At 42.6% G+C, this 142476-nt stretch overlaps 7 protein-coding genes, 2 long non-coding RNA genes, 5 other non-coding genes and 1 pseudogene across 19 annotated transcripts; 10 read left to right on the top strand and 5 right to left on the bottom strand.

Annotated features, from left to right (window-relative positions):
- Window positions 1-4466: 4466 nt before the first annotated feature.
- Window positions 4467-6321, bottom strand: LOC139387408 (tRNA-yW synthesizing protein 3 homolog (S. cerevisiae)). The gene is given in 7 exon segments (XM_071133559.1): window positions 4467-5009; window positions 5194-5327; window positions 5450-5521; window positions 5730-5779; window positions 5782-5853; window positions 5856-5907; window positions 6121-6321. Coding segments are annotated over 7 exon segments (609 nt in total). The 5' UTR covers window positions 6229-6321; the 3' UTR covers window positions 4467-4888.
- A 21171-nt stretch (window positions 6322-27492) lies between these two features.
- Window positions 27493-32238, top strand: LOC139386715 (protein FAM151A-like; annotated as a pseudogene).
- Window positions 32239-32944: 706 nt separating this feature from the next.
- On the bottom strand, window positions 32945-42136 carry LOC139386483 (acyl-coenzyme A thioesterase 11-like). 3 transcript variants are annotated; one of them, XM_071132044.1, is made up of 16 exons: window positions 41957-42136; window positions 41209-41381; window positions 39832-39901; window positions 39656-39716; window positions 39428-39529; window positions 39155-39290; window positions 38842-38995; window positions 38472-38591; window positions 35722-35860; window positions 35518-35573; window positions 35347-35413; window positions 34809-34892; window positions 34447-34580; window positions 34152-34316; window positions 33926-34052; window positions 32945-33718 (listed from the first exon to the last, which is right to left on the bottom strand). In XM_071132044.1, exons 2-16 carry the CDS (start codon window positions 41354-41356, stop codon window positions 33530-33532), a joined length of 1752 nt encoding a protein of 583 aa, XP_070988145.1. In that variant the 5' UTR covers window positions 41357-41381; window positions 41957-42136; the 3' UTR covers window positions 32945-33529. The 3 variants fall into 3 exon arrangements, with proteins under 3 accessions (XP_070988145.1, XP_070988144.1, XP_070988146.1); XM_071132043.1 differs by having other exon boundaries at window positions 41619-42131; XM_071132045.1 differs by having other exon boundaries at window positions 41489-42066.
- An 87-nt stretch (window positions 42137-42223) lies between these two features.
- On the bottom strand, window positions 42224-49968 carry LOC139386482 (uncharacterized). The gene is made up of 3 exons (XR_011629056.1): window positions 48676-49968; window positions 44983-45153; window positions 42224-43809 (listed from the first exon to the last, which is right to left on the bottom strand). It is a non-coding gene; the product is annotated as an uncharacterized lncRNA (long non-coding RNA).
- A 7244-nt stretch (window positions 49969-57212) lies between these two features.
- Window positions 57213-60373, top strand: LOC139386977 (uncharacterized). Its single transcript, XR_011629110.1, has 8 exons — window positions 57213-57282; window positions 58098-58164; window positions 58459-58508; window positions 58684-58740; window positions 58942-59001; window positions 59705-59767; window positions 59944-60013; window positions 60237-60373. It is a non-coding gene; the product is annotated as an uncharacterized lncRNA (long non-coding RNA).
- Window positions 58307-58386, top strand: LOC139387626 (small nucleolar RNA SNORD74). Its single transcript, XR_011629205.1, has one exon. It is a non-coding gene; the product is annotated as a small nucleolar RNA SNORD74 (small nucleolar RNA).
- LOC139387633 (small nucleolar RNA SNORD75) lies at window positions 58548-58617 on the top strand. The gene has a single exon (XR_011629211.1). It is a non-coding gene; the product is annotated as a small nucleolar RNA SNORD75 (small nucleolar RNA).
- LOC139387621 (small nucleolar RNA SNORD79) lies at window positions 58793-58869 on the top strand. The gene has a single exon (XR_011629200.1). It is a non-coding gene; the product is annotated as a small nucleolar RNA SNORD79 (small nucleolar RNA).
- Window positions 59039-59122, top strand: LOC139387628 (small nucleolar RNA snR60/Z15/Z230/Z193/J17). The gene has a single exon (XR_011629206.1). It is a non-coding gene; the product is annotated as a small nucleolar RNA snR60/Z15/Z230/Z193/J17 (small nucleolar RNA).
- On the top strand, window positions 59804-59876 carry LOC139387625 (small nucleolar RNA SNORD47). The gene has a single exon (XR_011629204.1). It is a non-coding gene; the product is annotated as a small nucleolar RNA SNORD47 (small nucleolar RNA).
- Window positions 60374-77554: 17181 nt separating the features above from the next.
- LOC139387153 (calreticulin-like) lies at window positions 77555-81490 on the top strand. Its single transcript, XM_071133190.1, has 9 exons — window positions 77555-77762; window positions 78134-78235; window positions 78477-78680; window positions 78810-78904; window positions 78994-79203; window positions 79445-79558; window positions 79742-79885; window positions 80104-80196; window positions 80447-81490. The coding sequence occupies exons 1-9, from the start codon at window positions 77684-77686 to the stop codon at window positions 80654-80656; spliced, it is 1251 nt and encodes a 416-aa protein (XP_070989291.1). The 5' UTR covers window positions 77555-77683; the 3' UTR covers window positions 80657-81490.
- A 531-nt stretch (window positions 81491-82021) lies between these two features.
- LOC139387152 (uncharacterized) lies at window positions 82022-94925 on the top strand. 2 transcript variants are annotated; one of them, XM_071133188.1, is made up of 10 exons: window positions 82022-82263; window positions 83800-83857; window positions 85894-86055; window positions 88221-88418; window positions 91178-91369; window positions 91493-91579; window positions 91702-91834; window positions 91939-91986; window positions 92094-93730; window positions 94040-94925. In XM_071133188.1, exons 1-10 carry the CDS (start codon window positions 82202-82204, stop codon window positions 94103-94105), a joined length of 2643 nt encoding a protein of 880 aa, XP_070989289.1. In that variant the 5' UTR covers window positions 82022-82201; the 3' UTR covers window positions 94106-94925. The 2 variants fall into 2 exon arrangements, with proteins under 2 accessions (XP_070989289.1, XP_070989288.1); XM_071133187.1 differs by having other exon boundaries at window positions 91699-91834.
- A 125-nt stretch (window positions 94926-95050) lies between these two features.
- On the bottom strand, window positions 95051-117265 carry LOC139387151 (histone deacetylase complex subunit SAP130-like). The gene is made up of 19 exons (XM_071133186.1): window positions 117196-117265; window positions 112692-112819; window positions 110834-111108; window positions 110570-110737; window positions 110304-110433; window positions 109866-110109; window positions 109475-109713; window positions 108410-108514; window positions 107968-108109; window positions 107684-107802; window positions 107115-107393; window positions 106673-106847; window positions 103826-103918; window positions 103340-103689; window positions 102894-103118; window positions 102629-102754; window positions 98472-98575; window positions 98010-98123; window positions 95051-97592 (listed from the first exon to the last, which is right to left on the bottom strand). The coding sequence occupies exons 2-19, from the start codon at window positions 112798-112800 to the stop codon at window positions 97434-97436; spliced, it is 3156 nt and encodes a 1051-aa protein (XP_070989287.1). The 5' UTR covers window positions 112801-112819; window positions 117196-117265; the 3' UTR covers window positions 95051-97433.
- A 420-nt stretch (window positions 117266-117685) lies between these two features.
- LOC139387149 (ATP-binding cassette sub-family D member 3-like) lies at window positions 117686-134962 on the top strand. Of its 3 annotated transcripts, none has more exons than XM_071133183.1 (22): window positions 117686-117876; window positions 118244-118280; window positions 121374-121469; window positions 121632-121720; window positions 121867-121936; window positions 124744-124841; window positions 125201-125324; window positions 125517-125573; window positions 126100-126242; window positions 126368-126437; window positions 126563-126632; window positions 126758-126855; window positions 126934-127025; window positions 127649-127743; window positions 127877-127949; window positions 128056-128119; window positions 128264-128341; window positions 128437-128592; window positions 128854-128973; window positions 129142-129246; window positions 133247-133303; window positions 133478-134962. In XM_071133183.1, the coding sequence occupies exons 1-22, from the start codon at window positions 117767-117769 to the stop codon at window positions 133553-133555; spliced, it is 1980 nt and encodes a 659-aa protein (XP_070989284.1). In that variant the 5' UTR covers window positions 117686-117766; the 3' UTR covers window positions 133556-134962. The 3 variants fall into 3 exon arrangements, with proteins under 3 accessions (XP_070989284.1, XP_070989283.1, XP_070989285.1); XM_071133182.1 differs by lacking the exon at window positions 121867-121936 and adding an exon at window positions 122582-122651 and having other exon boundaries at window positions 117748-117876; XM_071133184.1 differs by lacking the exons at window positions 121867-121936; window positions 133247-133303; window positions 133478-134962 and adding exons at window positions 122582-122651; window positions 129479-129728 and having other exon boundaries at window positions 117752-117876.
- LOC139387150 (tissue factor-like) lies at window positions 134956-138271 on the bottom strand. Its single transcript, XM_071133185.1, has 6 exons — window positions 137982-138271; window positions 137616-137730; window positions 136790-136983; window positions 136369-136550; window positions 135834-136002; window positions 134956-135594 (listed from the first exon to the last, which is right to left on the bottom strand). Exons 1-6 carry the CDS (start codon window positions 138052-138054, stop codon window positions 135443-135445), a joined length of 885 nt encoding a protein of 294 aa, XP_070989286.1. The 5' UTR covers window positions 138055-138271; the 3' UTR covers window positions 134956-135442.
- Between the last annotated feature and the right edge of the window lie 4205 nt (window positions 138272-142476).

The following is a 142476-nucleotide window of genomic DNA, read 5'->3' as shown; positions in this document are numbered from 1 at the left end:
ACACTCACAATAACATCTGCTAACCATGTGTATGTGACCAATAACATTTCATTTGACTTAGCATGTGGGGGAGGGGAATGGGCTTGATATATGCTAATTAAATACGGTAGTATTCTACAGTATACTATAACATTCTATCGTAAGTACTACATATGATCAAGAGATACTACAGTGAGTGGTATAGTATACTACACAATTCTGTAGCAAGCATTACACGATTGATGATACTACAGTGTGTAGTATAGTACTCTATAGTACACGACAGTTTACTACAGAATTCTATAGTAAGTACTAGAGTATTCTATAGTAAACTGTAGTCTTTTTTTCATCTGGGAAACCTTCGCCTGTGATATTGAAATGAAAGCTCATTTCTGGTGTGTGTATGGAAGGAGCAATGATAATTATACATGCCCTTTAAAGTACCAGGCAATTTGTCCTCTGTTCTATGTGTGCCAGTTTATCACAGTGAAGGGGGAGTAGATTGTCCAACTAAGGTCAGATTGACAGTAATCGCAATAATTACTTGGAGTGACTGAGGAGCACACCCAGCTATCCAATCAGACACTGAGGGGACGTCCAGCCATCCAATCAGGTGAAGGACCCTAGTTACTAATCAGTAGCAGAATAGCCCACTTGACAATCAGACAGGACTCCCAATTCACCACTGATTGCAGAGGTCGTATGCCCTCCTCAAAACCCTCAACCAACCCCCCCTCCCCCCAGCCTAAAGACACACTGCCAATCCTAATCTCTCGCAAGGAGCCACCCTGGCCCTATAAGCCTGTTAACAGTGAAGGGTGCATGCACAATAATGATGTGTGCATGCAGGTGTCTCTACAATATTAAGTTATTTGTCTTATTCACCTTGAGGTTTGTGACCAGCTGTGTTTATACTGCGGCATGCAGATAAAAAAGCATCTCTAGTCTACTCTTCGGGTCAAATCCAAACAAGGAACCAAACTGCAGTGTGCTCCGTACAATTCTCTCCAGAGTAGCGAAAAGCACATTTTCAGAAGGCAAATTTCTTCCGAATAGTAGGTGAAACACTGAACTGCCTCGGACATAGAAATGTTCTATTGAAACCAAGTGAAGACAAAATCATTTTAGACAGACAGGCGGGCAACCGAGCCAGACAAGGAGGCCTATGGACAGTGTAACACCAGGGGAAACCCTGGGCATGAAGCTGGGCCTCCTGGTGGTTCAGAGTAGAGCCGGTGCAGTTCTTCCTGGTTAATGAGGCGGGTCTCCCTAATGAGGCATGAGTGCAGCAGGAACCAACCGGGCCTGGACAGAACCTGACTGACTGGATACTAATCCTCAGGAAATGGGCTCTTAACCGCACGCCATATCCCCATCAGAGCAACTGTCAGACATGAAAAAGGTGCTCGGTGGTCTGTTGATGGATTACCCTGTAGTACTAAATCTCCTCTCTCTCTTCACAGGCAAAGACACAGAGAGCGGCCAACTTTGTACTCAAATAGAAAGCTCAAATACATACACACATGGGTGTACGTTTGCTTGTGTGAGTATGTTCTTCTGTGCACTTTGAGACAATGATGGTGGATTAAACTGAAACAGACTGGAGGGAGTTGCACGGGAGGCAAAGGCAAACGCGATCGTGCACTTTGTTTTTATGTTACACAGGCGCCAGTCATCAAAAACAAAGGGAGGTAGAGTCTTTAGTGAGATTAGAGTTACAGTATATTTACTTAAAGGACAAATATGGATGCACTCCATGCTTTGTCCTAAGGCTATGTTTGATTGACCTTGTACTATATTTACAATGATGTGTGGTTGGTGGATCTTTAAACCTCCTTCTGCTTTAGTCCATCAATAACACCACAGTTGAATACACTCCACTCTTTACTCTGTCTAGACTAGCTTTACAGAGTGTCTTCCAGAAGACCAGTGTTTTCCTAATGATTATGGGGACCAACGATTATCTCTGAACAACCCTGTTCCGAGGCTGAGAAGATTTGGCGTTGGCCCTCAGACCCTCAAAACGTTCTAAAGTACTGATGCACCAAGTCTGGAACCAACAGGACCCTGAACAGCTTCTACCCCCAAGCCATAAGACTGCTAAATAGCTACCCGGACTATCTGCATAGACACTTTGTTGACTCATCACATACACTGCTGCTACTAGTTATTATCTATCCTGTTGCCTTGTCACTTTATCACTAGGTACAGTGCCTTCTGAAAGTATTTGACTTTATGTTTTTCAGCGGCAGAGACTGAGAGACTAGTCAGGATCGAGGGAAAGATGAACGGAGCAAAGTGCCAAGAGGTCCTTGATGAAAACCTGCGCCAGAGCGCTCAGGACCTCAGACTGAGACAAAGACTCACCTTCCAACAGGACAACGACCCTAAGCACACAGCCAAGACAACGCAGGAGTGGCTTTGGGACAAGTCTCTGAATGTCATTGAGTGGCCCAGCCAGACCCCAGACTTGAACCCGATTTCTCTCTGGAGAGACCTGAAAATAGCTGTGCAGCGACACTCCCCATCCAACCTGACAGAGCTTGGGAGGATCTGCAAAGAAGCCAAAGGTGCTTCAACACTGAGTAAAGGGTCTGAATACTTACAATACCAGTCAAAGGTTTGGACATACCTACCCATTCAAGGGCTTTTCTTTATTTTTACTATTTTCTACATTGTAGAATAATAGTGAAGACATCCGATATATAAAATAACACATATAGAATCATGTCAAAAAAGTGTCAGTCAAATCAAAATATATTTGAGATTCTTCAAAGTAGCCACCCTTTGCTTTTATGACAGCTTTGCACACTCCTGGCATTCTCTCAACCTGCTTCAGCTGGAATTCCTTCCCAACAGTCTTGAAAGAGTTCCCACATATGCTGAGTACTTGTTGGCTGCTTTTCCTTCAGTCTGCGGTCCAACTCATCCCAAACCATCTCAATTGGGTTGAGGTTGGGTGATTGTGGAGGCCAGGTTATCTGATACAGCACTCCATCACTCTCCTTCTTGGTCAAATAATCATTACACAGCCTGGAGGTGTGTTGGGTCATTGTCCGGTTGAAAAAACAATTATAGTCACACTAAGTGCAAACCAGATGGGACGGTGTATCGCTGTAGAATGCTGTGGTAGCCATGCTGGTTAAGTGTGCCTTGAATTCTAAATAAATCACAAACAGTGTCACCAGTAAAACACCCCCACACAATCACACCTCCTCCTTCAGGCTTCATGGTGGGAACCACACATGCAGAGATCATCCGTTCACCTACTCTGCGTCTCACAAAGACACGGCGGTTGGAACCAAAAATCTAACATGTGGACTCATCAGACAGATTTCCACTGGTCTAATGTCCATTGCTCGTATTTCAGGCCTTTCAAGTCTCTTCTTATTATTGGTGTCCTTTAGTAGTGGTTTCTTTGCAGCAATTCAACCATGAAGACCTGATTCACACAGTATGCTCTGAACAGTTGATGTTGAAATGTGTCTGTTACTTTGACTCTGTGAAGCATTTATTTGGGCTGAAATCTGAGGCTGGTAACTCTTACGAACTTATCCTCTGCAGCAGAGGTAACTCTCGGTCTTCCTTTCCTGTGGCGGTCCTCATGAGAGCCAGTTTCATCACAGCACTTTTTTTTGCGACTGCACTTGAAGAAATTGAAATTGACTAACCGTCATGTCTTAAAGTAATGATGGACTGTCGTTTCTCTTTGCTTATTTGAGCTGTTCTTGCCATAATATGGACCAAATAGGGCTTTTACCAAATAGGGCTATATTCTGTATACCAGCCCTACCTTCTCACAACACAACTGACTGGCTCAAACGCATTAAAAAGTAAATAAATTCCACAAATTAACTTTTAACTTAACAAGGCACACTTGTTAATTTAAATGCATTCCAGGTGACTACCTCATTAAGCTGGTTGAGAGAATGCCAAGAGTGTGCAAAGCTGTCATCAATGCAAAGGGTGGCTACTTTGAAGAATATATTTTGATTTGTTAATCACTTTTTTGGTTACTACATGATTCCATACGATTCCACTTTTGACTGGTACTGTAGGTTTACTAAACATAAGCAATGTCGCAAAATAATCCCTGTTATTTCTATCTCTACTATGCACATTATTCCACTACAAATCAACCATTCCAGTGTTTTACTTGCTATATTGTATTTACTTCGCCACCATGGCCTTTTTTGCCTTTACCTCCCTTATCTCACCTCACTTGCCCACATTGTATATAGACTCACATTGTATATAGACTTATTTTTCTACTGCATTATTGACTGTATGTTTGTTTTACTCCATGTGTAACTCTGTGTTGTTGTATGTGTCGAACTGCTTTGCTTTATCTTGGCCAGGTCTCAGTTGTAAATGAGAACTTGTTCTCAACTTGCCTACCTGGTTCAATAAAGGTGAAATAAATCAAATTAAAAAAAGATTGATGAGGGGGGAAAAACAATTTAATCAATTTTAGAATAAGGCTGTAATGTAACAAAATGTGGAAAAAGTCAAGGGGTCTGAATACTTTCCGAATGCACTGTATATGTACTTATCTACCTCAATTACCTCGTACCCCTGCACATCAACTTGGGACTGGTATCCAGTGTATATAGCCAAGATATCATTACTCATGTATGTATTTATTATTGCTTGAATTATTACTTTTCTATTATTTCTCTATTTTCTATTTTCTCTATTTTCTCTCCCTCTCTGCATTGTTGGGAAGGGCCCGTAAGTAAGCACTTCACTGTTGTGTCTACACCCGTTGTTGACGAAGCGCGTGACAAATACAAATGTATTTGATTTGATTTGTCTATGTGAACAGATCCAGCCCCCTGCCCAAGCAGTCCTCAAGCTCAACTGGATTAATGTCTCTGTTGTCTTGGCAGGCGTCTGTCTGAGTGTCTGTTTAAACGTTTGTCTGTCCTCTTTTCCTCCGTTGCTTGTAAACAGATTTCTCCTCCGTCTCCTGTCTACTTGGGCTTTGAGGTTCAGCTGGTTGCAAAGCAGACTGTAGCCACTCGTAGAACCTGTTGACGCATGAAAAACTTTTGCTATAGCGAATCGTAAGCTCAAGAGTTGAGGTCTGAGAATATTAAAATTCCAACAAATTGTGAGCGCTTTTTGTAAATCAAGTCATGAACTAAACTTTGATCATCATTTTAGACACAATGATATGTAGCTAGCTGCTGTAATTGGTCATGGACAATTTACCTCTCAATTTGTTTGACATGTTCCTCCATTTTCTGATTGGCTACTTCCACCAGGAAGTAGATGTAGTCCTCCTTCACCAGGACCTGTCCTTTGTGGCTCAGTGGAACCACCAGACCATGGGTACTTCGGACTGCCTAGAGAAATATCCCATGGAGAATGCACACAGAATAAAACAAACAACTTCTGTTACACAAGCATTTCAGTAAAGCACTTCATTACAGAAGAATAATTGAAAAACGTAAACTCAATTACAAACCGTCATGATTTTGCCCTTCTTGTCTACAGTCAATCCAGAGTTTCTAAAGCCAGAGTTTATTGCCAAAGAGTGCTGTAAAATAAACATCAGTTTACATTAACTATCACTGCTGTGTTCGTCAGCCAACACATTGCATGCGCAGTTCGTGGTACAGTAGTTTTAATATAAGCAAGCTATACAGAGCCAACTGCAACATGTTGTAAACTAGTCTGGAGAGTCTGATATTTTTTCTGGTGTTTTCAATGAGAACTAGAGAGCAGGAGGGTTCTTTAACTCCAACCAGAAGCTGTGTATCTTCAAGCTGTCTACATTGGACGTGAAGCACAAAACTTCAAACTTCAACACAGTATCTTCACATGACATCTCCAAATCAGACATCAAATCGCCCATATGACATTTCTTGGTGTGATGAAAAGCCAGGGACAGTTCAGTTTCTGCACATCTGGAGTGTCTGACACCTGGGACGGATAGAAGATAAATAGACAGACACCACAGGAATAGGCTGATTCACCATTGTAGCTATGACTTGCATAGTAGCTAGCTATCTGAATAATGTAATGGATGACAATAGGCTAGCTATCTAACTAGCTTACAATGGTATACTAGTTAGACAGATAGCTGCAGCAGGCATTTTGTGACTGGAATAATACAAAAGCTAGCAAAAACCTCACCCCATCTATGAGAAGAATCCTTCCAGAACAGGAGCTGGTGGTGAAATAATAGGCTGAGTTGTTTATGGCAGAAACAATATGTGAGATGTCCTCCTTTCTTGCTGACATCTAAGTTATGTTGTTTAGACATAGTTTCTTCCATTGGATAAATGTATTTTCCATTTTAGCTAACAGACAGATTGAGAGTATATTACTCTGTATCATCTATAATACACAGCGTTTTGCATTTAGTAAGCAAGCATGCTTGCCTAATGTTTTGAATAAAATGTTATGTTTATCAAATGAAAAAGGCGTTTTACGGTTGCCGAGAGAGTCAAATGCTGATCAGTCAAATCAGAGAGGAAGAGGTAAAGCGAGAGGGATAGCTGGGCCCAAAATCTGTCTTCTCCAGCAACTGTTTTTTTTTTCGCTCACCAAGCGAAGAGTTCTTCTTAAAATGTGATTTTAAACCTAACCCTGATCTTAACCACACCGCTAACCTTATGCCTAACCTTATATTAAAACCAAAAATCAAATGTTTGTTTTGATGAATGTTTAATAGAGCCAATTTGGACTTTGTGGCTGACTAGTGGAAACCTTGTTCTCATATCTGGTTAATATAATGTATCATCTGTGGTCAAACACGGATGTTTAAAAATGACCTGCTGTCGCCACCGTGAGGCAACAGAGAGGAGGACAGCCACTTACAACTTCTATCATGAATTAGTCCGTTTTGACATACTTTATCATTGCCTCGATATATGTTTATACTAGTTGTATTTAGACACATTATGGTATTTCTACTCAAACGTCCTGCTGAAGTAATGACGTTAGCTAGCTAGGTAACAAGAAATGGCTTACTTGCTAGCTAATGCCACTGTCCAAAGACCACAAGTCACTCGTGTGTCTTCTACTGCTGCTTGCCAGCGTTCTGCATTTAACGTGATTTACAAAGACTACTCTATTTGTTTACAAATGACAACATCCAAGTTAACGAGAGCCATTCGAGTGAGTGAGTAAGTTTGGAGGACCTTCGGTTTGGAAAATGCTCCTACAGTACATACCTGCGCCAAATTCTGATCAGAAACCAGTAAATAAAAAACTTGAACTTGCTATTACTTTTGCTAAAGTACAATAAATACATTACATGGTTAGCTATTGCACTTCTACCTGTAGCTGTTTTATATTTTGCTGTTTTATATTTTGTATTATGTTAGTTGAATGTAGTTCTGTCGATGGTTCTCATGAAACAGCCTGTGTGTTCTCCAGGTACTGATCCATCTGTGTGGAGTGAACCCAATGGAGACCAACACCTGCTCTGGGACCTACACCAGGAAGCCCAGCCTGCCCTACACTCCAGGAACTGATGTGTCCGGGGTTGTGGAGACTGTTGGAGATGGGGTCCAACTTACAGGTGATGATCTTCTCCATCCATCCCTGTTACATTATGATTACTGATGGTATTCTCATGCGGAATGTGATGCTAGTGTAGTTAAGAAACATTTTGCATCCAGCACTACCTAAGAATATAGACTGATGAACCACAAGTAGCCTTTTGGTGAATGCATTTACATTTCATGTAAGGAAATCAGCAGAGGTGGGACCAAGTCATTGTTTTACAAGTCCCAAGTAAGTCTCAAGTCTTAGCACTCAAGTCCCAAGTCAAGACAGGCAAGTCCGAGTTGAAGTCTCAAGTCAAGACCCTCAAGTATCAAGTCATGTCTCAAGTCCTGGTTTTAGGAACAGCAGTAACATCAGGCAGGATTTAGGCTACCAACTGCCTAGCCAGTTGTAGCTCAATCTTGGGTGCAATGATCACATTCCCACACTGACTGACTGTGTGGAGGCTCATTGATTTAACGTTACGTTGTCTACGTGAGACACTAGTAAAGTAATAAAATATATAGCTGTCAGCTATATTAGCCACGACTTACCGTTCTTTGTGGAGCTTCAAATGTCAAACAAAGTTGGAAATTGTTGTGCCTCAATCTGTAATTTTCTACCCGCATGTTTTGCAAGTTGCAATCCGTTTTTTGTTGATACAGCGTCGTCTTTATATCTGAAAATAATAATTTTGGTTATCATCTTTTCAAGGGCTCCATCTGAATTCATCCGCCGACGTTCCTCTGCACTTCCACGCACAACTTTTTCTCAGCTGGCACAATTTGATTGGCTGCTGTCCGATTCAAACTGTAATCCGTTGATGAGTTGATGCGCTGCACACTTTTTTTTAATAGCACCATTTTAACATTTGGGCTTGTGGAGGGTATCAAGTCAGGTCGAGTCATAAGGCTCAAGTCCAAGTCAAGTCACGAGTCATTGGTGTCAAAGTCGAGTTGCAAGTCATCATATTTGTGACTCGAGTCTGACTCGAGTCCAAGTCATGTGATTCGAGTCCACACCTCTGGAAATCAGTCAATTGAAATACATTCATTAGGCCCTAATCTATGGATTTCACAGCTTGGCAGGGGTGCAGCCATAGGTGGGCCTGGGGGGGGCATTTGGCCACCCACTTGGGAGCAAGGCCCACCCACTGGGGAGCCAGGCCTAGCCAATCAGAATAACTTTTTCCCACAAAAGGGCTTTATTACAGACAGAAATACTCCTCAGTTTCATCAGATGTCTGGGTGGCTGGTCTCAGACAGATCGTAGGTGAAGAAGCCAGATGTGGAGGTCCTGGGCTGGCGTGGTTACACTTGATCTGCTGTTGTGAGGCCGGTTATACGTACTGTCAAATTCTCTAAAACGATGTTGGAGGCGGCTTATGGTAGATAAATTCAATTCTCTGGCAACAGCTCTGGTGGACATTTCTGCAGTCAGCATGACAATTGCACGCTCCCTCAAATCTGGCATTGTGTTGTGTGACAAAACGCCACATTTTTGAGTGGCCTTTTATTGTCCACAGCACAAGGTGTACCTTTGTAATGATCATACTGTTTAATCAGCTTCTTGATATGCCACACCTGCAGGTGAATGGATTATCTTGGCAAAGGAGAAATTCTCACTAACAGGGATGTAAACAAATTTGTGCTCAATCTGAGGTTTTTGTGTGTAAGGAACATTTTTGGGATCTTTTATTTCAGCTCATGAAACATGGTACCAACACTTTACATGTTGCATTTATATTTTTGTTCAGTATATATTAAAGAGATTCTCTGAGTACTATTGTACACTTTTTAGACAGTATTTCTGAATGTAGTGCTCACGAGCCAAAATTGGTCCCCGAAAATTGGTTTCTACATCACATATGTGTGCCATGTCATTGTTCTCTACCTCTCGCTCTGCTGTGTGTGCATCTTGCAGGCTGTCGCTTAGTTGGCGAGGGACGGAAGCTCATTGGCTAGAACTCAAATTGCTCGGGGGCTGGCCCACGTGGGGGAAAATGTAAGGGAAATGGCGCGTCATAGCTTCCAGAAAAACTAGGGATTTTGTGGCTAAGTGAGGTAAAACAGTAATTCTGCTCATAGATTATGCATGTATGAACTACACATTGACACATCCTGCCCAAAGGGAGGTTTCAAAAATAGTAGTAGTAGTCACCAAAGTTCCTGAACATGTCTTTAAGTTGTTTGCATGACATTCGGGTGTATCTTTTGATTTTTCAGGCTGTGTTTGCCACGGCCACAGAGACTGGAAGGTATGCAGAATACACCGTTGTGTCTGATGACCTTGTCTCCCGGCTGCCAGACCTAGAGTTGAAGTGCACAGTATTTTACCTCTATCAGGTACAAGAGAAGTCAGGGGTGCGTATGACACCGTCCCATCCATGCCATCTCGGGTGACAGCCCCTGCGGACTGAGCATGCCCAGAGGAGCACAGGTAACCTTACCCAGCCTCTCCAATAGGAACACAGACTGTTGACTGTGACACAGTAGAACTGACTACCGTAACCTGGGCGGGTCAACATCGACATGATGAAGCACAATGAGAAATGATGTTTATTACCTGTAATGGACTAGCAGCTGATCTGTGTGCAGTCCGGCGGTATTTTTGTACTGTTTGATTCTCTGGTCCATGTAGGCCTGCAGGTAAGACTTGTTTAAGATCTAGATAATGTTTCTTTGTTGCTGTCACTTATATGGTACTTATATGATGCTGACGCTTCTTGTACATTTATACACACTGAACAGTGAAGGTTCCTCAAGTGTTCTTTGGGATGGGTGATGGTTCTATGTGGAACTATAATGACTCAGATAACCCTTGAGCTCTTCAATGGTTCTTTACAGTTCACAAAAGGGTTCTCTGCTCTTTTAGTGATAATTAAAATGTATGGGAGGTGGCTCATTAGAAAACTTGGGGCCTTGGTTTGCCCACAGCTCTTTTGCACAAATGTGAGTGAGAGTATCATTCCAGTCCATAGCTTCTACCCACAAGCCATAAGCCTCCTGAACAGCTAATCAAATGGCTACCCAGACGATTTGCATTGCCCCCCCCCCCCTCTTTTACACTGCTGCTACTCTGTTAATTATCTATGCATAGTCACTTTAACTACATGTACATATTACCTCAATTACCTTTATTAAAACTGCATTGTTGGTTAAGGGCTTGTAAGTAAACATTTCACTGTTGTATTTGGCGCATGTGACAAATAACATTTGAGTTTATCTACTGTGTTGTGTTCAATGATTTATATATACACACTAGATGAATTATAGGACAGAGGGCTGGCTCTATGTTGAAGCCACCATGCCTCCATCTAGGCACTCCCCCACCGTTGTTTAAAAAATTGTTTATTCTATTACATAAACCTTAATGTATACTATTATATTATGTGAGCTAAACATAACAAAAAAATCATTGAAAGATGACTTAGAAATTAAAAGGACCAAAAAAAATGTTTATTTAAATACTGTAGAATTATTTTCTTTCCTATTGAGGATTGTTCCTACTGGGGAATGCCAATATGGCTGATCAGTGGCTTCAAAGCCTCCCATTGATGTCACTTGTTAAATCCACTTCAGTCAGTGTAGATGAAGGGAAGGAGACAGGTTAAATAAGGATTTAAGTGCCTTTGAACGGGGTATGGTAGTAGGTGCCAGGCGCACCGGTTTGAGTCTGTCAAGAACTGCAATGCTGCTAGGTTTTTCACGCTCAACAGTTTTCCTTGCCTAGTTAAATAAAGGTTAAATAAAATAAATATACTCCTGTGTGTATCAACAATGTTCTACCACCCAAAGGACATCCAGCCAACTTGACACAACTGTGGAAAGCATTGGAGTCAACGGGGGTAGGCATCCCTGTGGAATGCTTTCGACACCTTGTTGAGTCCATGCCCTGATGAATTGAGGCTGTTCTGAGGGCAAAAGTGGGTATTTCTAAAAGGGGGTATTCCCTTATAATTCACTGTATCACAATTCCAATGGGTCAGAAGTTTACATACACTAAGTTGACTGTGCCTTTAAACAGCTTGGAAAATTCCAGAAAATTATGTCATGGCTTTAGAAGCTTCTGATAGGCTAATTGACATAATTTGAGTCAATTGGAGGTGTACCTGTGGATGTATTTCAAGGCCTACTTTAACTCAGTGCCTCTTTGCTTGACATCATGGGAAAATCCAAATAAATCAGCCAAGACCTCATAAAAAAAATTGTAGACCTCCACAAGTCTGGTTCATCCTTGGGAGCAATTTCCAAACACCTGAAGGTACCACGTTCATCTGTACAACCAATAGTACGCAAGTATAAACACCATGGGACTACGCAGCCATCATACTGCTCAGGAAGGAGACGCATTCTGTCTCCTAGAGATGAACGTACTTTGGTGCGAAAAGTGCAAATCAAATCCAGAACAACAGCAAAGGACCTTGTGAAGATGCTGGAGGAAACAGGTACAAAAGTATCTATATCCACAGTAAAACGAGTCCTATATCGACATAACCTGAAAGGCCGCTCAACGAGGAAGATGACAACACTCCAAAACCGCCATAAAAAAGCCAGACTACGGTTTGCAACTGCACATGGGGACAAAGATCGTACTTTTTGGAGAAATGTTCTCTAGTCTGATGAAACAAAAATATAACTGTTTGGCCATAATGACCATCGTTATGTTTGGAGGAAAAAGGGGGAGGCTTGCAAGCCGAAGAACACCATCCCAGCCATGAAGCACGGGGGTGGCAGCATCATGTTGTGGGGGTGCTTTGCTGCAGGAGGGACTGGTGCACTTCACAAAATAGATGGCATCATGACGAAGGAAAATTATGTGGCTATATTGAAGCATCATCTCAAGACATCAGTCAGGAAGTTAAAGCTTGGTCGCAAATGGGTCTTCCAAATGTACAATGACCCCAAGCATACTTCCGAAGTTGTGGAAAAATGGCTTAAGGAAAGTCAAGGTATTGGAGTGGCCATCACCAAGTCCTGACCTCAAACCTATAGAAAATGTGTAGGCAGAACTGAAAAAGTGTGTGCGAGCAAGGAGGCCTACAAACCTGACTCAGTTACACCAGCTCTGTCAGGAGGAATGGGCCAAAATTCACCAAACTTACTGTGGGAAGCCTGTGGAAGGCTACCCAAAATGTTTGACCCATGTTAAACTATTTAAAGGCAATGCTACCAAACACTCAATTAGTTTATGTAAACTTCTGACCCACTGGGAATGTGATGATAGAAATGAAAGCTGAAATAAATCATTCTCTACTATTATTCTGACATTTCACATACTTAAAATAAAGTGGTGATCCTAACTGACCTAAGACAGGGAATTTTTACTAGGATTAAATGTCAGGAATTGTGAAAAACTGAGTTTAAATGTATTTGGCTTTGGTGTATGTAAACTTCCGACTTCAACTGTGTATGACTATGGGCAGTGACGATGTCTTGTGAAAGATTCACGTATGGCCTTGTGCCAATTAAGAAAGGTTGACTAAATCAGTCAGTGGTTCTCAATTCCCTCCTCAGGGGACCCCCACCTGTTCCAGAGGTTGTACACTTGATTTAACACAATAAGAACACCTATGGAATTTTAACAATATAATATGGCTGATCAGAATAAAAATAAACTTGTATGTTTCTTGAAAAGGATCTACAAAGAACCTTTCAGACTGAGAACATTTCTTTATAGAACCATTCTCCATAAACGTTCTATAAATAACCATAAAAAGGGTTCTATATTTCCCCAAAGGGGTTGTAAAACCATAGCGGAACCCTGTTTTGGTGCTATATGCAACCTTTTTTAATGTTTTTTTTATGGAACCTTAGGAAAGGGTTCTTTATAGCACCATGCAGGTTCCATTTAGAACCTTATGAGCATGGTTCTTTATTGAACTTTCAAAAAAGCGTTCTATATAGCACCAAAAAGGGTTCCACTTTGATTACAAGCCAAATATCCCATATCTGGTACTATTTTGAAGAAAAACTATGTGGGTACAATCGTCAGGTCCTGTTTTGAAGTAGTATTGTACTGCCCCTCAATCTGAACACTCAACAACAGTTGAGCCCAGTTTGATCTGATCAGATTTTGGCAATCGGATAGGATCAAATGTTATCCGATTGCCAAAAAAATAAAACATTTGATTTTGATCCTCAGAATAGGAATTCTGTAATTCAATCTGACTTTTAAATCAGAATTAACATTTTGTTACCTTACAGGTGTATTCTAAAATGGATTCAATTGTTTTTTTCCCTCATCAATCTACACACAATACCCCATAATGACAAAGAAAAAAATGTTTTTTAGAAATGTATTACAAATAATAAAATACCACATTTACACAAGTATTCAGACTCTTTACTCTGTACTTTCTTCTTGGGTATGACGCTACAAGCTTGGCACACCTGTATTTGGAGAGTTTCTCCCATTCTTCTCTGTAGATCGTCTCAAGCTCTATCAGGTTGGATGGGGAGCATTGCTGCACAGCTATTTTCAGGTCTCTCCGGAGATGTTCAATCGGGTTCTAGTCCGGGGTCTGGCGGGGCTACTCAAGGATATTCAGAGACTTGTCCTGAAACCACTCCTGCGTTGTCTTTGACTGTGTGCTAAGGGTTATTGTCCTGTTGGAAGGTGAATCTTTGCCCCAGTCTGAGGTCCTGAGAGATCTGGAGCAGTTTTCACCAAGGATCTCTGTACTTTGCTCCCTATATCTTTCCCATTGATCCTGACTAGTCTCCCATTCCCTGTCACTGAAAAACATTCCCACAGCATGATGCTGCCACAACCATGGTTCACCATAGGGATGGTGCCAGGTTTCTTCCAGACGTGACGCTTGGCATTCAGGCCAAGGAGTTCAATCTTGGTTTCAGAGAATATTGTTTCTCATAGTCTGAGAGTCTTTAGGTAACTTTTGTCAAACTCCAAGCGGGCTGTCATGTGCCTTTTATTGAGGAGTGGCTTCCGTCTGGCCACTCTACCATAAAGGCCTGATTGGTGGAGTGCTGCAGAGATGGTTGTCCTTGTGGAAGGTTCTCCCATCTCTACAGAGGAGCTCTGTTAGAGTGACCATTGGGTTTTGGTTACCTCCCTGACCAAGGCCCTTCTCCCCGGATTGCTCAGTTTGGCCGGGCGACCAGTTGTAGGAAGAGTCTTGGTTGTTCCAAACTTCTTCCATTTAGGACTGATGGAGACCACTGTTCTTGGGGACCTTCAATGCTGCAGAAATCTTTTGGTACCCTTCCCCAGATCTGTGCCTCGACACAATCCTGTCTCTGAGCTCTACGGACAGTTCTTTCAACCTCATGGCTTGTTTTTTGCTCTGACATGCACTGTCAACTGTGGAACCTTATATAGACAGGTGTGTGCCTTTTCAAATCATGTCCAATCAATTGAATTTACCACAGGTGGACTCCAATCAAGTTGTAGAAACATCTCAAAGATGATCAATGGAAACAGGATGCACCTGAGCTCAATTTCGAGTCTCATAGCAAAGGGTCTGAATACTTATGTAAATAAGGTATTTCTGTTTTTTTATTTTTTATAAATTTGCCCACATTTAAAAAAATGTTTCACTTTGTCATTATGGGGTAGTGTGTGTAGATTGATTATTTAATGTTATTCTATCCATTTTATAATAAGGCTGTAACGTAACAACATGTAGAAAACGTCAAAGGGGTCTGAATAATTTCTGAATGCACTGTAGGTAGGTGGTCAGTTGTTATATTGAGAAGTGCCAAATAAATGCATCTTATAAGTGATATGAAAGATCTAATCTTTTTTTATCATACTTAAATTCATGTAGTTGACTCATCTTTTTACCTATGACAGTGTAGAAATAGTACCACAACCTATTCAACAGATGGAAAGGTGTAAGCCTTGGGTCTAATCACTACTCCTAACAGTTGCAAAAATGTGTGTCTATTGGACAGATTCAGATAAGTCCCTCCCTGTTTGATCCCGTTTAAGAAACGTATTACAACAAAATCCGCATAATGACTGTTCAAAGCACTGAAAGTCCGGATTCTGTGATCTTGATCAGAATGATCTGATTCTTTTCTGAAAAAACGGCTCAAAAACAGCCAGATCGATCTGATCCTGGGAATAAAATACAGGGCCCAGAATACATGGCCCAGCGCGAGGGGTGTTTACATGCTTGTCCCACAGACCTGTTTCTCTGTCCTGGTGGTGAGTTGAGGAGACTGTTTACATGAACAGCCTCCACAGAAACGTGACACCTTAGGTGTCAGCCCCATCTAAGATTCCCAGAGTGGTGGAAAGTACTTAAGTAAAAAATAGTTTAAAAGACCATTTAAGTAGTTTTTGGGGGGGTATCTGTACTTTACTATATACATTTTTGACAACTGTTACATTTACTACATTCCTAAAGAAAACATAAAACGTTTTATTTGTTTACTTTGAAAGCTTAGCAGGACAGGAAAATTGCCCAATTCACGCACTCAAAAGGACATCCTTGGTCACCCCTCTACCGCCTCTGATCTGGCGGACTCACTAAACACACTCACTAAAAACATTTGTAAATTATGTTTGAGTATTGGAGTGTGCCCCTGGCTATCCGTACATTTTTTTAAATAAACAATTGTGCCATCTGGTTTGCAAAACTTGAATTTGAAATGATTTTTACTTTTGATACTTTAAGGAACATTCCACCCAAATCTATCTTTTAGTATTTGTTTCATTAGTCTATTTGTTGACATAGTCCCAAAGTGTTTTGCTTGTTTTCAAGATATGCAATTTTCAAAATACAGAAATCCTCCACTGATGTATTTTACATGATGCAAAACGCAGCATCATATGACGCAAAATGCAACATACTTTTGAAAGTTATTTATCTTAAACTTGATTGCTGACAAGCAAAACATTTTGGGACTATGTCAACTATTTCCTTTAAGTATATTTTAGCAATTACGTTTACTTTTGAAACTTGAGTATATTTAAAACCAAATACTTTTGCTCAGGTAGTATTTTACTGGGTGACTTTTACTTGAGTCATTTTCTATCAACAATTGAATGCTTTCTCCACCACTGGATTCCCCCTATCTGGTCACTGTGTACATGGCAGCTGTTGCTAGTCCCGCTATGACTGATAAACACACATGTAACATGAGTGAACTGAATAGACTCCATGCATGCTGCATTACTCCCAGATTGTTAACATCGCTTTTCCTCCAGTTTGATTGGTCTCCCCTGCCAAATGAGCAAAAATATTTGTTACTGAGCTGAATGTGTTTTTAGCAATACAATAATTAGATATTGTATTTTTGTCCGTAGGAGCAGTAAGACTAGGCCCGTGAAGGAGTTAAGACAAGATGGTGCTTTAAGCTTTAAGACGATGATTCCCTGAGACCACTTTCATGGATGAGCAAACAAAAAACCATGCAGCCTGGCCAATAACCAAACCATGAGAAGTAAGTCTACCATACCCTTAAAACACCCATATGTCAATATTGAATAAATAGAAGGTATATTCTCTTTCTACACGTGCTGTACAGCTATTGGATTAATGCTTTACATTACAATGTAAGCCTATGGAATGTATGAACAGCTAGGATACTAAACATATTGACAAGAAACACAGTAACACCGCATTTAGGTATACCATTCTCCCTCCCAAGCTAACCAGCTGTTTGTGTGTGCGTGCGTCCTTGGTGAAACCCAGGTGTTCTCCTGATGCTGATGCTGTCAATCCCACGCACCCAGTGCCTCTCTTCATGTCCAGCTTCCTGTGTGGTGTGCTCTGACGACGCTGTCATCTGCCACAAGCTCTCCAACTTCATAGGTAAGAACGAGCATTGACCGAGTTGAGATGAACAAATATTGTTGTCTACTGATGGAAAGATGGCATTTATTTGAGAATGATTTGTTGGAATGTCTGGCTCCATGCTAGCCTATGGCTATCATAAAGACCCTGACACTTTGTGTCCGCTACCTGTGTAGCCGGCCCTATTAAAGCAGTAATGATTGACTGACGGGTGTTTGTTTTCTTCCCCATCTAGAGGCCCCTGAGACCACCAGGGCCCTGATGCTGACCGATGGCGCCATCGTCTCTGTGGACCGCCACTTCCTTTCTGACATGTCCAACATGACCGTGCTGTCCCTGAGCCACAACGCTATCACCACCCTCACCCACGACGCCTTCCAAAATCTCACCATCCTCCACACCCTCCTCCTGGACCACAACCACCTCTCCAGCCAGACCCTGGACAGGGCCACCTTCTCCTGGCTGCCCAGGTTGGAGATCCTCCAGCTGGGGAACAATGCCCTGAGGGAAGTCAAAGGCTCCTGGTTCCACGCCGCCAGGGCCCTGCGGACACTGCAGCTGGGGGGGAACCTCCTCACCAGGCTGGACGCCACTACCTTTGCCTCGGCCGACCTCCGGGCGCTGGAGACCCTGGATCTGTCCGATAATCTGATAACATATCTGGGGAGGGATAGCTTCCGGGGCCTGCCGGGGCTCCGTAGTCTGGATCTGTCCAGGAATCAGCTCCGAAACGCCCTGCCTGAAGCATTTTCCTACCTGTCTTGGCTAACTAGTCTCAACCTGGAACTGAACAGGTGGAACTGTACGTGTGAGCTGAGGGAGCTGGCGTCTTTCCTCACCAGCTATATGGAGGCTCCGGATAAGGTTGTTTGTTTAAAAGTCTTATTGTTGTCTTTTCATATAATGATTTTATTTGGATGGACATTGTATGAAAGGTGCTAAATAATGTTTGTTATTCTTGTTCAGGTGCTGTTCAACGGGCGTAGGATGGTCTGTGTGAGTGCTGACAACCCGGCAGTGAAGACGGTGCTGGAGCTGACGGAGGCCAACTGTGTTCCACCCAATCAGAACATCACAGTGCAGGTGGAGGCCAAGAACTCTGTCTCTCCTCAGCGCTACACCAGAGACCTGGCTCTGGCCGCTGCCTTCTGCTTCGCTGGTCAGTACCTCAGGAACTATCTCATCAATGGCCACATGTATCTTTTCTCTTCTTCAATAGTGGTAAATACAGTATGTTAAATTGATTGGCTTCTGTATAATTCAACACGGTAAAGTACAGTGTGTTTTCTCTTTTATCCCCTTACATAAATCCTTAGTCAGTCGGCTGTAACTCATAACTATGCTAATAATTTAAAGGTGGTGTTGGACTCACCCTAGCTGTGGTGTACATAATTTACCGCAAACTGGAGACGAACAAGAGAGACCGGACTGGAGCTAAGGAGGAGGAGAATAGGAGGACAGCACCCACCCAAACAGTCCCCCAGTGGGATCCGATCAGGGAGAACCAAGCCCTTCACCTGGCTCAAATGGGACTGGAAACCAAGCTGATGCTCCCCAATAGCAACCAGCAAGGCAGCCACCTTCAGCCCTGGGAAAGGGAGAGAGCCATGTATGATCTGAGGATGGGTAAAGACGGCCGCCATTTTACACGCCCCCACTGTGGCCCTGCAGTCACTGGGTCTGCAGTGGAACAGGGGGGAGGAGACGAACACATGAACACCCTGGACATGCTCAGGCAGGGAGGAGCCCAGCCCAATAAGATGGGGAGTCTGGCCATGACAGATGAGAGGAGGAGACATGTGCCAACGCAAGCACTGATCTCAAAGATGGAAGGTAAGCATGTTTTGGTGAATATTTTCCCTGACTGCGTAGCCAGCACATGGGGATGTGTGAAACATACTCTTCAGCATGAAGTGTCACCACCTGTGCCACCAAATTGTTAACTTTTCGGTGGCGCCGACTGGTAAAGTGCTTCGGGAGGGCAGTCACGTGTGCTAGCATAGCAGAGGTCCTGGGTTCAAGCGTCGGTGTGAGCCGAATCAGGAGGAAATGGTACTCTCAAGCAGGGTTGGGTAGGTTACTTTCTAAATGTAATCCGTTAGTTACTAGTTACCTCTCCAAAATTCTAATCAAATCAAAATGTATTAGACAAATGCTTACTTACGATGACCAACAATGCAATTTAAAAAAAATACAGATAAGAGATAAAAGTAACAAGTAATTAAAGAGCAGCAGTAAAATAACAATAGCGAGACTATATACAGGGGGGTACCGATACAGAGTCAATGTGTGGGGGCGGCGGTTAGTTGAGGTAGTATGTACATGTAGGTAGAGTTATTAAAGTGACTATGCATAGATGACAACAGAGAGTAGCAGTGGTGTAAAGAAGGGGGGGGGGGGGGGGTGCAAATAGTTTAGGTAGCCATTTGACTAGATGTTCAGGAGTCTCATGGCTTGGGGGTAGAAGCTGTTTAGAAGACCTAGACTTGGCGCTCCCGTACCGCTTGCCGTGCGGTAGCAGAGAGAACAGTCTATGACTAGGGTGGCTGGAGTCTTTGACAAATTTTAGTGTCTTCCTCTGACACCGCCTGGTATAGAGGTCCCGGATGGCAGGAAGCTTGGCCCCAGTGATGTACTGGGCTGTTCGCACTACCCCCATACCAGGCAGTGATGCAACCAGTCAGGACGCTCTCGATGGCGCATTGTAATCAGTAATGCAACTTTTGGATTACCCAAACTCAGTAACGTAATCTGATTACTTTCAGTAATTGAAGAAGACAAAAAGGCATCAATCGCATTTACTAGTGTGTCATCATAGTGGTCTCTGATTTGTGGTCAGACTCGCTCAGGTGGATAAACTTTTTTCAATGCTGAATTGAATGTCATTGAGAAAACAGAAAGTCATAATGTCATAGTTTTTTGTTTTTTTCCGCAAAACATCCTTTCTGAATTGAAAAATAATTAAAGAAGTAATCATCTAGTTTTTTAAAAGTATCTGATTACAATATTTTAGCTGGTAACGTAACTGATTGCAGTTTCTTTGTAATCAGATTACAAGTAACTGATTACATGTAATCATTTACTCCCAAACCCAGTCGCTAAGCAAGGAGCGTGACATTCATTAAAACAGCATAAACTGTTAGAATGGGAGAATGAAGGGAAAAGTATTAGTATTAAAGAAAACTAGACTACAGACAGTACAATACGTCATTGACAGACACACACACTTCAGATTATCAAAGATTTATCTAACACTGTCTTTACTGGTGTTCATACTTAGATCTAAGAGGTCAAAGGTCATTCAACAGGCCACCAGAGGGTCATCAGGAGTTACTCGATCACCAACAGGGTTATAAAAAACATGGTCCTAATGGCAACAACCAGCCATTGGGTGGCAGCAACAGCTACTTTTCACCTGCTCAAAGAAACATGTCCACACATAAAGGTCTAAGCGATGAGATGGCAAGGCCTGGAAATTACATTGACAACAAACAGTCAAATTTGAATTTCCAACCAGAGGGTGGCAGACCTGTGACTGACTATCAACCCCAAACTGCCAGCTGTGTGAACTGTCACAGAACCTATGAGTACAGACAGCCAGGGGATAAAGCTAGGGATGTTTCATATGGACTCCATGCAAGAGAATCTGCTGGATATGAGGGATTCCCCAACCACAACCAACTGGCAAGGCAACATATGGGAAAGAACATGAACTACAACCAGTCTAATGTGGACATCTATGCAAAGCATGCAAGTGAGCAGAGGAGTGTGACCTTTGACTTGGAAAGACCTCGAGTGCATGTCGTCGATGTACAAAAGATGAACCGTGATAGGGAAGGCAAACATGACAGGATTCAAAGTTCTAGGAAAGCGGAATATGGTGACACGCAGACACTGCGCTATGAAGGCAGTGGACGATCTGCGAGGAGTAATGCTCTTGAAAGAGAAGACAACTCTAAAAGGCATAAACATAAAGTCCAGTCAAGTGGTTTACTAAAAGTAAAGCTCAACCTTAACCCACTTAAGAAAAGCAAGGTCCATCCAAAGAAAAACAGCCACCAGAATCTAGAACAGGACGACAGAGAACCAACCAACTCCAAGAACCGAAAACAACTGAAAACGGGGGGGAAAGATGTCAAAGGCAAAAGGCACCAACAGGATGAGTCTGAGTCTAAAGGAAAAACAGACAAATCCAGTAAAGGAAACTCGACTGCCAAAAACAAAGCCAATCAGACATCCAAAAATAAATCTACTGTTAGCAAGTCTAAAGAAATTTATGATAATTATGAAGATAATGAGTCCGAAGAGGAGGAAGAGAAAGAAGATCCAGTGCCACAGCAAAACAAGGCATCCTCCAAGCAAAAAAAGACAACCTCAAAATCAAAACAGGAACACCAGGAAGGCTCAAATGACCATCCCAAGAAGAGTAGAACTGCTCAAGATCAGAAGAAGGCCGACATCTCACAAAATAGAACTGGAGGAGTAACTGAGGAATCTGGTGAAGCACCTATACCAAGCAATTTGAGTCCTTACCAGTCAGACCCCAACAGAGCTGGTGGTAGTTCAGCCAATGGGCAGCAGGTGAAGCAATACAAAAATGGACAGGGCCAAGCACTCATCCCTGAGACACCCCAACACCCCCGTTGCCTAGGCGATGGAGTGGCTCTTCAGAGGGCATTGAGTAACCCACAACTGTCAGCAACACACCCCCTCACAGGAGTGGAAATGACTTCCAGTTACAGTAACCTTCCTGTGCAGCGAGGGAACTCTACACTATTACAAAACACTGTTGCTCCAAACCCTGCTTACGGTGGTAAATTACAGCCTCAAAGCTTGAGCAGACCAGGCAGTTTAGACAATTTACAGGCTCAAAGCCTGAGCAAACAAGGTCGTTTAAGTCCTCCACCTTTACTGACTAACATCCCACACACATTCCCACTATACACAGGCAATGTAGGGAGCTTGCCTGTAAATCCATTTATCCCGCTGTTGTCACAGCCAGTTTCAGGAAACTTTAACCAGGAGGCCATGATCGGCTCTCAGCCAACCCAGTTTCAAGCACTCCAAAGCGTGGAAGATCTCACTCTGCTTGCCCAGGGTCCTGGATCACTAATTGAAAAGAATATCTCTCCAATTGCCCAGGGTTCTGGCTCACTAAATGGGGAGAGTCTCTCCAACAACAGTATGAACGCAGCGACCGCCCGTTCCACAGGAGTACCTGTCCTCAGCAAAAGGCTCACCCAGAAGGATTAGACTGGTGCTGCCTGAGAAAACCACTAACAGACCGCCAACTGCTCTGGAGAGGGAAATCAGATAAGTGGATTTGAATTGTCCTATTGTGTTTCCTTGTGGGTTCAAAAAAAGGGATAGCTCAAAATGACCGCTTCATCTTAATGCTCAAGTGAACCTAGAACGATGCCCTCTATTACAGTGATAGAACTTCTCAACATACTGTATGTCATGTTATATTGAATGTCATGTGAAAATGTTATTTATCCACTGCTTATTATTCTGCCTAGTTGCTTGATCATAAAATACAAATATATATATATTTTTTAAACATACTGTACATTAAATATTTACCGTATTAATTTGTCAGCCAATGCACTTACTCAACCCGTCATCCTATGTTTAACACCTGACTCAAGGTGTTATGAATGATTTAAGGCTGAAGTTTTGTCAAGTGTGTGCATTGGTAGATAACTTGTATTTTTATCAATTCTGTTTTACACAAATACAATTTTTGAATAAATGTGGAAATAAAATGTGCCCTGTCCTCAAGTCTCCTGAATCCTTATTTTAAATTACACATGTTGTTGGTTTGGGTTACATTTGGCACAGGGTAGACACCTGGCAGTGTATACAGTTTGGTTTGACAGCCCTACTGAACTCTAAATCCTCTCCATTGGGTTTAGGCTTACACAAGGTGACTGTTGTGAAGGGTCATGGCACCCCACAGGACTCCATTGGCTTCCAATTACCCTTAATCACCTCTCCTCTACCTTTCACCATATAAGCAGCTTTTCCTCCCTTTTGTGCGTGATATGAGAAAGGGCCTAGTTCGTATGTTGTTGGAGATACAATTACATAAAGCACATCCTTGTTATCCACATCCAAGCCTATATCCAAGGCATTACACACCACAACTCCTAACACATCCTTCCTACCTACAGGCCTTACAAGCCCCAACTCCTAACCTCCATCCAAACCATCCCCCATATGCTCTGTTTGTTCCTATGTTCAACTGTAATATATACCCTTAAACCTGGTTTCCTGCTCCATCTCCTCATTTGCATTCTGACTGATTATCGCCATGGTGACTGGTACAGTCCTGAACCTAGTTTACAGTCCATTCTAGCCCTAGTCCTTTTCTTCGGTGACACTTCATTGTCAGGGTTTGTAGCACAGCAAGGGGCTCCATTTCCAGTTAAACTAAGAGGGGTGGTTTCCCAGACAGAGTTTATTTTAAATCGGGACTGGGCTAATTCTACTAAAATTAATCCAAGTGTTGCGTAACTTCAACTGCGTAACTTCAGATTATTTAGTTCTAGACTAGGGAGTCCCAGACTAAGGTAAGTAAGGACTAACCAGTTAATCTTTGTGAAGCCAAATTAGATTAACTATGTGCATTTGGTGCTGACCTAAGGATCCTTAAAAAAACTGTGATGGGACACTAATACAATAAGCATTGTGTGGAAGTCACCTAAACCAAACAATGGACAGAGGTTAAAAAAAAACATACAAAGAATTTCTGTGACTTTAGAAAAAAAACGTTGAAGGGAATTGTCAAACCCCCCAATTATCGAGAACAAACAGCATGATTCATCAACAGAAAGCAAGACAAATAATCTATGGACTACCATTTGTAATGAATTCAACTCAAATGACAAAGTAAACAAAAATATGTGACAGAAATATAACACACGATATCATACATAATTACTAATATAATTTCTATATGGTATTGTCTTAAGTTCCTGGGGAAAAAAATGAAATCAACTTAAAGAAGATAAATGCTGTTGCTCGTAGGGAGCATTTCAAGACTGATGGCGGACCCCCAGTAAGAGACAGATGAGCTGGTGGACTTGACTGGGATCATTGATGGCCAGCAACCGTATCCCAATGATGACCATAAGGACAACTCAGACGAGGAACCATTTAAAACCTCATTTGGTGGGACACATGAATTAAACATGTGCCATCCCCGGACTGTAGGGAATATGTAATGTTGCCAGTCATCTCTTGCACTCCCATAATTAAAATGATGAAATAAGCTCAACCCTTGGCGAAATAATATTGTCGAATGCAGCAATGTAATCATTGTCTAGAGGCAGATGATCACCATAGATTGGAGAGTATAAGACAGGGTGAAGGTCAGCCAGGAGGGAAGATTTTGTCACTAAACCCGGGCCAGAGGAAAAAGATAAAGATGCTGATCATGCATGAGAAACTGGCCATAGAATTTCATGGGCGCAAGCTAATGTATTTAAAAGAAGTGCATGATATGAAGACAAAAATGCTAAATGTTGATTTGGCTAGGAAGGAGGAGAGAAACACGAAGCAGCAGTAACAATGTTCTTCTCAAACCAGCACCAGTTCGGGGTCCCGATATTTCCATTTGTGAATTAAAGCCCTTTGTTGCGAATCCATGGCTATTGTTTGCTTCAACCACTTGAGCTATCTTTGTTGTGAGAAGTACCGCATAGCAAAAACATCTCTGCAGGCTAGCCCCTTTCTGTCATTGTCTGCCTCAACCATGGGAACATCTGGGTCATCTTCAATGTGAGGATCTGGGCAGCCATGCTGTTTGAGGTAATTGTGAAGCACTGAGGGGAGAGGAAGGACAAAAAAAAATAGTACTATTGTAAAATGTGGATTGTGTCTGTAAAACGTATATAGTGTGTATAAGCTGGAAGTAGAAGCCTAACTGTTGTTGTTCATTAGTTTACTCCAATTAGTGGAGGGATGGTAGGGTTAGTGGAAAATAATATAGAGAAATATATTTTTAAGATAGCTGTATATCAAATCATTTTTTTTTTATATAGCCCTTCTTACATCTGCTGATATCTCAAAGTGCTGTCCAGAAACCCAGCCTAAAACCCCAAACAGCAAGCAATGCAGGTGTAGAAGCCCGGTGGCTAGGAAAAACTCCCTAGAAAGGCCAAAACCTAGGAAGAAACCTAGAGAGGAACCAGGCTATGAGGGGTGGCCAGTCCTCTTCTGGCTGTGCCGGGGGGAGATTATAACAGAACATGGACAAGATGTTCAAATGTTCATAAATGACCAGCATGGTCAAATAATAATAATCACAGTAGTTGTTGAGGGTGCAGCAAGTCAGCACCTCAGGAGAAAATGTCAGTTGGCTTTTCATAGCCGATCATTAAGAGTATCTCTACCGCTCCTGCTGTCTCTAGAGAGTTGAAAACAGCAGGTCTGGGACAGGTAGCACGTCCGGTGAACAGGTCAGGGTTCCATAGCCGCAGGCAGAACAGTTGAAACTGGAGCAGCAGCACGGCCAGGTAGACTGGGGACAGCAAGGAGTCATCATGCCAGGTAGTCCTGAGGCATGGTCCTAGGGCTCAGGGCCTCCGAGAGAGAGAAAGAAAGAGAGAAGGAGAGAATTAGAGAACGCACACTTAAATTCACACAGGACACCGGATAAGACAAGAGAAGTACTCCAGATATAAAAAACGGACCCTAGCCCCCCGACACATAAACTACTGCAGCATAAATACTGGAGGCTGAGACAGGGGTCAGGAGACACTGTGGCGCCATCCGATGGTACCCCCGGACAGGGCCAAACAGGAAGTATATAACCCCACCCACTTTGCCAAAGCACAGCCACCAATTTACCATCCTGAGACAAGGCAGAGTATAGCCCACAAAGATCTCCGCCATGGCACAATCCAAGGGAGGGCGCCAACCCAGACAGGATGATCACGTCAGTAACTCAACCCACTCGTCCCTCTTAGGGACGGACATATATATTTTTGTCAGTTAAGAACAAATTCTTATTTTACAATAATGGCCTACCCCGGCCAAACCCTGCCCTTACCCGGACAACGCTGGGCCAATTGTGCGCCGCCCTATGGGACTCCCGATCACGGCTGGTTGTGATACAGCCCGGGATCGAACCAGGGTCTGTAGTGACGCCTCTAGCCCAGAGATGCAGGGCCTTGGACCGATGCGCCACTATATAATCCACTATATAATGAATAAGGCAGTCTACCATTGTTACCAGCTTGCACCTGAGCCTAAAACTAATGACAAGAGTCACTTATTCCATTGTTTACGTGGCCCACTAACTTTTTTATTCACATTTACTCATCTCATGTGATCCCCTCATAGGGCTCTGAGGTTTCCAAATACCATGTTAGGCTTTAACAAGGGCTCAAAGTTTGTATGTTTACCATGGTCAACATCCATAGTCATGAGAGTAAATTGCGATCATCAAATTATTCTGCGGTATTGGGACTGTCTGTCCTTCACAGGGTTCAGTAGTGAATCACTGGGTCATGTTCATCATGCACTAAATGGAAGAAAACATACTGAAACAGTCCACTAAGAAACACATTTTTGTTTTCCGTTGCAAAATATTTTTTACATTTTCTGTTGTCTGGAGAAAAACAATGTTCAGATTAGCTGATAATGTGACATTAAAATACAAGGTGCTGTAAAATAATAGCTCCCCATCACACCTGCAGTTGTTACTGCTATATCTTTAGATAAAAGGGTATAAATAATTAACCCATCATCTATTGGATACATACATTTGTTCTAAATCATCACTTTCACCTTCTAAGTTTATCCTTGACCTTTGAAAAACCAATAGTTCTCCCTGAAGGGTCGAGTCATTAGAGTGAGATGAGTGGTGACAGGTAGAATACAAAGCACTATCTGCTCTGTGAAATCAATGTGATCTCTGGTCCACAGATAACACTGTTTGGCCTGCACTTTTACACAGTAAAACACTCAACTTTCTCTCACTCCACAACAGTCCGACAGTCCTTGTCTGCACCCAATCGTACTGCACTTGCTTTGAGATCTCATAGAACAGAGAAAGAATGTCTGAAGAAGTGAACGATGCATGGAGGAAGAAACCATTTGAAGAAGGACAGAAGAGGACCAGAGGACCAGAGGAGATATATCCGATGCTTTACTAAAGAATAGTAGATCATGCTGTGTCAGTGTAGATCTCCTTGTACTGCTTCTGACCACCACCATCACCTCTGCCGTTGTGACTCAAAATGCAGGTAACTCAAACTTCTTATTTTGTTTCCCTTTTTCAAGACAAATTCACCAGCATACAGTAATCATATATACTTGGAATGTATCATCTACAGTATTGATCTTAATGTCATACAATAATGTTAAAATTACCTTTTGTATTTACTGTAGCCTACTGTATATGACTTCCTTATTTCACTTTATAACTAGAGTTTACATGGTAATGATAGATAACCAGCTGTGACTAGGAGATAACTGTGCCTGTGGATACTGCTCGGGACCTCTGAGACGATCCTACCGTTTGCTACTGATGGACACATGCTAGACTTCCTTGTCCAAACTGGAGACATCAGGGAGAGAGACACACTGCATGCCACCTGGTATCACCGTGCCAACAAGTCAGAGATGAACAAAGCACTACAAAGTAATGTATTTTGGTAAAATATGAATTGTTCTCTGAATTCTATGCAACTTTACCAGTATAGTACAGAAAGTGTCAACATCAAGTATACATTTGACAGTATACAGAGGGGATTTGCAGTAGTAAAAGCCTGGGTAGTGTTCATTAGGACACAACTTAGCAAAACGTTTAGCAAAGGGAGGGACTACCTGAATGTGTTTCTTATTGGACACATTCAGGTAGTCCCTCCTGGATGCAGTGCTCCAGTCAAAGAAAGGTATCAAATCTATCAATACAACTTTAAATATCAGTTAGGGCCTTAGCTTCTTCTGGTCCTTTAGTACAAATCAATAATGTCGATCAATTACCTAAAAGGATCAGCTGCACAACATAATATAGCACATTTAATCAACTGTTATATGTTACGAAACCAGCTAGCTAGACTAATGATATTGATTCACTCGCTAAGGCTAGGGGTTCTAAGCCTAGCTGCAATTGGCCCAGCGTTGTCCGGGTTAGGGGAGGGTTTGGCCGGCCGGGATGTCCTTATCCCATCCCGCTCTAGCGACTCCTTGTGGCGGCCGGGCTCATGCATGCTGACTTCGCCTCTCCCGAGTCCGTACGGGGGTTGCAGCAACGGGACAAGACTGTAACTACCTAATGGATGTCACGAAATTGGGGAGAAAAAGGGGTACAAAAAAGATGCACTATGCAGAAATCGCTTTGCCATTTCCTGGTTGCTAAAGTTCTAATAGTTCGCCTAATTTCATTTTGTGTCAAAACAAGCAGTCATTGTGTAGAGAATCATTGTACCATCTAAACCGCTGTGAAATATATTTTCAGCTTTTTAAAGCTGGTGTGCTCAATCGAAAGTAAAAGATACAAAAATGAAACTTAAGAACGGGAAGCATAGAAATAGCGCACATAGAATAGATCTACCGCTTCTTAGACTTGCTTTCAATGAAAATGACAGATCTATAACCTAAAGTCCTATGTGAATTTGGTCATTATATTGTTGCTTTAAATTACATGTAGCTTTAACAAGACTCCCTGGCAAAGCACAGCACCTGACTGTGTCAGTGTAGATCTCCTTGTACTGCTTCTGACCACCACCATCACCTCTGCCGTTGTGACTCAAAATGCAGGTAACTCAAACTTCTTATTTTGTTTCCCTTTTTCAAGACAAATTCACCAGCATACAGTAATCATATATACTTGGAATGTATCATCTACAGTATTGATCTTAATGTCATACAATAATGTTAAAATTACCTTTTGTATTTACTGTAGCCTACTGTATATGACTTCCTTATTTCACTTTATAACTAGAGTTTACATGGTAATGATAGATAACCAGCTGTGACTAGGAGATAACTGTGCCTGTGGATACTGCTCGGGACCTCTGAGACGATCCTACCGTTTGCTACTGATGGACACATGCTAGACTTCCTTGTCCAAACTGGAGACATCAGGGAGAGAGACACACTGCATGCCACCTGGTATCACCGTGCCAACAAGTCAGAGATGAACAAAGCACTACAAAGTAATGTATTTTGGTAAAATATGAATTGTTCTCTGAATTCTATGCAACTTTACCAGTATAGTACAGAAAGTGTCAACATCAAGTATACATTTGACAGTATACAGAGGGGATTTGCAGTAGTAAAAGCCTGGGTAGTGTTCATTAGGACACAACTTAGCAAAACGTTTAGCAAAGGGAGGGACTACCTGAATGTGTTTCTTATTGGACACATTCAGGTAGTCCCTCCTGGATGCAGTGCTCCAGTCAAAGAAAGGTATCAAATCTATCAATACAACTTTAAATATCAGTTAGGGCCTTAGCTTCTTCTGGTCCTTTAGTACAAATCAATAATGTCGATCAATTACCTAAAAGGATCAGCTGCACAACATAATATAGCACATTTAATCAACTGTTATATGTTACGAAACCAGCTAGCTAGACTAATGATATTGATTCACTCGCTAAGGCTAGGGGTTCTAAGCCTAGCTGCAATTGGCCCAGCGTTGTCCGGGTTAGGGGAGGGTTTGGCCGGCCGGGATGTCCTTATCCCATCCCGCTCTAGCGACTCCTTGTGGCGGCCGGGCTCATGCATGCTGACTTCGCCTCTCCCGAGTCCGTACGGGGGTTGCAGCAACGGGACAAGACTGTAACTACCTAATGGATGTCACGAAATTGGGGAGAAAAAGGGGTACAAAAAAGATGCACTATGCAGAAATCGCTTTGCCATTTCCTGGTTGCTAAAGTTCTAATAGTTCGCCTAATTTCATTTTGTGTCAAAACAAGCAGTCATTGTGTAGAGAATCATTGTACCATCTAAACCGCTGTGAAATATATTTTCAGCTTTTTAAAGCTGGTGTGCTCAATCGAAAGTAAAAGATACAAAAATGAAACTTAAGAACGGGAAGCATAGAAATAGCGCACATAGAATAGATCTACCGCTTCTTAGACTTGCTTTCAATGAAAATGACAGATCTATAACCTAAAGTCCTATGTGAATTTGGTCATTATATTGTTGCTTTAAATTACATGTAGCTTTAACAAGACTCCCTGGCAAAGCACAGCACCTGACTGGGTGCTGCTGCCACCTTGGGATGGAGTGTGGAAGTGGTAGTGTAGTGTCTAAATATGCTCCTAAGAACTAACCTACCTAACGCATACAACAGGTATATGATACTATTGTATTTGGACTCCTTCAGGCATAAAGCTGAACTTCAAAAGCATTCAGGCGGCGACTCCCTCCCTAGACTTCCTGAGCATGACAAACCAGACTAACGGGATGAATCGACCAGTGTGGCTGAATACTGACATCCTCCCTGGGTCCAACGTCGCAGCCTTCTGACCTGTCATTAACGGATGTGAGTGAGTAGCCAGGAAAGAGCAATCCTATTAGCCAGATGTACGCCATTATCGAAAATGCCCCACAGAAAGTCACCTTTCCCGTCCACGCTGTAATGGCCAAAAATAGAAGGCCTCACAACAGCTGGCTGCTCAGTCAATCGCCAAGGTAACTGGAACTGCTCCTATATACAGTAGTTGATCTAGTTAGGACTTTCAAATCGTTCAATCACACTGGGAGGTTACGAAAATAGCTCAGGTTTGACTCGTTCACACTCACTAGTTATCACATTGGATAGCAACAAAGGATCTCCACTTTTGGTTAGACTGTTCTGAACTAGGAGCTTGAAACGTTTCTCGCACAAAACAAGTGTGAACGACCTGCTGTTCGTCAGGGACAAACCCAACCTTGAACGGGTCTACTACCTGTCCCAGTTCAAAGAAGCTGCCATTAAGAAAACCTGTGGAACTCCGTTGTATGAGGTAATTTACAGTAACTAATGTATGTCGTCATACAAATCATCATTAGCCTATTTGTTATTATTACCATTCCCCTTTCCGGTCTTGAAAATGTAATTACTTCACAATAAGGTATTTTCAACAACTAGTAAAACCAAATGGTATTTCCAACCAGTCCATCCTGATGTTAGGACTAAGTTGTATGTGTTTGTGTGATTGCAGAGCAGAGATCGGCTGGAAATGTTCTACCCTGGAGGAGACCTGATTTGACTATTTTCAGCCAAAATATTGAGATTGCCACTACATCCAGTGGAACAGTCACAGACCGGGCCTCACTGCTTTCCCTGCGGTCAGGTAGACCTGGAGGGATTATGATGGGGTGCAACCTAAATGCCACCCATTGACAATTGCAACGATGGGTTATATACAGATGGGGGGGGGGGGTTCATCACAATTTGAGTCAAGTGACATTCATACTTTCTCAAATTGACAATTGAATACAGAGGTCAAATCTCCTGATTGCTTCATAACCTTACACAGTGCCAGTGGGATGCTCATCATTCCAGTGGGATCTGGTTCTACCCAGCCTGGAGTCCCAGTGGTGGACAGCTCCCGTCCAGAGTTCCCTCTCCAGGACTGCCTGGACCTGGTTTTGGCCTCCCCGAAGCCCTGGGGTACCTACCTGAAGATCCAGTCCCAGAGCTAGCTGGAGCCCTCTCTCCACTTCCTCAGCTCAGCCTACCACTGGGACCTCCTGTATGGCCTGTTCCATGGTGCCTCCCAGACCCAGGGCTACATCTCCGGGAGTGGAGTTCCTCCACAGTCAACCAGGTCTTCTATATCACACTGGCCCCTAGCTGGCCCCTTGAAGCCCTGGGGGAGGGGTATACCAGGGCCATGGTGGAAGACATGGAGGAGGTACTGAGGGGGCCCTGGCAAGGAGTGTCACTGCAGGTAAGGGCCGAGCCACTAAGTAGGTCTGTGAAGGGGCAGAGGAGGCTTCAGGAGGGGCAGCCACGATACTCACTGACAGTGGAGCACGGCATATAAAGTGGGATCAGGAGGCGACAGGCGATCATGGCCAACCTCTGAGAGCAAAGACAGAAGCTTGTTTTGTATATCTCTGAGAACTACCCCACTGGGTAAAAAATTGTTTCCACATTATTTCAACCCCCCAAAAAATCTATGTGATGAAATTTGTATATCTCTGAGAACTACCCCACTGGGTAAAAAATAGTTTCCACATTATTTCAACCCCCCAAAAAATCTATGTGATGACTGAAAACGGATAGGATTTGCAAAAAGTAATCAACACAAGTGCATTCTTTTTTTCACCCAACTTTTTACCTAAATCCAATGACATGATGACCTTTTTTGTTGGTTTCACATTGAATTCATGTTAGTTGACAACTCAACCAAATGTAAATCAAAACTAGACGTTGAATTGACTTCTGTGCCCAGTGGGACAGGTCTAAGATGTGAAGACATGATCGCCTTAAACGGCAGTTTGCTACATTTATTTGTTTCGTTGGATTTGAAGTTGTAAAAAATAAAATCATGTCTTCAATTTCATCGTAAAATATTGATTGTACAATTATTAGCAATAATTGTCTACTCTTTTGTAATTTCTATTCAATATATCCCCTTTTTTTTAATCGCCTTAGTTTAAGATAACAATATCTTATCTAAGATACATGTGTAAAGTGAAACATTAAATAGCCTCGTCATAAAAAACAAATTAATAAAACATATCAAATGCAATTCTGACCCTTTATTGTCAAATAAAGTGCCCTTCTCAGAAGAAAAAAAGACATCTGGTTAGTATTCTTTCTCTGGAAAAGTTCAAACACTTTTAAAATGATTTTAAACATCATATTTTTCACAAGTTATGACTGGGAACATTGTTCAAAAATAAAAACATATAGTTTTCCACACTAATAATCCTCGCTGTCAACATGGCTCAGCTTAGTGTGTGAAGAGGCCAGAGTGCTCTGGGCAGGCTTGAGCCAGGTCACAGGGGGTTGGGTGTCAATCTAATGAACACAGGTGGGGAGAATAGGGAGACTAAGTGCTTTAAGGGACAATCGGAATTACTCACAGCCACAAAAAACGTTCCTGGTCCCAGATCTGTTTTGCTAACTCCTACATTCATGATCATTATCAATGACCATAGGAGTTGGCAAGACTGCACAAACAAATCTGGGAATTAGGCTCCTTTCATAAACCATTCTAATAAAATAAACAGTTGAAGATAATCGGATCCTCTAAATGGCAGTGTGTTCAATCGATCAGTACAATGGTCATCAAGGGTGAGGGGGTCAGGGTGGTGAAAGATAAAGGGTTAGAGTTGTGTACGTTTTAGTATAGAGGATGGTGGTTGGGACTGGGGGGTGGAGGCATGGTCAACCCTGTTCTCCTGGAGGAAGGTGTTACAGGTGCAGAAGATGCCGTAGAAGCTGGAGGAGAGCCCGGCGATGTCTGTGGAGATGTAGGGCAGGACCTCGGGAGACGCCTGGTTGAAGTAGGAGATCTAGGAGAGCCAGCACAAGGATAGGAGTCAACATCATCAATAACGGTGCAATCTGTCATGTTCATTTTCCCAGTGGATATCCAAGGTACTTCAAAGCAAAAGGCAAACAATTACTTTTGCCAAGACCCACCGCTTTGGTTTAAAAACAAGTGCAGGGGGAGAACTTATGAGCAGACCTACAAAATGACAGTTTACACACTTTCTTACCTTGGAGATATCTTTGGAGACCTCCAGGATGCTGAAGCCGGCACACAGCACCTCTCCCCTGTTGTAGCCCTCTGTAGGAGGGTGTGTGGGTAGAGTGACCGAACGCAGAGCAATAACATAAGGGTCCCTTGGAAGGCGCAGAAAAACATTGTCACTCAATCGCTTTCACTCGCATGGTCTCCTCTCTTTTTTTCTGCCTGTCTGTGTCTGTCAGTCTGCCACTCACCCGCTGTCACACGGTGGTCTCCTGGAGGCCAGGAGGATGAAGTCCTGGACCTTCCCTCCCTGATCGGCTGAAGGGCTGTTACTGGCCCCATCCTGGCCTATGGAAGGAGTCACCACGCGGTACAGAAAGTCATCATCGTTCACCCTAAGAATCAGCTCACACCTCCTGCACAGGGAACGTCATGAAATCAGGAGAAGCCAGTGTGACACATTACACTGTAAATGTGGGGGAGGCCGCTGTGTACACTCGAGGACACCTGAGAGAGTCCAGAGTGTGCGTGCATACAGATACCCACTCGTAGTTTGGGTCCCACTCCACTCTCTTGCTTAAGTCAGAGAGCAACATAAAGGCCCTCTCAGCTGGGATGTCTACTTCCGTCTCGACCTTAAAACTCAACACCTGCTTCTGCTCCAGGGTGTACAGGCTCACCTGGTGGACAGAGGAGGATTACATAAACCAGGATTAGAGCCCTTAGTTTAACATGGGCCCCGAGTTTTTCCTAGTTCGGTCATGTGATCAGGAAAAACTCAGGGCCCCCTTGGCCCTAGACATGACCTTTAAATATGTGATTGAGAAAAATTCAGGGCCCCCTTGGCCATAACCTGTGGTCCACTCTGCCTTGTGGTTAACCTAAAAGAGAGTCTCAAGAAAGCTCACCTTGTTTTTCTCAGAGTTTAACAACCAGTTGTTTCTGGCGGCCAGCATCTTCAGAGCAGACACGTTGTTGTAGCTGAGGTACACCTGCAGCCGTTCACGATACAGTCAAAGTCAGTTGTTACTACTATCACATTGCTACTGTATGTGAATAGGAATTGTTCCACTATTCATATTTTACACTAATTTAGCTTCAAACACGGTAAGTGCAATGTTTTCATTGGGACAGTTAGACAGGACATAGCACTTTCGCAATCACGTTATCACCCCGGCGATATGGTTTATATCTGATTTCACGGCTAACGTGATTGGACAGTCCATAAAACCCGGCACACGTATGAACTTTGGTTTTTACTGGTGACTGAGACATGCTTATTATTCTTCATCTTTCTTGACCAGCATTTCAACTCCTGTCGGTACTGTTTACCTCTCACGTCTAAGTTGTATCAACTGTTATGTTAAGAGAGAACCCGAGTGAAAACCAAAGCTTGTAGTCAGTGAGTACATTGAGACATTTGGGGTCCCCCTTCTCCTCCTTTACCTGGTTGCTGAGGTCCCACGGTACAGATAAGGGCACCTCTGTCTGCTTGCAGGATATTATGTACTTCCTGAATAAACACCCAAAAATATATTGGCATCTCCGTTTTGTGCCCTAATTCCAATTATAATCTAGATTTTGCAGTAATGTTAACAAATGGGCTTATCTGTTCACCTGTCGAGTCTGATCTTGTTTCTAGCGATGGCCTCCTGGTAACGTCTCATTCCCTCCTGTCAGTGAGATTCAGATCAGACAACAGGACAATATTGTGAAAATTGTTTAAAATAGGGGCCTTAGTTACTGTTTCTAACATTTTTAGTTAAAATGTGAACATTTATCTAATCTTGATCAGTTGTGAATGAGCATCAGGTGACTGACCAGCGGTTCGGGTCGTATCCTTGGCAACGTGCATGGCTTGCCTTCCTGGTCGCGGATTTCGAAGGTCATGAAGGCGCTGTTGATGTGTCTCAGAGGCTCCTCCCCCTGATAAGCCTCCGCACACACGCCCACCTCCATGCTGCGACATCACGGGGACACTCACGTTACCATCTCAGGTCAGCAGGTCAGATCCAATGAAAGTTAATGAGTGAAACTTGAACTTATTAGAGATTGATCAATCCATTACCGGTAACACTTTAGAATAAGGTTACATTTGTAAAGGGTTTATAAAGAGTTTGTAATTACACTTTTTTTTAAATTCCAGGAATTAAGCCCTCATCTGAAGATCTCAAGTTATATTTTTGGTGTGGTTCGGAGAAATCCCTGACTTTGTGAGATCTGCCCATCTGTGAAACGCGATTGAAATAAAGACGACCTGGAACGTGCACAGAATTCTGTGTTGACACTGACATCATGTGACAGTGAGTCAATTTCTATTCTGACTTGTAATGTTAAAGGGGATCCCTCAGGAGAATGGCCAGAAGGTTTCCACTTTCTTTTAAGCTATAAATATTGGTAGGCCTAACTCAATGCATGATCCATAGGTTTTCACTTTCCTTAGAAAGGTATCTTTTCAGCAGTTATAAATGTTGGTAATTCATTTGTTAATGGGCAGTGGATTGTCACTTTAAAATAAGGTATACATTTTGCAGTTCTACATGTGGGTAAAACATCTATAGATTATTTGAGAGTTCACTCAGAGCTTAGACATACACGACATGACCAAAAGTATGTGAACACCTGCTCGCCGAACATCTCATTCCAAAATCATGGGCATTAACATGGAGTTGGTCTCCCCTTTGCTGCTATAACAGCCTCCACTCTTCTGGGAATGCGTTCCACTAGATGTTGGAATATTGCGGCGGGGACTTGATTCCATTTAGCCACAAGAGCATTAGTGAGGTCGGGCACTGATGTTGAGCGATTAGGTCTGGCTCACAGTTGGTGTTCCAATTAATCCCAAAGGTGTTTGATGGCTTTGAGGTCAGGGCTCTGTGCAGGCCAGTCAAGTTCTTCCACACCAATCTCGACAAACCATTTCTGTACGTACCTCGTTTGTGCACGGGGGCATTGTCATACTGAAACAGGAAAGGGCCTTCCCCAAACAGGTTGCCACAAAGTTGGAAGCACAGAATCATCTAGAATGTCATTGTATGCTGTAGCGTTAAGAGTTCGCTTCACTGGAACTAAGGGGCCTAGCCCGAACCATGAAAAACAGCCCCAGACCATTATTTCTCCTCCACCAAACTTTACAGTTGGCACTAAGCATTCGGGTAGGTAGCGTTCTCCTGGCATCCACCAAACCCAGATTCGTCTGTCGGACTGCCAGATGGTGAAGCGTGATTCATCACTCCAGAGAACGCATTTCCACTGCTCCAGAGTCCATTGGCAGTGAACATGAGTCACAACTCCAGCCGAAGCTTGGCATTCCGCATGGTGATCTTAGGATTGTGTGTGTCTGCTCGGCCATAAAGCTCCCGACGAACAGTTCTTGTGCTGACACTGCTTCCAGAGGCAGTTTGGAACTCAGTAGTGAGTGTTACAACCGAGGACAGACAATTTTTATGCGCTGTACGCTTCAGCAATCGGCAGTCCCATTCTGTGAGCTTGTGTGGCCTACGACTTCGCGGCTGAGCCGTTGTTTCTCCTAGACGTTTCCACTTCACAATAAAATGACTTAGAGTTGACCGGGGCAGATATAGCAAAGCAGAAATTTGACTGCCTTGTTGGAAAGATGGCATCCTATGACGGTACCACTGAGCTCTGCAGTAAGGCCATTCTCCTGCCATGGAGGGTGCATGGCTGTGTGCTCTATTTTATACACCTTCCAGCAACCGATGTGGCTGAAATAGCCAAATCCACTCATTTGAAGGGGTGTCAACATACTTTTGTATATATAGTGTACTTATAGGCAGTATTGGGTACTCATCACTACATACATGAGAAGATTCAACACTTTGTTAAACATGTCCAGTCAATGAATGCTGGGTATGAAGACCAAAACATTCCACGTTGTGAGAGGATACCTCCACTGTTTCACCAACCGAAGGTAATACGGTTACCATTTCACACCAGAGCGTTCACCATACTGTCAAAGAGAAGTGGTAAGTGTGTTGACATCATCTGGAAAGGGGTAACATGTTAGGAATGATGATTGAATAATGTCCTGGAAGTAAATTTGGCCAGGGCATCAAGGTTTCAAAGGTGGGTCCAGACACCATGAAAACCAACCTCTTCTGTTTCTGGGACAAAGCACCAATGCATCAAACCCAAAAGTAAGAAAATAAACTCTTGTTCAACTGTGCAACTATTGAAAATAAGGTTGCATGATGATACATAAGGATCTCTTTATAAATGGTTAATAACTGGAGGTAAATACTGGCTCAATATTTGGCAAACACTGACCTGTTATTGCACTATTTTGACCAATGCGATACAACAATTTATTAATGGTTTATAATGCATTCACAAATGATCAAATAAATTGTTAATAACTTTATTATAACCCCTTTACAAATAGAGCCTTATCGTAAAATGTTCCCCTAATGACTCACCCAATAACATGAGCACAAGTACTCCCCCATTGATTTGAAAGACTCAAATACAACAACAACAACAACAACAACAACATAATCACTGTCAAACCAATTTATGATTTTGCTTTATACAGTAAATTATCTAAAGCTCACCTGTTCTTGAATGCATTGTTGACTATGGCTTTGAGGACCAGCCGGTCGCCCACGTGTGAGGGACCCCTGAAATGGAACATGTCTATGCTCTGCAGGGTGGGGTGAGCGTTACACAGACGACTGGAGAGGAGGAGGATGACACAGAGGAGTAAAAAAAAAAAAACATGTAAATGTCATACGTTTTGTTTTATTTGGAATCAATGTATAATAACATTACTACACTCGGGCTAGTGTCAAAATACAACCAATCTAGCTATGCAAAAATGTGATAGGTGCCCAGTCCAAAAAAGGGTTTATGAGCGCAATCCTATCACATCTTTGCGTATTTAAGAGAATTACAGATGGTGTGCATCTGGTGTGGGTGTTATACCTTGCAGCGATGGTAGCCACGTTCTCCATCCAGGCCATGATCTGTCCTCCGAACGTGTTGACCTGGTGGTTGGCATGAGTGGGAAGAACCAACTCAACACTCTCCACCCGTGTCCTCTCTGCTGGCACCGCCTTCTCAGCCTCCTGGACCTCCACTAAAACACACACACACACACACACACACACACACAGGTTATTACAGAACGTGTCAGCATACACAAATTCAATATTACTCAGCATGACGAGTCATACCCCATTACAGTTCCTGTAGTGGTGTTAGTCCTCCCGCAAAGGTCAATGCCACAGTGACTGACCTTGTTGGAAGGCCCTGTTAGCGAGCAGGTCCTTCATGATATCAGCGTGGACGAGCCTCATCCTCCTCCTCTCAGCTGCTAGACTGTGCTCCACCTGCTCCGCCTGTGTACAGGGGACCAACGGACGCAGCTGCACCTGTAGAGTGGACACCCGCAAAGTCAAGTTAATTGCCGATTACAGCAGAGAGCAGACACACACTCAACATTACTCAGCAGCAACACTTAAACGTCAACCCAGCATCTTTATAAAGGCACTCTCTCATCCAGTACCACCTTCCCTCCCGTGGTGCGCTGGCTGACAAACGTGGCAACCGCCCGACACACACTCCAGTGGGTATCACTGAACAGGTCTTCACAGCTCACCACGATGCCAACCTTTAGACACACACAAAGCATCACAGTAGATATCAAAATCACCGGAATTTAACTATTGCGCAGTTGGAAATCAATCCGTTTGGATTTGGACTGGGTATATGTCATAGGGTTTGAATGTGGCCTGACCTCCATGCTGGTGTTGAAAGCTCGATTGACTTTGGCCTTGATGTTGACCACCTGTCCAACCCTGAAGAAACATACACACACACATCCTTAAGTAAGCCATACTTTATCAGCAGTAGTTGTCATTAAGAGAGAATGCACACAACAAAAGAAGGCGACCTAACAACCCAGACACCTACCCAATAGTGTGTTCAAAGTGGATGTCGTCGACCGAGACAGTGACACAGGGACACCCAGCATGCCTTTCAGCTGTAGTGAGTAAATAAATAATGAGGTTGTACTTCCTGTCTAGAGAGTGCAGATTACAGTTAAGAACGGACTACTGTTCAACATACTATACATAGTGTGCCAAGCTTAGGGCTCTCGTGAGTGCAAGAGTCACTTTCGTTTTGTCACAGCAGCACATCAGTAGGAAAAGTGTGACCCTTCAGTCCCGGGATACTGTCCATTAGCCTAACCTGACTATGTTTTCTCCCCCTAAACAAAAGTGACAAATTGTTATGCCAGAGTCAAAGAGTCTACAAAGTATATTTAATCTGTTTTTATAAGCATAGCCTATTATTCCAGATGGTCAGTAACCGTGGAGTACTCAGACGTCAAGTAGCAGTGGAGTACTCAGACGTCAAGTAGCAGTGGAGTACTCAGACGTCAAGTAGCAGTGGAGTACTCAGACGTCAAGTAACAATTGAGTACTCAGACGTCAAGTAACAATTGAGTACTCAGGCGTCAAGTAACAATTGAGTACTCAGGCGTCAAGTAACAATTGAGTACTCAGACGTCAAGTAACAATTGAGTACTCAGACGTCAAGTAGCAGTGGAGTACTCAGACGTCAAGTAGCAGTGGAGTACTCAGACGTCAAGTAACAACTGAGTACTCAGACGTCAAGTAACAACTGAGTACTTAGACGTCAAGTAACAACTAAGTACTCAGACGTCAAGTAACAGTGCAGTACTCAGACGTCAAGTAACAGTGGAGTACTCAGACGTCAAGTAACAGTGGAGTACTCAGACGTCAAGTAACAGTGGAGTACTCAGACGTCAAGTAACAGTGGAGTACTCAGACGTCAAGTAACAGTGGAGTACTCAAGACGTCCTAGAAACATCACCGCTGGTTTTACCTGTGAAGATAACGCTGGTCAGTGTCACCAAATATTACAGTGTTACAATGTGTTGACATTTCATAGTGAGAAACTATGCCATCATTATATACGCAAAGGGCTTCCTGAGCATGATGTGGACGTGTACGCGATATTATGACTCAATCATGTCTTAGTAAAAGTTTATTAGGTTTCATAGCAATGCAACCTAATCATGTCTTACTAAGGAACTTCAGTCCCATTGCCCTTTAGTGTTCTTAGTTTAAACCTGCGTTGCTGTTCTTCTCCATTTGTGTTCTGTCTTTTGTGAAGTTCTGAGTTTTGTCTGGACCCCAGGAAGAATAGCATCTGCTTCTTCAACAGCTAATGGGGATCCGAATAAAAATCCTTAAAATTATCATCCAAAATGGACCAATAAGCATATTCCCACAAGCCCACTGTGAGCAAGAGAACACACACCTGACAGACAGGCTGTAGAGTCCATCCATTTGAGCAGCTCTCCCACGCTGAGCTCCTGGCGGTGGTTGGCATGGCAGGGCATCACTATCTGGCTCTTCTTCACCTCTGTTGGGTTCCTGTACTCCTCCCCATTTTGGTGTCTGCTCATTTTAGGGGTCCCGGAGATGCTTTCTCTAGGAAAAGACATATGTTAGTTAATGCGTTTCATTTGGGTGACCTACAATGACCAACATGTTACACATAAAAATAGGCTTTAGCCAGCAAATACAGAAATACCTACCATCGAAAATGAAATATAGAATATGCTTTATAATTCCTGGGTTTTATAATCCCTGGGTCTTCAAAGGGTTAAATAGAAAGAGCAGTAGCAAAGTTAACTGGCAGTAGAGCTCGCCTGCTCCATGACTCACCTGAACTCAAATATACACAGTAGGTGTGACAGATTCTTGCGCAGTGCCAGTGATTGCAAAATCTTGTTCTGCTATAGGAGCTTCCCTTAGACAGCTAAGTAGCAGCAATGCTAGTTCATTCTATTCGACAGCTGCAAGTACCGTCGTAAAAAACGTAGCAGCACATTAGCTAAATTAAATCTGAGCTACCAGCATGAATGGACACTGCACTAGTGATCGCAAAGGTAGCTAACTGCAGAGAAAAGTTCACTCCAAAGTACAAACATGAAATCAAAATGCCCACGCAGCAGTGGAATCAGGATACAACGACGATAATTTGATTTTGTTTATTCATTTACCTCAAAAGGTATAACACGCACGGAATATTTCGAGATTGGGTTTTTCCAGATCGCGTACTCTGCCCATGTAGTGTCGACAACCTCCGACGCGCTTCAGGTGGTTATGATATTGTGGTCGGACCGTTTTAGTGACTGTGGGTAGGACGTGACGCTAACACCCTCCACATTTTAAGGTGGAATGGATAATTTCACCGGCATATTTCAATGTATCTTGAGTACGACATTTAGTCCATTTTAATTGTGTGACATCTGTAACCACTCAATAAGTTATGGAAACATTTTTAAAAAAAATGTATCATGTGTTTATCATAATTACATATAAATATAGACGCAACATGTGAAGTGTTGGTCCCATGTTTCATGAGCTGAAATAAAAGATCCAAGAAATGTTCTATTTGCACAAAAAGTTTTTCTCAAATTTTGTGCACAAATTTGTTTACATTCCTGTTAGTGAGTATTTCTCCTTTGCCAAGATTATCCATTTAAAATGACAGGTCTGGCATATCAAGAATTTGATTAAACAGCATGATCATTACACAGGTGCACCTTGTGCTGGGGACAATAAAAGGCCACTAAAATGTGCAGTTTTGTCACACAACACAATGCCACAGACGTTTCATGTTTTGTGGGAGACTAACATTGGCATGCTGGTCTGCAGGAATGACCACCAGAGCTGTTGCCAGATCATTTAATGTTAATTTCTCTACCATAAGCCACCCCCAACGTCCTTTTAGAGAATTTGGCATTACGTCCAACCGGCCTCACAACCGCAGGCCACGTGTAACCACGCCAGCCCAGAACCTCCACATCCGACTTCTTCACCTACGGAATTGTCTGAGACCAGCCACCCGGACAGCTGATGAAAATGTGGGTTTGCACAACTGAATAATTCCTGCACAAACTATTAGAACCCATCTAATCTGCATGCTCGTTGTCTTCACCGGGGTCTTGACCTGATTGCAGTTTGTCGTCGTAACCGACTTCAGTGGGCAAATGCTCACCTTCGATGGCCACCTGCATGCTGGAGAAGTGTGCTCTTCATGGATGAAGAGCACACAACTGTACAGCGTTGTGTGGGCAAGCAGTTGGCAAGCAGTTTGCTGATTCCAAAGTTGTGAACAGAGTGCCCCATGGTGGTGGTCTGGTTATGGTATGGGCAGGCATAAGCTACAGACAACAAACACAATTGCATTTTATCAATGGCAATTTAAATGCATAGAGATACTGTGACAAGATCACCAGACAAGTCACCCATTTAGCATATTTGGGATGTTCTGGATCGACAGCGTGTTCCAGTCCCCACCAATATCCAGCAACTTCGCACTGCCATTGAAGAGGTGTGGGGCAACATTCCACAGACCACAATCAACAGCCTGATCAACTCTATGTGAAGGAGACGGGTCACACTACACGAGGCAGATGATCACACCAGATACTGTTCTCTGATCTACACCCCTACCTTCTTTTTTTTAAAGGTACAGTATCTGTGACTAACAAATGCGTATCTGTAGATTAGGGCATAATTCATGTATTTCAATTGACTGATTTCCTTATATGAACTGTAACTTAGTAAAAATCTTTGAAATTGTTGGATGTTGCGTTTATTTTTGTTGAGTGTAATTCAAAACCACAACAGTCCGAGGGTAGAGAAACACAATCAAACGTTTGACTATGATGAGATAGATTATCTAGGGTTTCTGTATTTTCAGATATGACAGTATTGACAGTAGAAATGGGAAGGTTATTGTTGTTGTTCAGGCGCTGATTTTTGCAGCTCACACAGCTCCGTTCAGATAAAGGGACAGGAACCTCTGGAATGTTTTATACTTGTACCCCGACAGACCTGGAGGAATCTGAAGAGGCAACCCAGAGAGAAGAAGAAAAACCTGGTCATATGTTTTCAAATAGCTTTTGTATAAAAATCTAAGTTACTAAGTAAAAATGGATTCACTGTTACGATCCATTTCTGTTTATAACAAATGTGTGACAATTGTGGGACCTGTAAAACTGCACAGCTGTACAGTGTATTTTGTAACTGTTAGATTATGTCCAAAATGAAATCTAGAATCGGCTTCCTATTTCGCAAACAAAGCATCCTTCACTCGTGCTGCCAAACATACCGTTGTAAAACTGACTATCCTACCGATCCTTGACTTTGGCGATGTCACATTTACAAAATAGCATCCAACACTCTACTCTGCAAATTGGATGCAGTCTATCACAGTTTTGTCACCAAAGCCCCATATACTACCCACCACTGCGACCTGTATGCTCTCGTTGGCTGGCCCTCGCTTCATATTCGTCGCCAAATCCACTGGCTCCAGGTCATCTATAAGTCTTTGCTAGGTAAAGCCCTACCTTAGCTCACTGGTCACCATAGCAACACCCACCCGTAGCACGCGCTCCAGCAGGTATATCTCACTGGTCACCCCCAAAGCCAATTCCTCATTTGGCCGCCTTTCCTTCCAGTTCTCTGCTGCCAATGACTGGAACGAACTGCAAAAATCACTGAAGCTGGAGACTCATATCTCCCTCACTAACTTTAAGCACCAGCTGTCAGAGCAGCTCACAGATCACTGCACCTGTACATAGCCCATCTGTAAATATTCCATCCAACTACCTCATCCCCCATACTGTTATTTATTTGATTTATTTTGCTCCTTTGCACCCCAGTATCTCTACTTGCACTCATCTTCTGCACACCTATCACTCCAGTGTCTAATTGCTATATTGTAATTATTTCACCACTATGGCCTATTTATTGCCTACCTCATTTGCACAACCTATATATAGACCTTTTCTATTGTATTATTGACTGCATGTTTGTTTATTCCATGTGTAACTGTTGTTGTTTGTGTTGTACTGCTTTGCTTTATCTTGGCCAGGTCTCAGTTGTAAATGAGAACTTGTTCTCAACTAGCCTACCTGGTTAAATAAAGGTGAAATAAATAAAAACACGTCAGTCAAATCCTATGTATCTGTAGGTGTATTGACTGGTTTTGCTGAGAGATAAACAGTAGTATTACCTTTATGGTTCTGCTCCTGGTAGACCTGGACACTCTGCAGGTCGATGGTGGGAGAGATGGGATAGAACGTCTCAAGGACGTGGTCGGCTGTGCTTTTGACCTCCTCCTTACCAGCAAGCATTGGGAGAGGGGCCATGCTCTTGAGTTCTCACACGTGGAACAAGTCTTCACCTGGGAGGGAAAAGGGGACCAATAACAGGTGCAATATAACGGCTAAGCTATTGATCAATGTATGTAGTAATCTATGGCTGGCAGTTTACAAACTTTTATTTTTATTTTGTGTGAGCATTTACCCACCTTTATCAGGAAAATGCATTCAAAGTAAAGGGAATGTTTCTTTACTTACCGCGAACGGCGATCAGCGTTTACCCAACGTTTTACCACTACATCGCTGATGGCTGGGATTCAATGCAAGTTGCGTTATAGTGCAGCGCAATAAACAGCAAACAACGCGCCTTTAAAAAGGCATTTTTCCCCTGACGTTCGCGGACACTGCATTAATGGTTAGCGCTACACATGTCGGCTGAAGCGTAAATTACTATTAGAAGTTTGTTATATTGAAGGCCTTGTATTGAATACGGGCCTATACTCCCCTACATATTTATCTGGACAGTGAAGCTAAACTTTAAATTTGTCTTTACACTAAATTTCGCTCTAACTTTAAATACCGGCTCTATACTTATTTGCGGGTATTTCCATACATGTCTTTTTAACGTTTAGAAAATACTTGATGTCAAAGTCAAGTGTTCACATGGGTGTATAAGCACATGTTTATGTGAGAAAAGTCATAAGCATGTAGCCACGTGTGAGTCACCAGAAATTCCGGGTACACCAGATGCTGGGGGCGGCAGGTAGCCTCACGGTTAGAGCGTTGGGTCAGTAACCGATAGGTTGCTAGATCGAATTCCCGAACTGGCAAGGTGAAAATATGTTGTTCTGCCCCTGAACAAGGCAGTTAACCCACTGTTCCTATGCCGTCATTGTAAATAACAATTTGTTCCTAACTGATTTGCCTAGATAAATAAAAGGTTAAATTAAACAATGAATCACAAAATGGTTGTACTGATGTCAATATGTTTGTCTTTGTATTAAGTTATTCATCTACAGGTTTTGGTAGGGTACGGGTGTTTTATGTCAAAAACTTTTTTTTATCAAGCAGCTAATACTGAAAATACGTTTATGTAAACAACTACTAACCATTCTATCTATATTAATTGAGGGTCAATTTGCAGATGCATTTATCGTCAGGATACAGATTACTGCTAACTCAATTGCAAATTAGCCACAGAAACCCAGTGGTTCTACTTTGGGGGGTGTCGATGTAACAGTATAACTTTAGTCCGTCCCCTCGCCGGGCTCGAACCAGGGACCCTCTGCTCACATCAACAACTGACACCCACGAAGGATCGTTACCCATCGCTCCTCAAAAGCCACGGCCATTTCACATCGGTTACATAGACAGCAGTCTACGATCGGAGGGAAGCCAGTCCTACGCCACCATATCTGACTCGCTTAGACATGATGAGAGAGCAGTATGGGCTCACCTGGAGTCTGTCCTAAGAGATGTCAAGAATAAGAATCCACAAATCATGACACTCCACATGATGAGCTACGGTCCCATCACCCAATACAGAAACAAGAAGGACATGTATCTACTTCGCACTCTGCCACATAGTTACGGATTCAAACAAATCACCTGGAACCTTTCTGAAAAAGGCCCACGGGAAGGGGGCATCAGATGGCATGGGTTCACCACACCTTCCCCCTCGGATACTTTGTTGGATCGAACAACAGAAATGGAAGTGAATGAGGACATACAGCTCACTCAGCTTACACTTTCTACCAATCTTCTTTAACAAACCATCTCCCTTTTCCCCCAACATTTTTAAGTCATTCGAAATGAGGGGTCATCCAATGAAAAAACAAATATATTTATTATACTGTAACTTAGTATAATATAACTTATCCTTAATGTTGAATATTTGAGACCACACATTTATTCATGTTTTTTTGCTTGAAATAATGGTCCGAAAACCTTAATGATTTGTCTATTTCAGGCACACCCGTTGCTGACAGGTGTATAAAATCGAGCACACAGCCATGCAATCTCCAAAGACAAACATTGGCAGTAGAATGGCCTTACTGAAGAGCTCAGTGACTTCCCATGTGGCACCGTCATAGGATGCCACCGTTCCAAAAAGTCAGTTCGTTAAATTTCTGCCCTGCTAAAGCTACCCTGGTCAACTGTAAGTGCTGTTATTGTGAAGTGGAAACATACATCTAAAAGCAACAACGGCTCAGCCGCGAAGTGGTACAAGCTCACAGAACGGGACTGCCGAGTGCTGAAGCGCGTAAAAAATGGTCTGTCCTGGGTTGCAACACTCACTACCGAGTTCCAAACTGCCTCTGGAAGCAGGCAGAGAGAAGCAAGCGCTGCCTTCTCCGATGGGCCCCGAGAGCAAATCAAATGCACTATAGGCCTACTGCTCAGATGACTGTCTGCAGCACTCTGGGCCTGCCGGGAAGGCAGAGTTTACACCTTCAGACACATGAAATGGTTCAAAATAGCAAAGAGATGCTGTTTTTGTGAGTGAATTCATGTTTCAGTCCTTACTCAGCACTGTCAACACGTTGTATTCAACACTTTTATAAGCCATAAAATGTGAGTTCTTCCTACGTCCACTCAGCGCCTCAACTAGCACAGCAGCAGTAATGAATGAGTAAGGAAAGTGTTGTGTCCGCGAACGTGACAAATAAACTGATTTGATGCGCTCGTTTTGAGATCAGAGCGAGAGCTGCATGTAGCCACGTGTGCACATTTTGTTCATGGACAAACTATTTGTACTATTTTATCTGTGGATTAATTGTCGGAGTAGAGGACCTTGTACATTTAAGGTAAAATAACCCAATGTTTATATCCTTGGACAAATTAGTTAGCAACAGCTAGCTAAATTGCCATAAATGTTTAATGATTTTCGACCTGTCCCCAAATCAATATAGTTTGTTTTGATATTTCAACCAACGTGACCTGATCGCGTCTGGTGTGGATGGACGAAAATCAACATGCGTCAGTGTTCACAATAAACGCGCGTTGGAAGTTGCACATGACGTTAAAGTTTGCTCAGAAAACCTGAAATTTGCACCGGAAAAAAATGGAGGGAACTTTGTGTGAGACAGACACATGGCTATTTTTTTCGATTGGCTTAAGGCATGAGTATGCGGAATTGATGAATACACAAATACTCAGACAAACAGTGATATAGCGTACTGTAGCGCCCTCGACAGGGATATTCTGTAACAATCAATCAGACGGATAGCTACCAAATATATTTGTTTCCCTCGCATCTAGCTGCCTGATACAGCTGGCCAGTTGATCGTAAAGTAGGATGAATTATACAGCTAGTTAAAGGTAGCTGCAAGTCCAGTGGCTAGCCAGGAGTTCGTATGAAATGTATAGGCTACTCTCCGGTGAACAACACTGTGCACTTTGTCCACTGCCAGTCTTATCAACAGCTTACTGAACACGGTTGTTTGAATACATTCCATAAAGTACATTGCTTGGTGTATGTTTTTAAGCATACGAAAACATCCCCTTTGCCAGTCAAACATTTTAAGCACAATTGTTTCAGTGGTTTAAACGACGGGATGAACACTAAGATTCGTAATAGCTGTGTTGAAAACATCCTCACTCACATCTACCACGTTTACTGCTCACGGGGTCTCCACCCGGATCATAAACACGGTGAAATAAACAGTGAAATTAGCGAAAGGGAGGGGTTTGGCCGAGAGCGACTTCGCTTCCTTTACTTCTTCTTCGATGAGGTTTAACGGCGGTTGGCATCCAAACACTTTTGCATTACCGCCACATACTAGACTGGAGTATAACTCCCTTATACTTAGCTTAAAAATTAAAATAAATCAACAAAAATACCTTACACTCAAACGCACCACCCTACTCCAATAGTCCTACCTCAGGCCAACAGCTTGAAAGGACAAGACACTCAACACACCCTGTAACTCTTCTGACAAGTCTTGTACACCCAAATACCTCTCTGCAGCTGCCACCACAACCTCATTTTTCAGCGACTTGTGTTCCATCCCTCCAGTACAGTTGATAACCATTTCTATAAACACTAAAAATCTAATCTTACTCAAGCATATATCACTTGTTGACCTATCTCTCTGTACTTGTACAGATATACTACTCACACCACTCCTTTCAGGATCCCTCCCACCCCAACCCATCTTCCTCTACTTTCTTCACTGCCTCAGCATATGACAACTTCTGCACTACTCTGACCCCGGAAACCTCAACCTGCCTCTCTCGCAACTGATATTTCTGATCCCCAGCCCTATGGGCACCCTTCCAATTAACACATACCACTACTTTCCCCAATGCTACTCATTCCTTTGTCTCATGCCCTTCTGCACACTTCTCACACGTAAGAACCTCCTTCGTACACACTGCTGCCACATGCCCATAAGCTTGACACCTGTAACAACGTAATGTATTAGTATCAGAGAACTTCACCACACCTACCCCCTCCGATACTTTGCCCTCGTTCACTTCCATTTCTCTTGTCTTCGATCTGCTTACACTTTCTACCAATCTTCTTTAACAAACCATCTCTATTTTCCTGCCATTTTTAAACGATTCAAGCTCACCCTCTTCCTACCCCTCTCTCTCTTCAACCTCCTCTGCCTCTCTTTTTCCCTCATTCCTCCTTCATATTCCAAGTATGTCTCCTTATGATAATACTGCACTTCTCCTGACATCTTATTCTTGTCCTCTCAAGGGATGCCATTTTCCTTATCTCCAGCGCGTCCAGTCCAGACACAACAACGCGTCCCTCTGCACAATGAATGGACCAAAATTAAATAATTTGTTTCGCACTTCAGCAGCAGCAGGCATCAGTAAACCACTAATAATACTACTATTTAAAAACCATATCTGCTAGTAATCAAAAGAGGTCAGTTCTGTAAATCAATGGGCTTCACGTGAGGAAATTCTAATTTCCTTAACACAACGGAAATCACAATTTCACAACACATTCCCCCCAGAAGTGAAAGAGGAAGTGACAACTTTGAGAATTTTACTTCTGGGTAAACAAGATAAGTAGTACGCTATTTCATATTGATGAGCCTAGTTTTATACCCTTTACAGAGATACAATATCAGTTAATCAGGGAAAGAATTGCTGCTTTAGAATAATCTTTTCAAGACAAACGATTTAACACTGTCATCACTAAAAGGGTTTGGATTATGACAATGGTATGAATGATAGAATGGAATGACATCATAATTAAGGAGTACTCAAGAAGAGACACAGCTGTGTTGTCTTCTTCAGATCACCTCCATATATCCCTGTTTTGTGCCAACAAGACATGCAGGAGGCAGAGATGGCAAGGAGGCAACAGGAGAAGGAAACAACGGAGAGACAGAAAGAGATAGAGAATTTCAGGGTACAAGAGGATAAGACAAAGGCAGAAAAATATGAAAGAAAAACAGGACAGAAGACATGGGGGAACACAGATATGGAGAGTGTGCAACAGGACAAAGAGAGGGTCCAGAGAAAGCTGGAGCCTGCTGTCCCTGTGCTAAAAGCAAGGGTCATTGAGTGCAAGCCCAGGCCGAAACCAGACCTGATACCTGAGTATGGACTCGAGCCCAAGGCTGACCCAGCACCCAGGCCCAGGGCTGAGAAGGCAGACATGGAGCTGCTGGACATTGAGGATGAGGAGTGTGAGGATGAAGAGTTGGCTCTCATGGGCAACAAAAAGATGATGCGTTCCTCAGATCTGGAAGAAGCCCAGCATGAGCTTCAAAAGGGGGCTAAGGAGGCCAGGCGTAGAGGCCAGGCCGAAGCCATCGAGAAATGTTACAGACACATCGGCTCTAGTAATATTAGTAAAGAAGACAGCGCACCACCTATGAATGTTGCCAATAGTAAGACTAATGGAGATATGGAGGGAGGAACCTATTCCTCAAACAGTAATGAGGCAGACGAGAGAACTACCAAAGTGGACAGCGTGACTGGGAAAGTGATTGGCTGGGTGAACAGAAAAGTCAAAGAGAGAAACGAGAGAAAGATTGCAAGAACATACTGGAGGGAGGAGACTCAAAGTGATCAGTTGTACATAAACGGTGTAGTGGTTTGCAGCCGTGCCCAGCGGGAGAGAGAAAAGAGGGCAAAACTCCTCAAAGGTGAGCAAACCAGACGGAGGCTGGAAAGACGCTGGCAAGAGTGGGAGAAGAGGTACAGAAGAAAGAACACGCTGAAGAGGGTACAGAGAAATGGGCTCTGGTACAGGGAGTTGGAGGACAAGAACAGCAGCCAGGATAGTCATGAGGACAACTCACTACCTGATGGAGCAGATGAGGCTGACGGTGATGAAGAGGTGGAATACCTTTTAATGTATGGGCCCTGCGACTGTGAACTCTGCAGGGACGGATACACATGTCTCTGGTACAGTTATGACAAGGAGGAGACAGACCCCAAGGAGGCTAGGAGCAAGCGGAGGAGGATAATCAATTGGATCAATACAAGAGTCAAAGAAGATTATCGCAAGAGAATCAACACAACCTTTAACATCCAGAGTTTAGTATACAATGATTATGCCATTTACGGAAACGCCATCCTTCGCCAATGGGACCTACAGAAGATCATACGGCGGGAACTCATAAAAAAGGAGGAAAGAAGACAAAGGCTGGAGAAGCGCTGGAAGGAGTGGGAGAAAGTGAGGGCTCAGAAGATAAAAACAATTATTCAGGAGAAGAAGGCAAAGGAACAGGTCAGGCTCAATAGGCTGATAGACCTGAATCTAGAGGCAGACCAGAAGATCAAGGAGTTCATTGCTGCCAATCCAGGAATCCAGTCCCAGTACCCAGGAGGTTATACCAGGATGGAGATGATGGGACGTTGGGACATGGGCTACCAGAGGGAGGAGACTCAGGGCCAGGAGGGCAGAGTAGGGCCTGCTACTGTACAAAAGTCCACTGCACCTCTGCGGACCAAGAAAATAACCAAATGGCAGAAGTTGCAAAAATGGTAAAGAATAGAGCTAGAGGGGAGCTGAATATGAGCTGTACTACTGGTGACAACAGTAATTTATGTGAATTCCTGAATAGCAAAAATGTAATGGTGGAATAATGTTCACATTACCAAGATGCTAATTTATCTCGTCATTTTTGCAGGTTTTACACGATCCAACTGTGAAAAGTCCAGCCCCAGAATGATCATATGAAAGTTATTTCCTAATAAATATTTTGGAAGTAAAATGAAAATCCAAACGGAATCAATTATATACGGATCCTATCAGATACTATTCCCTCATAATATGGTACATTGTTATTTCAAAACCAGACACTTAAAAACAAAGACATAGTTCATTTTGTTGCATATATTTCAAAATGTAATTTAATGAAACAAAATGAAAAGAATGTTATAGATTTTTTGTGAATGAATACTGGTAACCAAAGCAGGCAAGCTGAGAAGTGTCCAAAATGGACATCCCAAGGCATATCGGTGAACAATATTTTCAGAATTATGAGAAAAAAGTTCCAAAATACTAAATACAAAGTTGCTAATTTTAAAATAATTGCAAAATGATTCCGTCATGGGCAATAGAGTATTCGTCCTAACAAAGATGTCTACATATGTTTCAGGATGTTGTGTATTCCTGGAAATGGTCTTCATGTAAACATTACAGTTTTGAAAACATAGCTTCTTTCTCCCCAAAAAGTAGTATCTTGGCACCAGTTACCATGGGTATTTCTGTACTGAATGAAATATTACCACTACCTTTTTAAAAACATGTATATCTTTATTTCCCAAACACAATTCAACAATCACTTTGTATTTTAATTATTTTAGGCATATTTTAAACATAGGCTTATTACCTAACAAACACTTAGTACTTAAAAAAACAAACACTTTTAACATAGGCCAGGTCCTGTTGTTACCTCATATCCCAGCGATAATGCCTTGCACAACTACGCCAGGGATGAAAACACTTACATTTGCTCAACTGGTCATCCCTACTGCCTCTGATCTGGTGGACTCACTAAACACGCATGCTTTGTTTGTAAATTATGTCTGAGTGCTGGAGTGTGCCCCTGGCTATCCGTAAATAAATACAAATAACAAGAAAATTGTGCCGTCTGGTTTGCTGAATATAAGGAAGTTGAAATGATTTATACTTTTACTTTTGATACTTAAATACGATTTAGCAATTCCGTTTACTTTTGATACTGAAGTATGTTTAAAACCAAATACTTTTAGACTTTTACTCAAGTAGTATTTTACTGGGTGACTTTTACTTTTACTTGAGTCAATTTCTATTAAGGTATCTTTACTTTTACTCTAGTATGACAATTTAGAACTTTTTCCACCACTGGTATAATGCAGAGTGCCACATGGCTGGACTCACACTGCCAAATCGTATTTTTCATGAACAAAAGATAGACCCTCCTGCCCTCACTAGCTTTATCCCTTGTCTCAACAGTGATGGGATCATTAGTGAGCACAGGACAGAACCCTTTTCTGCCTCCTCTTCTTCTTCACCCTCCTTTCCCACTCACTGTTTACTCTGTTGTTCATCCTGCTCCTCCCCCCTCTCCTCTTGAATATCCCCTTTCAGTGCAATGTCAGAACATGGTGACTGGTCATGCGTCCATCTACTTGGAGAACAGCTCCCCATCACAAAGCCAACGGATGGTTCCTCTCTTTGCTCTGGGAGGCATGCTGTTCTCTTGGATGCCAGAGAGGCCCACACGGTTTTCACATGCTCCCAGTTTCTTCTTGTACAAGTCACTGAAGAGAGTTGCGCCGGTGAAATAGTTATCAAATGTAAATGTGGTACCCTGTGCCCAAGTAAGGGACATTCAACAGGATCATGAAAGCATCATAGCACTCCCCTTTTCCTGAAGCAGATGGGTTCTTGCCCACAAATACATTGAAGTCGCACGTGTAACCATTTCGTGAATCAGCTAAAACACTAGACCTTGAATCCATGCCTGTAGGGCTTGGATTTCATGTATTGTTTGAGGCATTGGTGGGCCTTGGAGCGCACCATGCGCTCATCAATGGAAAGGTTCTGGAATTGGGAGACGTCCCTGCATGCATCCAATAACTGGTCTTTGAGAGGTTTGATTCTCATGAGCCGATTGTACACCGCAGTACCCTTCTTCTTGTCGTTTTCCTCACCCTCTGCTGGTTCACTCAAGTGCAGTGAATAGGTGATTGGCCCAAAATATTGTCATGGTCATGACTGTACGGCAAAAAGGATTACCATACAACCTGTTCGGGACCCAGTAGTCTGATACAGTGTGCACATTCAGCAGACCCATATAGATTACAATGCTGAGGTATTTGTACATTTCCTCCATGGATACAGATCTCCATGGTTCTTTAAATCCCTGTTCCTGTCTTCTCTTGGCATTCTTGTTTGTATTTGAGCAGAGAGTATCAACAACGTCATTACTGAAGAACAGCTGGAAGAGCTCAAGTGGGGTGTACTTTGAAGTGTTTAGCTGGTGTCCTAGAGTCCTGGCAGGTTTGAGGGGGAACAGTTTAGGCTCTTGGTCTGGTTCATCCTCACTCCTCCTCGCTGACCCACTGTTAAGAGATGTGGCTAGATTAGCGTTTTTTTCTGGATTTGGCAGGGCTGGGTGTCCAAGGGGGAGAGGATGGAGAGAGGCATGGCCTTCTTTTCCCCCGTTTCTGTGCTGCTTTAGGGCCAGAGATGTTTTTTGTTTCTCTTTTTTGAAGCTCTGGTCTCTATGGCTTTTGTCGCAGAGGAAAGTGCATCTTCATCCTCCTCACTTGACTTTAAAACATCAGTGGAGGGAGGGGAGGCACCTCTTACGCTGAGCTGTGATGCATCTGTTCCATTGAACAGGGAGTCATTCCCGTCTTCAGTCTCTGACGGTTCTGTCTTCATCTTCCTCTCTAAAATGTATCAAAAAATGAAATTGGGTTAAGGTGAGCAATATCAGTTCATTGTGACAGCTCTAGTGTATGCAAATACAGTTAAAGTCGGAAGTTTACATACACTTTAGCCAAATACATTTAAAATCAGTTTTTCACAATTCCTGACATTTAATCCTAGTCAAAAGTCCATGTCTTAGGTCAGTTAGGATCACCACTTTATTTTAAGAATGTGAAATGTCAGAATATTAGTAGAGAATTATTTATTTCAGCTTTTATTTCTTTCATCACATTCCCAGTGGGTCAGAAGTTTACATACAAATCAAATCAAATCAAATTTTATTTGTCACATACACATGGTTAGCAGATGTTAATGCGAGTGTAGCGAAATGCTTGTGCTTCTAGTTCCGACAATGCAGTAATAACCAACAAGTAATCTAACTAACAATTCCAAAACTACTGTCTTGTACACAGTGTGAGGGGATAAAGAATATGTACATAAGGATATATGAATGAGTGATGGTACAGAGCAGCATAGGCAGATACAGTAGATGGTATCGAGTACAGTATATACATATGAGATGAGTATGTAAACAAAGTGGCATAGTTAAAGTGGCTAGTGATACATGTATTACATAAGGATACAGTCGATGATATAGAGTACAGTATATACGTATGCATATGAGATGAATAATGTAGGGTAAGTAACATTATATAAGGTAGCATTGTTTAAAGTGGCTAGTGATATATTTACATCATTTCCCATCAATTCCCATTATTAAAGTGGCTGGAGTTGAGTCAGTGTCAGTGTGTTGGCAGCAGCCACTCAATGTTAGTGGTGGCTGTTTAACAGTCTGATAGCCTTGAGATAGAAGCTGTTTTTCAGTCTCTCGGTCCCAGCTTTGATGCACCTGTACTGACCTCGCCTTCTGGATGATAGCGGGGTGAACAGGCAGTGGCTCGGGTGGTTGATGTCCTTGATGATCTTTATGGCCTTCCTGTGACATCGGGTGGTGTAGGTGTCCTGGAGGGCAGGTAGTTTGCCCCCGGTGATGCGTTGTGCAGACCTCACTACCCTCTGGAGAGCCTTACGGTTGTGGGCGGAGCAGTTGCCGTACCAGGCGGTGATACAGCCCGCCAGGATGCTCTCGATTGTGCATCTGTAGAAGTTAGTATTTGGCAGCATTGCCTTTAAATTGTTTAACTTGGGTCAAACATTTTGGGTAGCCTTCCACAAGCTTCCCACAATAAGTTGGGTGAATTTTTGCCCATTCCTCCTGACAGAGCTGGTGTAACTGAGTCAGGTTTGTTGGCCTCCTTGCTCGCACATGCTTTTTCAGTTCTGCGCACAAATTTTCTATAGGATTGAGGTCAGGGCTTTGTGATGGCCACTCCAATACCTTGACTTTGTTGACCTTAAGCCATTTTGCCACAACTTTGGAAGTATGCTTGGGGTCATTGTCCATTTGGAAGACCCATTTGCGACCAAGCTTTAAGTTCCTGACTGATGTCTTGAGATGTTGCTTCAATATATCCACATCATTTTCCTGCCTCATGATGCCATCTATTTTGTGAAATGCACCAGTCCCTCCTGCAGCAAAGCACCCCCACAACATGATGCTGCCACCCCCGTGCTTCACGGTTGGGATGGTGTTCTTTAGCTTGCAAGCCCCCCCTCAGACACACACACACACGAGGGAAAAACAAAGTAGAATCATTTTATTACACAGTTAATAGTTTTTCTATTTCCGAGTTCATAAATACAGATAGACTTGAAATGGAAATTAAATAGACTACACACTCATTATATTGGAGTTTAGGAACCAGAAATGCAAGCCCACATTGTTTATCAGAGCTGGCCTGGTAAACTTTAGTATAGTGTCTACTGTCTTGCTTAGTCAGACTATGGCTATCTTGCTTAATCAGGCTAGCTAATTTACCAGTATGGAAAGAAAAGGCTAAACTATGCCCTCCATGTCGCAGTCAATGGGAGCCATTCAATAATCCAGTTTTCTATTTGGTTAGCTACTATAGTTGGCTAGCTAGCTAAACACATTCACTGCTTTCTTATCGTACATGTACAAGGTAGAACTATTAAAAGTAAAACCATAATGTTTTCTTTTGGAACAAAACCAATGTTGAACGAAACTGGCGCACAAGTGAGTGTGCGGCTTCGGCAAAACGTGTTATCACGTACTGTACTGTCTTTGACGTTATGGCTATGTATGACATCATGTAATGTGATACCGATTTTTCCCACAAGGCAGCAGAGTGATAGTATAAATACCAACGTCACCCCTTCATAAAATCCTCTTCCGCGCTTAACTCAACAGTGTATGGTGGACAGTTTATACTGTGCGGGCCACAAAATGGTAACTATTACATTTGTATTTGCTTTGGAAGGTAATGTAACGTTAAAAGAACTGGACTCTTATGCGTACTACTCTAAATGTGTATTTGGTGTGTCTTACGTAGCTATTTGGCTTTTTGTATTGCATGGTGGTGTATTTTCATGTGTGGCCTTGAACCAGTAACGTTTTCAGTGCGTTGCGGTTTCAAACTTCCATTCACCGCCAGCTCTGCTAATATTAATGTAAAAATACGTTCGTTGAACAGAGTTCCGTCGAGTAATTATTTTCATTTACATCCGGTATGTACTTCTCGCCGCGAATGTATTGAGCTGTTGATTGCCGAATACGTATTTTCGGTCGCTTGTAAATTCATTTAGAATATTTTTTTTGGGGGGGGGGAAGTGCATACCGGCCGTAACGGGAGTAAATGAAGCTAGTTGCTCAACGCAACTGCACATTTGATCTACGAACATATTTTGACATTATTTTATTGCAACAATATAATACTACAACAATAGAGGGACACAACGCGTAAATAGCAGTTTATTTGGAATTTCCTGGACAATGGAGGTCTAAAACACTGGTTCAGTTTGGCCTGAACCGCCACGTGCTAATTGTTAGCACCAGCTCAAATATACTAACGAGACTAAAGTTACACATTTTTGGATTCATTAGACATTTACATAGCCAGTGTTAATTCGAACACGTCTGACAAAATTCATGTTAGGATTTTTGATGAAACGCCGACTTTACTGACCAGACATGGATTTGCGCTTTTAACTGTTCATTCCATTTAACTTTACCAGGTATCTTATCATACTCTTCTAACCTTTCAGATTATGAAGTACAACCTAACGTTACTTGATCCTGTTGAATGACTCAGCGAAAATGGTTTACGATCAGGTATGTGCCATACCAGCATTCCCATCAAACATTGATTTTTATATCAAGCCCACATTCGTTTGAATAAGAGTTGCTGGTGTGCAAGTGATTCTTGTCAAGTTTTGGGAATTAGCTACCTAGTTATGTCTGGTAGAATTTCACCTATGTCTGATATGATGAGAAACATGTTGGTAGGGACATCTGAAATAAATGAAGAAACGCCAACTTTACTGACCAGACATGGATTTGTGCTTTTAACTGTTCATATCACTTAACTGTTGCCCATTATTTTATCATGCTCTTCTAACCTTTCAGCTTATGAGGATCAATCTGCTCGATCCTGGATGACAATGGTGTACGATCAGGTATGGCATGGCATCCAACTCATTGTACTTAATATCAAACCTACGTGATGAATATTTGAATAAGAGTAGTGGACAGAAGTGATTTCTGACACATTTTCAAACTGATGGATGTCCATTTGGCAGCGTTATATAATTGTTTTGACTGGAAAAATTGACAGAGCGACTGTTTCCTTAGGTTAAAACCACCTTTAAGCCAACCTTGTTAAGGAAACCAGGACATCCCACACTCCTGGTAAGTGCTCTGCATGGAATCCTTAGTTTTGGACCATATGCGTTGTTGACTATGCCGTTGATGATGTTTAAAGTATCATTGGGAATCTCTCTGAGACTATGTGAAAGAATTTTGATAACTGAAACGGTCTCCAGTATAATTTTTAAAGGACCCTGCCCCTCTACGTGCAGCTGAAATTAACTAGCTTTATTTGTTCCTCAGTTGTGCCTCAAGTTGTCGGATGGTTGGAACCTCTAGTCGGACTCATCAATACAGTTGCCTGTAAGTTGTTTACTGCAGCTGGAACACTTGATCATTGCCGATACAATGATGACAGCATAGTTCAGCAGATTAACCATGAAGAACACTCAGCATTGTCTTTCGCTCCTATCTGATGTATCGGTGATTACACGGAAATATAAATTCAACATGTAACAATTTCAATGGTTTTACTTAGTTCATATTTCAAGTCAATTGAAATAAACCCATTATGCCCAAATCTATGGATTTCACATGGCTGGGCAGTGGTGCCAGGCCCCCCCCCCCCCCCCCCCCCCCGAAGGGCTTTAATTGATAGAAATCCCCCAGTTTAATCAGCTGTCTGGGTGGCGTAGCTCATAAAATTCACTATTTTTACCTGGCAACAGCTCTTGTGGACGTTCCTATAGTCAGCATGCCAATTGTACTCATTGAATGTCTGGCTTTGTGGAATCAGCACAGTTTAGTTTCCTGTTATTGTCCCCAGCACAATGTGTATAATGGTCATGTTTATTGATATGCCACACCTGTAAAGTGGATGGAGTATCTTAGCAAAGAAAATGCTCACTAACAGGGATGGAAATGCATTGTGCACATTTTGTGTGCATGGTAAAGTTCAGCTCATGGGACCAACAGTTTACATGTTGCATTTATATTTTTGTTCAGTGTATATATGGAACTTTGAAGATGGCTTCCATCTGTTCTTGACACCATTTTTATCTTTCAGACATGGACAATTGGCTGATCTTGCTGTTTTGGGGTTACATCGCAAAATGAACCACAGGCCAAGGTAAGCGCTTGGGCTACATTGATTTTACATTTCAGCAGCCTGTGATGAAAAGATTCTGCCATATGAGTACGCTGATTATACTCCTACCGTTCCATTTATTTCTGAGGCTAAAGTGAAGCTCATTGACTCTTCAGTTCATGCTATGTGCTGCGCTAACTTTTTCCTTTCCACTTTAGGTTCCTGACGGCTGTCAGACCAGTTGCGTTTGTAGTGAATGTCCTTGACGCCTCAATATAAACTGAGCAGGTATGTTTCATGTATACAGAGGAAGTGGTTTGTTTAAGTCTGTCACTGCCATTGTTTCAGTGACCTGGTCCATGTTTTTATGTGGGGGTGAGCAAATGATGATTCAATTCTTGAACTCTCTCCCTGAGATCTTGATGACTACAAGAATACTGATCTTGCCCCATTGACATCCTAATGGTTGACTGTAACTTCATTTGGTTAACTTGTCTTCCTCTTCCCACAGGGTTTGGTCATGAAAGTGCAAGGACAATTACCTTTTGCACCTGCAATGTTCACTTTTATTGTGCTGTCAAAATATACTTAATTAAACTGTAAATGTAGTGTGAACTATAGATTGGTCAATAAAGAATACTCCAAGCATTGGTTTCACTTGCTGTTGTCAATAACAATAATGCTCAGTGTTGGTCCCAGAGAATGTAATGTTAATTTCTCTACCATAAGCCACTACCATTAAAGAATTTGGCTGTGCCCAGAAGACCACACATAGGCATGGATTTTCTTATGTCAATTTTGAACAGTCACGTACGTGGTGGTTGATGGACGTGCAGGCAATTTAAATGTGCAGAGACCGTGGTGTAGGCCCATTGTCCTGGCACTCATCTGCAGCCATAGCCTCGTTTCAACATAATGCACAGTCGCAAGGATCTACACATAATTCCCATAAATTGACGTTCCATGGCCTGCATACTCACTAGACATGTTACTCCACGTGGGGTACGTGTTACCTTCTGAATAGTGATACAGAACCACATTGTACTGTGATATTCAACCCCCAAAGTCTTTCCCGGGAGTTGTCGGTCTTGGGTTTCGCAGGTAATTGTCCTTGAGGTTTTGTTCGGGAGTACCGTGTAAAGGACAGTTATTCTACAACTTCATTACGGCATTGGCAAGTATATAGTTGAAAGCATGCCTTAACTTGGCGCTGTTTAGACCCTGATTTTCATAGTCTCTTGAGATGGCTAGTGAGGATTCTGTGTTATGCACTATAGCCCGTTACTGTATGTGATTGCATGTTCTCTGCTGTTGGCTTGTGGCTATGTGTTATGCAACACAGCTGACTTGAGACATTGTCAACAGTTTCAGGGCCATGGGCCTTTCTCATGATGGAAAAATACAGAATAACATGCCGAACTGTGCAATGAGTTGTGGGGTCACATTCAGAACGTAGTGTTGCGAGAACAAACTGTCTTATGTTAACAGGAGCCAGGTGTATAACTATTGAGCATGGGCACATAGATATTCTACTCAACGACTGACGGCTGAAGCGCCTAGGGGGCTGGGACCAGCTTGGGCGCCAACGATAGGCTGAGTTTAAACCACGCCCAGTATCTATATAAATGTCAGGAACAAGTCAGTTCTATGTGACAGCGAGCCTGTATATACGAAAATTGCATGTACCATTTATTGCTTAGCTAATAAAAAGTACATAGTATACAATCGGTGACTCATTTTCATATTTATCCTGATACCAGATTTGATTGACGCAACTCTTAACACTAGTACCACCATAATGTTAGCTAGCTATCCTCATCACCTAACTACCTGTAATTTCTTTGTTCCCACTCAATGATGGCGTCTCCCATCAATCAAGGTTCCGTGGCCTGAAAAGGGCAGTTAACCCACTGTTCATAGGTCGTCATTGTAAATAACCATTTGTTCTTAACTGACTTGCCTAGTTAAAGGTAAATATAAAAAGGTATGTTCAACAATTCCCTTCAATGTTTGTCTCAAGAATAAACAAGTGAAATAATTAGTCAGATTAGCTAGCTACTTGTCTTTAGGATCTTAAAGGGGAAATCAGCAGTTGATACGTCTTTGGATTTAAAATGATATGTACCCATTGATTCTTGAAGATATTACTTATAAATGCCCTATGAGCTTAGTTTGTCATACCCCAAATAAAAGCTAGTTTTACTCCAATGTTTTTTAACAAAGTAAATGTAACCACTGTAGCCTCAAACTATATCAAGGAAGGTCAGTCCTTGCATCTATAGCTCTGGCTATGAATTTGAGTGGTAACATTTCTCCAGCCCAGTCCCAAGAAGACGGAAAATGCTTTATTGTTTCTACTGCTGATTGCTGCTTTAAGTGCTTTTCATTTGCTTCATATTGTAACCTGCAGTAGGCTCTATGTGAGTGCGGTATAATGAAAAGACTGGCTCCTACAATAACCAAGGGCTTTTGGTCTTGCTGGCAATGGCTAATTACCTTTCAGTTTGACCAAAAGGCCTGAAGTCTCTTGTTCATAGACAAGGAAACACTTACATACCCCCATGTTATAATTTAAAATGTAATATATTAATTTTGTAGTAAGAAACATAACGGCTAACAGGGGCACCCTTGTGTTTTATCATGAACGGGGTATGAAAGGAGGGCCTCGTCCCTGGTGACGGAGGCTGCTGCAGCTACAGGACTACCCTTGTCTGTAGTTAAGGTATGACATTTAGGGAAGGGGTGAGAGGGAGGTGGAATTAGGGACCTGTGACTACAGGGTTGGTGTATTTTGAGGGGTTAGTGGAAAGAGGGATTGGGGGGGGCAAATTGATTTCGGGGAAAGAAATAGGCTGTGTTCTGATACCCAGCATCCAGAAGTGTTCACACTTTCATTTCACCTCATGCATTTAAAAGCATTGGATTGGTGCAACCATAATGGGGAGACATTCCACCACAGCACAAGACCACTGAACGACCCCAGGCCAAGTGTTGTCTTTCCCTAACCCCCTGTATTATTAGAATATTGTGAATGAAAGAATAAACAACCCACCACTAAAACACTGCGGATTAGGCAGGATCAGGCAACAGTGTTAAATCATGTTTAATTACGGTACTGTAAACAGTATTTTATCAACACAGAAGTTATACAGTGTTATGCTTTAATGTTTTTAGTTGAGTTACATTTAACGACAATGCTTTCCTTTCAAATTATAGAACCGGATTGGTAACTATGGGCGTTCACTTAATACCTCCTGCAAGACCCGGTGCCACAAAGCTGCTGGTTATAAGAGCAGTGTGCCTGCATATAACTTGTTTTGTTCAGAGGTCCTGAAGGGGAAATGTATGTATTCTCAGATGAATGTTTATTCCAACATAAAAAATATTGTCCTGCATTCTGATGTCAAATTTTGAGAATCACTTTCACCTCTCCATTCAATGATGCGTCTTTCCACAGGAATCCTTTTTTAGTCAGAAAATATGCTATATTTCTCAATTCAAATGACTGATCCTGTTGGATTATTTTTTAAAGCGGGCTTTAAAGTAAGATTATTATTTAAATAATGATATTAACTGGCCAATTACATTTTTTTTGGGGGGGGGGGGGTTCCCCCGATTTACTACTACTACTACTACTACTAATACTACTACTACTAATAATAATTCATTTTAATTTGGTGAACGCTTTCAGGACACTCAAGGACATCTTACATTAAATGTAGGCCTACATAAAATGAAGTGCAGTACATAAAGTCATAAAATCAAGTGCATCAATCAACAGCAATATAAAATCTAAGCAATATAAAATCAAAGGACCAGACAAAATAGTACAGATAAAAAGAGGAGAGGGAAGAGGATACAAACCCTGTTTAGGGTGTGGGTTTGGTTTAAGGGGGTAGGGTTGGTTTAGGGTAAGGGTTGGTTTAGGGTACGGTTTTAGTTTAGTGGGGTAGAGTTGGTTTAGGGTATGGGTTTGGTTTAAGGGGGTAGGGTTGGTTTAGGGTAAGGGTTTGGTTTAAGAGGGTTGGTTTAGGGTAAGGGTTTGGTTTAAGGGGGTAGGGTTGGTTTAGAGTAAGGATTTTGTTTGGTTTAAGGGGGTAGGGTTGGTTTAGGGTAAGGGTTTGGTTTAAGAGGGTTGGTTTAGGGTAAGGGTTTGGTTTAAGGGGGTAGGGTTGGTTTAGAGTAAGGGTTTGGTTAAAGGGGGTAGGGTTGGTTTAGGGTAAGGGTTTGGTTTGGTTTAAGAGGGTTGGTTTAGGGTAAGGGTTTGGTTTAATGGGATAGGGTTGGTTTAGAGTAAGGGTTTCGTTTAAGGGGGTAGGGTTGGTTTAGGGTAAGGGTTTGGTTTAAGGGGGTAGGGTTGGTTTAGGGTAAGGGTTTGGTTTGGTTTAAGGGGTAGGGTTGGGAATAGTAGCTAAAAGCCTGGGCACCCATGGTGCAAAGGTGGAATGGGGGCGAGATGAGACCAGCAGAGGAGGAGCGGGAGAGGGCATACACTGGGAGAAGATCAGAGAGGTAGGTGGGTGCCAGGTTGTGGAGAACTTTGTGAGTGAGGAGGAGTATTTTAAAGTTAATACAAGCTTGCACAGGGAGCCAGTATTGGTTTGATGGGTTCAGTTGATCTGGTGCTAGTGTGGATTCTGGCAGCAGAGATCAGAACCAGCTGGAATCTATTGATGAGATTGGTGGGCATCTGGTGACGTAGAGTGTTACAGTAGTCTAGTCAGGAAGTAACCAAGGCATGGATAGGGTTTTCGGTGCTGGAGTGTGACAGTGAGGGGTGGAGCCTGGAGATTTTGCGGAGGTGGAAGAATGCTGTCCGGTTGCTGGTTTTTATGTGGGTTCGAAAGAGGGAACTATCCAGGGAGACACCAATGCTTTTGACTTGTGTTTACAGAGGGACGGGGAAACCATCTGTGGTGATACTTGTAGAGAGTGGATTTAGAGCTGATGAGCATGACCTCTGTCTTGTTGCGTTTGAGGATGTTCATGCTCATCCAGCTCTGGATGTCCTGAAGGCAGTTGATGAGGGAGGGGTAGAGCTGGGTGTCATCAGCATAGCAGTGGAAGTGAACTTTGTGATGTTGCCTCATCTCGCCCAGGGGTAGGAGGAATATGGATTCTACTGACAATAACCATTCATGGTTGAAGAAGGATTTTGCACATTAATGATTGATTTACAGAAATGCGGTCCATGGTTTGAATCATAAGTGAAATGTATTCAGAAATCTATTACTTACAGCTATGCGGTTCACTACATATCACTTATCCATCCATAATCATTCAGCAGTTGTGAGATGGATGCCTAGTTTAAGTAGTAATGACAGTGTATCTAGTAACACGACCATGGCGAGGGCCAGTCGGGCCCCAGTCAACCTCCAGCCCCTCCAAGAAGTGGCGAGGGCCAGCCGGGAACCAGTGGACCTCCAGTGCCCCTCAGACATGGTGAGGAACAGTTTGGCCTCAGCGGACCTCTGGGGCCCCCCAGACCCCATGTTGCATCCTCACCTGATCAGCCGGTGGGTCTACATTCTCCCCAATCATTTCATGGGCATTTTCAAAAGTCTGCCAATATATGCTTCTGCAACCACATTGCAACTAGCGAAGACCCTAATGCAACAACAAAAACAGGGTTGTTGAAACCAAAATGTTCAGTTGAGACCAATCATATTTCAGCTACATTAAAGGGGCTGAGCTACAAAGTAGTATTGCCTACCTGTTTGTGAATTCAGGGGAAAGGCTATGGGCCATATAACTGTGATGATGTATAATTAGCAATTTCACTTTATTTGTTTCAGACCTTTGTGGTGTCTTCTGGGTATCCTGCCTTGGAGACATTTATGGTGGGTCCACTTCTCTTCACTGCAAGGATATATATTTCCTCATCATCCTTTCTGGTTTAGCTATGTTGTCCTTTACGACATCTTTCAGCATTTATTTTACCAAGCAAGTTGACTGGGAACACAAACTGCATTACAACAACAAACTGGGGATAATTTGCATGCATGGGAAGGTGAGGGGTAGAATGGGCCAAAATGAAGTGTACAAAAATCAAGATGTATTCTCTTGTGTTTTTTTTGTGGGGTAGGGTCTGCCTGTCTTGCCTGGACCCCCCGGGTCCCCAGGTCCTGCAGTTGCTGGGTCAGTGCGACCCATAACAGACACTCTTGCCCACGCCATGCTGGTGTCAGATGTGAGTCGTAAGAATGTGGTTGTTTGCTTTGTTTTCAATGGTGGGAATTTAGTCACAAAAATATGTTGAAATTAAGTGTCCAGTATATTGAAATGAAATGCGTCCATCTTATCTACCTGCTGTTTTTGTGAGACAGAAAGATGAATGAAAGTCAAATGAATAGTTTTGTTTGTGTTATGCCTGTGATAGTATTTAACTGCATGGCAGTACATTTGTGTTATAGATAACCCCAGACACCCTGGTGACATTGGACATTTCCCAACTTTAGGAACATTTCAAATAGAACAAATCTTCCTATTTGTATTTTGTTATTTTGGTGGTTAATATAGGGCAAACCGACATGTTCTCTACTTTCTCCCCTTTTCACTTGCCTCCTTTTTTTTGCAGTAATGCTGCATTCACTTGGTTGTGTGTATGTATACATCCTATTCAGAATATTGTTCATATTTTTTAAAATTTTCATTACTTGAAGGGCTGTGAAAACAATGAAAATGTCACAATATATTTAGGGATGCAAAACCCAGATTCGAATCATGTGTTGATCTATTGCCATGGACGTAGCATCTTCCTTTCCCAATCCATTGGCAAATGACTTTAAACTGCATGTTTCTCATTTGATGATTTAGGACAGGGTTCCTCAACTGACTGTGGTTTTATTTTGCACCTCAAGTTTTCTGAGCATCAAAATTATATATATATATATATATTTTTTTAAATATGCTGTTAAGCCTCATAGTCTACTTGAGCCAGTTAAGTTATTTTATATAGGCCTAGGCGCGGGAGAAATAGACTCCAATTAAGCCCTCATGTTATTTGTAAAGTCACATTAAAATGAAGCTTATTGTTGAAAATAATTACTCGACTGGTGTAGGTTTTCTCCATCTGTTGCTGTGCAACACTTGCATAGCAAGTCAGCAGACCTGCGTGAGGGGTGCGTTAGGTGAATTAGGGCGTTTTGGAGGGGCTAAATGTTGCACCACCTAGGCCTAGGCTGAAGCCGGGAGCCTCCCGTGGGCCTACTTTCTCCTGATGAATTTGCATGGGTATGACGGACAGACAGGAAGTCTGAGAAATATACAGTAAGTAAGCAAGCAACGTCAAAAAAGGGTGATGAAGACAAATTATCAGCCTAACATCCAAAACATGCAGCTGCATTACAGTATGAACCACTGGTAGTCCACTCCATTGTATTATCCTACTGGAGAAACTGTAGTCTACCTAAGCCTAGCTAAAAGCCTACATACCTATTTATTAAAAATAAAGTTAACCGCTGTTAGAGTCCTGAATTGTTGTGAGAACATTGTGTAATATGTTTAAGGGGTGTGTCATGACTGTGATTCCAAAACAAAAACGTTGCAGTGCTTAGAAACTTTAATCGTTCGAAAACACCTGCGCTTTCTGTGAAGAACTACAACTTCCTGTTTCACGTTGCATCGCGTCCAGTGGCGGTGACCGGAAATGGCGCAAAATTGTAGTTCTAACCCTTGTGGTTTGTTTAGAATAATTATTTATTAAATGTGCTAGTTCGACCACACCATGGCCTCGAGTCTCCCCTCTCCAGCAAAGTCAATTTATCAGAAATTACGAGTCTACAAGGCTTGATCTCTAAATTGGTTTCTCTGTAGGCTACATGCTTAACACTTAAAGCTAGAATCCTTAGTTGCTAAACCCATTTTTGGACCGTTAAAACGTTGCGGGAGCCAGGCAGGATCAGGTGCAGAAGTTATTTTATTTAAAGATGACAATGGTGATCTAGATATTCAAATTACAATATTTACAAAGGGCAGGAATACAAGGACAAATTAAAACAGAATGGACACCGCACCCTCCTTAATCTATTCCTCCATCAATATCACCATCATCATCGTCATCATAATGGTCATCATCCTCAATGTCCTCCACTTCAAAGTTTCTGTCACTGCCCTCAATAAAAGCCCCTCTGAATGATTCACATTGTCCTTCTGCATGCTGGAGCTCTTCAAGCTTTCCAGCAAGGACAGCTCTTGCCCCAAGACAAAATCGATCTTGCTCTGTGTAATGTTGTAAGGCCTCCACAATCAGTTCCTGCTCATGTGAGTAGAACGTCTTGGCAGTGAAGACATCATCCTCAATGTACTGCTTCTCTTCACATGCCCTCTCTCTGAGGGAATGGAGCACAAAGAGCCTTTGCTTGAGGTGAAACTCCCCATCATCCTCTGCTCCTCCTGCTCTCCAGGACCAAACAGTGCTGTCCACCTGCACTGCATCCTCATACACCAGGGCCTGTGGGAGCTGTAAGGACAAACCTTGTCTCCTCAGGTTGTAGTCCTTCACATTTTATTTAATGCTACTACCGACCGTGGCAAGCCTTTTGGACTGGCGGTTGGCAATACCTTGACCATTTATTGGTAACAGATTTTTTTTACAATTATTAAATGCAATCCAATCTAAACAAATAAACATAAAAAAAAACGATAATCTGCTATACAATTACTCATACCATCCAACAATAGATCATTAGCAACAGAAACCAAGTTCAGAAACTGCTAAAAAATAAAAAAGAATTGTGTTTGCCCACCCAGAAATGTCATCAACAGATATGAATTGACTTGTTCTTATTGTCGAATATACACTGCTCAAAAAAATAAAGGGAACACTAAAATAACACATCCTAGATCTGAATGAATGAAATATTCTTATTAAATACTTTTTTCTTTACATAGTTGAATGTGCTGACAACAAAATCACACAAAAATGATCAATGGAAATCAAATTTATCAACCCATGGAGGTCTGGGTTTGGAGTCACACTCAAAATTAAAGTGGAAAACCACACTACAGGCTGATCCAACTTTGATGTAATGTCCTTAAAACAAGTCAAAATGAGGCTCAGTAGTGTGTGTGGCCTCCACGTGCCTGTATGACCTCCCTACAACGCCTGGGCATGCTCCTGATGAGGTGGTGGATGGTTTCCTGAGGGATCTCTTCCCAGACCTGGACTAAAGCATTCGCCAACTCCTGGACAGTCTGTGGTGGATGGAGCGAGACATGATGTCCCAGATGTGCTCAATTGCCCGTTCTGGGGAACGGGCGGGCCAGTCCATAGCATCAATGCCTTCCTCTTGCAGGAACTGCTGACACACTCCAGTCACATAGCATTGTCTTGCATTAGGAGGAACCCAGGGCCAACCGCACCAGCATATGGTCTGAGGATCTCATCTCGGTACCTACTGGCAGTCAGGCTACCTCTGGCGAGCACATGGAGGGCTGTGCGGCCCCCCAAAGAAATGCCACCCCACACCATGACTGACCCACCGCCAAACCGGTCATGCTGGAGGATGTTGCAGGCAGCAGAACGTTCTCCACGGCGTCTCCAGACTCTGTCACGTCTGTCACATGTGCTGAGTGTGAACCTGATTTCATCTGTGAAGAGCACAGGGCGCCAGTGACGAATTTGCCAATCTTGGTGTTCTCTGGCAAATGCCAAACGTCCTGCACAGTGTTGGGCTGTAAGCACAACCCCCACCTGTGGACGTCAGGCCCTCATACCACCCTCATGGTGTCTGTTTCTGACCGTTTGAGCAGACACATGCACATTTGTGGCCTGCTGGAGGTCATTTTGCAAGGCTCTGGCAGTGCTCCTCCTGCTCCTCCTTGCACAAAGGCGGAGGTAGCGGTCCTGCTGCTGGGTTGTTGCCCTCCTACGGCCTCCTCCACAACTCCTGATGTACTGGCCTGTCTCCTGGTAGCGCCTCCATGCTCTGGACACTACGCTGACAGACACAGCAAACCTTCTTGCCACAGCTCGCATTGATGTGCCATCCTGGATGAGCTGCACTACCTGAGCCACTTGTGTGGGTTGTAGACTCCATCTCATGCTACCACTAGAGTGAAAGCACCGCCAGCATTCAAAAGTGACCAAAACATCAGACAAGAAGCATAGGAACTGAGAAGTGGTCTGTGGTCATCACCTGCAGAACCACTCCTTTATTCGGGGTGTCTTGCTAATTGCTTATAATTTCCACCTGTTGTCTATTCCATTTGCACAACAGCATGTGAAATGTATTGTCATTCAGTGTTGCTTCCTAAGTGGACAGTTTGATTTCACAGAAGTGTGATTGACTTGGAGTTACATTGTGTTGTTTAAGTGTTCCCTTTATTTTTTTGAGCAGTGTATATATCCTGTCATCAGGCCACAGAGGAACTGCTGTTCTAGCTGCAGACTGAAGGTTTCCTCCAGATTGGTCCTCAATCTGTTTCTCTGCAGTCTGGAGTGCAGTCTGGAAGCGACTGCTGGTGGGGGACCATCAATCTGTTACTCTGCAGTCTGGAGTGCAGTTTGGAAGTGACTGCTGGTGGGGGACCATCAATCTGTTACTCTGCAGTCTGGAGTGCAGTCTGGAAGCGACTGCTGGTGGGGGACCATCAATCTGTTTCTCTGCAGTCTGTGGAGTGCAGTCTGGAAGCGACTGCTGGTGGGGGACCATCAATCTGTTACTCTGCAGTCTGTGGAGTGCAGTCTGGAAGCGACTGCTGGTGGGGGACCATCAATCTGTTTCTCTGCAGTCTGTGGAGTGCAGTCTGGAAGCGACTGCTGGTGGGGGACCATCAATCTGTTTCTCTGCAGTCTGGAGTGCAGTCTGGAAGCGACTGCTGGTGGGGGACCATCAATCTGTTACTCTGCAGTCTGGAGTGCAGTCTGGAAGCGACTGCTGGTGGGGGACCATCAATGGAGGATGCTGTTCTTCCTCTCCATCATCTTGAGTTTTCTGTAATCAGAAAGGTTCTAAATACTTTGACCAGGGAGATCAATTATATTCATTGATCTAAAAATGTCACTGTTAAAAACGGAGGAAGTAGCTCTCGATCTGCACAAGTTGAAAAAACAGCTGTTCCATCTTCACTTTCCTGCTGTGCCCTGAAAATTTAAAAAATGGATTAGAGAGGGCATCGCATGTTTAGTCATTTGAAATGAATGACATAGATTGAAATTGTATGTTGCTGGAGCATTGCAACATATTGCTCCTCCCAGCACAGAGCAGGTTTTTGCCTCTCAAGGGTGACACTGACATTCCTGCCGCCCCAATTCCTAATGGTGTCCAGTGTTGTTCCTAAAACATAACAACAGTGACAGATGTGACATTTCTAATCAATACTGAAATTCTATGCTTAGATTATTGATACAATGATTTACCTGGAAGAGACTGTGCAATTTCTGCCATTTCGCTTTCTGCCCCTGTTGCAACTTCTGTTGCTCGGGAAAACCTCTGTGGCAGAGAGTCCACTAATACAAAAAAAACAGGAAATGTTAGGAACATCACCTAGAGTCAACTAGCATTAAATCAATGAATAAGAACAATTCCAAGTGTACCAACGTTGCCTCTGGCGTATCTTTTTCCCATGGTGAAGTGCATCAGTCAGGAGGTCAATACGATGGGACGGCGTCATCTCTTTGGTGACCTTCCCAAAGCACCTCAAATAGGACCACAGCCTCTCCATCTGCTCCCTATCTGCCAGTCCAGCACCTTCGACATATCGGGTGTTGAATTTCATCTAGAAATATAAAATCATGCCATACCATGGTAAAAGGGTTATAAAATATGAATAAATACCTACTGACAATATTAATGATCCTGTTCAAGTACCTGACATGGCAAGTCATGTATAACTGGCACAACCAATTTGGTCTCATGCTTCAATTCAGAAAAGTTTCTCTAAAAAGTATGGACAAAATGTTCATGTGAAAACACTTTTTGGAGAAAACTGCTATTCAAATGTTAAAGTCAATTAAATATTGAATAAAAAAATGTTAATTACTCGCACATGTGGCTGCATCTTGCATGCAATGTCACACATGAAGATGAGATTGATGTTCTTGCCTCTCATCCCCTCCATCTCTTGCAGCAGGTACACTGCATTTGACAAACTACAGGAGATACATCATTATTTGCAAACTAAATTAATCAAATACTACCCAAAAAATACTGAAAAAGAAAATGAAAAAAAATAAAACTCATTACTGCATCCCACAGGAAACGCCCAACACGCCTGTCTCGTCCAATTTCGTTGTTTTGGGTTTGGACCTGACGGCATTGCCTGCTTGAAATCCATGGCAACCCAACATTTAAAAAAAATAATACTAATATAAAGTACAGTACAGGTATAGTGGAATGAGCTGTTGCCTGAAGCAGATCACACACAGTGGTGCCAGGTTAATATTACATTCAACATACACAATACAAACATACCGTCTCCTACCATAAGACCACTGAGTCAAACATATGAAGTGGAGGGACAACTGCATCATTTAAATATGAAAATGGTGGCGAGCTTTGATATCATGAGTTCAAATAATTCTAGATTTTGTTCACATTCCCTTCCAGTGGTGAATAAGGTAACAATGGAAGGTATCCTTAAAATGCAGCGAATATTACATTCAGGCATTACCCCAGTTGGTGATATGGGTTCACAAATGAATAGATCCACATCAGCTTGGTTTGCAAAGTACTTTTCCCCATGTTTTGGTGGCTCATAACTTGATCCAGACTACTTTTTTCTAGGCAAACCAAAAAGGGCAGACCATTGTCCTGTAAAGAGATGTCAAATATAATTGGATACAACTTTATCGTTTTTGGACCCCAGGAAGAGTAGCTGCTGCTTAAAATTAAAGACTAGAAGTCTGTTCGTTTTAATTTTAACAAGTAAGTTGTCTGAGAACACATTGTCATTTACAGCAATGACCTAGGGAATAGTTACAGGGGAGATGAATGAGCCAATTGTAAACTGGGGATGATTAGGTGACCGTGATTGGTATGAGGGCCAGATTGGGAATTTAGCCAGGACACCAGGGTTAACACCCCAACTCTTACGATAAGTGCCATGGGATCTTTAGTAAACACAGAGTCAGGACACCCGTTTAACATCCCATCCGAAAGACAGCACCCTTCGCAGGGCAATCACTGCCCTGGGGGATTTGGGATATTTTTTTTTAGACCAGATGAAAGAGTGCCTTCTACTGGTCCTCCAACACCACTTCCAGCAGCATCAGGTCTCTCATCTAGGGACCGACCAGAACCAACCCTGCTTAACTTCAGAAGCAAATCAGCAGTGGGATGCAGGGTGGTATGCTGCTGTCTGTACAATTGTTTGACAAAAAAAATTGAACAGATGTTTCTAATAGATGATTTATGTTTATAAAAGAGGGCGAGATCACAATTGGTATCTTATGCTCTGATGTGTTTTTTTGGGGGTGATATTGAATAGGCCCAAAATAATACAACAAACCTTGGGACAGAGCGGGCACTGGGTTCCATCGGCAGCTTCTGGGGCCATACGGAACCATGTCGGAACTCCTCAGAGGCCTCATTTGTCAGGGCAGTATACAAGTCTCTTCCCTGAAATGAATGAACAGAGTCACTAAGAGGCACTCTGATTCATTACTGCATTCCATCAGAGTAGGCCATCAACACAGACAGCAAAGGCATATTCACATACAAGTAGCACATGGTTTCTGTGACACATACGTTTATCAAAACAGGAATTTGGTTATGAACTTTTGCAGGCAAAGAAGACATGGTAATAGAGTCAGATTATTAAAGAGATTACTTACTGTCCTATGAGGAGAACGTAATGACAGGCACATGGCCCTGAGTGTAACACCACTCTCAAGCTGCAGGCTGGTTATCTGCTTGAGTAGTGAGCAGACCACTGCAGTCTGAGGCTGGCGGGGTGTGCAAGGCCAGAGCATGCACCTGACCAATGAACCTGCTTGTGGCTCATGTACCTGACCAATGACACTGCTTCTGGCTCATGTACCTGACCAATGACACTGCTTCCGGCTCACACTGGCAGATCTCTACTCGCACATCATGCACTCTGCCTGAAAGAAAAACAAGAGTTAGTCATGAAAAGCTCCATTAAAAAGAATGGAGCAAAAACTACACATTTCCAATGCAAATATAAAATAGTTTTCCTTGACATATCTGTGATGCGTAACGGCACGATCCACAGTCAGGAATTCCGTTTCACCATCATTCGGGGGTCAACAACGTAGTACACTTTGCATTTCACACAGTAAACACAACCAACAAGCTTAAGAAATTCAGGTTTGGTGAAAAATGTATGCAAAATAACATTACCTCTGGATGCACTATATTTAGCCTTGTCCCAGAAATGACAGCCGATAGGACAGAAGCTTATCTCCTGTTTCAGTAGTGCGAGGCTACTTGATATACAAGTATACCCCTTGGACAGGATGCTTGTCTATCACAATGCCTTACCCCGAATCCATCTACTTAATGCGGAATGCCAAACAGAGATGCAGTCGGTCAAGCTTTTTAGAGTCTTTTGACTGACCTGGGGTTCGAACCCAACCTTCTCATCTCAGGGCCGACACTAACCCCAAGGCCACTGAGTTGATGGGTGCACTCTGGATTAAAATAAACATCCGCTGCAGATTGTCAGCTGCTGTAACTCAAAACTGAGGTTTTAGGTTCTCCTTCAATGATTTGAGGGCAATAACTTACTGAAACTGTCTTGTTCACTTTTATCTGCACAACCCATGTCCTCCAAGTTGTAAAGGGGTTTAATTAGTTATACGTCTCCCATGACAACAACTATCCCATTGGCTATATCCAGTAATAGTTTCTTATTGTTCTATTGATGATATCATAACACATTTACGCTACAACAATTAAGCACAAGCCATAATCAAGGGGTATTCACTGAGTAAACCAAACATTAGGAACAAGTGACATCAACAAAGGGATCATATATTTCACCGGGATTCACCCGGTCAGTCTATGTCATGGAAAGAGCAGGTATTAATGTTTCATATACTCAGTATATATCATTTGAAAATGCAAACACAATTGCCTTGACCTACTCGCCTAATAACATTTTCAAAAAAACTTTAAAAAAAGGTTATGTAGAGATGAAGTTGAAAATGTTTTGTTTACTGTATAAGATATTACAACAAAAAACTGCTTTATTACTTACCAAAGTCATGAAATACCCTCAGAAGTTTACTGTGGTAGAGTGAGCACTTATGGCCATCTCTCTGCTTCCAGTGCCATTCAAAAGCAAATGGTGGGTCCTTTTAAATGGACCATCCTTAAGAGGAAGAGTATTGGTTAAGAGTTTGGGCTGGGTTTCAATGATTTGGCCATGGCAGAAAAACATGACCTGGTGAAAATAAGTAAGTTGTGGGTGGAAATATGTATCAGATAGAGACAGAGAGCAAGTACATTTAGTTGATCAGTTTAAGTGCCACTGCAAATAGTACAAATGCTTGTTTTTAATGTGATGACTGTGATCCTTCGTGGGATAAACCTCTGTGAAGGCCTCAGACACTGACCATTTCACTTAACTTATGTTTGAGAAATTCGTTTCTTTGTCAATTGGACACATAATGAAACATTATCGATGAGAATTACCTGCCAGATCTCCAGGTGGTGCACAATGTGTTTGTCTTTATGGGTGGCCACCACACAGTCAGAGCAAAATATTGTCTCAGCCCCACAGTCAGTGCACCGCCATATTATCTCTGGCTGAATCCCACACATGGACGGCAGGTAGCCTAGTGGTTAGAGTGTTGGACTAGTAACCGAAAGGTTGCAAGATCGAATCCACGAGCTGACAAGGTAAAAATATGTTGTTCCTAGGCTGTCATTGCAAATAAGACTTTGTTCTTAACTGACCTGCCTATGTAAAAAAAAAAACAAAGCAGATGGATTTTACATGTTCTCCACAAGAATGTTGTGCAGCTGCATTTCTCTCCATGCAGCCACTGTTTCCCCTTTCCTCCTCTGAGCACTGGGTCTGGGTATTACTTGTAGCTGGACTATGGTCCTACCGCTGCTCCTCTCTTTGGGCCTGAGGAGGTTCCGAGCCGGAGGTGCAGCACTGAGGGACAATGTGCCTCTTTGGTCTCAGAGCCTTGCCTCTCAATGGAATTTCCTTGCCCAGGATAAAGATTTTTGTTTTCCCAAATGTGGGCATCGTTGCACAATTCTGAAACAAAGACAGTTATGAAGAATCAGATAAAATGCATATAATTGATCAAACTCAAGGAAGGCAAGAAACCAGTAAATCCCTGTCCACTTTCAAAAGGTATTCACCATATCTCTGATGTTTCACAAATAATTTGACAAGGATTGTGCAACATTTAGGACAAGGATCATCAACTAGATTCAGCCGTGGGCCAATTTTTTCTTGAGCAGACAGTGGGCCAGAACATAATATAAATATTTGTAGATTGCAAATTGACTTCAAGAAGCCTAAACATATATAATATTTGACAAAAAAAAAAAGAATAATTTCAAACCTTGATTACATTTGGTAACATTGTCCTGCCGTCTTTCGGATGGGATGTTAAAACAGGTGTCCTGACTCTCTGTGGTCTTTCAAAATCCATGGCGCTTATTGTAAGAGTAGGGGTGTTCACCTCTGTGTCATGGCTAAATTCCCAACCTGGTCACATTCTGTCATGGCCACCTAATCATCCACCTCATTCCTAATTGGCATATATCACTCCTCACCTCTCCACCTGATGTATGGCGAGCGTTATGGCACAAAAATGGTCGGGTACTACACATTGATGGTGGATGAGGTGAGTTTCCCCCTACTATGTAATGCGCTTTGAGTGTCTCAGTTGATAGAAAAGTGCTATATAAATCCAGTCAATTATGATTTATTATTTGTACACGATCACGTGTCTATTATGCTTGGGATTATTTTGGAACAGTTTTCCACAATTAAAATCAATTGGGAGCTGACTTCCTGGTGTTTTTAGTCTTATGTCCAACAAGATTGTTTTATATATATATATATATATATATATATATATATATATATATATATATATATATATATATATATATTTTTTTTCTCAGAAAACTTGGGGGGCCAAATAAAACCACCTGCCGGGCAAATTGAAGAAGCCTGATTAGGGCAGCAACACACATTTTGGGTTAGAGTCCGCCGTAACACCCCACCAGTACGTGAATCTGTGCAATAGAAACTCTCGTTTTCGTTGCAAAAAATTAACCTATAATAAACACATACCAACCCCTTACCCATGTTGCCAAGAGAGCAAATGGAAGCTTAGTAATGCCAGTTGCTGGGGCAGCTAACACGCTTGCTCTACGCTGCTACTGGTGAGAAAAGACAATTTACCGAACAATTAATAGTCTTAGTTGAAAATGTCCAAAATCACCTTTGAAAGAGTCGCGTGTCACACAGTTTAATGTATGGTTCTGAATCACTATTCAAAGGTAACGCGTACCACACATGTGGCGTGTGGGATACCATATGAATGGTGTGATTGGTAAGATTTTTCCACATTGGTTGGTGGCTAATCGGGTGCACCTCCTTAACTGTGAATTGTTGCGTTTATATTTTTGTTCAGTGTATAGTTTGCTGCTGATCATGATTTGACTCAGGAGCGGTGGGTGCAGAATTTTGTTCTCGATTAGCAGTAACACTTAACCTATGTGCAATATTTGTTCAGCAATTCTTTAATCGTTGGCAGTAGTTTTCTTGGAATGTAACATCTCCAATGTGGTTCATCCTTTCTGAGGTTTACGGTAAAAGCGGCCACAGTACCAGATGTACCACAGCATCCAAGGTCGTTTATTTCCCTGTCAGCCAATGAAATAAGGACATTTGTTCCGAGTAGACGGGGATTGGTCGGACAGACTGGGGGAACCTGTGCATGTTTCGGGGAGCAGGGTGGTCAGATCTTTCATTTGATATTGTTTTGCTAAATCCAAATAATTAGAAAACTACAACATGCTAGTGTCGGTGCTATTGATGATTGCACTAGCCAGTGCTGAACCATCGGTGTATTTTCGAGAGCAGTTTGAAGACGGCAAGTTCCATTCATTTCATGCGGGCTGCAGCTATTGCCAACTAACCTAATAGCTAGCTGACCTAACATTTTACAGCTAGCATCTTAATATCAGTGAGCTATCTAACCACGAAACAATAATAGCTAGCTATGCTTTGTGAGACGCGATAATGCACGTATATTTAGCCTCACTGACTGCAAAAAAATGATAGCCGGCTAACTATCACGGTAGCCAGTTATCTAGCTAAACAAATTGATAGCTAACGGATCAAGCGAACCCTAAATCTTGTATGAACCGTTCGCTAAATTGGTTTTATTCAACCATGCCAATATACATGGTTGACTTAGCTGCTAATATTTGCTTCTAACAATGTATTTTTTTCTTCTGTCAGATGCTTGGAATACCCGTTGGGTTGAATCCAGCCATAGGTCGGACTATGGGAAATTTGTCCTGACTGCTGGGAAATTTTATGGAGACGCAGAGAAAGACAAAGGTAGATGTCACGGACCTTAGACTTCATGCAGTAGAATAAAGAACCTTGAATGTATTTTCTCTTACACGCTAGAGGCTTATTTTATCCCTCTGAGGTTATGACTCTCCGTGTGATGAAATATCTGGTTTTATGACCCCAGCATTGTTTTGAGAATGTCAGTCCTACACATGTCTGCTCTTGTGTGGAGCAGGGGACAACTCTGAAGATGGAAAAAGTCCAAAACATATCTTATTTCCCCCAGGTCTCCAGACCAGCCAGGATGCCCACTTCTACTCTTCTTCTGCTCGCTTTGAGCCCTTCAGCAACCAGGGCAAGACCCTGGTGATCCAGTTCACTGTCAAGCACGAGCAGAACATTGACTGCGGGGGAGGCTACATCAAGCTATTCCCCGCTGACCTCGACCAGGCAGACATGCATGGAGACTCTAACTACAACATTATGTTCGGTAAAGTTCATCAGGAACAATGAGATTTGATTGAGAACCAGTTCCTCCCTTGTCACACATTCAACATTCAGAGAAATTGTTCAGGTCTTATATTTATTTTGTATTGCTAATCATAGTGTTTTTCTCCAGGTCCAGACATCTGTGGCCCAGCCACAAAGAAAGTTCATGTCATTATCAACTACAAGGGCAAGAATCACCTCATCAGAAAGGATATCAGATGCAAGGTACAGTAAGCCTATATCCCAAATCAGGCCTTTTCAATATTTTATATCCTCATTGGGAGGAATCCAAATCAATTGTCTTTGTTTGGCAGGATGACGAGTACACCCATTTGTACACTCTGATCCTGAACCCTGACAACATGTATGAGGTGAAGATTGACAACAAGAAGGTGGAGTCTGGAAGTCTGGAGGAGGACTGGGACATTCTGCCCCCTAAAAAGGTCAAGGACCCCGAGGCTGTGAAACCAGACGACTGGGATGAGAGGGAGAGGATGGAGGACCCAGATGATAAGAAACCAGAGGTGGGTTAGATGGACACCTAGCCCACCTGGACCCATGGCTGTTTCTGCATTCAACAATGCTACGCTAGCTAGCCACATTATTGTGCGGGCAGGACAACGGCAGAAACCGACTGGCAGACCAGGCATCTAGCCAGCTATTCTGATTCAAAAGCAATCCATCTAGTCAATATTTTATGAGTAATATGTCTTTCATTAATGTAGTTTTTATTAATGATTAGTTCATGATTCTGTTATTTGTCAGGACTGGGATAGGCCCGAGAACATTGCTGACCCTGACGCTAAGCAGCCGGAGGATTGGGATGATGAGATGGACGGTGAATGGGAGCCACCCATGGTCTCCAACCCTGACTATAAGGCAAGCAGTCAAACACTTCATAACTGGGGTGTTTTCCTGGCTCTACACATATGGCAGGAGCACATTTTATTACTCATAATATTAGACAAGGACACAGACAATGTGACAGTAGCTTTCCCTGTGCTTTGGATTACTGCTTCAATTATATGAGCAGCTGTTTGATTGATTTGTTTGCTTTCTCAGGGTGAATGGAAACCCCGCAGGATCGATAACCCTGACTACAAGGGCAAATGGTTGCATCCTGAGATTGACAATCCAGACTACAGTGCAGACTCTGAGATCTACAGATTTGACAGCATAGGAGTCATTGGCCTGGATCTGTGGCAGGTACTGTGGAGGCCCTTATTCAGTCTTTTTAATACTTTAGTTATTGATAATGAATAATAAAGAGTGGAATCGAATTGAAAAGGATTCAGTTTGGGAATCATTCTTTTTAAAAGCCCTCTATATTTTAATTTAATTGAAAAGAGAAAAGGAAACGCATCCCTGAGTCTTTTTGCCCTGAAATGTTTGAAGTAATTCAGACTTATTCATTGCCGTCACAGGTGAAATCTGGGACCATCTTCGATAACTTCCTGATCACAGATGATGCTACGCTGGCAGAAGAAGTCGGCAATGAGACCTGGGGTCAGACTAAGGTCAGTGGCACTCACCTCTCAGGTTCACACTTACATATCCACACTGGTGTCTCTCTCTCTCGAGTCGCCCACCCACAACCCGTTCCCTTGCAATTTGTTCCAGGATGCTTTGTCTGAATAAATCGACTAGTTTCCTTTCAGATCCTTACGAAGACATATTTGTAACGTTGCCTACCAGCACACTACAAACTGTAAAAATGCTAATTCCTGCAGTTTGTTAAAAAGGCTGCCTCTGTTTCATGTTCTGTAGGATCCAGAGAAAAAGATGAAGGAGTCCCAGGAGGAGAAGGAGAGGAAGAAACTGGAGGCAGAAGAGATGGCGAGGAAAGAGGAGACAAAAGATGAGCCTGAAGAAGATGAGGAGGAAGAAGAGGAAGAGTTGGAGCATGAAGAGGAAGAAGAGGAGACTGGAGCACAGGACGAAGAGGAGGCAACAGATTCTATAAAGGATGAACTTTAGAGGACTTTGACTTTCTCATAGGGGTGACTTCGTTCTTTGAGCCTGGGGAGAGATTATTCATCATTTCACTTTACCATCCATCCAGTCAGTCAGTCCTCAAAGTAATAATGTTGAGAGAAGGGGAGGTGAAGGAGTCATTTACTGCAAAATCTGTGCCATTTTTTTATTTCATTTTTTTTATATTAATTTATTGGATTTTAACTTGCTAGTTTATCCCCTAATGAATAAAAAACGGACACTTTTTGTTATTCTATCAAATAATAATTCAGATTTGGTAATCTACTGGCAAATGTTTTTACTGTGCTTTTTCTTACAGGCTCGACTTAATATAACCTATTTCTTGTAAGTATGCTTTTATAGTCTGTTGTTCCACCAAATATTACAGATGAAGTCTAATTCAATGGTGCTTGTTTGTTTTGTATACTTAATTCACATTGGGTGGTTGTGTACACAATGTGAATTCTACTTGTTATTCACATGCATAGCGATAGTTTCCCATTCGTTCCATTTCCATTTGCTTTCTAAATTCAGTCACACACTGGAATACATAATATTAGGTAGAATTTAGAAGTGGCATCTGTAACCTCACCTAGACAAATTCAGTCATCAACCTCTTATATTCCACTGGCATTCAGCCAAGGACTACTGTAGCCAAATCATCACATTTTTGTCTCTCAAACACTAACCTCATACTTCCTAATGTAGCATAGTGCATTTGTTCTCCCCTTAATTGTTTTTGTAGATATTTGTTACCTTATTTGGGAAATTATGATTACAGAGATTGTTGTGCAAAAATACTGTACAGTAATAAAAAAGAGAGCTGTTTGGATTTGACATGTGTATTGTGTGCCTTTGTTAAAAATCACCATCACACTATATTATTCATATTTACGGGCAATTAGAAGTCAAACAAATTAAATAGCACCATATGGATGCTACTAGGCATTTTTCTACAGAGCAGAATTAATCACAAACACTGACAGTCTTTCATAACATCTCTAGAAAATAGTTCTAGTTATTGTCTTGCTATTTAGAGTAGAAAGTGACAAGTACGCAGTTTAATTTCCTATTGCAGCTACGGTCTCTCCAAAGTGAATATTTTTTTTTATCACCAGCAGTCAGCATCCTCTGTCTCTAGGTCCAATGTAGCTTTTTGGAGCCTTATCTGCCGTCCTGCACATTTGCGTCAGCAGAATAGCATGTTACAAATAGATAAGGGCTTTATAACTTATGTAACGTAGCACAATGACAATGTAAACAACGCTAATGGTGTTTGGACGCCTCTGAACTCGGTTGGTATCAAGGGTCGAACCTCCCACGTGATGAAAGGCTCAAGAATGGAGTCGGAAGAAGCCATGAGAAATTGTAAAATTGACCAGAAGCGCCAGTTTACTCCAAACAGAGTGGAGCATGGTTATTTCTAGGTAAATAACCGAAATATCAAAACCTCTGATAATCGCTTTGGGATCCCACGCTGTGCACGGGACCGCAGCCAAGCTCTAGTCGGGTACCTGGCGATGCGATGGGAGAACGAGTACCGCAGAGATGATGCGTTTTCTGCTGGATTGCTTGCGGACGCCAAGGCAACGGGCCCCGTGCAGTGAGAGGTTGGTACTGGGATAACGATAATGGATAAGGAAATGCTTAGTTGACAATAATCTCCTTTTCTACATTGACCTATCATCCACAATAGAGCGAGGTCATGTTTAAGGTTAACGGTTTACCCTATGCAATTTCAACAATCCTGTTTTGAAGAGATGCTTTTTTTAATGAATGACCAGTATGAGGCACTAAAGCGGGGAATGTTTAATATCTTCTCATTGATCGTAGTAACAGCTGGTCCATGAATGCAATACATTATATTCATGGACATGCACCAACAATAAAATATAGCCTATTTTAGACAGACAGACAGCAATTGGTTAATTGGTTCATTTTCAACTGATTGTAATTAATACAATTCTAAAATGGAATTCTTGATCATCTCCCCAAAAATATTTAAGGAAATAATTTCACAAATCTGCCTATATAGCAGATTGGGCTATTTCCTATTCAGTATAAGAAATAGCCTTTTACATTCACCTGTACACTCATTCATTTTCCATTGCTATTTAAAATGATCATTTGTATACTATATGGTATTTATTGAAGAACAAACGGTGCAGTACAACATTTACTGGTGCAAATGTTTATTAAAGTACTGTATTCTACAATAGTAGGTAGGTAAGAGTCTTCAGATGAGGCCTCCCTTGACATATAGTGTTGCATTGAAACTGCAGTCATATTGATATTACAGTCATTCTCAAACGAGGCTGTTTTAATTTAGGGCCCTCTGAGCCCTGAGATTTTCTCTGGGTTTAGCCCATTCCTCTGCAGGTTGGAGCAAACAGTAATTTGCATAGAGAGACAACAGGGACAATACAATGTAACACAGTACTGTGATATTAACTTAGCTTTGTTAGATACATTCGGAATCATGGAAATGGTTAATGAACAAGTAATGCCTCTCATACTGTGGTTTGACAGCATGTTCTTGAGGAATGGCACTTTTGTTAACCCTTCACGGTGCTGAATCAGGTATGGGGGGATAATGGTAGTGTTTTGAGAGGGGAGGTGAAGGGAGGAGAATCATAGTATGAGAGGGGGACGATAGGGGGAGGAGAATGATAGTATGAGAGGAGGAAGATAGCCGGAGGGGGATGTAGTTAATTCCCCTGTCATGGATGGATAACCTTTTTATGGGCTACCCTGGAAATATGACTGCCCATCTCTTTTCCTGTCCTCTCCCTCTTCTCTCACCCCCCCCCCCTCCATCTCTGACTCATTCTCCATCTACATGCAACCCCTCTGCACAAGCTTAGTTGGTACATTCTCACTCCCTGTCTCCCCTTCTCCCCTCCCTCTTTTATTGCCTGGTGCCCATACATACACACAACCCACAAACAGCCGGCCTCAGTTTCCATATGCACCGTCTGTTTGATTGACAGACTAATGAGAATGGATGGAGTGGGGATGGAGGCTGGGGAAGAAGGGAAGGGAGAAGGGGGAGGAGGAGGTGGAGATGAAGGTAAGGGGGGATGGTTAGGTGCAGCATCAATTTCATCCCTCCTTAAACATTCCTGTCTTCTCTGCTGGTCCCCCAGGGACAAGGACTTTGTGGAACAGGACGAGTGTGTTGCTCGGAAGACTGGAGAAATCAGAGTAAGGCCACACGTTTCCTATTACATTCCTACAGTGTGCGCGCGCGTGTGTGCGTGCGTGTGTGTGAGCGCGCGTCTGAGTGTGCACATCTGTGTGCGCATCTGTGTGCGTTCTCATGTTTCACTGCCTACAGTAAGGTGCATGTGTTATGTGCGAGCCTGATCAGAATGTGCAGGGTTTCTAATGGCACCTTACATGAGTATGCAGTACTGTATGGAGCAGGTCTCTTGGCTGACAGGATTCTGTGTTGTCATGTTGTTCTGTGTGTGAAGATTGAGGAAGGCGTGCACAGATTAAAGTACAGGTATTAGTAATCCTTTAGGGAATCGCTAGGCTTAAATAACCAGATTCCCTTTGACATATCTACAAATGCTTTTCTCTATCGCGCCTTTCTTTTAGAGCAGGCGAGCTCTGCATTTACAGAGGACCATCTGGTCATGAGAACACAGATCGTGTCTACTGGTGTCCTTCAGCGTCATAGGAATGCCCATCCCAGCATCATAGGAAATACTGTCATTATTTCAACTACAGTACACTGTGAACATTTCCCGTGCACCGTTACCTGTCGAGATGCCACTGTGTGAGATTCTATTTTTGTAACCCGGCAACAACCTGGGATGGAGTTCTGTATCCCCCGGCAACAGCATCTCTTTGACTACCGAGAGGTGGCCTCGACATGATCTCACCCAAAACTGATTTCCTGTCTCTCAGCTAGTGGTATTATTAAAAGATTATTGTTGCAAATGTCTATGCTACTGGGCTTGTATTCTAAAGGGAGTGCTGATCTAGGATCAGGTCTTTGGGAATACAGGCCCTGATCCCCTGTGTTTTCATGCTGTCAAATAGCTACAATGTCACAGTGCAGAATTAACTACTTTGTGCATAAATGGTAGTAGATGCATGATAGATGCATTGTAGCGTTATGAAGGTTACTCAAGTGAATTATTAAGTGCCCCTCCATCCAAGGTAGCAACTTGACGTTGGGAAAACGTCCGATTTGTTTAGCAAGATTGCAAGTTGGCCTAAAATTGTCCGTGTCAGCTTGCTATCTGGGATGATTCCCCAAAATATCACAACTTGATCCCCTAGTGACATCTTTTAGGACCTTGAGCAGAAAGGCTGGAATCCTTTCCAGACAATAGCCAACTGTCAGGATGAGCTGTGCATATTGAGCTTGAGTGAAACAGCTCTCTCGTGGTTTATGCAGGTCTGAGTCACTACAGCAAGATTTTATTTCTCTCTTTACTTTGCTTTACTTCGCTCACTATAATGCTCTTTAGACTTTCCAGCTAAAAACAGAATCCAGCAGTTGAAAGGGTTGAAAGTGCCATTTATCTGCGTTAGTACAGCACATTGTCTGTCATTCATAACACCTCTCGCACTAGTGTACCTCTCTCTCTCTCCATCTCTCTCTCTCTGTTTCTCCATCTCTCTCTCTCTGTTTCTCTCTCTCTCTCTCTCTCTCTCTCTCTCTCTCTCTCTCTTCTCCACTCCTTCCCACTTCCCTTTCTATTTCTGCCCATCCCCCTCTTTCTTGGCAGTTTTCCCTACAGTCAGTTAGATTTCAAATCATTCCTCTTTTTAGAATGGAGATCAGGTTGGATACTGCTGTGTAAAATTCATGGAAAAGCATCACTCCACGTAAAGCCTTATTTCTGCAGTGAAAGGGACTTTGAGTAGCTGTCTGTCTCTAGCCTCTATCTCCTCCAATTTTCAGTAACCACTGATCTCTCTCTCTCTCCCTTCCCTGCTCTCTCTGTCACTGCTGCCTCTACTCCATCTGCTCCTACTGTCACTCCATCTTTCCCACCCCTCCATCTGCCCCTTGTTTCTTTCTCTCTCACACTCTCTTCCCATTCCTTCTCTATCTGGTCCTGCTTTCTTTGAATCTGTTCACGTGTCCTTCCATTCTTTCCACCCCTCCATTCTCGCTCTGCTCCATCCGCCCCTGCTGTCCCTCCATCTTTCCCTCTCTTCATCTCTCCACTCCTCCATCCATCCCTCCCTCCACCTGCCTGTGTGTTCCAACCCACCAGGACCTGCAGGATGCCGTGCAGCAGGAGGGCATTGAGCTGGAGGAGCAGCGGGGAGACCGCCGGGAGCTGGAGGAGACCCTGGAGAAGCTGGAGCAGCACAGGATGGAGCTGGAGGACCAGCTCAAACTGACCAGGCTGGAGTGCGTCCAAGAGAGCCAGCAGGTGAGACACACACAGAGATAACAGCTGCTATGGCTGCTGTTAGGGGGGAATTCAGACTTAAGTTGCACACATGTAAATTGAATTTAATTCCCTTTTCATGCACTTTTCTCTCTACACGTATTCTGACCTTGAACTTAAACATGCCACCGAGTTAGTGTTAGTTGCCTTCAATTTGTAGCCTACATTTTACATCATCCCATTACTAGTGTAAGTTTACTAGTGTAAGTCTATTATTAGTTTACCTTTCTTTCATCTGTCACATCTGTGTGGTTGTTCCCGAGGGTCGCTAGCAATAGTGGATCATATGACGTGAACGTTCTAAGTTGTGCAATAATTTGGGACATGTAGCCTATTTGTATCCTTATGGAACGCAGACCATATGTAGCAGTTTGCACGGTTCACGACGACTGGACTGTTGTCATCACAGTTCCATGATGAGCGAAGGTAGATTTGTAGATAGGTATAGATTTATATATGTTCAACCCATATTGTACCCTTTTCTCACCTTCCAATTTTTCATGGATTGAAAAACTGAGTATTGCCAAATGTCTGCTCTGCTAGAGCTGCCCTGGTCAACTGTAAGCGCTGTTATTGTCTAGGAGCAAGCTCACAGAATGGGATTTCCGAGTGCTGAAGTGTGTAGCACGTAAAAATCGCCTGTCCTCGGTTGCAACACTCACTACAGAGTTCAAAACTGCCTCTGGAAGCAATGTCAGCACAAGAACTGTTCGTCAGGAGCTTCATTAAATGGGTTTCCATGGCTGAGCATCTGCACAGCATCTCTGGAGTGATGAATCATGCTTCACCATCTGGCAGTCTGACGGACGAATCTGGGTTTGACAAATGTCAGGAGAACTCTACCTTCCCCAAGTGTAAAGTTTGGTGGAGGAGGAATAATGGTCTGGGGCTGTTTTTCATGGTTTGGGCTAGGCCCCTTAGTTGCAGTGCAGGGAAATCTTAACGCATACAATGACATTCTAGACAATTCTGTGCTTACAACTTTGTGGCAAAAGGTTGGGGAAAGCAGGTCCATACAGAAATGGTTTGTTGAGATCGGTGTGGAAGAACTTGACTGGTCTGCACAGAGCCCTGACCTCAAACCCATCGAACACCTTTGAGATTAATTGGAACGTAGACCGCGAGCCCGACCTCACTAATGTTCTTGTGGCTGAATGAAAGAAAGTCCCCTCAGCAATGTTCCAACATCAAGTGAAAAGGCTTCCCAGAAGAGTGGAGGCTGTTGTAGCAGCAAATTGGGGACCAACTCCATATTAATGCCCATGATTTTGGAATAAGATGTTCGACGAGTCATGTAGTGTATTTTTTGTGCAAAGGCTCTCCATCCCGGTTTTTGCATGATTCATAAAGACTTTCCTAACCTGAATAATCTAGAAGATCAGAGTATTTTTCAATCTACCAATTGGTGCTGAAAAGGAGATGAATATGCATATATTTAGATGGCTTTCTTTCATTGATCCCTAATATTCTGAACTCGTTCACTCGATTCTAGTGAGCCTGTCGAAAATTCCTATTAAAGGAACACAGTATTTAAAGGGATGGTTTAAGATTAATTTACTGAAAACCCTATTGAATGAAACTCAACGAGAAAATCCGTTGGCCAACAAGTGGGCGGGTTTTCAGTGGTTAAATTTTAAAAAATTCAGTGCGTGCAAGGGAGCCACACCTGTCTGAATCAGCCTTTTACTGAATAAAACATAACAAGCACTGTTTTTATGAGTGAATGGTAATTTGTATCAGTGAAAGTTTATTCCATATATTCATCTGTGCTCTATTGGCAAGGACACTGAACAACAAAGACCTCTACCAACCATAGACGATTTGGAGCTGGATTCAATGCATAGCGCTGAAGATTAGCTTTGTAGGGCAGTTGAAATGGAAGGTTTCAATTGTTAGTGAATGCAATCTCGGGAAAGGCGTAAACATTGCCTTTAAATTACAATCACATCACAAAGCTTGTCTTCAGCACTACAGATTGAATCCAGTCCTTAGTTGGTTTGTGGTCAGTTCAAACCTATTCTCCAATCTTCAAATGAATAAAGATGATATTCATCCATGTTATTATTGCTACCCTTTCGTGGCTCCCACGTCATCTCCCTCTGACTCTGCTCCTCTCCTTCTCTGTCCCACTTCTTCCCTCCTTACAGATTCTTTCCCTGCAGGCAGAGGAGGTGGCCAGGGAAACGAAGGTGGAGGAGTATGAGCGGGAGCTGGCCCGGGCAAGGAGGAAACTCAAACAGCTGAAAATGGAGGTCAGACGGGCCCAGGGGAAGGTAGAGGAGGCGGGCGAACGCACCATCCCTCTGGAGGAGTCCATCAGCCAATCATATGAGGAGATTTTACAGGTGGATGTGTCTTTAGTTGAAGACCCATCCCTTCCAAATATATCCCACTCTGGTTATGAACTCATTGTCCTTCCAAAAATACCTGCTATGGAAGGATTGGATTGATGACAGCATTACAATAGGGTAGTCTTTCATGAGTTCATTGATCCAGTCCTGCAGTCATCAAAAGGGTCAGTGGCCACAAAAGACAGCGAACAAGCCCTGGGCTATGGTCACAAGGGAGAGTAGTCGAGCTTGTAAAGCCCATTAAGAGAATTGGACCATGGCCTCTGATTTTTCCTGCCACTGTGTCTCCTGCTATTCTCCTCATGTGGTAACTGGAACCCTTGAAGTAAGATAGCCTCTAGGGTTTCCTAGAATGCCAGGATGCAGAGCGAATATAAGAATATGGTATCAGGCTACAGTATATGTGGGTGTGACCGACTGAGGTTGAAACCCAAGTCTCCTCTGTGTTAGCCCGCTGAGCTAAAGCTTCAGGTCACAGGCGAAGGTACTCCAAACCACCTCTGTTACATGAGAATACTAATATAAAGCAGTTCAGTCAGACCGGCAGGGGGTGGGGATTCATTGTTATTTCAGTCCCCTGCTGACAGGTGATTCATGTGTATGTAGCCTTCATCATGCCCCCCAGTGTATTGATCTGTGTTGTCACAGGACTGGAGAGTGAAGAGGCTGGTCGCTGGTTGTGCGTGTTATTGATCCTCCATGTTGATTTTTGTTCCTTTTAATCATTCTGTCTCATGAGAAAAAGCCTTCAAGCTGTAGTAGACCGATATTTAATATCAGCTGGGTTTCTTTTGTTTGCTGATGATGTACCAGACATAATCTTTAAGTAGATAACAGTCATTGATTCAGGGAGAGTTCAAAAGGTCTACTTTATTAGATAAAGACAAGCACAAGGTCTTTGAATAGCCATGTGCCTAGCACTCAAGCCCAACCACTTACTTACTTGGTCTTTACCGTGCCAAGTGGAGCATAAGGCCTCTCTTACTGTTCTGGGCAAAGCTAACACATGCATAGTGTAACAAACTTCTTCTACGTCTGATGAGGAGTAGGAAGGATCGGACCAAAATGCAGCGTTGTAAGTGTCCATGATAATTTATTATATCAGAAAACGAAAAATACAAAATAACAAAGTGAGGGAAAGAAATGAAAATCGAAACAGTTCTGTATGGTGAAAACACAGACACAGAAAACAACTACCCACAAACACCTACGTGTGGTTCTCAATCAGAGACAATGATTGACAGCTGCCTCTGATTGGGAACCATACCAGGCCAAACACATAGAACTATAACACACAGAACAAACATAGAATGCCCACCCCAACTCACACCCTGACCAAACTAAAATAGAGACATAAAAAAGTAACTAAGGTCAGGACGTGACACATAGACTTCTCTAAGATGTACAATACCAGTCAAAGTTTGGACACACCTACTCATTCAAGGGTTTTTCTTTATTTTTAGTATTTTCTACATTGTAGAATAATAGTGAAGACATCAAAACTATGCAATAACACATATGGAATCATGTAGAAACCAAAAAAGTGTTAAACAAATAAAATATATTTTATATTTGTGATTCTTCAAAGGAGCCACACTTTGCCTTGATGACAGATTTGCACACGCTTGGCATTCTCTCAACCAGCTTCACCTGGAATGCTTTTCCAACAGTCTTGAAGGAGTTCCCACATATGCTGAGCACTTGTTGGCTGCATTTCCTTCAATCTGCGGTCATCCTAAACCATCTTAATTGGGTTGAGCTTGGGTGATTGTGGAGGCCAGGTCATCTGATGCAGCACTCCATCACTCTCCTTCTTGGTCAAATAGCCCTTACACAGCCCGGAGGTGTGTTGGGTCATTGTCCTGTTGAAAAACAAATGATAGTCCCACGAAGCGCAAACCAGATGGGATGGCGTATCGCTGCAGAATGCTGTGGTAGCCATGCTGGTTAAGTATGCCTTGAATTCTAAATAAATCACTGTCACCAGTGAAGCACCATCACACCACCTCCTACATGCTTCATGGTGGGAACCACACATGCGGAGATCATCCGTTAACCTACTCTGCGTCTCACAAAGACACGGTGGTTCGAACCAAAGGACAGATTTCCACCGGTCTAATCCATTGCTCATGTTTCTTGGCCCAAGCAAGTCTTCTTATTGGTGTCCTTTAGTAGTGATTTCTTTGCATTAATTTGACCATGAAGGCCTGATTCACGCAGTCTCTTCTGAACACTTTATGTTGATGTTACTTGAACTCTGTGAAGCATTTATTTGGGCTCCTCTTCGAGTTAGAGGTAACTCTGGGTCTTCCTTTCCGATGGCGGTGCTCATGAAAGCCAGTTTCATCATAGCGCTTGACGGTTTTTGCGACTGCACTTGAAGAAACAACACAACTGATTGGCTCAAATGCATTAAGAAGGAAAGAAATTCCACAAATTAACTTTTAACAAGGCATTGAAATGCATTCCAGGTAACTACCTCATGAAACTGGTTGAGAGAATGCCAAGAGTGTGCAAAGCTGTCATCAAGGAAAAGGGTGGCTACTTTGAAGAATCTCTAATATACTATTTTGGTTACTACATGATTCCATATGTATTATTTCATAGTTGTGATGTCTTCACTATTATTCTACAATGTAGGAAATAGTAAAAATAAAGAAAAACCCTTAAATGAATAGGTGTGTCCAAACTTTTGACGGGTAATCTATATATATGATAAATAATTGCTTTTGTTGATGACTGCTGTGGACTAGGAGGAGCAGACGCTCAGTATACTTAGTGGGGAGCGGACGGGAGATGCAACACTGCCAGACCACCAGCAGGTGGAGCCAATCGACACATCCCCCATCAGCCTCAGGACAGAGGACGGAAATCTTGACGTCCCCGCTGTACCAGCCAGGTCATGGGGCAGGAGCCAATCACTGCCTGTCTATGCTGAAATCCTGGTATGTTTCATACAAAAGTGTTTAAATCTTACATGATGTCCATCAAACCCATAAAACTTGGGATAGCTTGAATTATGGGTCATACGTGCTTTGAAATGAGTTGCCTATTCTCTCTTTTCACAGGCAAACCTTGGGTGTGCGGCTCGCGCTAAGAACGGATTGGCTGATACACAAGAAGAGGAGGAGACAACTACACCAAGCACACCAAAGGTATGGCTACCGTATTACCTCAGTGTAATGTACTGTAACCCAAAACTCATTTGAAGAGACTGGATGTATGAGGAAAACTCCCTTAAACTGTGAGAAATGTTTAACCTATACCTCTCTAGCAGATGGATAAGGGAGAAAAGGAAGAGAAAGTGGAGGACGAAGAAAAGATTTCCCAAACACGATCCACCAGTAGCATAGCAGTCGAAGAGCTCGACTTCTACCACCCCGACCCCTTCATTCACTGTGAATCTGAAGGTGAGTATCTATCTGTTCCATATGATTTGATTATGATGATAATGGTGGCGATGATGATGATGATAATGGTGGTGATGATGATGATGATTCTTTTCTTTTTGCAGATTACCTTTTCAAAGATGACGACCTCTTTGCCAAAACGGATCAATCTGGTGAGTGAAGTTCATATCTAAAACTTTGACAATCTGATTGATTATAATTATACGCTATAGCATTATCCAGGGCTCTAATTCTGTTTGCGACTGATCCTTTATCGTAGATGATGACCCGTTCAAAGGCACAGACCCCTTCGCTGCAGACATCCTCTTTCCAGAGGGGACAGAGGAGCCCTATCCCTCCACTGATCCGGATACCCGCCTGGAACTTGGATCTAACGACGAGACAGACAACAGCCTCTCCTGCGCTGAGAACAAAGCCTCCACCGGCACCCAGTGCTTCGAGTCCGAGTTCCCCGACGAGGACGAATCCAGCGACATAGAAATCAGTTACAGCAGGGAGGATCTGGACACTGTTCACACGGACGCTGTTGAACTCTCCTTCGTTGAGCCCCAAACCTTGATCATGACCGAACGCTTGGGTTTCAAGCCCATCTACACAGCTCAAACTTGTTCCTTGGAAACTGAATTAGATGACGCAGAAGAACCCGGCGTAGCTTCTGGGCGCGAACCCTTCAGTCAAGCATCCAGGGCCAACACCTGGGCTGCTGGACCCAACTTCTCCACCGAATCCGACCCCAATGGATACGAGTTTGACATCAACGCAGTATCCCCTCCTTCCGACATAGAAGAGATTGACATCACTCTTGGATCTATTCCAGTTGACTTTGACCTGGTGCCACCTGGGTATGACTCCGTGGAACCCAGCTACCCTGTTGGGATTCAGGCTTGTGACTCAGAACCTGCCGGAACAGGTGGATGCGACCTTCCTGAACCCAGCCCTCCTGTACCCACCCGCCCGGTCCGTCCACCTAGACGCCTCAAAGGGGGAGCGTCAGCGGACCTTGTGGAAGAGCCAGACACTCCCAAAGCTGAAGGCTGTGATCTAGGTTCTTCCAACCGCTCTGCTGATTCAGAGTTGGACAGTGCTATCGGGATGGACCCTCTTACCAGCTCAGCTGAACACAACAGTAAATTCAGCTTCGGCAACAACAGTTTTGAGCTGAACTACGAGCCCAACTATGAGCCCAGTAGTCAAACTTCGTACAACTATGGATTTAAACTCAGCCCCGAACACCACAGCGAAGAGATCTTAGATCCTTTTGCCGCTGAACTCAGCGATGAAGAAGCTGACAACCAAGCCTCATTTGATCCTTACGAATTTGAGCCTATTGCTCAATCTGAGAACCAAGACGTGTTCGACCCTTACGGGTTTGGACATACATCTCATGCCACTGACCGAGACACATTTGACCCCTATGGTTTCAAACTCTTAAGTTTTGAGACTGACAACCAAGCTATCGTCGACTTACACAGCGGCGATGATACAAACCTTGAAGACAACAATAACACAAACAAAAGGGACTCCTTTAGCTTCGATTTCAGTAACACAGCTTCAATGGACCCCTATAGTTCAGAACCCAGTAATACTGCAACAATGGATCTCCTTGGTCTGGATCTCAGCAGAGCCAACAGTGTTGCTGAGTCAGACTGTAACAATCCTACAGCGTCTGACCCATTAGGAACAGTACAAACTATGGCAGCAGGAAGCAATCTACTGGACCTGGACCTTGTGTTTGGAAGAAGTAGTTATAGTGATAACCCTGAAGTCGCCACTGACCTCTACCACTGTGAGCCTAGACAGGGAAACCCTGCTGGTCCAGACAACTTAGAATTCAGAGTGAGAGACACCGCCCACTCTGAGTCTGTAGACACCGTTTCTGACTGGACGACTGTTAAGGTCAGTGGCTCTTCTGTTTGACACTCTGTGGGCACGTGTGTTCTGGATGTGTGTGTGTGTGTTTAATGTATAGTTGTGTATGTGGTGTACTGTAAAAGAGCGTGTGTAGCTGTGGGTTTGTGGGCAAGCATGGATGTGTGTGTGTGTGTGTTTAATGTATAGTTGTGTATGTGGTGTACTGTTAAGAGGGCGTGTGTAGCTGTGGGTTTGTGGGCAAGCATGGATGTGTGTGTGTGTGTGTGTGAATATTTTACTGTTTACGATCCAGTGACAGTAACTTTAACTATCATTTGTATTCTTGCCTCGCAGACCAACTCCAGGGAATCCTTGTCCTTTGGCCCAGTCAAACACAGCACACACAGCCTGGACAAATGAACCATTCCCTGGAAAGAAGACACCAGTGTGACCATGACTCTGCAGTACAGTACAACAATGGGGAAGTAGATGGAAGGATATGAAGCAAAGGCGGGAATGAGTCTCTTTTCTCCAAGCTGGCATGATTCACCTTGACCCCTAGTCGAGGGTTGCAACTTTGCATTGATTTGAATGTGATTGATATGTTAATTGAAAATCATAATTTGATGAATCTAATTTGAGTTATTAATTGCTGATGGTTGCGTTGCAGTTATACAGCCTTGGTTTGTTCTACACCCTGTTAAAGTTGCAATACAGTATTGAATCTGGGTCCAGATGCAGTAGGTTCTCGGAGGTGAGAACAAACAATTCCACATCCCTAAGACCTCGAGTTTGAATTGCATGAAAACCAAAGGATTTATTATCCTTGTTTATCTTGAAACTCTACAACCCTCCATCCATTATCCGATATACAGTATATGAGGTGCCAAGGGATAGGGAAAAGGATGGAGTGAATAGTTTGTAGTTGAGCCGTCTGCAAATACAACGGATTACTTTTGAGGGAGGTGAGAAAACCAGGTTGGTAGAATGCAGGGTCTGAGCAGTTTTGTGTTACATTTTATTAGTCAACTGATAATAAGAAAAGCCAACTGTGGCCAATACAAATTGTTACATAACAGTTTAACACCCCTTGGACCTTCCACAACCGGATTTGCCCACTCCTGGTTGACTATATAATATGGCCAAACGTTGAACAACTACACGTATATACATCGGTATGTACTTTCTCAGACCCCCTGGGCCAGTAATACATAGATCAATTTAGGGGATTACAAAGTGAGTGAGTGGCTAATCTTTCACACATACTACTGTAAATGAACCGTTCATCCAGTGTGCAAATATCCATAGCGTTACAAAATGAACTCCCATTTTTGCGTGCTGGTACTGCCAATATAACACGCCAAATGCTTAGTACAAAGTGTCTTTATTGCAGTGATGGGGAATGGCAAAACAAACAAACAGAATGTAAAAATCTAGACCCAACTGCATGTAATACACATTCACCATAAGCTACAACGCATAGTAAAATAAATGAAAAATACACTAGCAAACCTGCTTGGTCAAAAAACAAAACAACAAAAAAAAGTCCATATAATCAACAAAATCTACTTATTTTTACACATACAACATTAAAGAATGTATAGATACTGTACATTGTGTGCACATGCACAATATAAGCCTATGGACGCACAATTTCACCTGGTTTCATACAGTTCTTACTCCATATTTTATCAAAACATAGTTGATACTATACAGAATCAACAAGATATGGCATCCAAAAAACAACCTTCCTGCCACTGAAGGTTGTTCAGAAGCTACAGATGACCTTGTATTGATGTAATCAACTACCATACACCAAAAGGTGTCAAATAATAGCGTCACTTTTGATGAGTAGGTATACTTGTATATTCACAGTTCATATTGGTAAAAAAAAACAAACATGTCCATTTACATTTAAAAGAACTTGTGTTCTTCAGCAAATAACTCTATAACGAGACACTCCTCATTGACTGTCTAGCAATATTTTGCATGCTTACTTAGAATTAGAACATTAATAGACAATAGACATGTAGCGACTGAGGACAACAGATCTATCCTTATTCAACTTTTAGGTACTGTAGACTCATGGAGTAACCGCTCTCATGGAAATACATGTTCTCAAAAGATGGAAGGCAGGCAGAACGAGGCGCGATCAGGTGGGACCATTCTAGCCAATGAGGGCAGATGCGGATTTGAACGGCAGGCCATAGAGATGGAGGACTCATCTTTGTATCTGTGCCATTATAGCATCAGGGTTACATCTCCATTTTAAAGTAGTACATTTTCTTCATTAGTTGATTGCTCCCAACTCAGAAATCCCCACCCAGTTGACTACTTTAAAATGGTGGAAGCCCTCAATTGCAATGTCCATGCTAAAACAGGTGATACCCATGATAAGTACTACATCTCTCTCTATAACAGCAGGCACAACTCCGATATAAGCTATTTATTTATATTTTCCGAAGTTGCCGTAATGTCACGAGAATCCACTTACGTCAGTGCATTCGTAAGAACCTTATCATTGTGAAACTTATATTCAATCAAATAAGCCTCACGTAGCTAATTAGTTACATTTTTTGTTGATCAAATTTGACACTCATTGACCTCCATACAAAAATTCCTCACTTTGTGGGCTTATTTTCGTGGAAAGATATTGGGCGGAGTAAAACCTCTCGCTTCGTCTCGTCCGTTCTGATACTGTATGATTGATTAGGGGATGCATCAAAATGGTAATCATGTCTTCATTTGAAATGTCAGACTGACATGAATAACACTGTTGCAGTTTTAGTGTCTTTCCCTTTGCCCACAAACCAAGAAGAATACTTGTACAACATTCCAAACTGAAGCCCCCTAAAGTACATTGTCCCTATATTTGTACAGACATTGTACACTCAGCTACTGATAGCAGTAGAAAAGGCATCCCTTAAATATTTTGTCCCAAATAGAGTAACACGTACTCAGTGAAAGGTATAGAAGAGATGACAGTTGCACTTTCTTTTACAATCTTTACTTAGAGATTACTACGTTGAACCTGGGGTCAAATACGTAAGCTGTACTTGATTCAGTTTGCCAGACAGCTAACTCAAAGCTAAAACAAGCACATGACAAAGTATTTGACATATATATATTTGTGGAATACTGTGATATACAAAACTCTTCATTTGGACCGTAGAGTGACATTTCCAATGACTGCACTTGGTAGCACACTTCTGATTTGATCCCATTACCAGAGTGAAGTAAGGATAAATACATTGTACAGATTTACACATTATTACGTAATAAGTACTTGATGATAGTTCAACAACCCATATCAATGCTTTACACCACACAATGTTCAAGGGTATTAATTCAACATAGTGCATCCCCTCTAGACCATCATTCAACCAATCAAATCATAATAATTCTACCCGCCATCCAATCAACAACTGAGGACATACCAGCTTCCTGAAGCAGTCTTAATACTTGTACATTCCGGTCCGTTGACAAGCTCCCCACTTGGGACATAGTGGAACTGTATCTGTTCCTTCTGCCGACCACTTGTGTCTCAGTTCTAGGTCACAGTTCTAGGTCAAGAGTGGTTGGACGGTCACGCACAGCTAACAAGTTACCCCAGACACCATACTGCCACAATCTGCCAGTTGTCCATGGTCAAACCATGGTCAGATCAGTGAGGGGTGTAGACTAGTGCGGCCTTCAAAAAGAGAAGGGTACAGGGGGTCAGCCTAGGCTTGGTTTTCCCACCTCTGTTCTAGGCTTTGTCCTTGCGCTTCAGCTTGTTGACTTTCTTGGCTCCACCGTTCTTGTTGATTAGCTTCATGACTTTCTCCTTGTGGTCCAGCACCTTCATCATGGTGTCTCTAGCCTCAGTGATCTGGTCCATCACCAGCTTACAGCGCTGCATGTTACCCTGGGGAAAGGGGAGGGAGAGACAATTCAAAATGGCTGACTGACATTCATAACAAAGACTAGGCCCAGGTAGAATTTCCCTTGAGTCCTCAGAAATGGTATAAAGCTGCCTGTGGAATTGATCAATACCAGACCAAATACTGATACATGGCGGCTTTCCTGGTTATAATAGTGTGTAGTAGTAGTAGTGTTTATGGGAATAGAGAGTTCTTCGATATTGTAAACAGTCAGATAGTGATGAGATATTGTAAACAGTCAGATAGTGATGAGAAAACATATGGGGTGTGTAGGCTATAACTAGGGCCTAGAGTCTTTCCTGGTTAGGTCACGTGGTCTGAGAAAACTCTGTTCCTACCCATGAGCAGCAGCATGGATTTTTTGTGGAAAAAAACGTGTTGTTGCGGGATTGACCTCTAACCTGTATGAGCTCATTGATACGGTGCAGGTCATCATCCGACCCGGCCTTCTTCTTTGGGATCAGACCCTCTTGGAGGGTCGTGAGGCGGCTGTACACGTCATGCTCCAGATTAGTCTAGTGATAGTGAGAGGAGAGACATATAAAGACCAACACTACAACAGACTTATTCAGGAGGACAAGTATCAAAAATCTAGTTTTAGACCCACTTCATTGTCTTTCGACAGCTACGTCATAACGTGATGCGTTACCATGAAGCACTATCAGTGCAGACGGTCGTCGCTCTCTCTGACGCAAGACAATGAGATTCACTTGGGTACAATTTAAGTGTCATCTCTTTTCGCTCCACCTCCAACTTCATAACTCTTAAGTTGTCTTTCCATAGCGCTTAAAAAGTTGACCGCACTGAGTAACTGTACTCTCTATACAAAGATCATTGTAAAAGGGAAGTAGTGTTTCTCTCACCAGCTGCATGAGCTGTGCAGCACACAGGTGCATCTTCCAGCCCTGCGCTCTGCACACCACCCCTTTCTGATTGGCTACGTCCTGCAGGGTGCCCTTCTTCTCCTCTGAAACCATGACAATGCACCATTAAAGCCATATTATAATGCAGTAATACCTTCAACAACACACACCATTAAGCTATTTAACTATAACTAGGGTCGGGAGTTTTTCCTGGTCAAATTACATGGATTACAGGGATAAACTCTAGGCCCTAGTCATGTAATATGTGTGCTATGAAAGTGACTGGTCATTTGCAGGCAAGGTAAATAGCATTTCCCTGATTAGCATTTTGTGACGTCTCCAAAAACGTCAAGCCAACAAATGACACTCGCTTTCATAGCATACTACACCTTCCAGTTAGGCTTCACAGTGCACATAGCACAAGAAAAAGTTGTCCTCTTGATGTGTGTGTGTGTGTGATTTCTAAATGTTTTCCTATGTATGCATCTTAACATCTGGTGAGAATAATAACCTTGTGTGATGTTGTTGTAATAATTGTTGTGTAATTTAGTTGTCCAAACAAATAATGAATAAACAATTCGACCTCAAAAGCCTCCAGAGCATCACTGCCATTTCAGTCCTCAATAAGTGAATTTCAGTCTCTCGAAAAGCCCATTTTATAATATAAATTTAGTTTTTAGTTCATTTATTTGCAAACTAGAAAGAGTATTTTTTTACTGTGTAAAAACTATGTGCAGGAGGGGGAAAAAAAGCCCAAAAGGGTTTGTCGAGGGGCCCCCGGCCCCCCAGTGGTCATAAATCACAAAGACTAAGCAGTGTAGACAAATAAACTAAAGAACTGCAAAAGAGGTCAAATAAAATAAAATCTAAGCAGAAAGTCCAACTACTAGGGTGTAGAGCTGTGATGGACAGTAAGTGCCTCAAAAATTGTTTTCAGTACAATGACAGGCATCGCTTGGCATATTCAGGCGGGAGTGAGTTCCAGATCATAGGACCTCTGTAGGTCATTCAGAATTTGTTGTTCGTGAATGTGGGTGACGTAGCGGTTGTCTGTTTCTTGTTAGTAGTTATGGAATTAACGTGGCAGTGAAATTGTTTTTGAAGAAAGCAGATAATAAGTGATTTAAAAGAGCCATAAACAAATTGAGCAACTTGACGAGAATTCCTTCCATAAACATTCTGTCCTCGTAGTTTGAAAAGTGGTGATGAAAGGTCTCGAAAACCAGCAGATATGATTTATAACCAGCGTTTCCGCAGGCGATAGATTGATAGTAGTTTGGTATGGTGTGTGCTGGTCCATGTAATGTTACAGTCACTGCTGAATGGGAAGATCATTGTGTAGACAGAGCAGTGCTTCGGTTTATGACATATCGCATTTTGCCAAGTATCCTCGTATTTTTTCTGATCTTAGGAGGTTATTGCCTTTGTGTGTGATTTATATTTTATTTAAATTGATCCTTTATTTAACTAGGCAAGTCGGTTAAGAACAAATTCTTATTTACAATGACGGCCTACTGGTGAACAGTGGTAAACTGCCTTGTTCAGGGGCAGAACGACAGATTTTTACATTGTCAACCTCGGGGATTCGATCCAGCAACCTTTAGGTTACTGGCCCAATGCTCTAACCACTAGGCTACTTGTGGTTTCCATGACAATTCATCATCAATCAAAACACCAAGAAAGAGGGTTGTACAGGCTTGATCAACAGGTATATTATTAATATGGACCCCTATAGAGCCCCCCCCCCTATAGGCCTACATAAAACACAGCCCTTATTTTAAGTGTTTCTAAAATCTCCTATGGGAAAAAGTTATGGTGGAAAAATGATTGGAACAAATTCTGTTTTATTGGCATTATGACTCATACCGTGGTCCTCTATATAGTATGTATTTTCTGTTCTTTGGACTAAATCATATTTGTTTTAGTTTTTTGTTAGAGTCAGTGACAATTGATTGATTTTAAGCCACTGAGGCAGGGTAGCGTTGGACTAGTAACCGAAAGGTTGCAAGTTCAAATCCCCGAGCTGACAAGGTACAAATCTGTCGTTCTGTCCCTGAACAGTCAGTTAACCCACTGTTCCTCATTGAAAATAAGAATTTGTTCTTAACTGACTTGCCTAGTAAAATAAATAAAATAAAATATATTGCTTTCTATCCTTTAGATATACCTGGAGAACCAAAGCAGAGATTGTTCATTCACGCCCTAGTTTAATTAAAAAAAATGTATGTTTAGGGATGGGTGCAGTTATTCAAACGAGGGTTAGTATTCCATTACTTGGGAAAATATTAATATTAATCGTATTTCATTTTTATTTTTTAAATACAATGATCTGTGTGCCATTGCTACATAGCCTTCAAGGATAGACCACTACATTCAAAATATGAATAAAAACAGTGACAGTTATGAGTGTGCCCCATACAAAATAGACACCGGTAGCCTACACACCCGTTTCACATAGGTAGTTTGTTGTTATTGTCAGTCAATCACAGCGGCGTTACAGCGTTGCAAGTGAAGTGGCCGATTTCTTAGACAATGCAAAATGGAATTAAAAAATGACAGAATTTAGTTGGCTAAATGAGTAGGAGTAGGCTATACTGATCAACCAACAGGTAGGGAGTTGTTTAATATGAATGGAGTTGTTGACAAGTACTGGGAGCGCAGCAAAATAGCCTCAATTAGCCTTGCTACTTTAGTTAGCTAGTTGGCTAATTTAGCTGGCTACTTTAGCTAGCTAGCTTCTTTCTAACGATTTGATTCAGTCAAGTCAGGCACAACCAGATGGTATTATAGATAACCTATGGCAGCAACAAATGTTGTTTAACTAGCGCGAGTTGGTGTAGTCTCTCCCTCCCCCTCTGAATGCGCCAGGGCTGCGTTCAGTACATTTGAACATTCTGGAACATTAAATTGAAATGGTGCTGTACTGAACAACAAGTTGAAAAACGAGGAGGGGTTGGGGAACCCTGTCAACATGGCCACTGCCCTTTAAGTCCCTCAGTGCTTCAAGACATACCTCGCCACATCCACCAAAAAGGAGCAAACGTACCATAAAGTCTATTCAAGAACATACAAGAATGTTTGGGGGAAACTTGCCATTCAGCACCTTTCCGCTATTTAGCAAATGTTCAAGCGAACTGAACGCGCCTCAGCTCTCTCCCGAGTCACACAAGCAAGTCTCCAAAAATGTTTTTTCTTTAAAGCACATTTTCAAATATCCATTGGGGAAAAAAAATCATATTTGAATCAAGAAATCATTTCAAATGCCCATTCCAAGTTTTCAGCGAGATACCTAATGTATGATCTTTGCGATCATTTGCTTTATGTATTTTGTCAATTAGAGTGAGATTTTCTGAAGCCATACTGATGTTTGTATAACAGACTTTCCTTGTAAAGATATTTTATTTATCCATTATATGAAAGCTTCAACAACAAAAAAATTGATAGCTGACAAATTCAGATTGTTTGTAATTTGTCAAGTTTACTGGATCAGCTTTATGAATCAGAAACAATTTTGGCCATTTTCAGTTCATCGGGCACAATGCCCTTTGCAAATTATACATAAAAAATGTGGGAAAGAGGTGTGATAATGGAATCAGCCACCAGTTTAACATATAATCTGTTGTGGGTAATTTGGTTGGTGCTTATATTTGTCTTATTTCACACATGTACAAGTGTGTATTAATACACATGTTTGAATTGGAAATGTTCACACACCCTCAGAGAGTGGGGTCACAGCCAGGATCTGCCATTATCAACAGCGACCCTAGAGCAATTAGGGTTAAGTGCACAGGAAGTTGGTGGCATCTTAATTGGGGAGAACGGGCTCGTGGAAATGGCTGGAGTGGAATGGTATCAAGCACATGGTTTCCATTCCGGACATTATTATGAGCCGTTCTCCCCTCAGCAGCCTCCTTTGGTTAAGTGCCATGCTCTAGGGCACATCGACATTGACTTTTCACCTCGTTGGCTTGGGGATTTGAACTAGCGACCTTTCGGTTATGGGCCCAATACTCTAACCGCTAGGCTACCTGTCACATTTTAGTCCCATTAAGTGCATTTCAGTCCCACAACAAGCTCTTAGAACCCAGAATGTATGACAATTCATTATAAATACAGTTATGATTGAATGCTATCAATAATAAAGACATTGGTCTGACCTTTGACCCGGATGTCACTGTATCTCTGGAAGTGGTGATAGGCAGCCTTCCAGGGGTTCCTGTAGTGGCGGAGGAGTGTGACCGGGGGGCGAGCACGGGTGGGGACATAACGCACCCCTTCCTCATCTGCAGGGAAGAGAAACGTACAGTGGTCACTTATACAAGGTCAAATATAGGGAAATTAGCCTACCGTAACTGCAGCAAACTTACCCTTAACCTGGACAAGTGAATCATGAATAGAGGTTGAGTATCAACTTTCTCCTACCTATGTACTCCTTGAGGGGCGACTTGCGTTTCTCGGCCCTCATGCTGAGGGGTCTGGCTAGGACCTTCTCCTCGTCCGTGCTGTTGGTCTCCATCATCTCGCTCTCTTCCGTAGAGATGACATGCTGCTGCTTCCGGGGCTTCTTCCTGGGTGAGGCCCCGGGGGTCACATCCCCACTGGGCATCATGGACAACAAGGGGGTACCACAATGGGGCATGGGGGGACCTGGAGAGCGAGGAGAGAGAGGAAGAACTAGGAGATCAATAGCCCAGGGCCCGTATTCACGAAGTGTGTCAGAGTAGGAATGCTGATCAGCCCCCACTCCCTCTATCTTGATTTAAAAGGAAAACTGATCAAAGATCAGCAATAGGACACCAATAAAATAAAAAGTTTACAACATTATTGGTTTTGGTGGTGGCAAATACATTTTTTCAATTCAAATGTACCTGGTTTGGAGGTATCCATGGCCTCCACCTCCTGCTTTATCTTGATCTCAGGGAGGGTGGAGCTTATTCCACATGCCGCCGTGCTACTGGCCGCTGACTGGGTAGGCGGAACAACCACGTTGGCCATAGACAAGATTGGTGGAGTGATGGCGGACAGGGCGGGGCCAGGCTGTGAGTGTGGGGGTGCTGACACTGAGAGGAGCGTCTGGATTGGCTGAGAGGGTTGCTGGTGGGGCGGGGCTCCGGGATGCTGCTGGTGTTCATTGGTCTGATGGCTGGGCAGAGCCTCCATGGATGATGACATCACCGCGGGAGCCAGGGACACGTGGAGATCAGGCTTGTGTTTCACACTGGGAGGTCAGAGAAAAGATCATCAACCACCTAATCATTTGAAAGTACATTTTCAACTACAAGAGGATTCCAGCGTGTGTACACAGCATAGTCTTTGATCAGGGCCTACTAACAATGTGCAGTGCTACGTCTTACCCTGCTGGGCGTGGAAACCCTGATGCATGCCTGATTCCTCCGTCTATCCTGGGGCTGTTGGCCTCTGGGATCAGGTTCTTCCTCACTGCAGAGCTTTATAGGGAAAACAGACACCGGTTAGTGTTGGGATAGAAGAAAAGCCTACTCAAAACGGTAGCTGCTCATGACTAGGGCTGTGGTGGTCACGAAATCGTCAGCCGGTGATTGTCAAGCAAATAACGGTCAGTCTCACAGTAATTGACTGGTAATTAACATAAACACATTTAGCATCTCGTGGCTTCCACATATAGCCTACAAGCCACTGATGCAGACCTTTGGAACATCTACATTTTCACAATAAATCTTTAGACAGGTCTAAAGAAACATGATATGGCATTATTTTATAGTATGAAGAATATATTGAACAAATCTCCAAACGATGAGGGAGAGCCCACATGTGGCTATTCTGTGTGGATTGGTTAACAAAGGTCTGACAAATGCTTATTGAGTTATTCATGTAACTTTAGTTGTTCTACAAACTCTGGGCTACATGTTTTGATTTAATACATTGTAAGGCAGCAAGATGCGACTAACGATGATTTGAAAAAAGCTGCTTGAAAAAGGCATGAGCTCTGCTTTGTTATTTGTCCAGGGTGTACACACTTCGTCAGTCTCTCATTCACAATTTGACAAGCCCTTGACAATGCCTGGACTTTCCCGGTGGCATCCCCTTTGTGTGGCCATAATGCATCGTAAAAGAAATCCATGCCCTTTGCAGCCCTTCTCTCCGAGTGCTGTCTGCTCCGAAGCACTACTCACTCACACGGCTTGTCATCACCGGATCTGGTCTTTCTCACAGGCTACAAGTGGAGACAGACACATCGGGGATGCAGCTGCACCCATCCTTATCCAATTCTGAGGTGCATATGGAAGATATTGGAAGTACTGTCCACATTTACTTTTTGTCAGCCAACAAGATGATTAGGCTTAACGAACAGCAAAATCATTAGCCTATGTCAATCTACTATCCCCCATAGCATACAAGTTGACCTATTATATTCTGTGAGAGAAATAAACATTCCAAACAGTCTGGGACAGTTGTGGGATGCGATAGATCCCAAATTAATACAACCACTAGCATCAAAAAAACTTTTAACTTAACATTTTTATAAACTATTAGACTATTTCTTCACATTATAAGCGCAACAATGTGCACACTGCAATAGGCTGTAATGCTTATATTATAAAAAAAGGTGCATTTTTATGGTGAAAACATTCTTCCCCAAACTTGAAACTCACACACTGCTTATGTATGCCAGTTAAGCTCTACACCCCTTGTTAAACAGATTAATGTGCTTCATTTGAAATGTGCTTAGTTATATGGCCACTTTAGTTGTGATACAAACCTTATTAAAACATATAGGCCTATGGGCTTGGCTACATGAGGTGTGTGACAATGATTCGAAAAACAAAAAACAAAAAAAAACACTTATTAAGCTGGGCATCATTCACAAGTAATAAGCTAATATTGTCACTAGAGGTCGACCGATTATGATTTTTCAACGCCGATACCGATACCGATTATTGGAGGACCAAAAAAAAGCCGATACCGATTAATCTGCCGATTTTTAAAATTTATTTGTAATAATGACAATTACAACAATACTAAATGAACACTTATTTTTCACTTAATATAATACATCAATAAAATCAATTTAGCCTCAAGAAAATAATGAAACATGTTCAATTTGGTTTAAATAATGTAAAAACAAAGTGTTGGAGAAGAAAGTGAAAGTGCAATATGTGCCATGTAAGAAAGCTAACGTTTAAGTTCCTTGCTCAGAACATGAGAACATATGAAAGCTGGTGGTTCCTTTTAACATGAGTCTTCAATATTCCCAGGTAAGATGGTTTTAGGTTGTAGTTATTATAGGAATTATAGGACTATTTCTCTCTATACTATTTGTATTTCATTAACGTTTGACTATTGGATGGTCTTATAGGCACTATAGTATTGCCAGTGTAACAGTATAGCTTCCGTCCCTCTCCTCGCTCCTCCCTGGGCTCAAACCAGGAACACAACGACAATTGAAAATAAGAATGGTGTTCTTAACTGACTTGCCTAGTTAAATAAAGTGTAAAAAAACCACAAAAAAACAAAACAAATTCAGCCAAATCGGTGTCCACAAATACCGATTTCCGATATTGTTATGAAAACTTCAAATTCTAAATATAAAATAGGTGTGAAATTTGTTTTGACTTAGAATGGAGCATTATCATGCACCTGTAACGGAACCGGGGAAAAAATAAATGTCAATCTTGCACTTAAATAGCGAATTATGCTTTTCCTGTGTTTCTTTTTCATGCCTGCCAGGTAGGCTATACTCCTATTGTAAAGACAAGCAATGTGCTTAATATTAGGAAAGTTGAGAAACAAATATAGTAGGCCTAGCCTATAGAAAGCTGATGGAATCCTCCTCGTTTTAATAGAGGCCATCACTCGGTTTTCTCACACAATTGCATAGCCTACAGACATGTTGTGCAACATAAGCCCATGGGCTCTCATTAAGTGTTTGATTAGATTTTTGAATACATTTGCATTGATGTCAGAGTGATTAGAGGGACAATATAGGGCCGAGGCAGTTAGCAAGTTTGGTAGGCTAATAATGACCATCAGCAGCATCAGAGCTTGGAGAAGCATAATTGCCGTGACTAAACGGTCACGTGGAATATGACTGCCTTTCATGTCTCGTGACCGCCGGTGTGGCGGTAATACGGTCACCGTAACAGCCCTACTCATGACAAGAGTTGGTGACCACGATTGCTCTAGTAAGGAAAGGAAAACCGTGAGGGGTTTTCTAAACTCACCCCTCGTTGGCAGGCTTCTTACGTAGGATGCTAGGTCGGGGAGAGGACACCAGGGTGGGGGCACCAGGCCCAGTGTTTTGAGGGTGTGTCTGACCCACAGAGGTGGGAGGCTGGCTGCCGCCGAACGTCTGGCCGATGGGGTTGGTTACCAGAGTGGTGCCGTCTGCTAACACAACTGAGAAGACAGAGCAACGCTGTTAGAATAGTTGTTTTGAATAGTTGTCTGAAAAGAATAGCTGCTAGGAAAACAAGTTTTACTGTGATTCATATCTCCAATAAATAACATAAAAATTAAAAGTACTGAAACAGATGAATAAAGGGGTGAAAATACTTGACTGGAGAAAATGCGTAGAATGAGTCTATTCATAATATGTTTCAGACCTGACACAAACTCATTTAAAAACTTTCAACGAAACTTAAACTGCTTCGTTCACCAACTCACTAGAGGTCTTGTTCTCATTGGCTGGCTGTTGTGGGTTGATGGGTGCCGGTTGGATGTTTTGTGCGGTGATCTGACCGGTGGCGGCGTGCAAGCCCTGGGCGCTGATGGTGGTTGGCTGGATGCCCTGCGTGGCCATGCCGGCAGGCTGGATGTTCTGTGTGTTGATCTGAGCGATGCGGTCCACCGTCATCAGCTGCATGGGGTTGAGGTGCACCGCCGACGCCACGCCCACACTCGTCTGGGTCTGCATGGCCGTGCCGCTGGGGGCCTGAGGGGTTACTGTGGGGTCGACGGGTTGGGTTTGGATTTGACACACAGGATGAGAGATATATATCTGGTATTATAGATGTAGATTAGACTAGTGTATTATTATGTTGAACGTGGTTTAGAAAGTCAGAACTAATTAAAAATGTAATTGATTAACAAAATGATCAATAATCCTTATTAAAGTGAGTGCTCAGAAGTTAACAATCTGGCTCTGTGAAAATGACAAGAGTATTATCTGACTGGTTGAGAGTCACAAAAGAGCCAGATGTAGCATGTTGTTAAGAAGGAGAGGTGAATTGTACCTGGGTACTGTCGGATGGTGGACACAGAGCTGGTGATGGGGGTGTAGGTGTGTGTCAGGGGGAACGGTGAAGAAGGGTAGGTAGGCAGGAAGTACTGGAACTGCACTGGCACCGATTGCCTGTGGGGGAACGTGCATATCAAATGAATGAAATAAAACAACCATATCAAAAGCTTTCAACTAACCGTGTTTTAATGCTCTATCCTCTGGATCAAATAATCATCTTGTTGACTGTATTATCATCAACCCAAAATAAAAATGAATCAATCAGCCCTCGTCTCTAACCTGTTGTCATTGCGGGCCTCCATGGTGATGGGGTTGGGGGAGGAGCGGTGACCAGAGATGGGGATCAGGTTTCCCCTCTCTCCGGGGTACTCCGGCTGGATCCTGGGCGAGGTGTGGGCTATCGGTTGGGGAACCACTTTAGCTGAAGAGGGTGGAGGTGGAATGGTGTACAATCAGCTGGGTGAAATGTTCATTTTACAACATACAATCACCCTGTAGAGACTTCTTCTATAACTTCAAAGCAAGCTACAACATTACAGAATGTGGCGCAATGCATTCAACCGTTGACAACCGGAAGTGTCACTGTTTTTAATAGCCACTCTACTCCTATGAATGACTTACTCTACTCCTATGAATGAACATTCCATGAACTGTGGAGTAGGTTACTCCAGAGAGTAGCTTGGTGCCTTTGCACTCCAACATTAATGATTTAGAAACTTACCCACGGGGATGTTGGACGTGGTGACTGCTGTGGCGTGGGAGGAATGAGAAGTCATCGTCATGGTGACGATGTTACTGTTGGTCATTTGGGGGTGGGGTCCGGAGCCTGGGTGAGGTATGATAATGTGGTTATTACAACATTAAAGCAGAATAAAAGGAAACAGTCAGTCTTGACAGTGTCATTATGATGCGGGAATGGAAATAGATTAGTTAGACCTACACTACAGGTCAAAGGTTTTAGAACACCTACTCATTCAAGGGTTTTTCTTTATTTTTTACTATTTTCTACATTGTAGAATAATAGTGAAGACATCAAAACTATGAAATAACATATGGAATCATGTAGTAACCAAAAATGTGTTAAACAAATCCAAATATATTTGAGATTCTACAAATAGTCACCATTTGCCTTGATGAAAGCTTTGCACACTCCTCTGCAGCAGAGGCAACTCTGGGTCTTCCAATCCCGTGGCAGTCCTCTGAGAGACAGTTTCATCATAGCGCCTGATGGTTTTTGCAACTGCACTTGAAGAAACCTTAAGTCCTTTTCATGCTCCCTATTGACTGACCTTCGTGTTTTAAAGTAATGATGGACTGTCGTTTCTCTTTGCTTATTTGAGCTGTTATTTCGATAATATGGACTTGGTCTTTTACCAAATAGGGCTATCTTCTGTATACCACCCCTACCTTGTCACAATACAACTGATTGCCTCAAACGCATTAAGGAAAGAAATTCCACAAATTTACTTTTGATAAGGCCCACCTGTTAATTGAAATGCATTCCAGGTGACTTGATGAAGCTGGTTGAGAGAATACCAAGAGTGTGCAAAGCTGTCATCAAGGTTATTTGTGTGGCTACTTTGAAGAATCTCAAATATAAAATACAATTTGATTTGTTTTACAACAGTTTTGGTTACTAGATTATTCCATATGTGATATTTCATAGTTTTGATATTGTCACGATTATTCTACAATGTAGAAAATAGTAAAAATAAAAACCCTTGAATGAGTAGATGTTCTAAAACTTTTGACCGGTAGTGTATCTCTATCACAACAACAGCATCACCTGTAGTGCTAGGCGATGGAGCAGTATTGGTGGCTAATATGGGGGCAACAGTTGCAGCAGCGACAGGAGTCACATTGCTGAATATGGGCTTCTGTGCCATGGTGTGGGACAGCTGGGGTTTCTGACCCCCAATGGCAGGGTGGGAGGGCAGGGTGATGCGTGTGGGGTTGTCCCGAGATGTGGGTTGACGCTGAATGCTCAGAGTGGCTGAAGGCGGGTGGATATTTAGTCCTGGACGCCTGAGGGAAGAGAACAAAGGGATAGTCAACACTGGTTTTACGTACACTTGCAATAGCTGGAATAGTAAAATTAGCTATCTAGATACATTTACAAAATACGGTAAAGAATGGTTAACGCTTTCAGCATGTCATACTGTGTTTATTTTCCTTACCCATGAACCATCTCTGCGGAGTGCGTGGCTGAGCTAACCACTGGGGACTGAGGCCTGGTGGCCGTTAATGGGGCAACCACCGTGGGCATCACAGCTGTGGACGTTGTGACTATAGGGCGGGACTGGATGGGCTGGTGGATGATGTGCTGGACAGTAGGTGGGCCAGTGCCACCACCGGGGCCAGTAGCAGGTCTCAGTACTGTGGGTCCTTTGGAACTGGACATCACAGCAGCTGCAGCAGCTCCTGGAAACACACATGAACAACAGATATCCATGTCTGTTCTTAGGATGGTTCTGCTGAGGACCTACAGTGGGTTAAAATATGAACAAACCACTATGGTGAATTATTTTGGGGTCAAGGTAAGTACCGTGACTATTTTCAGAATGATAAAAGTTTATGTTAGCTATGCTACTATCCTGTCTCGGGGACTGACTGACCTCTGGGTAGATGGGAGGTGAAGGTGTGCTGGGGGGCTCCAGGGGAGCCGAGCTGCAGGGGCGGTGCATGGCTGCGAATGATCTGCACATTGGTCGTCATCAGGTGATGGTGCAGGTTACTGGGGTTGCCCTGGAAACGCCACGCCCATGGACACAAAGCATTATAGATTTGGAACCACATTTTTCATCATGTCATCACATTGGGTAGACCTCAATAGGGTATATTATTGCTGGGGTATATTACAACTACAAACAACAATCCTTACCTGTTGGCCACTGATAGTTGCTACAGGGATGCCAGCGGTCTGAGGCACGGTGCTCTCCATGGTTGCAGTGACGTGGCTTGGCACCTTAGGTGGCAGGGTGATGTGGCCCTGGGTGTTGGCTGGTGCTGGGGCGATCACTCGACCGGCCATGGGCGACTTCAGAGCTGGCTGGAGAGATGAGAGAGGACGAGATAAAGTAGACGAGTCAGCTCAAGACAGCGGGAGAGAGGGCTAATGCAGCAGACAAAGCTCCCTCATCCCTACCTTCATGGGTCCTTCAGTGAATGCCAGAGGCAGGCCCTGGGGGATGTGTGGAGGAGGGGCTGACACTGTGACAGGCATGCCCTGCTGGAGTGACAGGTGACCTGCTGGAGTGGGGTGACCCTGGGGGGGTCCATGGACCTGAGCTTGGGGGTAAGGCCGGACCACCACTGTCTCCTGCTTGTCGTCCCTGAAGGTCGATGCTCCACCACCACTGTTGGGGTGGTCACGAGGACCGTGGTCTGGGTGAGGGTCACGGTTCCTATCGTCTGCCCCTCCTGTGGTACAAAGAGTTGGAGTACTTATTTTTATGAAGAAGACTTGCAGTGAGTCCACCAGATCAGAGGCAGTAGGGATGTTCTCTTGATTAGTCTGTAAATTAGACCATTTTCCTGTCCTGCTAACCATTCAATAAGTAACTAGTACTTTTGGGTGTCAGGGAAAATGCATGGAGTAAAAAGTACATTATTTTATTTAAGAATGTAGTGAAGTAAAAGTTATCTAAAAAGATAAATACTAAAGTAAAGTACATATACCCCCCAAAACAACTTTAGTAATATATACACTACTGTTCAAAAGTTTGGGGTCATTTAGAAATGTTCTTGTTTTTGAAAGAAAAGCACATTTGTTGTCCATTAAAATAGCATCAAATTAGTGTGTAGACATTGTTAACGATGTAAATGACTATTGTAGCTGGAAACGGCTGATTTAATGGAATATCTACATAGGCCCATTATCAGCAACCATCACTAGTGTGTTCCAATGTCATGTTGTGTTAACTAATACAAGTTTATAATTTTAAAAGGACAATTGATCATTAGAAAACCTTTTTGCAATTATGTTAGCACAGCTGAAAACTGTTCTGATTCTTCTATTCTGGTTAGAGACAGTTTGCGCTGTCCTGTGAAGGGAGTAGTACACAGCATTGTAGAAGATCTTCAGTTTCTTGTCAATTTCTCACATGGAATAGCCTTCATTTCTTAGAACAAGAATAGGCTGACGAGTTTCAGAAGAAAGTAGTTTGTTTCTGGCCATTTTGAGCCTGTAATCGAACCCACAAATGCTGATGCTCCAGATACTGAACTAATTTAAAGGCGGCCAGTTTTATTGCTTCTTTAAATCAGAACAGTTTTCAGCTGTGCTAACATAATTGCAAAAGGGTTTTCTAATGATCAATTAGCCTTTTAAAACAATAAACTTAGATTAGCTAACACAACATGCCATTGGAACACACGAGTGATGGTTGCTGATAAAGGGCCTCTGTACGCCTATGTAGATATTCCATTTTTAAAAATCTGCCTTTTCCAGCTACAATAGTCATTTAAAACATTAACAATGTCTACACTGTAATTCTGATAAATTTTCTGTTATTTTAATGGACAAAATATGTGCTTTTCTTTGAAAAATAAGGACATTTCGAAGTGACCCAAAACTTTTGAATTGTAGTGTGTGTGTGTGTGTGTGTGTGTGTGTGTGTGTGTGTGTGTGTGTGTGTGTGTGTGTGTGTGTGTGTATGTATGTATGTATGTATGTATGTATATATATATATATATATTGTTTTTTTTCTTCTTTTTACCTGTATTTAATTAGGAAAGTCAGTTAAGAACAAATTCTTATTTACAATGACTGCCCGCCCCAGCCAAACTTGGACGGCGCTGGGCCAATTGTGAGCCGCCCAATGGGGCTCCCAATCACGGCCGGATGAGATAAAGCCTGGATAAAATACTTTGAAGTATTTTTTACTTAAGTAGTTACCACCACTGACCAATGATTTCATACACTGACTGACTAGTGCAAATAGACGTGAAAGCTGTGATGCAAAGTGAGTTCTGCTGTGGGTTAGCAGGCTCCATAATGTTACCTGCCGTGTTTGGTTGACTACCAGACAGCAATGCAGTGTTTCCTCCAGGAGTCTGGTTTTGTCCCATACCAGGAAGTATTCCCGGCCGTGGATATTGTTGAGAACTCATCTTCTGACACACTTGATAGCTATGCAAGGAAGAGAGCAACATTAAACCTGACAGGTATGTAGATACAAGTTTACACAGATGAATGTTGCCAACATCTAAGCAGGTATTTTCTCCAAACCGTATAACCGGGCGATCATCAACTTGAGTGGATGGTCATGGAGCCGGAACATAATGACAAATAATATGTAATATGTAATATGTAAACTGGCTGCAAGACACCCAAACAAATATTTGAATTTATGTGAAACATCACAGCACAGGTGAAAGAAAAATGCCACTTTGAAATCACAAGAGGGCGGTTTGCAGAGAAGGGTGGGATGAACTAAGAGTAGCTGAGGAGTGGATTTAAAAGATCATGTTCTATAATAGTTATGACCAATGTTCCCTCATTTTTGGGGGGGCACCGCGGAGCACAAACTTGGACATTGCTAAAATTTGGTAAAACTTCCGGCGCACGTTTACTGTGAACACAGAGGCTGTACCTGCTTTAAGTTACAGTTTTAACAGTGGTCAAGTAGGCTATTTGATCATAACTTAGGCCTACCAGAGTGGCCTATCATCAAAAACAATGGAGAAGATGCCTTGCTGACGACAACGGTGGTAGGCTTGATCACCGATAACTATGAGACAGCCCATAAGGTGGTGGTCATAGACCTGGCGGTGTGTGCCAGGACAACAACGTAAGCAAGACAAAAGGAGATGACCGTGGACTACAGGAAAAGGAGGGCCGAACACTCCCCCATTCACATCGATAGGGCTATAATGGAGCGTGTCTAGAGTTTCAAGTTCCTTGGTGTCCACATCACCAACAAACTATCATGGTCCAAACACACCAAGAAAGTTGTGCAGAGGGCACGACAACACCTATTCCCCCTCAAGAGACTGAAAAGATTTGGCATGGGTCCCCAGATCCTCAAAAAGTTCTACAGCTGCACCATTGAGAGCATCCTGACCGGTTGCACTAGAGAGTAATGCGTACGGCCAGGTACATCACCAGGGCCAAGCTTCCTGCCATCCAGGACCTATGTACTAGGCAGTGTCAGAGGAAGGCCCAAAAAATTCTCAAAGACTTCAGTCACCCAAGTCATAGACTGTTCTCTCTGCTACCGCACGGCAAGCGGTACTAGAGCGCCGAGTCTAGGTCCAAAAGGCTCCTTAATAGCTTCTACCCACAAGCCACAAGACTGCTGAACCATTAATTAAATGGCCACCCGGACTATTTGCATTGACACCCCCGCTTTGTTTTTACACTGCTGCTACTTGCTGTTTATTATCTTCACCCCTACCAACATGTAGAAATTACCATGACTAACCTGTTTAAAAAAAAAATATATATATATATTTCACCTTTATTTAACCAGGTAGGCTAGTTGAGAACAAGTTCTCATTTAGAACTACGACCTGGCCAAGATAAAGCAAAGCAGTGCGACACAAACAACAACACAGAGTTACACATGGAATAAACAAGCGTACAGTCAATAACACAATAGAAAAATAGAACGTCTATATACAGTGTGTGCAAATGGTGTGAGGTGGTAAGGCAATAAATAGGCCATAGTAGTGAAGTAATTACAATTTAGCAAATGAACACTGGAGTGATAAATGAGCAGATGATGACGTGCAAGTAGAAATACTGGTGTGCAAAAGAGCAGAAAAGTAAATAAAAACAATATGGGGATGAGGTAGGTAGATTGGATGGGCTATTTACAGATGGGCTATGTACAGCTGCAGCGATCGGTTAGCTGCTCTCATAGCTGATGTTTAAAGTTAGTGAGGGAAATATAAGTCCCCCCCCCACAAAAAAAGTATATATACATGTTATTTCATAGTTTTGATGTAGAAAATAGTTGAAAAAAAGAAGAAAAAAAGAATGAATCCTTTTAATAAGTAGGCGTGTCCAAACTTTTGACTGGTACTATTTACTACATCAAAACTAGGAAATAACACATATGGAATCATGTAGTAGCCAAAAAAAGTGTTACACAAATCCAAATCTATTTTATATTCTTCAAAGTTGACAGCTTTGTACACTCGTGGCATTCTCTCAACCAGCTTCGCCTGGAATGTTTTTCCAACAGTCTTGAAGGAGTTCCCACATATGCTGAGCACTTGTTGGCTGCTTTTCCTTCACCCTGCGGTCCAACTCATCTCAATTGGGTTGAGGTTGGGTGATTGTGGAGGCCTGATGCACCACTCCATCACTATCCTTTTTTCAAATAGCCCTTACACAGCCTGGAGATGTGTTTTGGGTCACTGTCCTGTCCCACTAAGCGCAAAGCAGTAGTGGTTTCTTTGTAGCAATTTGACCACGAAGGCCTGATTCACACAGCCTCCTCTGAACAGTTGATGTTGAGATGTGTCTGTTACTTGAATTCTGTGAAGCATTTTTTTGGGGCTGCAATCTGAGGCGCAGTTAACTCTAATTAACTTATCCTCTACAGCAGAGGTAACTCTGGGTCTTCCTTTCCTGTGGTGGTCCTCATGAGAGCCAGTTTCATCATAGCGCTGATGGTTTTTGTTATTACACTTGAAGAAACTTTCAAAGTTCTTGAAATTTTCCGGATTTACTGACCTTCATGTCTTAATGTAATGATGGACTGTCGTTTCTCTTTGCTTATTTGAGCTGTTCTTGCGATAATATGGACTTGGTCTTTTACCAAATAGGGCTATCTTCTGTATACCACCTCTACCTTGTCACAACACTTTTTGTGTTGTGTGTGTTGTGATTGCCTCAAACACATTAAGAAGGAAAGAAATTCAACAAATTAACTTTTAACAAAGCACACCTGTTAATTGCAATGCATTCCAGGTGATTGACTACCTGATGAAGTTGGTTGAGAGAATGCCAAGAGTGTGCAAAGCTGTCATCAAGGCAACGGATGGCTACTTTGAAGAGTGTAAAATATATTTTCATTTGTTTAACACTTTGTTTACTACATGATTCCATATGTGTTATATCATAGTTTTGATGTCTTCACTATTACTCTACAATGTAGAAAATAGTTCAAATAAAGAAAAACCCTTGAATGAGTAGGTGTGTCCAAACTTTTGACTGGTACTGTACATATAACCTCAACAAACATGTGCCCCCGTAGATTGACTCTGTACATACCCTCTTTACTGTTATTTTATTGTTGCTCTTTCATTATTGTTATTTTTTACTTGAGTTTAGTTTTGTGAATACTTTAACACTTATTTTTCTCAAAACAGCATTGTTGGTTAATTGCTTATAAGTAAGCATTTCACTGTAAGGTCTGCATCTGTTGTATTCAGCGCATTTGACAAATAACATTTGATTTGACTTTTGATAAGTACTATCCAGATGTAATGTATATCAAATTACTTTATTCTTGCTATGTAACTACTAGAATAAAAATAAATGCCATGTATGTAAAACTTGTGTAAAAATATAGGTAAGCTGTAAAAAATAAACTAGATATTTGTCCTCCGAATAGGGGGGGGGGGGGTACAAATATTATTTTTTTAAATATATAAAACATATTTGACTAAAACATAACATCAAAACGTATTTTTGCAAACTCTCACGAACCTCTCCATTATGCGTGGAAATACAGATTTCCAAAATGTTAATCACTTGGAGCCGATTTGCTGGTGTGTATACAGTCTTATGTCCAACAATATAGATATAAAAACGAAATTTGTTTTATTCAGAAAACTTGGTGGGGTCAAATAAAATGTATTCGCTGGCCAAATTTGGAACCCTGTCGTACATGACATTGTCAATGATTTTTCTGCAAGTTGTAACCATTGCTAGCCACAAACAGCTGCTAACTTGAGTCGGGCCAAGGCTTGGCCATGAACACTCTGCAGTGGACTGGATCCGAGCCAAGGATAACATTGTCTACTCCCGAGTCCTTGACATGAGCTTGCTACAACTTCAATGCAGTAGCAATAACTAGCAAGCGACTGTAGCTGACATTACATCTAGCTAGCTAACTAAGTTAGTCGGCTGGTCAGAGACTTGCTTGTTACTAGTTAACTGGTTGGTTAACGTTACTTCGATGTAACCGGTTTCTACCTAACCAAGTTGAAGACAGATGAACTAACATCTCCGGTTTAGCTGCTTTATATCAAGGAAACAACACAGGTGTGCGGGTACTTGACCGAAGTCGTAGTTAGCTATAGTTACCCTGATAGTTTATTTTACTCCTGCTACGTTAGGTTAGTCCACAGCTGCTCGTTAGTAATATAGCTAGCTAGCTATTAATTGAAATCGCGCCCCCACTAACTAAGGTTAGTTAGCTAACTGCTGCATTATTTATGTCAATGAACCGACGATAATCAAACATTTATATTAGTTAGATTCATCTGGAATGATTATCGGTAGTTACTAACAAACAGTACGATTATATTGAAATTGCAACAAGAACATACCTTGCTTGTGTGATCAGGAATCCCCATCCGTCTTTCTACTACGCGCGTGTCACACAAGCGGCACTATTTCAAAACTTCCGGTTTTCAGAGTTTGTTTAGCCACATTGCAAAAATAAAAGCCATATGAAAAATAATAATGAGGTTGCTGTAGCATTTTTGTTGTTGTTATTGTTCACAATTAATAATACTTTACAATATCTTCTTCATTAGTATGTAGTATTTTCGCCAGAGTGCTTACTAAATTAAAAACAAATAAACCAGGGGCTTTTAATTTGAAGGGTTGCCTTGGCTTCCGATTTTTTCCTGCTGTTAAATGTCGCTAACGTACTGAGTTAGAAATGAAAACAAGTGAAAAATGCAATCTTGACACATATAGCATGATTTAGTGCAGATAAAAGACATGCGTTTTGTTCAATGTGTAGTCCTTAAACAGTTTTGCATAGAATACTTGCAATGCATATGTCTGATTAAATGAAATTGTGCACCATAGATCATGTTGCTAGCACGCTAGCCAGCTACCTACCCTACCCCAGCATGCATCTCGTTACTCCCTTGGTCGGCAGATGGAAACATGGCGTCGATAAGTAAATACTTGACAGCCAAGAACTCCTCTATAGCAGGTGCCACAATCGTTGTCTTGTATCTTCTCAAGAGGAGAAGACATGCAGCCCAATTAAGTTGGTAAGTTAAGCCTTGACAACTATTTTGTAGCTAAAGTGACGACCATCATAATGCTTAACTAATGTAGCCAACATTGACTAGCTACTAGCAAGTCAGACAAGAATAAGATTTGCCACCGAGACAAGTTGCAGTTTGACGATGACATAGAATCAGAGTTTTCTGTTATTTTAACATACTGTTTTAGATATGTAGTAGTTTATGGAGTTGATGTTCTCTACTGACACCCGGTGGTGGGTGCTGTCATTGAATTGAATTGCCTGCCTGCTCGCTGGTTGGTCAGATTTCCAAGGACTAACAATAACCAGAGTTTCCTTCCATGGCTTCATCTATAGACCCATGACAGGCTTCATCCCTGTTTTCTGTTTAGGGGGAAAAGATCATCAGAGCTACAGTTGAGCAAAGATGTAAGTGCATGTAAACAATCAATGTAACCAATACTCTTACCGCACTCAATGTTTAAATTGCTCTTACATAGGGTTGCAAAGGGTCGGAAACTTTCCAGGAAATTTCCGAAAGTTTTCAATGGGAAGTTAAGCCCGGGAATTTGGGGAATTTTGCTTACATTCATCAAAAAAGTTAGCATATAACAGTGAACTTTTTTGTGGGATACATATAAGGCAATTATAGGTATTGTGGCATATTTTGGTTAAGCTATCCCCAATTCAATGGAATTGCAACCTTCTGCATGCACAGTGCATTTCCATGACATGTGCAGTGCACTCTTCCATCACATGTACAGCTGATTCTCAAGATCTTGCACACTAATGAGAAGCTATTGAGCCCACACTACAACACTGTCTGAGCCAAGGATTACATGCTCTCTGTTAAGTTTTGATTAAAATACTGGTTGGGGTGAATATATTTTATGACATAGATTAATCATTTCTAACTTTTAATTTCTGCTAGTTAGATTTTGCTACCATGTGGGTTTTAGCTTGCTTGAGCCTGCTAACTGAGGAGTGTTAATTCACCTATTTCCATACATGTTTCATTTCAAAACATTTATCTTACAAAGGAGTTGTTTAATCTAACTGCTTAACTATTTATATGTACATGGAATTGTATTTGTTTTATTTTTTACTGTTTTTTTATTAATCTTTACAGGAAAATGCCACTGGCACTATCTGATGTGTGGAGACATTTCACTGCATCTAATGTATAAGGAAAAGTTGTGTACATTTGCAAATACTGTGTCAAATCATATGTGAAGAATGCAACAAAGATGCAGAATCATCTGGCCAAGTGCCTAAATTTTCCTCAGTGCTCTCAACAAACAATCTCTGAGTAAAGTCCCTCTACTTCTATTCGAGGTGAAAAGGATGAATCGGACACCTTATCGATAGCAACAGCTCATGGTCCTTCTGGAAGCAGGAGTTTTTTTTGACTCATTGGAGGAACGTAGTCAGAGATGCTGATGAATGTCATGCTCAAGCTGTGTATGCAACTGGTTCACCTCTGATGCTCACAGGCAATGTGTATTGGAAGAGATTTCTGAATGTTATTCGCCCAGTATACACCACTCCAACCAGACATGCTTTATCTACTCATTTGCTGGATGCAGAGTTCAACAGATTTCAAGTGAAGGTTAAGCAAATCATAGAGAAAGCAGACTGTATTGCAATCATCTCTGATGGGTGGTCGAATGTAATTGTGGGCAAGGCATAATTAACTACATCATCTCCACCACCTCAACCTGTATTCTACAAGACGCAGACACAAGGGACAACAGACACACTGGTCTCTACATTGCAGATGAACTGAAGGCAGTCATCAATGACCTTGGACCACAGAAGGTATTTGCACTGGTGACAGACAATGCTGCGAACATGAAGGCTGCTTGGTCTAAAGTGGAGGAGTCCTACCCTCACACCACACCCATTGGCTGTGCTGCTCATACATTGAATCTGCTCATCAAGGACATCATGGCACTGAAAACAATGGATACACTCTACAAGAGAGCCAAGGAAATTGTTAGGTATCAAGTTATAGCAGCAATCTACCTCACCAAGCAAAGTGAGAGGAATAAGAGCACCACATTGAAGCTGTCCAGTAACACCTGTTGGGGTGGTGTTGTCATCATGTTTGACAGTCTCTTGGAAGGGAAGGAGTCTCTCCAAGAAATGTCCATATCAGTCTGCTGATATGGACAGCCCCATCAAGAGGATCCTCCTGGGTGATGTATTTTGGGAGAGAGTGGTAAGCAGCCTGAACTCCTGAAACCTATAGCAGTAGCCATTGCACGGATTGAGGGAGACAATGCCATCCTGTCTGATGTTCAGACTCTGCTTGCAGATGTAAGAGAATAAATCCGTATTGCCCTGCCCACTTCACTGTTGCTCCAAGCAGAGGAAACTGCAGTTCTGAAATACGTAAAAAAGCGTAAAGACTTCTGCCTGAAGCCCATACACGCCGCAGCGTACATGTTGGACCCCAAGTATGCTGGCAAGCGCATCCTGTCTGGTGCAGAGATCAACAAGGCCTATGGTGTCATCACTACCGTGTCTCGCCACCTTGACCTGGATGAGGGCAAGGTTCTTGGCAGTCTGACGAAGTACACTTCCAAGTAAGGGCTTTGGGATGGAGATGAAATATGGCAGTTGTGCCAACATATCTCATCAGCCACCTGGTGGAAGGGACTTTGTGGATCTGAGGCTCTTTCCCCTGTTGCCTCCATCATCTTCCAAATCCCACCAACATCAGCCGGCTCAGAGCGCAACTGGTCCTTGTTTGGGAACACACACACCAAAGCACGCAACAGGCTGACTGATACAAGGGTTGAAAAATTGGTGACCATCCGGGCAAATTTGAGGCTTTTTGAGCCTGACAATGAGCCATTCTCAACATGGTTGGAAAGTGACAGTGAAGATGAGGGCACAGAGTCTGATGTTCAAGAGGTGGACATTGAGGAGGTCCAGGGAGAAGACATGGAAGCCTGAGCAGAAGACAACAAAAGCTTGCTAGACTATCATTTTACAGATGTATGTTGAAAACGTTTTTGGGAGATGCGATGGATCTTTGGGATCATTCAATATTCTCTTTCTTTTGTTGTTCATTGAAATCATCCCATGTGAATAGTCTACTCATTTAATTAAAGTTTTATTTGTAACTAAATCGTTTTTAAAATTTCTGTTGGAAGGATTTAATAATTTGCAATTATGTGTACTTATGATAAGGTAAAAGTTTTCTGTCTCCGTATGATATGGTAAATGTATCCAATGCAAAAAAACATCTACATTTTAAATTATACTAATTTGCATATATTCCCGTTAATTCCCATATATTCCTGTTAATTCCCATGGAAAGTTTCCACCTCTGAATATTCCCCAAAATGTGCAACCCTACTCTCACCACACCAATGGACAAAATCTTAGCAATCATGTCAATATCCACAGACTTTTAGCCCCTGATTTAACAAGCAGGACTGAGTTGGTGAGATTTTAAATTTGGATTTATTTATCTGATTTCCTCAGTAAATGTTTTGGTGTGATGTGTGGCAGGAGGCCAAGCAGGAAAAGACGGTGGTGGACAAGGTGTTCTTTGCACGTGTCCTGAAGATAGTGAAGATCATGGTTCCTGGAGTGTTCTGCAAAGAGGTAGGAGCTTTTTGACAAACGTGTTACTTCGAATGCGCTTTAACACTTTCATCTTGATTCAAATCATTTCTCAATTGCTGTATGGACATGTATTGTGTAACATCTCAACACATCTCCCACTCCCTTGTGTTTGCCTATTTCCGGTCATCTATCTGCCTGTAGTCAGGATACTGTCTCCTCATCGCTGCTATGCTGGTGGCCAGAACCTACTGTGATGTGTGGATGATCCAGAATGGAACCATGATCGAGAGGTAGGACTGCATAGAAAACCCTATTGCACACCAACACTTAAGTTCACACCAGCGACACTTTCTGAAGCAACTTCAACATGAAGTACTTGTTTAGCATTATTTGTCTTATTCGACAGCTCGTAATCATCCTCTCTATTCCTCCACAGTGGAATCATTAGCAGAGATGTCAATCTCTTTAAGAAGCACTTTTATTACTATATTGCTGCCATACCAGGGGTAAACTAGTGTCCATGCTACATTTGCATGAACAACTTTGTCCGATCACTAAACCCCTACATAACACTGTGCTGCTTGTGGTGCCTGGTAGCAGAATATGATTAAGTGCTTATGAAATTCACTTGTGTATTGTTGTTGCACTTTAATTGCATTTGTGGACATCACTGGTCTTGAAGGGTTGCGTGCCTGCACAAATTAGAAATATTTTTCATACCTTCTAGTCTTTTACCGTAATCCTGGTACAGTAGGCTATTTTCTAGAGCGGGTTTCATTTTGTGGTTGGGGTGGTCAAGATGAATAAAGACATTATATCCTCGCAGCCCTACAGGACCAAACTGGCCCAAGTTATGAATTAGATTATTCTTAGTTTCTTTTGTGTCCATTTCATTTTGCAAACCCCATCCTGCTGTGTTGACCTCTCACCAGTGGCTTTTTCCACTGTTCAGTAATTTATCAGGATACTGGTGATAGCCTTTCACAGGATCCAGTATCTCACTCTCGCCCCAACTAGTTGGGTCAGTTTAAGGGGCTGACCATCCACAGAACAAACACCTCTGGTTTTAAATGTAGAAAGTATGACTCTACTTTTGCCCCGTGTGTGACATTGTGTGTGTGTGTGTGTTCACTTTGCATGTTGGTTTGCAGTGCAATCATTGGTCGATCAACAAAAGATTTCAAGAGGTTCTTGTTCAACTTTATAAAAGTCATGCCATTTGTAAGTGCAACTTTCATAACATTTTTCTAGCTTATTTGTTTTCTTAATTGTCTTTTACCAACCGTGGATATTTAAATTAAATATATAACTTTATATAACATTATAATTTGTAATTCTACACATGACACTCTCTATACAGTATATTTGATCATGTACAGTTGAAGTTGGAAGTTTACATAGGTTGGAGTCATTAAAACTCATTTTTCAACCACTACAAATTTCTTGTTAAACTATAGTTTTGGCAAGTCGGTTAGGACTTCTACTTTGTGCATGGCACAAGTAATTTTTCCAACAATTGTTTACAGACAGATTTTTTCACTTATAATTCACTGTATCACAATTCCAGTGGGTCAGAAGTATGCATACACTAAGTTGACTGCCTTTAAACAACATGGAAAATTACAGAAAATTATTTAATGGCTTTAGAAGCTTCTGATAGGCTAATTTACATTATTTGAGTCAATTGGAGGTGTACCCGTGGATATATTTCAAGGCCTACCTTCAAATTCAGTGCCTCTTTGCCTGACATCATGAGAAAATCAAAAGAAATCAGGCAAGAATTGTAGACCCCCACAAGTCTGGTTCATCCTTGGGAGCAATTTCCAAATGCCTGAAGGTACCACGTTCATCTGTACAAACAATAGTACGCAAGTATAAACACCATGGGACCACGCAGCCGTCATACCGCTCAGGAAGGAGACGCGTTCTGTCTCCTAGAGATGAACGTACTTTGGTGGGAAAAGTGCAAATCAATCTCAGAACAACAGCTAAGGACCTTGTGAAGATGCTGGAGGAAACGGGTACGAAAATATCTATATCCACAGTAAAACTGTATCGACATAACCTGAAAGGCCGCTCAGCAAGGAAGAAGTCATTGCTCCAAAACTGCCATAAAAAAGCCAGACTACTGTTTGCCACTGCACATGGGAACAAAGATTGTACGTTTTGGAGAAATGTCCTCTGGTCTGATGAAACAAAAATGGAACTGTTTGTTCATAATGACCATCGTTATGTTTAGAGGAAAAAGGGGGAGGCTTGCAAGCCAAAGAACACCATCCCAACCGTGAAGCACGGGGGTGGCAGCATCATGTCGTGGGGGTGCTTTGCTGCAGGAGGGACTGGTGCACTTCACAAAATAGATGGTATCATGAGGCAGGAAAATTATGTGGATATATTGAAGCAACATCTCAAGACATCAGTCAGGAACTTAAAGCTTGGTCGCAAATGGGTCTTCCAAATGGACAATGACCCCAAGCATACTTCCAAAGTTGTGGAAAAAATGCTTAAGGACAACAAAGTCAAGGTATTGGCCATCAGTGGCCATCACAAGGCCCTGACCTCAATCCTATAGAAAATCTGTGGGCAGAACTGAAAAAGTGTGTGCGAGCAAGGAGGCCTACAAACCTGACTCAGTTACACCAGCTCTGTCAGGAGGAATGGGCCAAAATTCACCCAACTTATGTTTGTGGGAAGCTTGTGGAAGGCTAGCTAACACAGTTGACCCAAGTTAAACAATTTAAAGGCAGTGCTTACCAAATACTAATTGAGTGTATGTACACTTTTGACCCACTGGGAGGGAACGTGATGAAAGAAATGAAAGCTGAAATAAATCACTCTACTAGTATTCTGACATTTCACATTCTTAAAATAAAGTGGTGGTCCTAACTGACGTAAACAGGGAATTTTTACTGGGATTAAATGTCAGGATTTGGGAAAAACTGAGTTTAAATGTATTTGGCTAAGGTGTATGTAAACTTCCGACTTCAACTGTACTTATGATCCTACTGTAAAACAGGGAACCTCATGATTTGGGAATAGTGGTTTAGGTAGGGGTTAATATTGTGCCTATTAGGGAGAGAGTTTGTGTGTGTAAGTTTGGGGGAGTCTGTACTAAAACAAAGATCCTGCCTGATTACTAACAGACTGGTGATCCCTGGCCTATAAGCCTTTGAGTTTTTATGAGGTTATCAGGATTCTTCTGATTGATTTACTCCGTGCATAAATGCCATTGGTTTGGTATACTCACACTATAAAATGTCATGCACTTCTTTTTAAATGAGACCACTATCATGGCCCGTTTCCCTGTTTTCAGATCTCACTAGTCAACAACTTCCTGAAGCTGGGCCTGAATGAACTGAAGCTCTGCTGCCGGGTTCGACTCACCAAGCACCTCTATGACGAGTACCTGCAGTAAGTCCTTCTGATACCTGCTTCTTGGAGAGACAATTTGTGTCTTTAAACAGACGGAACATATGTCTGTCTGCCATTAGCTGGTGTCTTGTGACAGACGCTAAGATTTTAAACGTCACCCAAATCGAGTAGCAGGAGATTTGGTTCTGGATGATGATTAGCCTTTAGCAATAGAGTTATATTGGAAGGATTTAGCCTTGATTCTCTATGTTTCCTAGCCCCAAATCCAATAGCTACTTACTGATGTGAGGAACAATGACTTCAGAAGCTCAAAGTAATAGAAAATACATAACACACTTGCCAAATTCGGGTTTCGTGTTTTCACCACACCATCCTCCCATCCCCAATCTCCTCTCCAGAGGTTACACATACTATAAGATCGGTAACCTGGACAACCGTATCGGTAACCCTGACCAGCTGCTGACCCAGGACGTAGAGAGGTTCTGTAACAGTGTGGTGGACCTCTACTCCAACGTCAGCAAGGTAACCTGCACTTTAATAGCCTGGTTATACCAGACTGAATGCTTCAGACTTATGAAACTCTGGTGAGTGCACCATTCAGTCGGCTTAACCGCTGAGGCAACAAATGCTGCTCAAAGCCTGATACAATCTACTGCTATTGACCATACACTGCGCCTGTGATGAGTAGACTTGTTTTTTTTTCCCCACCTTCAGCCTTTATTGGACATTGGTCTGTACATCTTCAAGTTGACCTCAGCCATTGGTGCACAGGTGAGTCTTGATCTGTCTAATGTAGTGTTAGGTTCTAAACAACTCAGATGATTATTAAAGCTGAAACCAAGTTTATTCGCCCAAAGAGTCAGACAGCTGAACAGACAAAGACATCTTCACACAAGCACTAGTACAGTATTTAAACCTTCCTCCGATGCTGAGTCTCCTCCTTACACCTCTGAACAGCCAATACACCTCTGTTGCTAAACAGAACTTTAGTGATATCTGTTCTTCCTCTCTTCATCTGACCTGACCTCGGACCCAAATTCCTCTCTCCTCCCCATAGGATCCCTGATGTCTAACAATAACATATTCTGACAGAATGTAAACGTTCTACATTCCCCTCACTCCCACAGTGACATTAGGATTTTTCATATATTCAAGTTTAGAAGTCATAACCCATCAGTAGCCTTCTATGCCTACATCTAGTTTCAATTGAAACCATGAAAATGATCATCCCCAATGCATCCGCACAGTAGAATAGAGTTTCTAACGCTTCTACTCTACATACATCTATCCCCCACAGGGTCCTGCCTGTATGATAGGATACCTGATGTTCTCTGGGCTCATCCTGACACGTCTGCGGAGGCCCATCGGGAAGATGACGGTCATGGAGCAGAGGTACGAGGGAGAGTACCGATTCGTCAACTCTCGCCTTATCACCAACAGGTCAGTCAGACGCACGCCTCTCCTTTCCACGGTTCCTCCTCTCTTCTGCTTTTTTTGGACAAAATCATCGTTCATGTTCTTTTTCCACTGTGAAAATAAAAGGTTGAATGTTCTGTTTCCCACAGTGAAGAGATTGCCTTCTACAATGGAAACCTGAGGGAGAAGCAGACCATTCACTCTACCTTCCAGAAACTGGTGAGAGGGTTTAGGACATTCAATGTATCAGTGGCGGTAGTTGACTTACTATGGTGTCAGACAAGACCTATACTGCGGTGGATATACAATGTCTTTACGTTACATTCTGCCCCTTTTACCCCTAGGTGGACCATTTACACAATTTCATTGTCTTCCGCTTTTCAACGGGTTTTGTGGACAGCATCATTGCTAAGTGTGAGAATACTTGTCTTGTCATTGATTGGAAGTTTGTAGTATTATCATTTGCGGTATTTCTATAATCTCCACTGATGTGGTTTAGTAGTAGCAGAGATAAATACTTGTTTTCCCCACCTCTGTAGATATTGCCACTGTTGTCGGGTACCTGGTGGTGAGCAGGCCGTTCCTGAACCACACCCACCCACGCCACCTACACAGCACCCACGCTGAGCTGCTCGAGGTGAGGAGAGACAAAGGGAGTGTGTGTGTGTGTTCTGTATGGTTCAGAGCCTAACTTCCCTCTCTGTTTCTCATTCAGGACTATTACCAGAGTGGGCGTATGTTGCTGAGCATGTCTCAGGCCCTGGGCAGGATCGTCCTGGCTGGCAGGGAGATGAGCAGGCTCTCGGGGTCAGTCATACACAATGCTCTTATCAAACGACTGGTTTGGCGGTTCACTGGTAGCCTGAATGCCCATCTGTTTGCACTACCATGCTGACTCCCTGTCAGTTATTGCGATAGAGTTCCAATATTTACATAACCCTTGAGATTGGAGGGTCGTTGTGGGGGTTATCGAATCAGGATCCTATCCTCTGTTCTCCTCGACCTCATTAATGATAGAAGGCCCGTTCATATTTGAAGATTGGTGTGAGGCCAGACTGTTTGGCTTGACAATGACAGCGTTTGAGTAAGCAAGAGCACAAAAGGATCTGGAAACGATTGAGACGTTGACCCAGTAAACCATTGAACCAATTGGTGTGTATTCAATGGTTAATTGGTTCGTTGGATCAATAGTTAGCTGGCTCATTGGTTCTAGGGTTCAGTAAGTCCATGGTTTACTTGTGGAGAGAGACTGGTGAACCATAAACTCTGAACTTGTTCTTCTCTCCCTCCGTCTGCTGTGGCCTCCTGAATGACTCCTGCTGTCCCCTCCTCACTGACTCCTGCTGTCCCCTCCTCACTGACTCCTGCTGACCCCTCCTCACTGACTCCTGCTGACCCCTCCTCACATGTCTCCTGCTGTCCCCCTACAGGTTCACCGCTCGTATCACCGAGATCATGAAGGTCCTGAAAGAGCTGAACTCTGGGAAATACGAGAGGACCATGGTCTCTCAGCAGGGAGGCAGAGGTGACCACTACATGTTCCCTGATCATGTATTGAGGATTGATATTGTTGTTGGATAGTAGTGTCATGCAGGAAAATTAAAACATATTACTAGTTGAAGTTGCTTTTGGGATTTTCTCTTGTCATACATTTTCAGATAGTGAATCGCTAGATAGAATCACCCTGGTCCCAGGAAGTGGTGAAATCATCAACAAAGACAAGATCATCAAGTAGGTGTCTAACAGATACATGTATTATAGCAGTACAATAAACAAGATTAAATGGTTCATAAAGTAGGCATCACCTGGTTAGACACTTATTTTCCTTGTGTCTCAGGTTTGAGCATACACCTCTTGCAACGCCTAATGGGGACATTCTTATCAAAGACCTCAGCTTTGAGGTGAGTATCTCAAAGGATCAACTCCGTACTGAACCATTTGATACAATTCATGAAATCTAAAGACCTATGATGATGGTTGTGGGACTGTTTCATCTGTAAGTGCAGACAGATGAACTGTGCCTTCCCTTCATCTGCTAACCTAAGGTGACGTCAGGGACAAATGTCTTGGTATGTGGCCCCAACGGCTGTGGGAAGAGCTCCCTCTTCAGAGTCCTGGGAGAGGTATGAGAGATCAACAATTTGACGAAAAGGCCTGTTATGCTGCTTTTGTGTTAAAGTTTTCCACTCATGGGTATTAATGGATGTCTGTCTCTTAGCTCTGGCCTCTGTTTGGTGGCCGTCTCACCAAACCTGAGAGAGGGAAGCTCTTCTACGTTCCCCAGAGGCCATACATGACCCTAGGCTCTCTGAGAGATCAGGTGATCTACCCAGATACAGTGGAGGACCAGAGGAGGAAGGGGACCTCTGATAAGGTAGTCTACCTAGCCAATCACATCTCTTTACCAGGCCATATCCAATCACAGCAGCCCTTTACTGTACCAAGATATTGTAAGGCCCCTCAAATAGAACAGTCATACATGGCCTCTGTCAGTAGGGTGTGGTATGTCAGAGCACGTACACACACACACAGAGAGACACTCGTTGAGAAAACAGCACGCATAGCTTTGTGCGTGAGTGTGTATGTGTTTGCATGTCTCTGTGACATGGTGTTTGTGTGTTGTGCTGGGGAACAGGTGCTGAAGGATTACCTGGACAACGTCCAGCTAGGTCACATCCTGGAGCGGGAGGGCGGCTGGAACACGGTCCAGGACTGGATGGACGTCCTCAGTGGAGGAGAGAAACAGAGGATGGCTGTAAGTCCAAAGAAAATAATAGTGAAGATGTCGGTCATTTATTTTTTGTCTCTTCAAAGCGTTTGTCTTGTAACGACTTTTTACAAGCACATTGGGTTATAGAATGTGTGAAGGGAGCTTTTCATTGATCTGTCTCGCTGTCTCTCTCTCTCTCTCTGTGGTATCTAGATGGCCCGTCTGTTCTACCATAAGCCCCAGTTTGCCATCCTGGATGAGTGCACCAGTGCTGTGAGTGTCGATGTGGAGGACTTCATCTACAGCCACTGTAGGACGGTAAGATGCAACACAGTAGACTATTATTCAGATGATAAATGATTAGGTCATTTGTCAATATATTGATGATGATTATTAAAAATATATATTATTTAAGTAGATATTGTGAGCGGACCGAGTACTTTGAGGTTGCTCTAAAGCGGAAAGGTGGAATAAACGAGTCGGGGAGCAGGTTTTCTTACATTGAACAATGTTCTCTATTGAGGTATTTCTTTCTTCTCAAACAATCAAGGATGATCTCACAAGGAAAACACAAATCTTCTTTACAGGAACAAGGAACACAACGTGAGTAACTTTTAACTATGACATAAATTACGGGTGTGTCACCGCCTTAACTATCCGTTCGTGGAGAACTCCCTTCAGGTGGTGGTGCGGATCCGTGGTTGCCATTCCCAAGAGGTAGTTTGTCCTCTTCTCCCATCCGTCCAGTAAGTCTTCTCCTTTGGAGAAGCAATCACTCTTTTTTTTCCTCCAGTCTCCCCCACTGCTGGTTCCCTCCCTGTCTTGTAGGGGGAAGAGAATAGGTCATTAGTACAGTCAGCTGTGCTTAATTGCCTCTGATCACCTTAACTCACATGCCAGGCTGGGCTACTATCCGTGGGACCAGCCTGCCCCCTGGTGGTCCTTCCACATACCTCCCCCCTCAGGAACGGACCGGAGGGTCGGGCGCCAGAAGCGCCGTCTTGGTCGCTTCGGGACAGGGCGTCTGCATTCCCGTTCCTCGATCCGGCACTGTGGATGACATGGAAAGAGATGGTTTCTTGCATTACAAACAATCTGGCTATTCTGTTGTTTCTCTTACCGGTCATCCACATGAGGGGAACATGGTCAGTAACGAGGGCGAACCTACTCCCGAGTAGGTAGTACCGGAGATATGAGGGCCCACTTAATGCTAGGGCCTCTTTCTCTACGGTAGCATATTTTCATTGCTGATCACCGAGCCTTCTACTTATGAAGAGAATAGGCCTCCTTGCTTCGCCTTTACCCTGAGCTAGGACAGCCCTGAGCCCCGTATCTGAGGTGTCTACCTGCACAATAAACTCTTGGGAGAAGTCAGGAGCCTGCAGGACGGGATCAGAGCACAAGCTATCTTTTAGTAACTGGAAGGCGTCTGCCGTCTCTTCCTTCCATGCTACGCAGTTTGCCAGGTTTTTCTTGATGAGGTCTGTGAGGGGGGTGGCAATGGTTGCATATCCAGGGATGAAACAGCAATAATATCCCGTTATCCCCAAGAAGGCTCGGACTTTCCGCTTCGTATGGGGCCGAAGCCAGTCCCGAATTGCCCTTGTCTTTTCTGCCTGTGGGTGTATTCTTCCGTTCCCCATGGTGTATACCAGGTATTCCACTTCGGACAGACCCAGGCAGCATTTTGGGGATTGGCTGTCAGCCCTGTAGCCTCCAGGCTCACGAGCACCGTCCCCAAATCGCAGGAGGTGGCTATCCCAGTCCTCGTTGTGTACGACCACATCGTCTATGTACGCCGCTGTGTACTCTTTATGGGGCCGTAGAATGGCATCCATGAGGCGTTGGAAAGTTGCCGCAGCACCATGCAGTCCGAAGGGCATCCTCACATACTGAAAAATCCCCTCCGGTGTGGCGAAGGCAGTCTTTGGGCGGTCTTCCGGCGCCATGGAGCGAAGCACCCAATACGCGTCGAACGTAGAGATGGCGTTCAAGCCCCTAAAGTCGTTGCAGAGCCTCATACTACCGTCAGGTTGGGGACCAGGACTATGGGACTGGACCACTCGCTCGTAGATGGCTCGATCATCCTCAGCATCACCCTTACCTCGTTCTTAGCGTTTACTCTGCGTGTCTCAGGAATCTGATATGCACCTTCTTGCCAGGTTCGGTGTGGATATGGTGAAACAGGACATCTGCTTGCCCTGGGAAGGGAGAGAATACCCGGCAGGAGAGTTTGGCCACGGCACACCTGTATCGGGGCCTCTTTTTCCTTGTCCTCCACTGCCATCAAAGCCACACTCTCTCTGCCATGGTACTTCTTCAGCAGGTTGATATGAAAGTTGGACCTTCTTCCTCCTGTCAGGTTTCTTGATGCGGTAATTGACCGGTGAGACCCTTTCCGTTACCTCGTAGGGCTCCCCCCACTGTGCCAGCAAGCTGTGTTCGGCAGTGGGCACGAGTACCATCACTTTCTCTCCCATGGTGAACTCCCTGGGTGTCGCTGACTTATCTTAGGCCCGGCCTTGAGTCTGTTGCGCCTTCTCCATATGCTCCTTTACTATGGGCCAGACTGCCAACAGGCTGTCCCGCATCAGGGTAACATGTTGTATCGTCGACCGGAATGGGCAGGGTTGGGCATACCAGGTCTCCTTGGCTAAGTCGAGGATCCCTCGACATGGTCTGCCGTACAGCAATTCGAACAGGGAAAACCCTGTGGACACCTGGGGTACTTCTCGCAGGGCAAACATTAAGTGGGGCAGAAGCATCTCCCAGTTTTTCCCGTCTCTGGACACCACTCTTCTCAACATGCTTTTAATTCGTTTTGTTCAGGCGTTCACACAAACCGTCTGTCTGTGGGTGGAAAATGCTTGTGCGTATCTGTTGAATCTGGTATAACCGACACAGGTCCTTCATCAACCTGGACATGAACGGGGTTCCTTGGTCGGTTAGGATCATCTTGGGAAGGCCCACCTGGGAGAACAGCACAAACAATTTCTTGTTGTTTCCCTTTGACAACATGTTGTGAAGGGGTATGGCCTCAGGGGAACTTGGTAGCATAATCTACGACAAACAGGATGTACTCGTGTCCTCTGATGGATTTTTGGAGGGGTCCCACGAGGTCCATAACTATGCGTTCGAAAGGGGTTTCTATAATGGGAAGAGGAATCAAAGGATTACGCAGGTGGGGCCGTACGCTGACATTGATCACATGTCCTACAATACCTGGCCACATCTCGGGTGACACTGGGCCAATAGAACCTCTGCATGATTCTGTCGATCGTTTAGTCTCGTGCCAGGTGTCCTCCTAGGAAGTGGGAATGGGCTAGCTGTAGGACAGTATCCCTGTATGGTCTAGGCACCATTAGTAATTCCTGTTTTTCCCCCCTTCGCTGTACAACCCAATACTAGAGGCCCCACCTGATTAAATAGTAGGGAAGAGAGGGCTCACCTGATATGTCAACATTTCTCCCATCCTTCACCGTAGGTCTGGGTCTCTATGCTGAGCGGTGCCGAACTGTCCCTTTCATTCTTTGGGCAGGTCGACCTCGATAGAGGGGTGTGGAGGTTGTTCCCCATCCCCATCGGGGGTGCCGAGAAGAATCCCTTCCAGGTTCCCTCCTCTGACGGGGCTTCAAATATATCCGGTAGCCTCTGGTCGCTCGTTCCTTCCTCCGTCGTGTATAACCCTTCGCAGGTGTCTCAATCGGATATTTCCCTGTTTTCGGAGGCGTTGGGTCTGTATTTCTTCTCTGCTCCAGAGGACGAGGCTATGTTTCCTTGTAGGGCTACTACCTCGGGCTTGGACTTGGTTTTTGTCTTTCTCTGCTTTCCTGCCCCCCTGCGGTGGCCCGGACCTTGGTGTGTGATAGAGAGACGTGAGTAAAGGTGAGTCACTTTTAACTATAACATAAATTACGGGTGTGTCACTGCCTTTACTTTCCGTTCGTGGAGAGCTCCCTTCTGCAGATCCGTGGTTGCTAATCCACAAGAGGTAGTTTGTCCTCTTCTTCTCTCTTTCGTCCGGTAAGTCCGGAGAAGCAATCACTTTCTTCTTTACAAATGTATTTTTATAGTCTCCCCCACTGCCGGTTCCCTCCTCTGTCTTGTAGGGGCAAGAAAATAAGTAATTAGTACCATCAACTGTGCTTAATTAACTCTGATCACCTTGACTCACATGCCGGGCTGAGCTACTATCCATGGGATCCTTCCACATATTGTGAAAGAGGAATGAAAAAGAACCAGGAAACTGATGCATGTTTACAGGATGCTGAGAAAGTGGTTTCTGAGCTTATGGGATGTCATATTTACCTTTCCTTAGGTGGGCATCACGCTGTTCACGGTTTCTCACAGGAAGTCTTTGTGGAAGCACCATGAGGTAAGTCTTTTCACACTGAATGAAGAAACATGAAATTACTGCACATAATACCAATAAAATGGAGGTGAGTACCAGAACCCTGTTATTTTTCCTTTTTTAAAATGCAAATGTATCACCTATTTGCTTAGAGGATACTGTTCAAATTGTAACCAGTGATTTCTGTCTCTTCTCCAGTACTACCTGCACATGGATGGAAGGGGGAGCTATGAGTTCAAACCCATCACCCAGGAAACGGTGGAGTTTGGGTCATAACGATCTTACCATAGCCAAGTATTGCACACAGAGATGGTCCTAAGTAATTCTGCACTTCATGAAGCATAGAGCACAGAGGTCAAGTCCTAACATCTTAAAATGTTACGCTGGAGTATGAAGACTGAGCGCTCTCTCAATGTCAAGAGAGAAATACCTAAACCTGTACATTTAAAGGTAGGGTCTACAATATGGCATCATCATACACAGCACGGTACACTTCCTGCTTACAGAAATAATAAACAACTCAATTTAAGTCTGCTGAGACCGACAGTATTGGTTCTTCCTTAGGGCAGATTTTGAATTCTGTTGTTTATGCCTGGAAACAGGAAGTTGTCCCGCTGTGTATGAGGATGTCATATTGCAGTCAACCATTTACGGACGTGTGTGTCTGTACGGGTGAGTTTTAATTGTATATGAAGCAAATAATGTACTAAAAAGCTAGCCTTACTGATTTTGTTTCTCCCCTGTTTTATTTACGTTAATGTTGCATTGTTTTTAATTATTTATAATGTTCAGTTTTGATGTTAATGAATTGAAATGTCAGAGTTCCATCAAGTGATGTTTTTTTAAATGTTTGTCTAGTGCAGTTAGTTTAAACACTGAAGTGCATTCTTCTTTCATGAAGCCAGTTACTGTAACTGTATTTTAAGCATAGCTAGTCTGACTCAGTCAACTACAATACCTGAAAATGTATTGTTTTTTTTGTCTCCTATAGTAAAATCCCTCAGCTTAGGTTAAGGTACAGTAACTGAACTGTAAGTTGAGCTTTGATTATTTTGTTAAAAGGGGATTGAGGACGTGGACATTTTGTTTTCATAGGATAGTTCAAATGCAATTGCTATGAGCTGAACTACACATTAATATATATTTCTCGAAACAATTAAGGTCCTCGGTCTTCTGTTCTACAGACTGCTCGTTGTCGTTCTGTTATATATCAGAGCATAGTTTGTGCATCCCAATAGTCTAAAATGGCTTCCTCTTCTTATATCCTTTCATTTATCCACACTGATCTTGAAACAGTTGGGAAATTGAAAGCTAATCCCCCTGAAGGCTTCTGGCAAGGACTAAGTTAGGGGGGCATTTAAGTCCATTTGGACGAAGGAGAGGAGGTCACTTTTTAGATTGAGCTACACAGGGCATGTCTCGGAGGTCTCTGGCACTGTTGCCAATGTGATTGTGGTGTCACCCCTTTGCCGAGGTATTCCACATGGCTTACTGGGTCATAAGCTGACAAGCAGACATTGAGCTACGATCAATCACTCTATGAAAAGCCTTTCCTCTTGTCTCAAATCATGTTTGAAACTGATATAAGTATGATAGATCATTTTAAAGGCAAACCAGATGGCACTGTTGTCAAAGTTCCCTCACATGGATATTGTTACATGAAAGACAAATGAGAATTGAATACATCTGAATTTAATTGTAAAAAGTACTAGAATGCACAAAAGTCATCACAAGTAATACTTTTCCTACTAACCTTCCTCTCATCCAAAAGTACCAAAGCCATGTTTCAACAGCACATGGACAAATCCTAGTCAACATGAACTACACATCATCAACATATAAGACAATAATTCTTAGAGACATGCACCAATACACATTTAACATAAAACATTGATTTAAATAAATATGATTACATTTTTCTTATATACACATAGTGGCAAATATAACATGTATTTTTCAACAATTAATCAAATGTACTTGTTCAACATATAAATAAGTAATGTATAAAAAAAATATCTAGCCATTTAAAAGAACCAGCTCATAATGACATTTAAAAAGACATTTCACATTTCACATTTTCCAGTGTTTTGACGTATTTGTGCTAGATTATTGGGAGCACAGCTTCCAAAGGGTTGGTCAAGTAGCACCATCACACACACACCTTTACACTGGACTCATCTGCAGGTTATCCTTGTCCACAGTTTTGGTCTTTTTGCAGCAGCAGCGTTTGCAACACACCACAGTGAGAGTGATGAGGATGATGAATATAGCCAGCATGATGCCAATGGCACCTGAGATCACACCAAAGCTGAATTCTGAGGAAAGAAAGAATTTAACATGATCATTTAATTGAAGTTCTTGAAGTTACTAAACATTGTTGCCGACAGTAAAAATGACTATTCTAACTTGCCCACATTGCAATTTCTTTATCAACCATATTTGTTGTAGTTACTCAATCCACTACACATTTAATTGAATCCAATGAATTTCACCCTTCTTCAATTCCCTTCACCTCACCCCTAACACATGTGTTTTGCATTGTGGGGTCACTTACCCTCAAAGATGGTCTTGTTCTCTCTGGGTGAGCACTGCGCCTTGCTCCAATCTCCCAGTCTCTTCTGTGCAGAACGAGAGGGGATATAGGCTGCCACTATGACGCAGTAGCTCTGTCCTTTATCCAGATTGGTCAGCTCGACATCTCTCAGGTCTGACATCTTCTCTTTCTGTGGACAGGAGTTTACAGTTTAGTATTATTTCAAGTCACACACTGTTTGGGTTGTCATTGGAGGGAATCGACAGGTATCCGGGACGGACTGGGGACCAAAAATTGGCTTTGGCATTTCTAACATACTGGCCAATTCCTTCCGTCCAGGCCCCCACAACTGCAATTATTTTTTCTACAGGCCCCCCATTATTAGCCATATTATTGTAATTTTGGGCAAACCCCTCAATTTAAACCTGCCCACTGGGGTAGAAATGGACCAGCCGATCTGGTATTTGCCGGAACTGCTCTATGGCCAGTCCTCCCTTGACCGGTATAGTCTCAAAAGCATTTACAATAAATGTATGTCCATGACTGTTCAATTCACCTTTCCTGTGCTCCCAGCTTTGTTGTATATGACTCTGTATTTCAGGTCGCTCTTGAAGATGTCTCTGATCGTTAACAGCTGGTCATCTTTGTAGAGGGGAGTGAGAGGGTCCTGGATGTGGAGCGTCATCTTGGTCTTGTCTTCGCTCTGCACAATCTTGAAAGCGGGTCCTCCTATTTTAGCTGAGAAGAGGATGCAAGTTAGGCACCATAGCCTTAATTTGAATACCGTTACTAACACAGCAATTAAGTATTTGATCCAAAAAATATATATAACCAGCGAAATTAACCTTTCTACTATAATAATGCTATAATGCCATTATTGTATAACACAATAACAATGTAAATAATGAAGGACCTAGAAAAAATGTTACTATATGACAATGCAATTTAGGGCAGATTAATAATGTGATGACACTCACTGTGTTTGTAAGGGCTGAACCTCTCGGCTCGGGTGTAGGGGAACTCCACAAGGTCAGAGGTAAAGCCGGGTAGGGGTTCTGATAGGATGTCGGCAGAGTAGGTCTCCTGCAGGTTCCGCAGCTCGTTGGTGAGGTCACACTCTGTCCTCGAGCTCCGGATGCAGTGAGGGTTCCTTTGTCTGTCCTTACCAACCCTGAACAAAACACAGTCCATCAGTCAGAGTCCTTGAACTGTAGAACTGTTTAGAAACATTCTATTCTTATTTACAATAAGTGACTCCAAAACGACACAATACATTATTTACCATTCATTTCTACAAACAGCAAATGGATTCAACAAATGTGTAGTCCCAAGCTTGATGTAGTCATTGCGTGCTATCAATATGGGACCAAATACTAAACGTTCTATTACACATAAGTGAATTTGTCCCAATACTTTTGGTCCCCTAAAATGGTGGTGACTATGTATAAAGAGTGTTGTCATTTCTAATTGGTGGAACCAATATGTACACACACACCCTCAAATAAAAGCTGAGAATCTATACTTTAACGACATAATTGTTTGATTTCAAATCCAAACTTGGGAGTATAGATCCAAAAGAAGAAAAAAAATGCTTCATGCCCCAATAACTACGGAGGACACCGTAGGTTGTACACTCAGTTTTTAGTTGGCATTCTGTTGACATATAGTAAAGTATTCACCCAGAACGTGGTCCATTTGATTGTGCTGACGGGATGTTTTTGTTGTTGTTGTTGTTGTAGCAATAATGATGTGATGATGAACAGTGCAGAGTGAGAATGCAGCGATATGATGTTGGCTACTTACCTAGAAAATTCAACAGTGTATGTGTAGTTGGTAGGCTCAGGGCCCCATGTTAGAATAGTCTTGAAGTTATTGGACACCCACTGAACATCCATTGCCTCAGGGAAATAATCTTCACCTGTAACCCAGGAGAAAAAAAAGCAAGGATTAGTTAGTAATCTGTTCTGCACAATGTAGATGTACTACAGTACATCGATAAAGCAGAAAACAAATCAAGATATCATCCACGAGGTAGGCTTTAGCCTAAAGATGAAATAGGATCTATAGCCTACAGCTATGGATTTAAATGCACATATTTTACATGTTTTTCCTCTGAGTCGCAGGCCTGAGTAATTATCAAATTCTGATTATCAAAACGGTCAAACTTACCAGCTGCTCCAATTGTGAATAGTACCGATGAGAGTAAAACTCCGAAGTGAAGGAAAGTCCTTACATCCTCCATTATGATAATCCAAATGGTTACGGTAGCCTCTTTACTATCGAATGCGAATTGTGAACCTAGATTTTTTTCCCACCCCCAGGTGAAACGCGTGTAGCTGCTGTTCGTCTAAGAAGTCATCAAAGTTTGTCAGATAACTGCACAGTGCGGCTGGTGTCCCACTTTTATATCGCACTGAATTCGCGAGTGGTCTGTAACGTTGAATGACTCATTCAACAATAGCTCCACCTCCCTTACAATTTCTGCAAGAGCATTGCGATTTGTCACTGGTTGAGCATGCTGCCCGAATAATCTGTCGAAGCGCTTATTGTCCATATATGGTTAACCGGATGATGGACAAGCAACTATACCTGTGGCTTGCCATGGCAACGTCGTAGCGGCGGCGGGAATGGAGACATTGAAGCTCATGGAAATTTGAGTCAATGTCTGGATTTGTTGGGAGTCATCTTTTGAAGCTGTATTTTGTGTTCTTTAAATAACTAGAATGATTAGTTTCAATGTTACATAAAATGTGAACTATAAATTACCATTATGCATTATATATATATATATATTCTAAATTATTATATAAAGAAATATTTGTTTTCATGGAAAGCACTTGCAAAATGTGTTGTGAAAAAATGTGTTGAATGGAATGTTATTATTTCTGAGCATACACTCAATCAGAAGCAATTTGGCAGCATAAAAAAAGTCCTGTTCACACTAAATTAATTAATTATTTCTAAATGTTTAACATAAATTAAGGCTACAAGCTTCAATTAAGTGTACAAGTACCCAACCTGTGACATATTTATTTTTATGTTGCCATAAGTGGTGATTTAGTGCCTGAGAGAGTGAGTGGATAAGCTCGAAATTCAGCATGGTGAATTAGCTTTAAGTGAAAAGATGGGCTGAGACACTGGTGTACCTGCATTGACACACACCCTACAGACTATGTATAGCTTCTAGCATTGATTTGATTGATAGGGCTATTATTTACCAATCTATGACAAACCACAGCAATTATAAATTTAGATATCTTTTTAATTTATGTTTGATTTTTGGACTTGGAGAATATCCAATCGGATCAATCTCTCAAATCATATTGAGAGAATGAATGGTGGGTATATTTACACATACCATACTATTTATAATGGATCATTTATTGTTGATTACTCCCAATTCTGCCATGCCATCATTGTTATTTCACTAATATGCTGAATACGACATTACATCATATATTATCATTTGTGGTACATTTTAAAATACAATATCATTCTCAAACTTTCCCTGGATGGCTTTACGTGACCCTTTAAAGATGAAAAGTAGCTCCTCAAAGTTTCCATGTTTTTTTTCCATCCATAATTACTTTCCCAGGCAGCCCCTCTCCCCCGACTGAAATATGACATCATAATCTCTTGTGTAAAAACAGTAGGAGTTGAAAAATGATTTTCTGGAAGACTGAGGAAGACATTTCGCTTTACTCCAATTAGACCAGTCTTGACGAGGACCCGTTTCGAACAATTCTATTTGGAAAAGTCTAAATGGGATCATTGGGACGTCCCAACTCTGACGACACCCCATTGAAGTTCAAATTTTAAATGCTTAAGGTTAGGTAAGGTTTATGATTGGGGTAAGTGCAGGGGTTAAAGTTAGGGTTTGGGGTAGGGACGTCCCAAGCATACCAGATAGCGCTAACAGATTAAACTTACTCCACTTCAATCAGCCATTTCATTGAATGGTTTATATGGTCTGAGCTACTATTGACCTTCAACCTTTGACTAATGACCTTTGAAATAAGAATTGTAATGGTTACATTCAGTGATTGACTTCCATCAGCATTACTGATCTAACTGTGCAATGTGTCAAATAAATGATTATTTTGTAGCTTTGCAACCCCACCTTGCTTTCTGCGCAGAGGTAATCCAAAATGAATCTAAACAAAACATTGACAGACAGTTTATTTACAATCCTTTTAAATGAAAACACTTATTGTGTTAGTCAGGGTGTTATAATGCATTAATAACACTTTAACAATGATAATTAGCTACACATCACTACACTGACATCAACTCATATCTAAAACTGGGATTTCCCATTCTCATCTCCAAATACATGCGCAACTCATGGAGGATAGTCCGACCGGTAGTGTGGTGGGCAGGGAACGAACATGTGTCTCCGGCTGAAGACTTTTAGTATTAGCTTTCCTCGGTACAACTTTTTCGCAACCCTCCCCTGTTCGTTAAGGGAGGTTTCCTGTCGAATATAATTATGGACACAAAAGAGCACTGTTTTTAATTTTACTGGATGTCTCCAGTGTGGGTCCATTTCATATTTCCCTCAGGGATTCCTGCATTTGGTTCAATAAAGGATTTGATTTAGGCATAGCAGTTTTAAGACAGTTGACAAGCATGGGACCCAGTATCACGCTTGTTTGATAGAACAGTTTGATCACTCAGCAATGGACTTTATGCCAAATGATTAGTACTCCACCACACCCTCCTCTCCTTCTGGCTGGCCTGGACTGCTGAGTAATACATCTTCTTGTGGAAATTAATTAGTGGTCATGGTGAGCTAAAACAAGGATCACTCCCAAATGTTGAAGATTCAGAGTATGGAGTATGTGAAAATAATCAAATATTTACATTGACCATAAGCTAAGACAGTTAATGGTTATGATCAGAATCTGCAGAACAGTCGTCACTGAATGAACCCTCATAACAAATAACTGCAATGAAATGCAATGCAATCAGAGGTGTAGTCTCAGTGGTTCCCAAACTTTTTCATTGGGGATGGGAAGGGGTGGCCGAGTGCCGCGTCTATTTCTGTGGGCACAAGTACTATCGATGACAAAAAACTGACATGGACTAGTTGATCTGGACATTTCTGACAAGTTATAAATAGCTCTCTGAGGTCTGCAATGACAAGAGGAAAATTGATGATGCACTTTCAAAATTGCATTCTTCCACTACAACTTTTAAGAGTAGGTTGAAGCCCGACTGAGTTCCTAAAAAAAAAATATGCATACAGTTTGGGAAGTTTGCGATCGTGGTCAAATAGACTATGATTAAATAAACAGTTTCTATTTTGGATCTATGTGTGGCTCTGCCAATCTCTCTCAGCTTGATAAGGTTTGGGTCTGGTGGCCTACGACTTCTTAAAAGGCAAAGTGTGTGGATTAAACATTTTAGCTCCCGGGGTGTAGGCAACGTGAATAGTTCAACAGTGCTGTAACATGTCATGTAAGCAGTACCTCCTCTATTAATCCGTCGAACAAACCATTCAGTGATGACTTCCATAAGCAGGGGGAGAGATGACATCAGTACAGATGTGTTATAGTGAAGAGAGGACTTGGGGGACGTGACGGCTAATGTTTAGTCAATGTTGATTATTGGTCCGGCTAAAACTTTGGGTAATTTAATCGTTTGTGTATCTAGGGCTAAGATGTTGTCATTAAATGAAACTTTAATTTCCCCAATATCCGTTGTGCTGACTAGAATCCACTCAGGAAGTCATTTACCCTAGGTTTGTCACTGGCGCAAAACTCATGGCATGACTGAGTCCTTTCATAAAGTAATCAGGTAGATTTCCATTGCACTATTACATGAAAAGTAATATACCCACCACCCGATGTGAGCAACTGAGCTTTATGCTTTAAAAAAATTCCCAGCAACCCAACTAGACTGTGATGCAATCATGCCATATGCCAGCCATAGAATGGGCATCCCCTTATGAGTCTGGTTCTTTTCACGGTTGTTTAATCTCTCTAATCCCTTCAACAAGTCTTGCCAACATTGCCCAAGGTTCCTATCTGTCTTCATTTGAAATGTCTATCTCTACAGACAGACAGGAAGGAAGGTTGGTTCAGTTGGTTGAGCATGGCACTTGCAACACCAGGGTTGTGGGTTTGATTCCCCGCGGGGGACCAGTCAGAAAATGCATGCACTCGCTACTACTGTAAGTTGCTCTGGACAAGAGCTTCTGCAAAATGACCAAACATTTCAAGTGTAAAATAAGGAAGGAGGTGATCAGAGAAGGGGGAAAAGCCTGCCAAAACCACAACAACCTCTAAACTTGCCATAGAGAAACTATGCTAACACCACATGAAATAATAACACTGCACAGTACATACATTACACTCATGTTTATTCAATGGGATTAATGTTTCTTTAATAATAAATGTGTACGTTTATTCTAATGTAACAGATGATCATTTTATATGGACCAGTGATAATTCGATTACAGCATATTGTGAATGTCACAGAATTTGTTAAATCCTTCCACAAGCCACAATCTTCCCTCATTTCCACCCCAGTTACCTAACTTGTCTCTGTGGTGGAATAGAAAAATATCTGATATATATTCTCCCCCAAATTCCACTTCATGTGAAGATTTATTTTCACTGCTGTCCCATGAGCTTTTGGGGGTTTCAAATTCCACATGTGG

Source organism: Oncorhynchus clarkii, chromosome 28, assembly GCF_045791955.1.
Source record: "Oncorhynchus clarkii lewisi isolate Uvic-CL-2024 chromosome 28, UVic_Ocla_1.0, whole genome shotgun sequence".
Taxonomy (NCBI): domain Eukaryota; kingdom Metazoa; phylum Chordata; class Actinopteri; order Salmoniformes; family Salmonidae; genus Oncorhynchus; species Oncorhynchus clarkii.
This window is presented reverse-complemented; position numbering and strand designations above follow the sequence as displayed.

Coding starts and splice junctions, on each gene's coding strand:
- LOC139386483 (XM_071132044.1), bottom strand. CDS start 41,356: ATGAGCAGACACCAAAATGGGGAGGAGTACAGGAACCCAACAGAGGTG. Junction 39,291..39,427: donor AGCGCACCACGGGAGGGAAG/GTGGTACTGGAT, acceptor TCCACTCTACAG/GTGCAGCTGCGTCCGTTGGT. Junction 35,574..35,721: donor GGATACGACCCGAACCGCTG/GTCAGTCACCTG, acceptor TCTCACTGACAG/GAGGGAATGAGACGTTACCA.
- LOC139387153 (XM_071133190.1), top strand. CDS start 77,684: ATGCTAGTGTCGGTGCTATTGATGATTGCACTAGCCAGTGCTGAACCA. Junction 79,559..79,741: donor TCTCCAACCCTGACTATAAG/GCAAGCAGTCAA, acceptor TTGCTTTCTCAG/GGTGAATGGAAACCCCGCAG. Junction 79,886..80,103: donor TTGGCCTGGATCTGTGGCAG/GTACTGTGGAGG, acceptor TTGCCGTCACAG/GTGAAATCTGGGACCATCTT.
- LOC139387152 (XM_071133187.1), top strand. CDS start 82,202: ATGATGCGTTTTCTGCTGGATTGCTTGCGGACGCCAAGGCAACGGGCC. Junction 82,264..83,799: donor CGGGCCCCGTGCAGTGAGAG/GTTGGTACTGGG, acceptor CTGGTCCCCCAG/GGACAAGGACTTTGTGGAAC. Junction 83,858..85,893: donor GGAAGACTGGAGAAATCAGA/GTAAGGCCACAC, acceptor CCAACCCACCAG/GACCTGCAGGATGCCGTGCA.
- LOC139387151 (XM_071133186.1), bottom strand. CDS start 112,800: ATGAGTTCTCAACAATATCCACGGCCGGGAATACTTCCTGGTATGGGA. Junction 110,434..110,569: donor CAACTATCAGTGGCCAACAG/GTAAGGATTGTT, acceptor TGGCGTTTCCAG/GGCAACCCCAGTAACCTGCA. Junction 103,690..103,825: donor GGGTTTCCACGCCCAGCAGG/GTAAGACGTAGC, acceptor CTGACCTCCCAG/TGTGAAACACAAGCCTGATC.
- LOC139387149 (XM_071133183.1), top strand. CDS start 117,767: ATGGCGTCGATAAGTAAATACTTGACAGCCAAGAACTCCTCTATAGCA. Junction 128,342..128,436: donor TCTTCAGAGTCCTGGGAGAG/GTATGAGAGATC, acceptor TCTGTCTCTTAG/CTCTGGCCTCTGTTTGGTGG. Junction 133,304..133,477: donor CTTTGTGGAAGCACCATGAG/GTAAGTCTTTTC, acceptor TCTCTTCTCCAG/TACTACCTGCACATGGATGG.
- LOC139387150 (XM_071133185.1), bottom strand. CDS start 138,054: ATGGAGGATGTAAGGACTTTCCTTCACTTCGGAGTTTTACTCTCATCG. Junction 137,731..137,981: donor ATTCACAATTGGAGCAGCTG/GTAAGTTTGACC, acceptor CCTGGGTTACAG/GTGAAGATTATTTCCCTGAG. Junction 136,984..137,615: donor TACACTGTTGAATTTTCTAG/GTAAGTAGCCAA, acceptor TGTTTTGTTCAG/GGTTGGTAAGGACAGACAAA.